This window comes from Schistocerca serialis, chromosome 8, assembly GCF_023864345.2.
Source record: "Schistocerca serialis cubense isolate TAMUIC-IGC-003099 chromosome 8, iqSchSeri2.2, whole genome shotgun sequence".
NCBI lineage: Eukaryota > Metazoa > Arthropoda > Insecta > Orthoptera > Acrididae > Schistocerca > Schistocerca serialis.
Window position 1 is genome coordinate 570,057,332 of NC_064645.1, and position 144,179 is coordinate 570,201,510.

Consider the following 144,179-nt stretch of genomic DNA (forward strand, 5'->3'; position numbering starts at 1 on the left):
TCCTGTACGGGTCTTTCTGGACACAGAAAATGTTTGACTGCTGCCGTGGCCAGCATATTCTCCAGATTTGTCACCAATTGAATACGTCTGGTCAATGGTTGCCGAGCAACTGGCTCGTCACAATACGCCAGTCACTACTCTTGATGAACTGTGGTATCGTGTTGAAGCTGCATGGGCAACTGTACCTGTGCACGCCATCAAAGCTCGGTTTGACTCAATGCCCAGACGTATCAATGCCGTTATTACGGTCAGAGGTGGTTGTCCTGGGTACTGATTTCTCAGGATCAATGCACCCAAATTGCGTGAAAATGTAATCACATGTCAGTTCTAGTTTAACATATTTGTCCAATGTATACCCGTTTATCATCTGCATTTCTTCTTGGTGTAGCAATTTTAATGGCCAGTAGTGTAATAAGACATCTATCCCATGTTTGCCTAATGTGACCCATTATCTCACAAGGCATGATTACATTCAGTCAACTTCACCATGTGCCCCTTTTGGTGGCACACACAACATCCAGTCTGTATTAAAGCTCTATCCACACTTGGTGCAACATATCAGGATCAACTATGGCAATAGCAGCAACGAATCGAACCTTTAAATCATTGACGTGATCGACAGGTGTTTGGTAAACTTTTTCCTTAACATGCTCCCCTAGACGCGAGGGTAGTCGCTTCCTATACCGTGTTTGGAAGGTCACTTGAACCTGCGTGTCCAATTTGCTTTGAACAAACCATTGTACACTCTGATCCGTTTTCTTGAACCGTTGTCATTATGGTTCAATGACAATAACTTGGAACACAAATAATGAAAGCTTTCTGAGTTTTTCGCCACTCGGTAATATAGGGTGTACTAAGAGGAGGCGTAGTAAACTACCACAGTACGCCCGAGTGGGCAGATACAGGGTGTTTCAAAAATGACCGGTATATTTGAAACGGCAATAAAAACTAAACGAGCAGCGATAGAAATACACCGTTTGTTGCAATATGCTTGGGACAACAGTACATTTTCAGGCAGAAAAACAGTAAACCAAATGCTGCCCACAATCATATCGCCGTCATCAATCCTGTGCACTATATCGTTAGCGAATGTCTCTCGTGCAGCAATGGTAGCGGCGCTGAAGGGTTGCCGCATTTGAATTTTGTATGGATAGGGGTTAAACTCTGGCGCATGAGACGATACGTGGACGTTGGCGTCATTTGGACCGCAGCTGCAACACGGCGAACGGAAACCCGAGGCCGCTGTTGGATCACCTGCTGCACTAGCTGCGCGTTGCCCTCTGTGGTTGCCGTACGCGGTCGCCCTACCTTTCCAGCACGTTCATCCATCACGTTCCCAGTCCGTTGAAATTTTTCCAACAGATCCTTTATTGTATCGCTTTTCGGTCCTTTGGTTACATTAAACCACTGTTGAAAACTTCGTCTTGTTGCAACAACACTGTGTTCTAGGCGGTGGAATTCCAACACCAGAAAAATCCTCTGTTCTAAGGAATAAACCATGTTGTCTACAGCACACTTGCACGTTGTGAACAGCGCACGCTTACAGCAGAAAGACGACGTACAGTATGGCGCACCCACAGACTGCGTTGTCTTCTATATCTTTCACATCACTTGCAGCGCCATCTGTTGTTGAAAATTGTAACTACTGTAATTTCGAAAGTTTGTCTGCCTGAAAATGTACTGTTGTCCCAAGCATATTGCAACAAACGGTGTATTTCTATCGCTGCTCGTTTAGTTTTTATTGGCGTTTCAAATATACCGGTCATTTTTGAAACACCCTGTACAAACACTTGAACAATGGCGGAGATAAGGCAGCAGCATCCTTTCAGTATGAGTGTAAGGACAGCAGTTAGCGGTGAGACACTCGTAGGACCATCCACTTTACCCAACAGATGTACAGGTGCTGTGTATCTGTGTTTTCTGCGTGATGAATTACCATCGCAATTGGAGAACATCACCATTCCAGAAAAAGAACGGTCACCACGCAGTTTTCTACAGATCTTGTGGCCGTACTTCACCTTAAAGTTTCATGGGCGAGAGATTGCTAAAGGAGGCGCAGTAGCATGGCATCCTCGTTCACCGAAACTGAACCTGTTGGATTTCTGGCTACAGCGACATTTAAAGGCGGAGGTGTATGCCCAACCTATCGACAATGTGCAGATGTTAAGGGAGATTGTGAACGATGCATTTGACCCTATCCGAAATGAGCCAGGTGTAGTTGAAAGAATGGTGATTCCCTGCTAATAATGGCTGTAACCACATGTAACACAGCCTATAGTGTGTACTTCAACGTAACAATGGCTCTAAGCACTATGGGACTTAACATCTGAGGTCATCAGTTCCTTAGACTTAGAACTACTTAAACCTAACTAACCTAAGGACATCAAACATATCCATGTCCGAGGCAGGATTTGAACCTGCGACTGTAGCAGCAGAATGGTTCAACGTAACAGGCAGCTGGAAATGAGACGACAGACTGGCCCATATCTCAACAGGAATTAGCTTCCGGACATACTGTTGTATAAAGTTATCTTCTAGTTTTTACCAACTCTACAATGTGTTGGACTACGTGACACTTTTTAAGGTTTTGTACCTCAATCGTTAAAAATGGAACCTTTATAGGATCATTTTGTTTTCCGTTTGTCTGTCTGTCTGTCCGTCCAACTCTCAAGACCCGTTTTTGTGAAGAACTCGCCGGCCGCTGTGGCCGAGCGGTTCTAGGCGCTTCAGTCCGGAACCGCACTGTTGATACGGTCGCAGGTTCGAATCCTGCCTCGGGCATGGATGTATGTGATGTCCTTAGGTTAGTTATGTTTAATTAATTCTAAGTCTAGGGGACTGATGACCTCAGATGTTAAGTCCCACGGTGCTTAGAGCCGTTTGAACCATTTTGTGAAGAACTGGTAAACGTATGCGGTTAAAATTTATGTCGCTCCTTTGGCTGTGTAAAATATTTAGGCTTCTAAGTCAATGCAGTCCAAAGATACGACCATTTGTCACCTATTTTGATACTCTCAGACTCACTTATTAAACCTGAAAAACTGGAGAAGTTATTGAAGCAGGTTTCTGCCAGAAGAAATTAATCATTTTCTTTAGATACGTTGTACAAGCACTTGTGATGACGCATGCTCGTGTAGCATTCGATTACAGGCGAATAGGGCAAGAGTGTCCAATATATACTCATTATTTCTAACGTAGGTAAAGAGGGGACAGCTTAATGCCATAGAGAAGTGTCAGCGTATTGCATGAGGCTAGAAATTGGCAGAATAGTTGTAGTGAGATGTATTGTGCCTCCAAGAACCGTACACGAAGGCAGGAAAGATCTCCTGTATGCCAATAACTGCCCAGGTAATCGCACAAGGGCAACGCCCATGACAGCAATAATAATACGTAACGAGGCCAAAATAGTGACAAAAATGACCCAATACTGTTCAGAACATGTAATCCGCGTGAAAATGTTAACCAGAAAGGAGTGTTGCCTCCTGATTTCCATGTATTTTCAATTTAGTGATGGGACCGACGAGTATCTGCTGAGACTAAAGGATATTAGTCACCTAGGACTCCATTGATGAAAATGCGAAGTCAGTATTGTGGCATAGCTGCCTGAGTGATGACTGTGGAAGACAAATAGAAGAAGCTATTATGGATCTCAGCCTACAGGTATTGAATGCATCTCACAATCCGCCAGCCTATGAAGGGAAGGTCGGAGCAGCGTCAAATATTGATGACACTTTAGCAAATACGGCAGCGACGCGCCGTGTGAAAGGCCGGAAGGTTGCGAGGTTGCGAGTGGAAAGACATCGAGTGACCACAATATAATACGCTATACCATCACTGGAGGGGAAATACAAGATGCCACAGAAAACGTGCGCATAAGGCCCAAATATAAGATCAAGGACACTAACTGGAAAGAACTAAGAAGAGTGTTTCAGTGCCCAGGATGTCCATCACTGGGTGATAACGTAGATGTCAAAGAGTAAGAACTGACAGTGGCTATACACAGAGTAACGGTGGCATCGATACCTCTCATCAGCGGTCATTCTAAAGAAGTAGCTTGCATCTGGACCGAGAAACTGCACATATTAACATACGAAGCAAGAAGAGCCAGCAAGCTCTACCAGAGTAGCCTGACCCACGAAGAAAGAGTCCGAAGGTTGCATAAGTATATGTATGTTAAACAACGTTTTAAGGAAAAGCTGTGGAAAATAAAAACAGAACGATGGAATGTATTCGTCGAGGCTTACTTAGAAAGCGATCCATGGGGTGTACCACATAAAATAGTCCACGAAAAGATACGATCAACAATAGTCTCATCCACGCTCAAAAGGAATGATGGGACGGTAACAGAAACTTGGGAATAGTCAGCTGCCCTGCTAATGGAAACACTACTTCCCGACGACGGAGAAGAAAGAGAGACGGATGATCACCGTAGGTTACGGGCAATGTTATGGGAAGAATATACAGTGAAGAGCCAAAGAAACTGATACACCTGCCGAATATCATGTAGGGACCCGCGAGCACGCAGAAGTGCCGCATGGACTCGACTCTAATGTCTGAAGTAGTGCTGGAGGGAATCGACACCATGAATCCTGCAGGGCTGTCCATAAATCCGTAAGAGTGCGAGGAGATACAGATCTCTTCTGAACAGCAAATTACAAGGAATCCCACATATGCTCAGTAATGTTCATGTCTGGGTAGTGTGGTGGCCAGCGGAAGTGTTTAAACTCAGAACGGTGAACCCTGGAATCACTCTGTAGCAATTCTGGACGTTTGGGGTGTCGCATTGTCTTGCTGTAATTTCCCAAGCCCTTCGGAATGCACAATGGACATGAATGGATGCAGGCGATCGGACAGGATGCTTACTTACGTGTCACCTGTCAGAGTCGAATCTAGACGTATCAGGGGTCCCACATCACGTTAACTGCACACGCCCCACACCATTACAGAACCTCCACTAGCTTGAACAGTCTCCTGCTAAGATACAGGGTCCATAGATTCATGAGGTTGTCTCCATACCCGTACACGTCAATCCGTTCGATACAATTTGAAACGGGAGTCGTCCGACTAGGCAACATATTTCCAGTCATCAACAGTCCAATTTCGGTGTTGACGGGCCCAGGCGAGGCGTAAAGTTTTGTGCCGTGCAGTCATCAAGGGTACAGAGTGGGCCTTCGGCTCCGAAAGCCCATATCGATGATGTTTCGTTGAATGGTTCGCACGCTGGCACTTGTTGATGGCCTAGCTTTGAAATCTGCAGCAATTTGCCGATGAATTGCACTTCTGTCACGTTGAACGATTCTCTTTAGTCGTCGTTGGTCCCGTTCTTGCTGGGTCTTTTCCGGCGGCAGCGATGTCGGAGATTTGACGTTTTACCGAATTCCTGATATTCATGGTACACTCGTGAAATGGTCGTACGGGAAAATCCGCACTTCATCGTTATTTCGGAGATGCTGTGTCCCATCGATCTTGCGCCGACTACAACGCAGCGTTCAAACTCACTTAAATCTTGATAACCCGCCATTGTAGCAGCAGTAACCGACCTAACAACTGCGCCAGACACTTGTTGTCTATCATAAGCGTTGCCGATCGCAGCGCCGTATTCTGCCTGTTTACATATACATTTGAACAACCATGCCAATACCAGGTTCTTTGGCGCTTCAGTGTAGAAAGAATAAACTTGTGTATCCCTTCGCACTAGAAGTAATTAGGCAAATAATTTTAAGAGTGAAAAAGAAAAAAACACTCCAGAACCGGTCGGCATCCCTGCGCGAAGTAATAAAGGCCTTGTTTTACCAATTAGACTCTTACTTGTGCGATCTGCACGATGAGTGTCTCTTCCTTGAGTCCCTCCACTGTGGAAGAACGCTGATGTGGTAATAATTAGTAAAGGGTAAGGTAAGGATCCAATGATATCTAAATCCTACATACCAATTTGTCTTTTGAATATTCTCGGAAAAATATTTGAAAAACTATTATGCAAAAGGTTACAAGATCACAGACTGCTACATGCGATGAGCACTCACCAGTACGGATTTAGAACAGTCAAGTCAACTGAAGACGCAACTAATAAAGCTATCTCGCCATCCACAGGTACTCATTCCACGTACGCTCTGGCAATTATGATTGATATTGCTGGCGCTTTCGATGACCTATGATGGCCGTCTTTCTTTGGTCGCCTCAGCGATTTGGAGTGTCCAGAAGCGCTTTATAATTGCCTGAGAGAATATTGTCACGGTCGACATGTTTCTTAACATGCCCAGGAAAGAAAATAACAAAGACAATAACAAAAGGCAGTCCGCATGGGTCAGTTTGTGGTCGGGAGTTTTGGGATGTAGAACTGGAGCCCGTACCACGCAAGGTACATGACAGCGGTAGCATAAGCGGACTGGTGGCATTCCTAGATGACGTACCATTCGTTGTAAGTGGTGACGCCAGAAGAATTATAGAAGATAAATGTAATGCGGCCCTCGACGAATTTGAGAGCTGATGTCGGAGTGTTAACTTGTCACTAGCACCTTACAAAACAACGTACATCCTGCTGAAAGGAAACCTAATAAGAAACCTTAAAATAAAATCGAATGATGTAACGATTAGGAGAAACACAGTAACGAGATATACAGGGGTATTTCTTGATGAACGTCGTAACTTTGTGCATCACGTAGAGGAAGCAGCCAGAAAAGGATAAACAAAGGATGAATAAAATTATAACCATTGTAAAGAGGTAATTTTGGCTTCCCTTGAAGTCTATCAGAATATACCACCAATCTGTATTAGGTTCCATTGTGGGTTATGGTGCGAGCGTCTGGACTCAGAGACCGCAGCTACTGAAGCAAGCCTCCGTAGCGAGAATAGTTCAACGTGGAATGCTACCAAGACTAACGGGCGCCTATGGTACTACTCCGAATGGTGCCGTGTTAGTAATTCTAGGAATACGCCCACTGGACTTCTAAATTAGGAAAAGTGGAAAGTTTTACTGGTTAAAGAAAGGAAATCCAATGGAAGTACGTAGAATGCTTGAAACTGAGACCAATTCGAAAAAGGTAATAAAAGATCGCATACTACAACAGTGGCAAAATGAATGCGACAGTTCAGGCTCAGCCAGGAGAACACACGAAATTCTCCGTAACATCAGGGACAGATACATTACTTGACAGACCATGGCACTTACGTTACCTATCTATACAAAATCAGAAGACAGATGAATGATGCACCAGCGGCAGTGTGGATACACCAGAATACACACTGTGGGACTGCACGCCCTGTGAAGATACAGCGGATAATGTCGTCACTTATTAAGGAGTGAGTCGGCCTGGCGCACCTTGGACGATACTGCAGTCGCAGTATCCAGAAAGGCCAAGAAAGGCTTCACGAGGCATTCAACCTTAAATCGTCGTTCTACCGTCCAGGCTAGACTACATACTCGGCAGATGGAGAGAACATAACCGTGGTCAGCGACTACCCAAGAATCTACATTGCGTTGGTGCAAGTGATAATGGAAGTGTAGATTTTAAGAAGTAACAGTGATGGGTGGAATTACTTGCTGTAGTGGAAACGCTGCTGACGTGCTGCCAGATGCCCAAGGAATCCAGCAGACTATGGCTGTTGACCAGGATAGTATGAGCGCGGATCCACTAGCGGAGACAACCATAATAAATGTACCATAATAAATAAACGAACGGAGAACAAGTTCTGTAGTGCCTGTATTAGATTAGTAGCTGGCTAATTGGTTGAGGATTTAATGTAGTTTTGTAGTAGTAGAAGTAGTTACAATTTATTACTATCCAAAAAAATGTGATTTGTATGTCCTGTTGTAGCTTTTCAGATAACAGGCTGTAATTATGAAGAATAAATAAATAAATTATCAAGGCCTATAAGGTACTTCCTGTTGATCTAGAATTTTGAAATTTGACAAGAAGCAAGGTTTCACAGTACAAGTAAAGGTAAAAACTCGAGAACTGATAAATTATAATTACATAACATCAAAAATACTTTATTGCCATTGGAACTTTCATTGCATTCACTATAGTGAATGCAAATACAAAATGTGAGTTGTTGTCACGTATCAGTAAGAAAAAAATGTTTTATTAAGTCTTGTCCCCTTACCTACATAAACTGAAGTCTTCTTGTAACACCCCCTGGAGTACTAATGGAGGTGGTGGACCCTTAAACGTTTACTGTTTGTCGTTTCGACCGTGCGCCCTGTCCACACCACGTACCTGGTAATCTCGCGGCGGTCGTATTGTTCTGCTCCACACTGCTGCTGGCTTGTCTGAAATTATCTATCGAAATATGCAAGCGGGTTTAGGGGAGCCACTCAACGTTAAAACACAACACTGTCCGACGTCTGGTATGAACAACTATATTCTGAGACAATTAAAGGAAAATCGCAGGTTGCACTGTTTACACTTTGATTCATAAGTGTCTATGCCAATTAATGGATGATTATCTGTCCACTTGGACAAGCGTACGCGTACCGAACACGGCACGGATGATTGTTGATGATGCGAAAGCCGAATGGTCGCACGAAAGTTCTTACGCTCGTCACGCAAACACATATATTTGGTACCAGTCCTCCTTGACATTGGTAATAAATTTTATCACTGTTCACAAGGTTAAATTTACAGTTCACAGTTCTTCAGTTGTACGAGCGTGCGCGTAACCGTCGCGGCGCGGCTGATTGTTGATGATGCGGAACGCGATGATCGAACGCACGATCTCACGCTCGCTACAAGACACTGGCACTTAAATGCTCTCTTTTGAAAGAAAATAGTATTACTGATTCACATTAGTTCATTCTGAGAGACCGAACACGGCGCGGATGATTGATGCTGTGCGACACGCATCGAGAGTATACACAAATACACTCCTGGAAATTGAAATAAGAACACCGTGAATTCATTGTCCCAGGAAGGGGAAACTTTATTGACACATTCCTGGGGTCAGATACATCACATGATCACACTGACAGAACCACAGGCACATAGACACAGGCAACAGAGCATGCACAATGTCGGCACTAGTACAGTGTATATCCACCTTTCGCAGCAATGCAGGCTGCTATTCTCCCATGGAGACGATCGTAGAGATGCTGGATGTAGTCCTGTGGAACAGCTTGCCATGCCATTTCCACCTGGCGCCTCAGTTGGACCAGCGTTCGTGCTGGACGTGCAGACCGCGTGAGACGACGCTTCATCCAGTCCCAAACATGCTCAATGGGGGACAGATCCGGAGATCTTGCTGGCCAGGGTAGTTGACTTACTCCTTCTAGAGCACGTTGGGTGGCACGGGATACATGCGGACGTGCATTGTCCTGTTGGAACAGCAAGTTCCCTTGCCGGTCTAGGAATGGTAGAACGATGGGTTCGATGACGGTTTGGATGTACCGTGCACTATTCAGTGTCCCCTCGACGATCACCAGTGGTGTACGGCCAGTGTAGGAGATCGCTCCCCACACCATGACGCCGGGTGTTGGCCCTGTGTGCCTCGGTCCTATGCAGTCCTGATTGTGGCGCTCACCTGCACGGCGCCAAACACGCATACGACCATCATTGGCACCAAGGCAGAAGCGACTCTCATCGCTGAAGACGACACGTCTCCATTCGTCCCTCCATTCACGCCTGTCGCGACACCACTGGAGGCGGGCTGCACGATGTTGGGGCGTGAGCGGAAGACGGCCTAACGGTGTGCGGGACCGTAGCCCAGCTTCATGGAGACGGTTGCGAATGGTCCTCGCCGATACCCCAGGAGCAACAGTGTCCGTAATTTGCTGGGAAGTGGCGGTGCGGTCCCCTACGGCACTGCGTAGGATCCTACGGTCTTGGCGTGCATCCGTGCGTCGCTGCGGTCCGGTCCCAGGTCGACGGGCACGTGCACCTTCCGCCGACCACTGGCGACAACATCGATGTACTGTGGAGACCTCACGCCCCACGTGTTGAGCAATTCGGCGGTACGTCCACCCGGCCTCCCGCATGCCCACTATACGCCCTCGCTCAAAGTCCGTCAACTGCACATACGGTTCACGTCCACGCTGTCGCGGCATGCTACCAGTGTTAAAGACTGCGATGGAGCTCCGTATGCCACGGCAAACTGGCTGACACTGACGGCGGCGGTGCACAAATGCTGCGCAGTTAGCGCCATTCGACGGCCATCACCGCGGTTCCTGGTGTGTCCGCTGTGCCGTGCGTGTGATCATTGCTTGTACAGCCCTCTCGCAGTGTCCGGAGCAAGTATGGTGGGTCTGACACACCGGTGTCAATGTGTTCTTTTTTCCATTTCCAGGAGTGTATGTTATCGGCGGCACTGCTCGCTTTTAATTACATCATTACGCACTTTCTCTGAATCATTTACTTATTTTATCACTTTACTGTAATAGCACTTGTAGCAACACTTCAACTTCCATACTAACAATGCCTCTCACATGCAGAGCTACACACTACACAACACAACAGTTCCGTGTCCCGCGCTCGACTCTGCAGACGCGGCTGCCCGCAAAGATACTCCGCAACCAAGCCAGCGATATGACAGTACGCTTACAGTCTGTTCCCTTCGTTTTGTATGTCCAGCCTATTCTCAGATTTCTCAGACGGATGAACTAGTGTCTGCCCGTTGCCAGAGTTCATCAAACGTAGTGACTGGTGAGTAGTGGTGTTTGTCTCTCGGCAACTGTGACTGGATGTTTTCATCATCACGAGAGCTGCTGTGTCCATATGACGGTTGCGCGTTGTAGCCGCGCGGTCTGGAGTGCCTTGTCACGGACCGTGCGGCTCTCCCCGTCGTAGGTTCGAGTCCTCCCTCGGCCATGGGTGGGTGTGTTGTCCCTAGCGTAAGTTAGTTTAAGTTAGATTAAGTAGTGTGTAAGCGTAGGGACCGATGACCTCAGCAGTTTGGTCCCGTAAGACCTTACCACAAATTTCCAATTTTCCCGCATACCGTTTTTGAATCCAATTTGGTAAGCTTCGTTCTCATCGCAGCCTCCACATGCATATACGTCCACCCGGATGCAGTGCACAAAATTGGATCTCCTCTGTGAAGAACATGTGATGTCACTCTCGTGTCTGGTGTTGTTGGACGCAGCACTGTCGGCGCGGTTTCCTTTTCTGCAGCGATAAGCGATGTTGCAACAAGAATCGCTGTGCTGACATTCCATGATGTGCCACACGTCATAGCGCTATCTGTGTGAACACTTGTACTGCTGCAAACAAGCGCATTTCCTGATTCAAGGTACTTACACGTCAAAGCAGTACGGTATTGCATGGCTGAGCGAACAAAATGTCTTTCCTCTCAGTTGCTAGCCGCGTGGGGTCATCGAGATCCTACGTAGTGTCCAGCATAGCCATTGTGAACCTATCGATCCCACACTCGCAAACCAGTCGTGTAGCCCCGAGCAACGCAAGCAGTTATATCGTGCAATTATAAACGGCGGTCTCTATAGGACATGATGGTCCAGTTGTCGAATTCGAACACCTATTTCTTCTTCTTACATAAGGAAGAACACGATCCTGTTTCAACCAGGCGACATTCAGATGCGATTTTGTAAAGATAAACCGTCTATGTAATGTTTCCTTACTCATAGAATGTACGTGGCGTTACTCCGCGGTTGCGCTGAAATGCTAATCATTTGCATATCCAAGCAAATAATACACTTTTTGCCAATTTGACGTCTGTTGCAGGCCGAATTCGTGGTTTGATCTAATCCGCTATAAATGGTTGATGAAAGCCTGCGACTGCAAAGCGGTGGTTTGTTTATTTATAAACATTTCTGCTACCAGAAAAGATTTTCTTTTTATTTATATTTCGTACGATGCGTTTCGGGAAATGATTTCCATTCTGAAGTAATGTTCTCGATCTGTGACGTGCTGTATTGTTCTGATGTCTTTACTGTAATATAAAAAAATACACGCAATATTTAATTAATGGTCAATCTTTGTATGGAATCAGAGGCGAAACTTGGAAAAAACTTCGACTTACGATTCCCTTGTGGTCCTTCTACTGCAACTCACACGTATTTAACAACACATACAATTTTCTGTACGCAGAACACAATGAAAATAGCAAATGTACATAAATAGACTTTACAAAGATGTTTACACATGTAGTGAACAGAGATAACGCTGTTATTAGTACAGGCCCTTAGATAAGAAGCCAATTCAAAGTGTGTATTGTTGCGAAAACATACGTGATCCCTTAGGAACGAATAATCCTGAGCAAATAGGGAGCATTACGACGGGTACAGGGATTAGTGACCACAAGGTTGTTGTAGTGAGAGTGAATCTCATAACATACAAACCCAACAAAAACAAATCAAAATATATTTATTTTTAAAAAAAGCAGATAAAAATTCGCTTGACGCCTACCTAAGGGACAATATCCATTGCTTCCAAACTAACTGTATAAGCGTAGACCACATGTGGCTTAAATTCAAAAAATAGTATCGACGTTAATGGAGAGATTTATACAAAATAAATTAATGAGGTACGGAACAGATCCCTCATGTTACACAAAACATGTCAGAACACTGTTCCAGAAGCAACGACAAAAGTATGTCAAATTTAAAAGAACGCAAGATCCCCAAGATCGGCGAAGCTCGAAATTTAGTGCGGACTTCGCGGGGAGTTGTTTTTAATAGTTTCCATAACGAAACTATATCTCGAACGCTGGCAGGAAATTCAAAGAAATACTGGTCCCATGCAAAGTACAGCTGCGACAAGAGGAAATCAATGTCTTCGTTGCGCGATACCAACTGTATTATTACCGATGGAGCTACTAAATACACTCCTCCGAAATTCCTTGGCCGTAGAAGACGAAGTAAATATTCCAGAATTTGAATCAAGAACAGATGCCAACATGAGTGACATAGAAGTACATATCCTTCGTGTAACGAAATAACTTAAATCACATGATAAAAGCAAGTCTTCCGGTCCTGATAGTACACCAATTAGATTCCTTTCAAAGTATACTGAATAACAGCTCCGTACCGTCATACACAACTACAGGTTCTACGACAGGTCCATACCTAAAGACTGGAAAGTTGAAAAGGTCACATCCGTATTCACGAAAGAAAATATGTGTAATCCACTGAGCTACACCTCCAAGTCACTGACTTCGATTTGCAGCAAGATTGTGGGACATATACTGCGTACGAATATTATGTATTACCTTGAAGAAAACCATATATTGACACACAATCAGCACGGATTTAGAAGGTATCGTTCGTGTGCAACACAACTAGCTTTTTATTCTCACGAAGTAATGAGTGCTTTCCACAGGGGATATCAAATTGATCTAATATTTATAGATTTCCAGAAGGATTTCGACACCGTTACTCACAAGCGGCTTCCAATCAAATTGCTTGCCTATGGAGTATCATCTCAGTTGTGCGACTGGATTCGTGATTTACTACCAGAAAGGTCACAGTTCGCAGAAAAAAAAAATGGTTCAAATGGGTCTGAGCACTATGGGACTTAACATCGGAGGTCATCAGTCCCCTAGAACTTAGAACTACTTAAATATAACTAACCTAAGGACATCACACACATCCATGCCCGAAGCACGATTCGAACCTGCGACCGTAGCAGTCGCGCGGTTCCGGACAGAAGCGCCTAGAACCGCTCGACCGCCGCGGCCGTTACAGTTCGCAGAATTGATTGCAAAGTTGTCGAGTAAAATATAAGTAATATCTGGCATTCTCCGAAGAGGTGTTATTGGTCCTCTGTTGTTTCAATCTATATTAATGACTTAGGAAAATTTTTGGAAATTTGTGGTAACTTTCTATGGGACAAAACTAATGAGGTCATCGATCCCTAGGCTTACTACTAAGTAACCTAACTTAAACTAACTAATGCTAAGGAAAACACACACACACCCATGCTCGAGGGAGGACTCGAATCTCCGACGAGGGTAGCGGCGGCAAACTTGGCAAGGCGGCCTAAATCGAGCGGCTACCCCTCGCGGTGATGACTTAGGAGACAATCTGAGCAGCCATATTAGATTATTTGCAGATGATGCTGTCATTTACCGTCTAGTAAAGGCATCAGCAGATCAAAACCAACAGTCAAATTATTTAGAATATATACCTGTATGACGCGAAAACTGACAATTGACCTTAAACAATGAAAAGTTTGAGGTCATACACGTCAGTACTTAAAGGAGCCGGTGAATTACTCGATAAATTACACAAATCTAAATGGTGTCAAATCAACTAAATGCCTACGAATAACAATTACGAATAACTTAAATTTGAGCGATCACTTAGGTCATGTGGTGGGAACGCTAATCAAAGACTGCGTTTTAGTGGTAAAATATCTAGAAAATGAAACATGTTTACTAAAATCACAGCCTACACTACGCTTGTTCCTCCTCTGCTAAAGCATTGCTGTGCGGTACTGGCCCTTTACGAGATAGGGTTGAGGAGGGCATCGAAAAAGTCCGAAGAAAGACAGCTCGTTAGTATTATCGCGTAGCACAGGAGAGAGTGTCACGAATATGATACGTGAGATGGGATGCAATCGTTGAAACAAAGGCACTTTCGTTGCGGCGTGATCTTTTCACGGAATTTCGATCTCCAACAGTCTCCTCCAACTTCGAAAATGAGTGAAATCATAGCTCGAACAGAAAGGTTTAAGTGTCCGTTTTTCTCGCGCGCTGTAAGAGACGGCACTGAAATAATACGAAGGTGGTTCGATTAACCCTTTGTTAGGTAGTTATGTTTGAATAGCAGAGTGGTCACGCAGACGTAGATGTAGCTGCAGGTCGCCCACAGAGGAAGATATCCCTTCCTATGGACCGCATTTATCTTAATAATCCGGATACTCAGTTGCTTATGCACATTTACAATGGTACTTATTTCTGCGTGTCACTATTGTTATCAAAATATACTGCAGAAGCATCTGAAAAAAATTTAATGATTATCTTTTCAGGTTTTCGTTTAATATTTTGTTTCCATAATTCCCGTAATTTGAAAACGTACTTGAAAGCTGGAATCATTTCCCGAAGCATAAATAGAAAGAAAAGAAAATCGTGACCGGTACTAGCCGACTACGATATTATTGCACGTGGCCTCCCGCGGCCGTTATCAGAAACATGCGATGACGTTTCAGTAAACATTTATTGTGGTGACTAAGGAAAACAAGGTGCTCTCTGAATGGATTTAGGCCAGTTGTGCAAACACAATCAAGTGATTCAACATGTCGTCATGAAATATCACGATAAGCAGAGCAAAGAGCCCTCACTGCAAGGTGTAATAACACCGTGGTCGAGTAACAGCGGAAAAAGAGAACTTCCGTGAGGTTTGGAAGGTGGGAGACGAGGTACTGGCGGAAGTAAAGCTGTGACGAGGGACCGTGAGCTGCGCTTGGGTAGCTCGGTTGATAGAGCACTTGTACGTGAGATGGAAATATCCTGAGTTCAGTCATCGGTCCAGCACATAGTTTTAATCAGCTAGGAAGTTTCAAAAGCAGAAAAGTTTATTTATAAAAAAAAACACATGGAATTCCTGGTGTTACAGTTTTAAGGGGGGTAGGACGTCAAACGGGCCGACTTGGAGCAGGAGAGGTACCACAGGACATTTTATTTTCTACTGTCTATACTTTTACAAATAAATTCGTAAAACTTTGTCAGCATGACCAGGAAGGATTCAGGATTCACATTCATAGCAGTGGACGTTCTAACAACCCTACCACAACAAAGGTCAAATTTAATAATGATTGTGGTGTTGCTCACGCTGCTAAATACTGCATTTTCGGGCAACAACAGTCATATTATGTGGCAGGTGTCATTAGAGCACAGTTAATAAAGTCATTTCAAGTAATAATGAATAAACTAGGCACTCATCTTTTCGTGTTTCCAACGCTGGTCTCGTTGTAAAATCATGGCTCAATCGTCGAAAATCTAGGTGGTGATGATTCCAAGCTCGGATGCAAAAAGGCCTAGGTTTTATTCTGCTATATTCAAAAGTTTTGTAGATGCGCTTCACAAACCATTCTTGAAGATTACACTTTTGCAGGACAATGGTGATGTAAAAAATAATCAACACTCCGAATTTAACTTACACTTCTTTTTAATTGCTTTTATTGCAATATCACGTAACACACAAAACATCACTTCACAATACAAAACATACTTGAAAACATCTTCCTCACTGTTAAAGTTCACATTTTATAAACTGGCTACAATATGCGTCTTTCCAACATGACGTCCAACACTTGACTTTTTCAAGGTCCGACTCTAACTAACTAACAATCGCTTACGCACCCAAAAATTAGAGTTACAAGTACGACAAAGACCATAGTGGCAAAAGAAAGAATACACATAAGAATAATATCATTGCCACATAAACATATCGATGTATCAAAGTACCTCTACATTAATGAAATCAAATCTGAATGTTGTCTCAGAAATATGTTAACTACTTTACAGAAACACAGTAGAATATCGCTGGTATCGAGAGGTTGAGTTGAGGTGCCGTAAGGGTTACGTAATTCAAGTACCATTACAAAGTGCAAAAACATAACAATATATTTTTTTTAAAATATGAAATTTCATAATTTTTTCACTTACTGTTGGCTGTATTTGTTGGTATAGGTACATTTTTCTTCTCAAGTAAGAGAGATTCTTTGACGAATTTTGCACAGCGTACAAACCATACTTACAGGTGTATGAAACTCTAGAATACTCCAAATCTATGAAAAACTGTGGTAAAAATTGGGATAATTAACTACAAAATTTAATTTTTTCTAAACATAAAGTCTAAAACGTAACAACAGAACATTCATTTTTTCATAAATTAAATAGATTCTAGAGTTTCAGACACCTGTAAGTATGGTTTGTATGCTGTGCAAAATTCACCGAACAGTCTCTCTTACTTACAAAGAAAAGTGTACCTACAGCAACAAATGCAGCCAATAGTAAGTGATAAAATGATGAAATTTTACATGTAAAAAAAATTATTTTGTTATGTTTTTGAACTTCCGCTGCTACGAGTGTGAATTCTGAATCTTTCCTGGTCATGCTGATAAAGTTTTATGAATTTACTTGTAAAAGTATAGACAGTGGAAATTAAAATATCCTGTAGTGCCTCTCCTGCTCCAAGTCGGCCCGTTTGACGTCCTACCCCCCCCCCCCCCCCCCTCCTAATCGAAACAGTGCGAAACTTCCCTCCGACCATCAAGGAATGAATCACAAGCTTTCGATATTACCCATATTATGAGGACAAGATGAAAAGTTCCTCATCCAGGCAGCGATAAGCTCCACTTTTTGGATGAGAAGTGTACGAATTTTTCTACGTAGACAACTTTTTACGTCATTGCATTTTGTCGAAAATGTCTGAACTCCTCGCGATTCGGAAGGAGTGACGAAATGTATGTTGAGCATGATGCGAGTCCTCGCACTCGGTTTATACCCGCAACAGAATCAGTTGCATGATCGGCGATCTGGAATGCAAATACTCAATTAAAATAATTAGTCGCAAGGTAAGCATACACGTCTAGAATTAGGAGCTGACTAGCCTCCTCGATTTGCATGATATGACTACTATCAAGCATGGTGACCAACAATATGACTCTGCAATAGAGAGCTGGGGACGTTATTCACATAGGTACTTACGTCCATTCCCAGTCAACGGTTCAACTTAGGTGACTAAAGAATATGCAATGGACACGTCAGCTGGAGTATACAAACTAAAAAATGTGTTTTCATTGTTTGATCATAGAAACATCCCTGCGACTAAGAATTGTATAAAATCGATGGTACAGAAAGCGCTCAAACTGTAAAACACTCAAAACACTCATTAACAACCAAACGAAAAGACACAGAGGAATAGACTTGCAAAAGAAATCACTCAAGATGAAATACGTGTAACTTCGAAAAGAGCATAAATGCAACGTAACCTAGCTAAGAAAATGATTAGTGAATTCATCAATAAATCAACGAACAGCTGTAACGCTATAACACAAATTTTCTGTGTATTGTTTTTCATAGTATCCTCTAAATATTATCTGATTATTCTTTCTGTAAATTTTGATACCAAAATGAAATATGTTTTTGTAAATAATACAAAAAATGTTAAGCCTACGTAAGTTAGCTTCGTGCTGTAATGTACACTATAATTACAGGCAGGATAGGAACCGACAGCGAATGTTTGGTAAATTTTGAATCGTTCCTCAAAGAGTAAAATGAAATGCTAGCGCTGTCTCTGCACACAGCTGTTGTGAGACGTCAGAGCGAGTCCGCGGCATTTCCTTGTTAAACATGTGATTGTGTGGGCGCACGTGTTGCGTGCAGTATGAAAAGTTAGGTTCACGTAAGGCCAATTTCCTAATTACCAAGCATCAAGGGCATGATGAGTGTGGAAAGATGTATAAAGCCCGAGTAATATCAAGATCCTGCCCCATAATTGGTAGCTTCTAATTTAAGTGTGCCCATAAATACACTGATGAACCAGAACATTATGACCGTCGACCTACAATCAATATAAGACCGTTCGGGCAATAGCAGCGTCACCTGGCGAGGAATGGGTGCTAGTCAAGCACACGTGCGGTGCATGTATTCTCCGTTCATCGTAAGAATAAACCTGATGTAAACATAAACGCGATGATTGGTCAGCCGCGGTAGCTCTCGAACACTGGTGTTGTTCCGCTCTTGGAAGTAGGTCTTCTTAATCATACTTTAGCTACGCAATTTTTATTTCAAAAGTCGTGTGCAGCCACGGTGTCCGTAAGCACTGCCTGTGGTCTGATTGTCCTGCTGTTCATATGTACCGCGAAAATGGATGACACTGCTTCCTGTTCCGTAGTGAAAATTATAATGTATGTGGTAATTAATTCGTATTTGACCATCATTTTTCCATGAAAAATGGACCGTAATGGCTAAAAACAAGTTAGTCTTAATGTGTTTCACAACATTACACAGAAAAATCACGTATGAAGTTTTTAGAGAAACATGATGTAATAAGTATACAAGTTAGCGGTTGAATTATATTCGCAGCGTAATCGGTAGCGGCATACGTTGAATCCTAGTGGACTGGTTGGCGGCGGTTCGAAATTCGGGATGGTGTACAACTTCATTTTGTTCGGTTTGAATTCCTAAATCACTTAAATATGAAATTTATCAAGTATGTGGTAATTAACTCATATTTGACCACCATTTTTAATGAAAAATTCACGTCTTCTAGTTTCGAATTACATACCACACGCATAATTCTGGTTTTCATTGCAAATACACATTATTAGTTATCGATAAATTTTAAAAGATTTTTAAAGATTTTGAAGATAAGAAAACATTAAATTTTCTGGAGAAAAATGAAAAATCAAATATTCGTTGTCTGGATATGCCCATTGTTTTATACGAGAGATGTAATCACACACGAGTCACAGTGTAAGAGTCGTAGAAACATGGAAAACAAATTTTCACGGTTTTTACAGTTGTCGCCTTAACACTGCAATCTGAACCCAATAGAGTTGATCTGGAGCCAAGTTAAGGGGTATGTCACGACAAATAATAAGACATTTAAGCTGCCAGACTTACTGGAACTAATGCACGAAGCTTCGTGACACGTCACTGCCGAGCGATGGTGAAATGCAGAACAGCATGTCATTAAAGAAGAGGAGGAAATGTGGACTTTTTGGTGGCTTGAGATTCTATTGCTGATCGCCTCGTTATCAACGTAACACTACTGAAATGAACCGCAGCCGGCCGCTGTGACCGAGCGGTTCTAGGCGCATCAGTCCGGAACCTCGCTCCTGCTACGGTCGCAGGTTCGAATCCTACCTCGGGCATGGATGTGTGTGATGTCCTTAGGTTAGTTAGGTTCAACTAGTTCTAAGTCTGGGGACTGATGACCTCAGATGTTAAGTCCCATAGTGCTGAGAGCCTTTTGAACCATTTGAAATATAAGGCACTCCTCCGAGTCAGATATGGAAAAAGTTCGAAGGTTACCAGACGACTGTAATACCTTCAGTGGCTTCAGTGTCTAACTACATGGTGCAAATCCAGCACTGTGCTTTTACACCGCCCATAGCTCATGCTTTACTGTATGATTAAATGATGATGGCGTCCTCTTGGGTAAAATATTCCGGAGGTAAAATAGTCCCCCATTCGGATCTCCGGGAGGGGACTACTCAAGAGGACGTCGTTATCAGGAGAAAGAAAACTGGCGTTCTACGGATCGGAGCGTGGAATGTCAGATCCCTTAATCGGGCAGGTAGGTTAGAAAATTTAAAAAGGGAAATGGATAGGTTAAAGTTAGATGTAGTGGGAATTAGTGAAGTTCGGTGGCAGGAGGAACAAGACTTTTGGTCAGGTGATTACAGGGTTATAAATACAAAATCAAATAGGGGTAATGCAGGAGTAGGTTTAATAATGAATAAAAAATAAGAGTGCGGGTTAGCTACTACAAACAGCATAGTGAACGCATTATTGTGGCCAAGATAGACACATAGCCCATGCCTACTACAGTAGTACAAGTTTATATGCCAACTAGCTCTGCAGATGATGAAGATATATATGAAATGTATGACGAGATAAAAGAAATTATTCAGGTAGTGAAGGGAGACGAAAATTTAATAGTCATGGGTGACTGGAATTCGTCAGTAGGAAAAGGGAGAGAAGGAAACATAGTAGGTGAATATGGATTGGGGGGAAGAAATGAAAGAGGAAGCCGCCTTTTAGAATTTTGCACAGAGCATAACTTAATCATAGCTAACACTTGGTTCAAGAATCATAAAAGAAGGTTGTATACATGGAAGAATCCTGGAGATACTAAAAGGTATCAGATAGATTATATAATGGTAAGACAGAGATTTAGGAACCAGGTTTTAAATTGTAAGACATTTCCAGGGGCAGATGTGGATTCTGACCACAATCTATTGGTTATGAACTGCAGATTGAAACTGAAGAAACTGCAAAAAGGTGGGAATCTAAGGAGATGGGACATGGATAAACTGAAAGAACCAGAGGTTGTAGAGAGTTTCAGGCAGAGCATAAGGGAACAATTGACAGGAATGGGGGAAAGAAATACAGCAGAAGAAGAATGGGTAGCTCTGGGAGATGAAGTAGTGAAGGCAGCAGACGATCAAGTAGGTAAAAAGGCGAGAGCTAATAGAAATCCTTGGGTAACAGAAGAAATATTGAATTTAATTGATGAAAGGAGAAAATATAAAAATGCAGTAAATGAAGCAGGCAAAAAGGCTAGAGGACAAATGTAAGGATGTAGAGGCTTGTCTCACTAGGGGTAAGATAGATACTGCCTACAGGAAAATTAAAGAGACCTTTCGAGAGAAGAGAACCACTTGTATGAATATCAAGAGCTCAGATGGCAACCCAGTTCAAAGCAAAGAAGGGAAGGCAGAAAGGTGGAAGGAGTATATAGAGGGTTTATACAAGGGCGATGTACTTGAGGATAATATTATGGAAATGGAAGAGGATGTAGATGAAGACGAAATGGGAGATAAGATACTGCGTGAAGAGTTTGACAGAGCACTGAAAGACCTGAGTCGAAACAAGGCCCCGGGAGTAGACAACATTCCATTAGAACTACTGATGGCCTTGGGAGAGCCAGTCATGACAAAACTCTACCATCTGGTGAGCACGATGTATGAGACAGGCGAAATACCCTCAGACTTCAAGAAGAATATAATAATTCCAATCCCAAAGAAAGCAGGTGTTGACAGATGTGAAAATTACCGAACTATCAGTTTAATAAGTCACAGCTGCAAAATACTAACGCGAATTCTTTACAGACGAATGGAAAAACTGGTAGAAGCGGACCTCGGGGAAGATCAGTTTGGATTCCGTAGAAATGTTGGAACACGTGAGGCAATACTAACCTTACGACTTATCTTAGAAGAAAGATTAAGAAAAGGCAAACCTACGTTTCTAGCATTTGTAGACTTAGAGAAAGCTTTTGACAATGTTAACTGGAATACTCTCTTTCAAATTCTGAAGGTGGCAGGTATAAAATACAGGGAGCGAAAGGCTATTTACAATTTGTACAGAAATCAGACGGCAGTTATAAGAGTCGAGGGGCAGGAAAGGGAAGCAGTGGTTGGGAAAGGAGTGAGATAGGGTTGTAGCCTCTCCCCGATGTTATTCAATCTGTATATTGAGCAAGCAGTAAAGGAAACAAAAGAAAAATTCGGAGTAGGTATTAAAATTCATGGAGAAGAAGTAAAAACTTTGAGGTTCGCCGATTACATTGTAATTCTGTCAGAGACAGCAAAGGACTTGGAAGAGCAGTTGAACGGAATGGACAGTGTCTTGAAAGGAGGATATAAGATGAACATCAACAAAAGCAAAACGAGGATAATGGAATGTAGTCAAATTAAATCGGGTGATGCTGAGGGAATTAGATTAGGAAATGAGACACTTAAAGTAGTTTTGCTATTTAGGGAGTAAAATAACTGATGATGGTCGAAGTAGAGAGGATATAAAATGTAGACTGGCAATGGCAAGGAAATCGTTTCTGAAGAAGAGAAATTTGTTAACATCGAGTATAGATTTAAGTGTCAGGAAGTCGTTTCTGAAAATATTTGTATGGAGTGTAGCCATGTATGGAAGTGAAACATGGACGATAATTAGTTTGGACAAAGAAGAGAATAGAAGCTTTCGAAATGTGGTGTTACAGAAGAATGCTGAAGATAAGATGGGTAGATCACGTAACTAATGAGGAGGTATTGAATAGGATTGGGGAGAAGAGAAGTTTGTGGCACAACTTGACTAGAAGAAGGGATCGGTTGGTAGGACATGTTTTGAGGCATCAAGGGATCACAAATTTAGCATTGGAGGGCAGCATGGAGGGTAAAAATCGTAGAGGGAGACCAAGAGATGAATACACTAAGCAGATTCAGAAGGATGTAGGTTGCAGTAGGTACTGGGAGATGAAGAAGCTTGCACAGGATAGAGTAGCATGGAGAGCTGCATCAAACCAGTCTCAGGACTGAAGACCACAACAACAACAACAGCTCATGCAGAAAAATTACACTTATTAAAGTCAGGAATATTCTTCACTCTCATTTCTAATTACAATACTATATTAGCTAAGATCGAGAGCATGTTATGTTTTCCAGCAGATCACCTAAGAAGCGTGTCGCATGAGTTTCACCACTATTTTCATCTGTTCAAAAATTGAATGACATTCAAGGCTACTCTGTTCTCTGCTGGTCTCTTTTTGCGTTTTTATTACAACTGTTCACATCACTGCAGGTTAGATGGACCAGATGGCTGGAGAGTGCTTTCCAAGTTAAAGGCGCTGGTAAATCTGTTGTCCCGTATTACCGCTGAGTCGATGTACGCGTAACGCACAGCATAAAACGTATTCTCACTATCGTACTTGACTGTATTCGGGACAGCTTCTGCACCACGTGAAACTAAATTCAATGAGGTTCCTGCAAACGCGGAAGAATACATAGCGTAATGTCTACATGAGGTTTATTCTTGTGATGAACGGAGTATAGTATTAGTGAGCGTGCTGTCCGTGTTTAGAATGGAGAAGGCGCTAGATCTATCTGACTGTATAGATTGTGATGGCCCGGAGGCTAGGCAAGAGCATTTCGGAAACTGCACAAGTTGTTGGGTGCTTGGGCACAGCCCCGAATCCTCCCGCGTTCAGAAAAATGGTACGGAATCCTCCCAAGCCCGCAAGGGTCTGAAAAACGATGGGACCGAATCCTCCTTTCGGAAGCAGGTAGCAGTTCTAAACGTTATGAATACTACAAGCAGGCAAAGGAAAGCATATGAAGTTACAGTAGAAGAAATAAAAAATTTTCGCGTGTATTGTATGTTTAAAAGTTTTATCTTCTATCTTATTGAGATAAAGTCCAGCCGGCACAACGCCAGCGACCAAGTCCCGCTCAAGGTCACGCGCAAAGCGTGCATAAGTGAATAATTTTTTTTTAAACATGGGAGAGGAGATAATTACACTAGAAGCCATTAAAATTGCTACACCAAGAAGAAATGCAGATGATAAGCGGGTATTCATTGGACAAATATATTTTACTAGAACTGACATGTGAATACATTTTCACGCAATTTGGGTGCATAGATCCTGAGAAATCAGTACCCAGAACAACCACCTCTGGCCGTAATAACGGCCTTGATACACCTGGGCATTGAGTCAAACAGAGCTTGGATGGCGTGTATAGGTACAGCTGCCCATGCAGCTTCAACACGATACCACAGTTCATCAAGAGTAGTGACTGGCGTATTGTGACGAGCCAGTTGCTCGGCCACCATTGACCAGACGTTTTCAATTGGTGAGAGATCTGGAGAATGTGCTGGCCAGGACGGCAGTCGAACATTTTCTGTATCCACAAAGGCCCGTACAGGACCTGCAACATGCGGTCGTGCATTATCCTGCTGAAATGTAGGGTTTCGCAGGGATCGAATGAAGGGTAGAGCCACGCGTCGTAACACATCTGAAATGCAACGTCCACTGTTCAAAGTGCCGACAATGCGAACAAGAGGTGACCGAGACATGTAACCAATGTCACCCCATTCCATCACGACGGGTGATACGCCAGTATGGTGGTGACGAATACATGCTTCCAATGTGCGTTCACCGCTATGTCGCCAAACACGGATGCGACCATCATGATGCTGTAAACAGAACCTGGATTCATCCGAAAAATTGACGTTTTGACATTCGTGCACCCAGGTTCGTCGTTGAGTACACCATCGCAGGCGCTCCTGTCTGTGATGCAGCGCCAAGGGTAACCGCAGCCACGGTCTCCGAGCTGATAGTCCATGCTGCTGCAAACGTCGTCCAACTATTCGTGCAGATGGTTGTTGTCTTGCAAACGTTCCCCTGTGTTGACTCAGGGATCGAGACGTGGCTGCACGATCCGTTACAGCCATGCGGATAGGATGCCTGTCATCTCGACTGCTAGTGATACGAGGCCGCTAGGATCCAGCACGGCGTCCCGTATTACCCTCCTGAACCCACCGATTCCATATTCTGCTAACAGTCATTGGATCTCGACCAACGTGAGCAGCAATGTCGCGATACGATAGCCCGCAATCGCGATAGGCTACGATCCGACCTTTATCAAAGTCGGAAACGCGATGGCACGCATTTCTCCTCCTTACACGAGGCATCACAACAACGTTTCACCAGGCAGCGCCGGTCAATTGCTGTTTGTGTATGAGAAATCGGTTGGAAATTTTCCTCATGTCAGCACGTTTTAGGTATCGCCACCGGTGCCAACCATGTGTGAATGCTCTGAAAAGCTAATCATTTGCATATCACAGCATCTTCTTCCTGTCGGTTAAATTTCACGTCTATAGCACGTCATCTTCTAGATGTAGCAAGTGTAATGGCCAGTAGTGTATATTATTGTGTATAATACAACTTACAACGCGACAGTTTGGTAGGATTCGGTCCTGTTACCTGCTTACCTACCTGGTTTCGTGAGGATTCGGGGCTGGGCCCGGCTGCTCAAGGAGTGCTTTAGTGAGTGTCTTCAACACGTGGCGAAACCAGGATGAAACCACGTTCAGACGTCGTGGGTTCAAATGATTCAAATGGCTCTGAGGACTACGGGACTTAACAGCTGAGGTCATCAGTCCCCTAGAACTTAGAACTACTTAAACCTAACTAACCTAAGGACATCACACAGCCATGCCCGAGGCAGGATTCATACCTGCGTCCGTAGCACTCGCTGGTTCTGGACTGAAGCGCCTAGAACCACTCGGCCACCGGGCCGGCAGACGTTGTGAGATTGGGCGGTCACCGCTCATTACAGATGTCGAACATCGTAGGCCTGGCAGACTGGTAAAACAGGACAGGCGGCGTACTGTGGCGGAACTAACCTCGATGCTGGGTACAATACAAGTATGTCTGAACACACAGTGTACCGAACACCCCTGACGACGGAATTCCGCAGCCGACGACCATGCTTGTCCCAATATTAACACCACGACATCAGCAGCTAACACTGAAGTGGGCACGTGACCATAGGAACTGGACGTTGGCGCAGTAGCAGAGCGTTGCATGGCCTGACGAATCTTTACCATCAAGACGATGGGAGAGCGCGAATCCGTCTTCTTCAGCGGACACAGCACCTAGACAACTGTACCGCCGGACAGAGGCAAGCTGGCGGCGGCCCCATTATGCGCTCTCGAACATTCGTATGGGCATTTATGGGTCTAGTGGGGCTCGTGCAAGGCACCATGACGACCAAGGGGTATCATACACTGGTTGCAGACCACGTACACCCCTTCACGACGTTCATACACCCCGGCGGCAGTGGCATTTTTCAACATGTGACGAGTGTACAGGGTGGTCCATTGATAGTGTCCGGGTCAAATATCTCACGAAATAAGCATCAAACGAAATATCTACAAAGAACGAAACTCGTCTAGCTTGAAGGGGGAAACCACATGGCGGTATGGTTGGCTCACTAGATGGCGCTGCCATAGGTCAAACGGATATCAATTGCGTTTTTTTAAATAGGATCACCCGTTTTTACTACATATTCGTGTAGTACGTAAAAATTTGAATGTTTTACTTGAACCACTTTTTTCGCTTTGTGATAGATGGCGCTGTAATCGTCACAAACGTATAAGTACGTGGTATCACATAACATTCCACCAGTGCGGACGGTATTTGCTTCGTGATACATTACCCGTGTTAAAATGGACCGACTACCAATTGCGGAAAAGGTCGATATCGTGTTGATGTATGGCTTTTGTGATCAAAATGCCCAACGGGCGTGTGCTGCTCGGTATCCTGGACGACATCATCCAAGTGTCCGGACCGTTCGCCGGATAGTTACGTTAGTTAAGGAAACAGGAAGTGTTCAGCCATACGTGAAACGTCAACCACGACGTGCAACAAATGATGACGCCCAAGTAGGTGTTTTAGGTGTCGTCGCGGCTAATCCGCACATCAGTAGCAGACAAATTGCGCAAGAATCGGGAACCTCAAAAACGTCGGTGTTGAGAATGCTACATCGACATCGATTGCACCCGTACCATACTTCTATGCACCAGGAATTGCATGGCGACGACTTTGAACGTCGTGTACAGTTCTGTTACTGGCACAAGAGAAATTACGGGACGATGACAGACTTTTTGCTCGCGTTCTGTTTAGCGACGAAGCGTCATTCACCAACAGCGGTAACGTAGACCGGCATAATATGCACTATTGGGCAACGGAAAATCCACGATGACTATGACAAGTGGAACATCAGCGACCTTGGCGGGATAATGTATGGTGCGGCATTATGGGAGGAAGGATAATTAGCCCCCATTTTATCGATGGCAGTCTAAATGGTGCAATGTATGCTGATTTCCTACGTAATGTTCTACCGATGTTACTACAAGATGCTTCACTGCATGACAGAATGGCGATGTACTTGCAACCATGATGTATGTCCGGCACATAGCTCGCGTGAGGTAGAAGCGGTATTGAATAGCATATTTCATGACAGGTGGTTGGTCGTCGAAGCACCATACCATGGCCAGCACGTTCACCGGATCTGACGTCCCCGGATTTCTTTCTGTGGGGAAAGTTGAAGGATATTTGCTATCGTGATCCAACGACAACGGCTGACAACATGCGTCAGCGCATTGTCAATGCATGTGCGAACATTACGGAAGGCGAACTACTCGCTGTTGAGAGGAATGTCTGTACACGTATTGCCAAATGCATTGAGGTTGACGAACATCATTTTGAGCATTTATTGCATTAATGTGGCATTCACAGGTAATCACGCTGTATCAGCATGCGTTCTCAGAAATGATAACTTTGCAAAGGTTTATGTATCACATTGGAACAACCGAAATAAAATTTTCAAACGTACCTACGTTCTGTATTTTTATTTAAAAAACCTACCTGTTACCAGTTGTTCGTCTAAAATTGTGAGCCATACGTATGTGACTATTACGGCGCCATCTATCAAAAAGCGAATAAAGTGGTCCAACTAAAACATTCATATGTCTTTAAGTAATACACGAATATGTAATTAAAAATGGGGGTTCCTATTTAAAAAAAAACGCACATGGTATCCGTTTGACCTAAGGCAGCGCCATCCAGGGGGCCAACCATAGCGCCATCTGGTTTCGCCCTTCAAGCTAGACAAGTTTCATTCTTTGTAGTTTTTTCGTTTGACGCTTATTTCGTGAGATATTTGGCCCTGTCACGATCAGTGGACCACCCTGTATACGGTGTAGTGCGACCCGGTATCTGTGCGGTCAGCGCGGCGGTTTGCTAATTGAAGGGGCCAGATACGGTTCCCGGCCGAGTCGTAGATTTTCTCCGCTTGGGACTCAGTATTGTGTTGTCCTTACGTTCGTATCGTCATAACTGACATTCAGCTGTTGAGATAGTATTATGGACATGTCCCAAAAATCAATAAATTGAAAAAAAAGAAGTAAAAAGAGCGTTGCCGCAGAATTCTACTGTGTGTTGTTGATTTATTTAAAAAAAAAAAAAAAAAAACAGTATTAAGAAAATTAACACAGCCGGTTTCATTTTCTTGTTAAAAATATGACTAAAATTGATTAGTAATGACGCTTGTGTAAGTAGTTGTTCTGTTCCACAATAATCACTGGCAATGTTCACTGTTACAATTTAATGCGCGCTTCCGAGTATTCTGTCGAGTTGTAAACAACAACACAGTGGGGCACCCGAAGCACACTGTTAATCAATCGCTCTAAGAAAACATGAGAGGTACTGCGATTTAGTTGAAGTTACAGTAAAGTAAATTTAAGGAAAGTAATATTGCAACATTAAAAATTCAAGTTACAGCTATATAAATTTTGCCCATTTTTTGCGTTACGCCATTTACCATAGTGTTATTTTGTAATGGTTTAATTGGTTCTTATAATGGCATTCCAATTGTGCTGAGAGTTGATTGTTATTTACGCTTTCAAATGACTTCCAAATTATTTAGGATAGAGAATTTCAGTGAATTTAATTTGGAGATTTTATGAGTCCTGTTCATGCAAATAAACGTTACTATGATGGAATGCTATGATATCAGGTCAATCATTTCAATTACGGTTTTATAACAATTGTTAACGTTTTATCACCGTTTTTTTACCGTGTTGTTGTGTTGATTACCTTGTAGTGCGGGATTTACGTGTCACGTTCAGAAGGTTATTGTACTACATTTTTATATTTCTTTAGAAAAAGTGTAAAAAATGTCCAAACTGCTGAGGTCAGCGGTTCCTAGACTTACACACTACGTAAACTAACTTAAGCTAAGGAGAACACACACACCCATGCCCGAGGGAGGACTCGAACCTCCGGCGGGAGGGGCCGCGCGATTCGTGACATGGCGCCTCTAACCGGTCGGCCACTCCGCGCGGCGGAAAAACTGTATTTGAAAAAAATTACAGGATATTGTTCATAAACTTCTTGACTATTTTCTCACTTAACTGCCATCCCGTTCAATGGATATGGCGAGCGTTGGCAGAAGTTTCTATATGTCCTCCTCGAAGAATTCTCCCACCAACTCCATCCCCTGCTTCAGACCTCTTTTTGCATTTGCGCGTAGGTTGGAAATTTAATTCCACTCATGTGTGCCTTCAGGGAGGTGAAAATATGATAATCTGGAGGCGTCAAGACAGGGGAATACGGGGGATGGTTGATAACATCCCAACCAAATGACTCTAAGAGCGCTTTGGGGGCTAATGCGTTGTCGTGCAACAAGCACACTTCAAAAAAATGGCTCTGAGCACTATGGGACTTAACTTATGAGGTCATCAGTCGACTAGAACTTAGAACTACTTAAACCTAACTAACCTAAGGACATCACACACATCCATGCCCGAAGCAGGATTCGAACCTGCGACCGCAGCGGTCGCGCGGTTCCAGACTGTAGCGCCTAGAACCGCTCGGTCACATCGGCCAGCTAAGCACACTTCTCTCGTCAGCATTCGCCTCCTTTTGTTCTGAGTGCTCCTTTTGAGTTATCTGGCGTTTTCCAATATCGTTGTGCGCTATATTTCATCCTTTGAAACAGAAATTCGACTAAAATGACACATTTTCGATCCCGAAACACAGAAGTCATGATTTTGTGCCAGAAATTATGGTTCTGAATTTTATGTCGGACGGTGAATTAGTGTGACATCACTGTGACGACTGTCTTTTTGTTTATGAACTACCTACGTTTCATATCCAGTCATATTAGAGCTCAAAATCCTCACTATGCAATTTAAGTCTCTCAAGAAACTCGAGGTTGCTACTGACCCGATTTTTCTTGTGCTGCTCTGTCATCTGCTTGAGACACATCTTGCGCACACTTTCTGGAATCCCAGCGTTTTTGTATCTCGTCTAAGAGAGTTCTGGAGTGTTGTGGATGCATCGCAGACATTTCATCCACTGTTAATCGGAGGTCTTCACGAACAGTTTTCTTCATTTCTTGCACCAATTCATCAGTCGAAATGAAAGCTCTTCCACTCCTCTATTCATCAAAACATTCATTCTGCCTCCACTAAACTCCCCACACCACTTAAACACAGTCACTGTATTCATAAAACCCTCGCCGTAAACCGTTTTGTTTCGATAAAAAATTCGGTAGGTGTCATTTCTTCTGCGAGTAGGAAGTGAATCATAGGTATGGGTCGCACTTGGCGGGATTTCTTATCGGCGTCTGTCAAGCAACTTGACACTGCAACGGAAGTTTAATTACTACCGTGTTGCTGCGATGCACGCTGTGGTCAGGGGACCCAGCTCTACGACTGAGTGCTGCCAACTCTCAAACAACAAAAAAAACCACAGTCCGTTATGGTGACAGCACACTTACTTTCTGAACATGGCTCTTATGTTGAGTGGAATTCGGACTGGGGGGTTGTACCGACGGGGAGCTCAGTTTAATAATTGTTGTCTCTAGCATCAAACATTTCAATTAACAGAACAAAAACTACTTACAATAAAACAATGTAATTCTCTGTAGACAAAGAACTTAAGTAGTGCTAGAATAATCAGACACAAAATATCCTTTTAACAAAATCGGTACAAGGTCAAATATAGAACAAATTCAGTCTGGCCCTACAAAGAACCCAGACAACAACATAACAATTTAAAATGTCTGGCACTATGCCACCAAGAGACATGACAAGTGAAAAACTTAAGCTACCAAAGAATACTAAAACTTATTTAGGATCAGTAATGTAACCTCTAACTACACCTTCCTCTACTGTGACTACTGCAACCGACAAGTAAGACACCAGGAACACTATCAAGCTACCCACGGCTATCCTAAATAAATAGTTACACAGTTACGTATACTGTGTACGACAGTTCATTCACACAAGCCATAACAAAACAAATTCTTAATGCACAAAAGTGAACTACTGGTTCAGTCAGAAGAATTCAGTACACAATCAAGTCTTAAAACCACTGATTTCAGTTCTGTTTAATTTTCTTAATCGCGACTACAGCATGTACTGACACAATTGTGCCTCTTCTGTCTCACGACACACACTGTGGCACACCCTGCTTACCATGAACACAGCAATCCGTTACTAAACACCCACAGGCTTCTACCCAGGAAGTTGTTTACAAGTGGTTACCTCCAGTGTATGTTCACACACAACACAGTGCACTGTCTCAAACACAAAACCACCAGGATGCCACCATTTACTGGAAGAGCAGTCAGGTGGTCTTGCGATCTGTCGAAGCTGATCCTGCGACTCCACTGAAATGCTTTGCTGCCGATAAGGAAAGGCAGCAACCACACCACCATGTTGTTGTCCACATGCCTCTTGTGACCGTCATCTCATCCGTTAAAGGTTCCACACACCAGCTCCTTGAGCCTCTGGACTTGGCTGCATCCAGAAGTGTATTCTTCGTGTCAGTCTAAGAACTGACCACGGCACAGTCTCTTGCAGCTCGTATGCTCTACAACCCCAGACTTAACTTCACTGTCCATCTCCAAGTACAGCCGGGCTGCCAAATCACTCCACACCCGCACTGACTGCCAACAGCCGACATCAGTTACCGACCACCAACACAGCACTGGCGTCTGGGAGATGTTGGTAGTTCCAACCTATCTCCAGGTACAGCCCAAACCAACAGGTATGACCGCCATCACAGCCCTTCATGGGAGGATGCTAAGTTCACCCAACCTGGATATGATGTGACGTCATTATGACGTTTATACGCTTTAGTCGATTAACACACCTATCGACTTTTACGAATGTTCGAGATTCTAAACTGTCGTCACCTAGTGGTTTGTTTTGACACGTGCGATTCCGAAAACAGCTCAGTGTGGCAGCGTATATGTATTTCGCCAAAATAAAAGAGCTGGATACTAATAGAAATATTCCTGACCGTGGCCTTGAAAACATCACGTAAAAAAGTGAAGTCTTCTTATGTCCCGATCAGATTAGATAGTGTGATTGTTGTATTGAATGCTTACGCCAAAAATAATATTTATTTATTATCAACATTTTAGTATGGTTTCATACAATTGGTCTTGTCAGTACATATTAGATTGTAGCAGCATACTCTTGCTAACTTTTTTTCTTAATTTATATAGCTGAAAGAGAACTCGTGCAAGTTTATTAGCTAAGTAATTTATATGTCCACCCCAAGATAGTCTTTTATCAACCATAATTCCAAGTAATTTTACACTCGGACCGCAGAGACAGGTACCTTAGTGTCCAGTAATGACTGATGTGTAGAATGATTGAATTTCGAACTTAAAAAGAAAAATACGAGGCATTGTTGAAGAAAAATCGTCAACCGGAGATGAAATACGAGGAGAAGTGGATTTCTCAATGTAATCTTAACCAAAGGTTAGTGTCTAGTACTGATTGACGTATGAAATGATTGAATGCAGTGTCAAAGCATTCCATGGTGGTAAGGTTTCCTCTCATTAGTCTCTCGAATGCTGAACACATAATTAGAGACGAGCAAACGAAAAACAACGCACAGGACACAAACACAGTACAATACACGATTTAAACGCAAGGAACGCAAAACACATTTAAACGAATGGCGCAGAGCACAGCGCTACCCTGTCACAATCTCTCGAAAGTTCACAAAGGTCGAATAGTCGATATACGGTTTCCATCGTTTTCGATGTAGCGTGTATACGTCATAATGACGTCACATCGTATCCAAGTCCGGTGAACTTAGCATCCTCCCCCTTCATGTCCCTGCGATGGCGCTTCGCAGGCACTGACCACAGATACAGCACTGAATTCTGGGAGATGTTGCTAGGTTCGATCGCTATAGCTGACTGCCACCGCTGTCTGCCCAGCTCGGCCAGGGTGGCGACTGCGTCCTTCACATTGTAACCTCCCAACAGATAAATTCCCTAACCTACCAATAATAAAATATGACTTATCTCTCAATAAAATTGAATATGACTCATATATAACCTTTCAGTGATTAACTGACTGTGAATCTAACCTGGTAAATTTGGACGTTAGCAGTGCTGCGTCATGGCCCTGAAAGATTACTCTGAATATATTGAAAATTCTTACCTCAAAGAAGTCGCCGGATAACGTGTATACAGGGTGATTCAAAAAGAACACCGCAACTTTAGGAATTTAAAACTCTGCAACGACAAAAGGCAGAGCTAAGCACTATCTGTCGGCGAATTAAGGGAGCTATAAAGTTTCATTTAGTTGTACATTTGTTCGCTTGAGGCGCTGTTGACTAGGCGTTTTTGGTCCCCTTTTCTTCGAAGGTGCTACTGTAACTGGACTACAGTATCTGGAGATGTTAGAGAATTGGCTGTTCCCTCAGCTCGAACAAGAAGCACAACAATTCATATTTTAGCAGGATGGAGCGCCACCACATTGGCACTTATCTGTCCGTAACTACCTGAACGTCAACTACCCGAGGCGATGGATCGGTCGCCAGGCAGCCCGTGGCAGAGCACTTCATCACTGGTCTCCAAGAAACCCTGATCTTACCCCCTGCGATTTTTTCTTATGGGGGTATGTTAAGGATATGGTGTTTCGGCCACCTCTCCCAGCCACCATTGACGATTTGAAACGAGAAATAACAGCAGCTATCCAAGCTGTTACGCTTGATATGCTACAGAGAGTGTGGAACGAGTTGGAGTATCGGGTTGATATTGCTCGTGTGTCTGGAGGGGGCCATATTGAACATCTCTGAACTTGTTTTTGAGTGAAAAAAAAAACCTTTTTAAATACTCTTTGTAATGATGTATAACAGAAGGTTATATTATGTTGCTTTCATTAAATACACATTTTTAAAGTTGTGGTACTCTTTTTGAATCACCCTGTATATCTGCTCCTATAACAAATTTTTCTGGCACAGCCCAGTGCAATGCTGGCCGCTAGATTTGTCATGTATAAAAAGAAACAACTGATTTTTCTTTACGATAATCGGGATGACCATGGATTGCAGAAATTAGTAAATTCTTTAAATTCAGATGAATGATTGTCAAAAAGCTGATTTTATAAAAAAGATTATTATTAAAAAAGTTTTTTTAAACATTTACATGGTACTTGATATAACAATAGTACAAATTTAGTTATAACTAATTAGATATGTGCGCGGCTGTTTTTACCTTATATTACATCGCTCAGGCACGACCGGCCCAGCCGCCCGACTGCTACCTACTACGACTACTACGGCCGACACTGCACCTACTGAAGCCCACACTGCTCTCTGGTCAGCGATTCTATTATAGCTCACATATCGCAGGTAGTGCGTGAGCGATCCATCGAAGTTACATCTGCTCGAGTGCGCTAGCAATAAATTCCTTGGCTGGCCGTTGTGGCCGAGCGGTTCTAGGCGCTTCACTCTGGAACCGCGCGACCGCTACGGTCGCAGGTTCGAATTCTGCCTCGGGCATGGATGTGTGTGATGTCCTTAGGTTAGTTAGATTTGAGTAGTTCTAAATTCTAGGGGACTGACGACCTCAGAAGTAAAGTCCCATAGGGCTCAGAGCCATTTTTTGAATAAATTCCTTAGTCATGGACCTCTTGCAACATGACTTGCTACTTCCACCCTCTCGTGACATCAACCTGTCACACAACTTGAAAGGAATCTCTGGAGGTGAGGAAATCGGTGGTGCCGTTAGACATGGCACAACGATTGTGTGAATCTTGTTTTGGCACACAGTTACTTAAGCGAATACACAGTTATTACTGTCCTGACTATTGAACATGCAGTGTCCAGCTGGATTGGTGACCATTTAATTTTGTTCATAAATTAATTTTATTTTTGGCTGTGAGTTATTTGAAATTAAGTAGTACTTTTCTTCGTTTCGTCTTTACCCTGGGTCATTGCACTGTTTTACAAACATTATTCAGAATTCAAGAAAGCACAGAGTATAGGACGTTATTTGTAAAATTAACTTGTTGTCCACTTTTCCCCATCAATCAGTTATTTACTTCAGAAACGAATGATTTAAAATGTTCTGATTCAATTAGTCTCAAGCAATCACGGTCGTTACATTCGCATAGCCGATTAGTGAAGAGAAAAGGGGGTTCAAGATACACTCTGAGAAGCCAGTGCATTTGCTGCCCACCAGGAGACTTAATGTTACCTGGTGACATGGTGAGGACGTGACGCATTAGGGAAAGTATGTTGATGGGCAGCAGTAAGATGGGCACCTGCTGAGTGCCAGAATCTAGTGGTCCTAAGTAACTGTGGAGGAACAAGAGCGGAACATAAGCAATTCTTGCTTGTGAGGATGTGCTCGAGTCTTCCTGGGTCGTTGAGGCATCTTTTTTTTTTTCTTTTTCTTTTTTTTTTTTTAGGGCGCGCAACTACTCAGATCATTAGCGCTCAGTCGCAAACGTTAGTGCACTAATAGCGTAGAAAAACGCAAGGGGGCAACATCAGAAAGTACTTACAAAGATACAGAGAAACAAAATAAAAGAGTTAGATCCTTTTCGACATGTCCGTCAGTGTAATAAAACGAAGGACACGAGCAGCTGCTCGAGCGTCATCAGCTAAAAGTTCCTGTAAGGTAGACGGCAGACATCAGACAACACGAGAGTGAATAAAACGGGGACAAAACAATAAAACATGGCAGGCCGTCAATGGTTGACCACAGGGGCACTGTGAGGCGGGGTCACCGGACAACAGGAAGCGGTGGCTAAATCGGCAATGCCCAATCCGCAACCTGGCCAAAACGACCTCCTCGCGCCGGGAAGGGCGTGAGGAGGTAGTCCAAGCCGTCGGGATCGGTTTGATGGCCCTAAGCTTATTTTCATGGAGAGAGGACCAAGCCTGATACCACAATGATGAAACGTGCCTACAAAGAACCCCACTAAATCAGTTGATGTGACGCAACATCAGCAGCTTCGTTCCCAAGCACACAAACGTGGCCAGGAAGCCACAAAAAAAGGCCACGAGCACCGGTATCAGCTAGCGACTGAAGGGACCGTTGAATTCGTTGGTTGGGGGACAGGAGTGACGTTGTGGAAAAGCTGCTGGCAGACAGGTGGTGAACATAAACAGTTCTTTATTAATGTATTCATCTTGAAGAGTCTCTCGGATACGCCCTTGGCTCCGGCGTGGTTTGGCATTCCCTCGAAATATTCCGGTGTGCCAGCGGCAGCCAAGGAAGATACAGTGCGTGGACAATACGTGCTGCTCAGGCAGCGGCGTGCTGAACTGATGTTGTAGGCATGCCAGGGCTGAATTGACAGCGACATCCACAGCATCGCATGTGGTTCTGATGCAGCGCGACACGGGGCAGCTAGGAGCATCTTCTGTCTTTGCGGTACGTCGTGGTATCCTAGCAGCAGGCAACGGCGTTGCCTGGAGTCGACCTCTAGATCGACCGCTGGAGAGCAGCTGGCAAACTCCGGGGTCACAGTGCTGTTAAGCCGTCCATTCATGCCCCAGCCGTGGGATGGTGGCAGTATTCCTCGGCAAAGTCTCGTAGAGGGAGCGGGTTGTAAGGCTGCCAAGATCTGGGACTGCTGGGATGCGGACAGCAGTTTGGGTGTTGCGGCGACGGCGGTGGCTCCATGTCTACATCAGCAGACCTTGCGGCGACAGCCAACACACGGCGAGCGTCACAGCGTTACCCGCTATTCTGCTTGTGACGTATTCAGCTGGGTTGGGGTTTAAAAGGAGCTGCTTGGCAATGATTATGCGTTAGAGATGGCATTTCGATGTCAGTTAGAAAGATCTGGTTTGCTGGTTGATTTGGAAGGAGGGGCCCAAACAGCGAGGTCATAGGTCCCAACGGATTAGGGGAAAACGAAGAAGAAAGTCGGCCGTGACCCTTCAAAGGAACCATCCCGGAATTTGCCTGAAGTAAATTTGGGAAAATCACAGAGAACCTAAATCAGGACGGCCGGACGCGGGTTTGAACCATCGACCTCCCGAATGGTCAGTGACTAGCGTCCATCTGTTTTCATACAAAAGAAGCTTCTTGATCTCCCAGGTCGTTTCCAACCAGCAGTAGGTCTTAAGTGGAAGCAGGTAGCCTCTGCTGACTGTTTGATTGGCGGGGGGTGTCGCTCAGCGGCGTCTGATGTCCTGATTGCCGGCGCTCTATTTCGTGCTCGAAGTTCTGCTACATTTCTTCTTGTTACAGTATATAGGTGGGCCAGAGACGAACAGGGACTGATTCTAGCGCCAATACCAGCGAGAAATGGGCAAATTCAATGATATAAAATGACTTTGCCAAAGGCTAGATTGTTATGACCCAGCACCTGGAAACGAGAACCACGGGTATAGAGAAGCTGGATGGCCTTTTGCGTGCTACTGTTGTGAGCACCTATGAAATGTGTGAAGGACAATGTAACCGCTAGTACGCCACGAGCCGTTGGACGTCTACCCTTTGCCACAGAACATGAATGTCGGAAGACTGAGCTCTCTGTAGGGTAGGATAGGCAGCGGCTGTCGCGTATATACGACACAGTACAATATTGTGTGGGCCACTGTGTTTCAGAGCACATCACTCAGAGCAGACTGGCTAGCAAGGGGCTTCACAGCAGACATGTTCGTACATTAACCTAGTGACGGCGTCAATTACGACTGCGGTGGGGCACGGGATCGTCGAGATTGGACTGTGGTGGAGTGGAAACACGTTTCTTGATACAGTAGGTCGATGGTCGTGCTCGTATAAACCACCATCCAAGCGAACAGTTTCTCGAGACATGCACCATGCTACAGATACAGACCATTGGTCTCAGTGTTATGCTATGGGGGCATTCACCTGGCCTTCCATGGAAACTATGGTACTAGTCGACGTCACAATGATAGCTATGGACTACGTGAACATTACTGCAGACCACCTGCAACCCTTCATACTTGATGCATTTGCGATGGCGATGGAGCCTACCAGGAGGATAACTATCCGCGACACGTGCCGAGAATTGTGATAGTGATTTGAGGAACTTTACGGTTCAGTCAAAATCTTTCAAATGGCTCTGAGCACTATGGGACTTAACATCTAAGGTCATTAGTCCCCTAGAACTTAGAATTACTTAAACCTAACTAACCTAGGGACATCACATACATCCATGACCGAGGCAGGATTCGAACCTGCGACCGTAGCGGTCGCGCGGTTCCATACTGAAGCGCCTAGAACAGCTAGGCGACAGCGACCAGCGTTAAGTCACGTCCACAAAATGAGCCTGATCTGGGCTCGATTTAACACATCTGGGCCGCCATCTACGCACCCACAAACCACCGACCCGTACTTTACGGAAATTTCGGGACCTGTGCTAAGACGTCTGATAGCACATGCTTTCGGAAGCCCGCCCACGACTTGCGGAATCTATGCAACCTAGTGTCGCAGCTGTATCTCCTTCCAAAGGTGTAACAACAAGCTGTTAACTCTGTCAGCGCCAAGCCCGTAGATTCTACGGGCCGTGCTCCCTTCCAAAAGCTCCAAGCCCGTACGTTCTACGTTGATTAAAAAGCATTGGCATTGTTTTCGCACTTATGACTATCGATATACAATGTTTATTCTGTCATTTATTAGTTGCGCGGATAGACGGTGTTGAAGCGCGTCTTTGTTTTCGCGGAATTTCGTTCTTTATTAGTAATTGTTTTCGCCCTCGGATATTGCACATTATTGGTAATCTGTGTAAGAGAAATGGAGCGCCATGGTTTAAAATGTAAATGATGGGGAAATTGCCGATTTGAAAATTTTTGTAGACATTGTCAATGCTCTAGATAGTGAAGATGATTTAGACGGCACAGCTGTCTTTCACGGTGACTGCAGTACTATGTAGAGAACTGTAAAATGGTGGCGGTTTTTTTTCATTCGCCCTTATTAGGAGTATCGAATGTATTTGGGTTACACAGTTCATTTCAGACCAAGAAAATGACAGTAATTGCTTTTATTACCAATCTTCCCTAGAGCTGCAAATAACCGAAACGGCCCTGTAGGCTGACTGACACAGAGACACTTCCTGCAACATTTACCACCCACAAGAAAAAAAAATGCCTCCCTTGCATGTTATCTTTGTTCTTCAAAATCAAAGAAAAAAATGGTTCAAATGGCTCTGAGCACTATGGGACTTAACATCTGAGGTCATCAGTCCCCTAGAACATAGAACTACTTAAACCTAACTAACCTAAGGACATCACACACATCCATGCCCGAGGCAGGATTCGAACCTTCGACCATAGCGGTCGTGCTGTTCCAGACTGAAGCGCCTAGAACCGCTCGGCCACAACGACCGGCATTTATGAATTCATTTATCCTAACTATATAGTCATATGACTTTTCTAATTTTACGAAAGCACTCTCATATATAATAATATAATTTGTTCATGTTATAGCAGACAGGATTTTGCTCATAGTTGCATATTAAAAAAGACAAAAAGGCCTTAAAACAGAGTTAATTTTGTATTTATATGTTCGATACTTTCTAAGATAGAAATTCTAGAACACAGCTAAATTTTCCTGGATTCTGCAGACATGAACAAGTATTGGGCCGCTAGTGAGAGTGTTAAGCAGATGGTGACAATGTTTTCAATTGTCAGAGTATTAAGGCAGTGTTTTAACGTGTCGCTGGGAAGCCTAGTGTGCAGGAGCTTCCAGTGCACTGGTGTGAGATTGTCAGATGTCTTACCTTGTTTGCAGGAAACTGCTATCTGGTAGATGAAATTAACTCACAATAGCATCACTGTTGCTCCTCTGTTAATATGTCGCAGAATACGGGATAGTTTATAGCCCAGAGACATGGAGTGTCCGCAGCTGGGGATTTACTGTCTACGAGATGCGTTCATATCGTTGCTTGTCAGACCGGCGGACCCCAGATTTTCTGATAGTTTGTACAGAAAAAGCCAGGACACACTCTCAGGATAACCTGGAAACATCCACATTTCGCGAGCTCAGATCTGCCTTTTCAGGATCAGATAGCAGCTGAGTTTTTGAAAAGACAGTAAACTGTCCTTATTACTTGCTGCTTTCTCAGATTATACCACTCTGCAACGTAATATTATTGGTACATGAAAGAGACGCCGTGAATTCCGTAGGAAGAGAAACCCACGTTTATCACTTGTAAATTTAGAGAAAAAAGGTTTCACCGATGCTAAGTCTATTTGACGTCCTGAAATTGTGAAGGATGAAGTACAGAAGCGCATATTTTTCCATCTCTTGCACAGAAACCAAATTACAGTTACGAGCGTGGAAGAGCATGAAATGGAGGAAGCAGTTCAGACGGGGGGCTATGGCAAATGTTATACAGACTGTACACTGGGCAATCAGTAAAGGGTCCTGAGCAGCAGTTTTTAAAGGAAGCTAAAGTTCAAATATAATCGTCGGGATTTCCTGAAGACATCGTAAATCTGGCAGAGCCAGGAAAGGTCTTCGAAGAGCAGTTTAATGGAATGGATAACGTCTTGAAAAGAGATTACAAGATGAACATAATAAAAAGTAAAACAAGTGTAATGGAATGTAATCGAATTAAATCAGATGATGCTGAAAGGAATTAGGTACTAACAGTAGTAGATGCGTTTTGCTGTGGACACAGCGAAATATTAATGATGATTGAAGTAGACTCCGTCCGAACAGGCCTCGAAATGCCAACCGCCGTTTTATCCTCAGCTGACAGACATCATTGGATGTGGATATGGAGAGACATGTAGTTAGCACACCGCTCTCCCGACTGTTGTCAGTTTTCGAAACAGGAGCCGCTACTTCTAAGTCAACTGCCAATAGCAGGAATAGCATTTCTGCAGACGAGAAATTTTTAACATCGAGTTTAAATTCAAGTGTGATGACGGCTCTTCTGAAAGTATTTCTCTGGTGCGTGATCCTGCACGGAAGTGGAAAGTGGATGATAAGCAGTTCAGACAAGATGAGAACAGAAACTTCTGAAAGGTGGTGTTACAGATAAATGCTGAATATTAGATGGCTATGTCATGTAACTACTCAGGAGGCACGGAATTAAGTTTGGGGAAAACGTTTTTTACACAACTTGACTAGAAATTGGGAATGGTTCATAGCACTCATTCGAAAGCACCAAGGATTGTTTAATTTGGTTTTGAGGCACGCGTGGTCAATCAAAAATTATATATTGATGGAAACCAGTACGCTGGTTCAAATGGATGTAGTCTACATTATGAAGCTTCTTGGCAGTTTAAAACTGTGTGCCGATCCGGGAGCCCCTGAACCAAGGACCTTTGCCTTTCACGGGATAGTGCTCAACCTACTAAGTTACTTTATTTTATTTTTTTAAATAAGTTTTGCCTTGTCGGCCCATGTTATTCGCCTTTAAACTATATATATATAAGTGTTATCTCTGCATTAAATTTAGGGGAATTTTTTAGGATAGTTGTCGGGATCAGATTAGTGGAGACAAAGTGGGCATGGGACAAGAAACCTGAGGCCTGGCTACGATGTTGCCCTCTCTTCGCCCCAAGAGGCCTACCTGTTTCCTTGCCGCTGCCTTATGTTCCTTTTTCTTGCATATTTCTTTTACTTTCCACTGGAATACACTTTTCAAAAATTTTATTATTTATTTTGTAATAGTTCTGTATGTCCTACGTTGAAAGAGAATGTGTTGTCTTTAGAGTAATTCCTAAAAATAAGGTAAATTCTTCAGTTATAAATAAATTAAATAAAAGAATAAAATTAAACCTATTCCATCTTCTTATAGCGAATATGGAACTTAAAAGCGATCTTTCTCTAGTGCCATATTGTGTGAAGGTTCTTTACCTTATGACACTATCCTCATAGTTTTCCTCTACTGGATGAAACAGAAATATCGTTTATCCCTTCTTTTCTTACTTAGATAAACCTTGTTATAACTGATTAATAAGTATGACTCTTAAATATAGTAATTTCTTCTTAAAATGGAAAATAGTTCTATCGTGAATCGTGAGTGTGTTAGATAGTTTTGCACCACTCTTTGTATTTACGTTGTGATGACAAGCGAAACTGCACCGTCGTTAAGGACTGTATAAAATGTAGCAAAGTAACGTCGCCCTTTGGTGTGGTGTAATAAAGATATTTTCTCAGCAGTCAAGTCACACTGTTATTTTTTGCATTGGGATACCAAGACCAGATAGGTTTCATAACATAATTTGTTTCTATCTACGATTCGGTGGTTCTGGTGATAATTTCCACTTTCTTCCTTACCCTTTTCCAGGTTTCGCTCTGATCTCTGCACACGAACGTGTGTGGGAGGGAACCAACGAACTGGCATTGTGGACATATCGGCCTCTAGCGTTAGATTGATTTTATGTAGTTTTTCCTTAGTGGAAATTCTGTTGTGAACAACATCATAGCAAGCGGCCTTGATGTGAGGCTGCAGTTGGCTATCGATGCACGACCCACCACACGTCCTCGCAGCTTTACTTCGGCCAGAACCTCACCTCCTTCCTTTCGGGCCTCACAGAAGTTCTCCTGAGAATCTTGAAGATATGCACCCCTCGAAGAAAGGATGATGTTGAGACGTTGCTTCTTTTAATAATAATAATAATAATAATAATAATACATTATGAGAAAATTGCCCCCCTCTCCAGCCTGTGGACAGGCCATATCTCTGTAGTGTCGTTTCTTCCAGCAGTGCTAATTCCGCAAGGTTCGCAGAAGAACTTCTGTGAAGTTCATACACTGAAGAGCCTAAAAAACTGATACACCTGCCTAATATCGTGTAGGGCTTCCACGATCACGTAGAAGTGCCGAAACACGACATGGAATGAACTCAACTAATATCTGACGTAATTACGGAGAGAAATGACACCATGAATCCTGCAGGGCTGTCCAGAAATCCGTAAGAGTACGAGGGGATGAAGATTTCTTTCTGAACAGCACGTTGTAAGACATTCCAGATATGCTCAATAATGTTCATGTCTGAGGAGTTTGGTGGCTAGCGGAAGTTTTTAAAACCTGAACAGCCTTCCTGGAGCCACTCTGTAGCAATTTTGGACGTGTAGGGTGTCACATTGTTTTGCTGGAATTGCCCTAGTCCGTCAGAATGCACAATGAACAAGAATGGATGCGTGTGATCAGACAGACAGGATGCTTGAGCCTCCACCAGTTTGAACAGTCCCCTGCTGACATGCAGCGTCCTTGATTCGTGGGGTTGTTTCCATACCTGTAGACATGCATCCGCTCGATACAATTTGAAACGAGACTCGACCGACCAGGCAACATGTTTCCAGTCATCAACAGTCCAATGTCGGTGTTGACGGGCCCAGACGAGGCGTAAAGCTTTGGCTCGTACAGTCATCAAGGGTACACGAGTGGGCGTTCGGCTCTGAAAGCCTCTATCGATGATGTTTCGTCGAATGGTTCGCATGCAGACACTTGTTGATGGCCCAGCATTGAAATCTGCAGCAATTTGCGGATGTGTTGCACTCCTGTCACGTTGAACGATTCTCTTCAGTCGCCGTTGGTCCCGTTCTTCAGAATCTTTTTCCCGCCTCAGCGATGCCGGAGATTTGAAGTTTTACCGGATTCCTGATATTCACAGTACACTCGTGGAATGGTCGTACTGGAAAATCCCCACTCCATCGCTACCTCGGAGATGCTGCGTCCCATCGCTCGTGTGCTGACTATAATACCAGGTTCAAACTCACTTAGATCTTGATAACCCGCCATTGTAGCAGCAGTAACCGGTCTAAGAACTGCGCCAGACTCCTGTTGTCTTATACAGGGTGTTACAAAAAGGTACGGCCAAACTTTCAGGAAACATTCCTCACACACAAAGAAAGAAAATATGTTATGTGGACATGTGTCCGGAAACGCTTACTGTCCATGTTAGAGCTCATTTTATTACTTCTCTTCAAATCACATTAATCATGGAATGGGAATACACAGCAACAGAACGTACCAGCGTGACTTCAAACACTTTGTTACAGAAAATGTTCAAAATGTCCTCCGTTATCGAGGATACATGCATCCACCCTCCGTCGCATGGAATCCCTGATGCGCTGATGCAGCCCTGGAGAATGGCGTATTGTATCATAGCCGTCCACAATACGAGCACGAAGAGTCTCTACATTTGGTACCGGGGTTGCGTAGACAAGAGCTTTCAAATGCCCCCATAAATGAAAGACAAGAGGGTTGAGGTCAGGAGAGCGTGGAGGCCATGGAATTGCTCCGCCTCTACCAATCCATCGGTCAGCGAATCTGTTGTTGAGAAGCGTACGAACACTTCGACTGAAATGTGCAGGAGCTCCAACGTGCATGAACCACATGTTGTGTCGTACTTGTAAAGGCACATGTTCTAGCAGCACAGGTAGAGTATCCCGTATGGAATCATGATAACGTGCTCCATTGAGCGTAGGTGGTTACATGGGGCCCAATCAAGACATCACCAACAATGCCTGCCTAAACGTTCACAGAAAATCTGTGTTGATGACGTGACTGCACAATTGCGTGCGGATTCTCGTTGGCCCACACATGTTGATTGTGAAAATTTACAATTTGATCACATTGGAATGAAGCCTCATCCGTAAAGAGAACATTTGCACTGAAATGAAGATTGACACATTGTTGGATGAACCATTCGCAGAAGTGTACCCGTGGAGGCCAATCAGCTGCCGATAGTGCCTGCACACGCTGTACATGGTACGTAAACAACTGGTTCTCCTGTAGCACTCTCCATACAGTGATGTGGTCAACGTTACCTTGTACAGCAGCAACTTCTCCGACGCTGACATTAGGGTTATCGTCAACTGCGCGAAGAATTGCCTCGTCCATTGCAGGTGTTCTCGTCGTTCTAGGTCTTCCCCAGTCGCGAGTCATAGGCTGTAATGTTCCGTGCTCCCTAAGACGCCGATCAATTGCTTCGAACTTCTTCCTGTCGGGACACCTTCGTTCTGGAAATCGGTCTCGATACAAACGTACCGCGCCACGGCTATTGCCCCGTGCTAATCCATACATCAAATGGCCATCTGCCAACTCCGCATTTGTAAACATTACACTGACTGCAAAACCACGTTCGTGATGAACACTAACCTGTTGATGCTACGTACTGATGTGCTTGATGCTAGTACTGTAGAGCAATGAGTCGCATGTCAACACAAGCACCGAAGTCAACAATACCTTCCTTCAGTTGGGCCAACTGGCGGTGAATCGAGGAAGTACAGTACATACTGACGAAACCAAAATGAGCTCTTACATGGAAATTAAGCGTTACCTGACACTTGTCCACATAACATCTATTCTTTATTTGTGTGTGAGGAATGTTTCCTGGAAGTTTGGCCGTACCTTTTTGTAACACCCTGTATAGGCATTGCCGACCGCGGCACCGTGTTCTGCCTGTTTACGTATATGTGTATTTGAATACTCATGCCAATACCAGTTTCTTTGGCACTTCAGTGTAGTGTAGGAGATTAAATACTGGCGGAAGTAACGCTGTGACGAGGGGGCGTGGGTCGTGCTCGGATAGCTCAGTTGTTAGAGCAATTGCTGCCCCAACAGGCATCGATAATCTGGTTTCGAGTTCCGGTCGTGATCACGATTTTTGTCTACGAGGAACTTTCGTATCAGCTCGCTGAAGAGTGAAAAATTCATTCTGAGTAGGCTGCAGTAGTTATGCGGAGATGAACAGACTTACGCAGAACAGACTAGCATGAAGAATTGCATTAAGCCAGACTTCGCAGTGAAGACTAGAACAGTATCTACATTCTTGTGGTGACCCGTCATGCAGTTGTTGCTAGACATGCTGTTCTAACTGCTCTGTCCCTACAAATACACTCCTGGAAATTGAAATAAGAACACCGTGAATTCATTGTCCCAGGAAGGGGAAACTTTATTGACACATTCCTGGGGTCAGATACATCACATGATCACACTGACAGAACCACAGGCACATAGACACAGGCAACAGAGCATGCACAATGTCGGCACTAGTACAGTGTATATCCACCTTTCGCAGCAATGCAGGCTGCTATTCTCCCATGGAGACGATCGTAGAGATGCTGGATGTAGTCCTGTGGAACGGCTTGCCATGCCATTTCCACCTGGCGCCTCAGTTGGACCAGCGTTCGTGCTGGACGTGCAGACCGCGTGAGACGACGCTTCATCCAGTCCCAAACATGCTCAATGGGGGACAGATCCGGAGATCTTGCTGGCCAGGGTAGTTGACTTACACCTTCTAGAGCACGTTGGGTGGCACGGGATACATGCGGACGTGCATTGTCCTGTTGGAACAGCACGTTCCCTTGCCGGTCTAGGAATGGTAGAACGATGGGTTCGATGACGGTTTGGATGTACCGTGCACTATTCAGTGTCCCCTCGACGATCACCAGTGGTGTACGGCCAGTGTAGGAGATCGCTCCCCACACCATGATGCCGGGTGTTGGCCCTGTGTGCCTCGGTCGTATGCAGTCCTGATTGTGGCGCTCACCTGCACGGCGCCAAACACGCATACGACCACCATTGGCACCAAGGCAGAAGCGACTCTCATCGCTGAAGACGACACGTCTCCATTCGTCCCTCCATTCATGCCTGTCGCGACACCACTGGAGGCGGGCTGCACGATGTTGGGGCGTGAGCGGAAGATGGCCTAACGGTGTGCGGGACCGTAGCCCAGCTTCATGGAGACGGTTGCGAGTGGTCCTCGCCGATACCCCAGGAGCAACAGTGTCCCTAATTTGCTGGGAAGTGGCGGTGCGGTCCCCTACGGCACTGCGTAGGATCCTACGATCTTGGCGTGCATCCGTGCGTCGCTGCGGTCCGGTCCCAGGTCGACGGGCACGTGCACCTTCCGCCGACCACTGGTGACAACATCGATGTACTGTGGAGACCTCACGCCCCACGTGTTGAGCAATTCGGCTGTACGTCCACCCGGCCTCCCGCATGCCCACTATACGCCCTCGCTCAAAGTCCGTCAACTGAACATACGGTTCACGTCCACGCTGTCGCGGCATGCTACCAGTGTTAAAGACTGCGATGGAGCTCCGTATGCCACGGCAAACTGGCTGACACTGACGGCGGCGGTGCACAAATGCTGCGCAGCTAGCGCCATTCGACGGCCAACACCGCGGCTCCTGGTGTGTCCGCTGTGCCGTGCATGTGATCATTGCTTGTACAGCCCTCTCGCAGTGTCCGGAGCAAGTATGGTGGGTCTGACACACCGGTGTCAATGTGTTCTTTTTTCCATTTCCAGGAGTGTAGTTGCCGTCACCGCGTTCAGACAGAATGCTCTGTTGTTTGTTTTGCTGACATCAGGGTGGAACCTAGAGCTGTACGCTCATCCTTTATTAACGGCACCGCGTAGTGACCGCGCAGTCGATGGCTGTTGCGCGTTAGCTCCCTCCGATGATACAAGGGAGGCGTTCGATAGCACTAGGACAGATTAGTTCCCCCGCACAAATAAAACGAAACGAACGCCTCGGCCCTTCGTCGTTCTTCCGTCCAGAATCGTCCGCTCATTATTCAGTGACGTGGCTTATTGATCGTTAAAGCTGCCTCGCTGTTCGCAGAAGGAAAAAAAAAAACAGCTGTGTAATTCAGAGGTAAACTATTTCAGTAGCTCTGACAGGAAGCTCCCTGATAACAGTCTTTACACGTTTCCTGTCACTAAAAACACACAAAATGAAACGTGTGCGTTAAGAAAGATCGGTATTTTCCGTTGTATATTCGATCATCAGATGACCTAACGAGGAGATGTGCTTAAACTATCGTCGAAAGTATTTGGAACATTTCGATAATTGATTTTGTCTTTTTTTAAAATTATTCACTGACGCGTGATAAAGACGCTAGATGCATTTTAGAAACTCATTTCGTGGAATTTATTTGATGTCACAAACCTACACCAGTACGAAAAGAGGCTGTGTGAAAGGCAGATTCAGACGAAGAACTATTGTTGAAAATTTTTTTACACTACTGGCCATTAAAAGTACAACACCAAGAAGAAATGCAGATGATAAACGGGTATTCATTGGACAATTATATTATGCTAGAACTGACACGTGATTAGATTTTCAAGCAATTTGGGTGCATAGAACCTGAGAAATAAGTACCCAGAATAACCACCTCTAGCCGTATAACGGGCTTGATACGCCTGGGCATTAAGTCAAACAGAGCTTGGATGGTGTGTACAGGTACATCTGCCCATGCAGCTTCCACAAAATAACACAGTTCATCAAGAGTAGTAACTGGCGTATTGTGAGGAGCCAGTTGCTCGGCCACCATTGACCAGACGTCTTCAGTTGGTGAGAGATCCGGAGAATGTGCTGGCCAGGACAGCAGTCGAACATTTTCTGTATCCAGAAACGCCCGTACAGGACCTGCAACATGCGGTCGTGCATTATTCTGCTGAAATGTAGTGTATCGCAGGGCTCGAATGTAGAGTAGAGCCACGGGTTGTAACTCATCTGAAATGTAACGTCCACTGTTCAAATTGCCGTCAATGCGAATAAGAGGTGACCGAGACGTGTAACCTGTGGCACCTCATACCATCACGCCGGGTGATACGCCAGTATGGCGATGACGAATACACGCTTCCAATGTGCGTTCACCACGATGTCACCAAACACGGATGCGACCATCATGATGCTGTAAACAGAACCTGGATTCATCCGAAAAAATGACGTTTTGCCATTCTTGCACCCAGGTTCGTCGTTGAGTACACCATCGCAGGCGCTCCTGTCTATGATGCAGCGTCAAGGGTAACCTCAGCCATGGTCTCCGAGCTGATAGTCCATGCTGTTGCAAATGTCGTCGAACTGTTCGTGCAGATGGTTGTTGTCTTGCAAACGTCCCCATCTGTTGACTCAGGGGTCAAGACGTGGCTGCATGATCCGTTACAGCAATGCGGATAAGATGCCTGTCATCTCGACTGCTAGTGATACGAGGCCGTTGGGATCCAGCACGGCGTTCCGTATTACCCTCCTGAACCCACCGATTCCATATTCTGCTAACAGTCATCGGACCTCGACCGACGCCAGCAGCAATGTCGCGATACGATAAACCTCAATCGCGACAGGCTACAATCCGACCTTTATCAAAGTCGGAAACGTGATGGTACGCATTTCTGCTCCTTACACGAGGCATCTCAACAACGTTTCACCAGGCAATGCCGGTCAACTGCTGTTTGTGTATGAGAAATCGGTTGGAAACTTTCCTCATTTCAGCACGTTTCAGGTGTCGCCACCGGCGCCAACCTTGTGTGAATGCTCTGAAAAGTTAATCATTTGCATATGACAGCATCTTCTTCCTGTAGGTTATATTTCACGTCTGTAGCACGTCATCTTCGTGGTGTAGCAGTTTTAATGGCCAGTAGTGTAGAAAGGCTTGAAGATATGTTTAAAGTTTGCTGGAAGTCGCTAAGCGCTCTCATTTTCAAATACTGTATGAATATAATGTGGGCATTTGTGCGCCATGCCTTACGCTACCTCAGGACATATGTGTACGAAGTTCCTAACTGTAACAGTTGTCGTACTGTGCTAAACTTTTAACGTAAGATTATTCACCGTCCAGTGACATTAATGTGACCACCGCCTCTGTTCGACGTAAATGTAAATCACTACTCTCAGATGGCAAGTGGGAGTACTAGCAGTGGAGGGTACATAAAGAGCGACGCGCAAACAGTGCAGCCGTTGTAATGCGGAAACGGAGCGATTTATCAGACTCCCAAAACAGCATGATCAATGACTTTCAGGCCAAGTGGGTAAGTTTGCAAACTGTTCGCATGCCACCGTGGGTAAAGTACACCGTGAATGGCAAAATGGCACTATACAAAACCGGCGCCGAGGCAACTGTGGTGGACCGCGGGGCATAGGTGACAGGGGTGAACGACGGCTGCTGAGGTGTATACGAGCGAATAGACGTGCGACTGTTGCCCAACCGACCATCCATACGAGCCAAGGGGTTAGCAACAGTGTCTGCTCAATGACCGTCCAGCGAATGTTGCATCGTATTGGCCTCCATAGAAGACGTCTGGATCATGCACCCACGCTGACTCCTATTCATCAGCGACGAAGGATGATATTTACACGCCAATATCGCAACTGGATGTCTACTGAGAGGCGACAGGTGGCCTTTTCATCCGGATTTAGGGGTGGAGCGGTCTGGGGCGCTGCAGTCATGGACTGTGTGGCTGGTCCCGGCGGAGGTTCGAGTCCTCCCTCGGGCGTGGGTGTGTGTGTTTGTCCTTAGGATAATTTAGGTCAAGTAGTGTGTAAGCTTAGGGACTGATGACCTTAGCAGTTAAGTCCCATAAGATTTCACACACATTTGAACATTTTTGAACATTTTTTTTAGGGGTGGAAGGGGTGGGGGCTTTGAGGGCCTGTAGACCCGGGCCTCAAGGAGGACGGAGGGCCTCCACTCTGGTCGAGTTCTCAACTGCCTGTCTAATAAGACTCACTCAAGATGCAATCATCATCACAGGATAAAATATGACCAAAATATCTCAGAAATTTGGGCCACAGAGAAGATGCCAGAGGAATGGAAATGTACTTTGATCCGTCCCCTACATAAAAAGGGTGATAAGTCAGAGCCAAATAATTACAGAGATATTTTCTCTAGTACCAGTCACATACAAAATTCTCTCAAAGGTGTTATTAAACAGACTAGAACCACAAGCAGTTCCGCAAATAGAGGAATATCAGGCAGGCTTCAGAAGAGGGAGATCAGGCATAGAACAGATCTGGAACTTGAGAGCAATTTTTTAAGTCAGACAGACAAGAAACACTGTAGATACCTTTGTTCACTTTAAAAAAGCATACGACTCCATAGACCGACAAACGTTCTTTGACATACTGGAAGAATATGGCACCGACAGAAAAACCAGGGAAATTATACAAAAGACGCTCACAGACACTACCTCGAAGATTAAGTTCATGGCAGGTGTTGTGTACATAGTTCCGCGTAGTCAGCGCGTACACAACTTTCCCATTAGAGCGCGTCCCGCTAAGCACGACAGCGCAGGCGCAGCGCTCGTCCGTCTCCGCACTACGAGATGGCGCTGTCTAAGAGACGGACCAAATTCTGCTTCCGCCGATCCGCTTATTAATATATAACGCAGCCAATGAGATTGCTGCTAACGTAGAACCTTTTCTCATCGCGGATCACAATCGCGCAGTGATACCTGAACGCGCGAGGTATTATAACGAGTGTACAGACCTCCGATTAGTCAGTCTGCATTTGTCTGTACCAGTCTGTACTCAAGTTTCAGTCTGCGCCTAATAAGATTATCATATTCCTGTACATAGCCATGAAGAGAAATGTATAGACACTTTGTCAAGTATCAGAGATATGTGAGAATAAGATTAACGTACCAAGACCAAAGGAACTTCAGATTGTCAGTTGTAAACAACATCCAGAATCAAGTTACGTAATGTCTATATTTTTTATTATTTTAATAAATGTGTGTGAAAATTAATCAAGTTCAGTTTAAAGTTGGTCACCGTCAATCTGCTACTCTAAGCGTGCAAGTGGCATTTCTATCGTCTGACCTAACGGCAGAAGATAAACACGCCACGATAAGACCACGAGACATATTGCTGACACTCGCCTACTTCGTTAGAGCGATAAGTCAAATAATCTGATGGTGTGTGTACCGAAGGTCTTACAGTACGCACACCACGGGAGGTATTTCGGAACCCTTCCAGATACATACAGGTGTCCGGCAAGGGGATGGGCTTTCACAACTCCTGTTTAACATAGTCTTAGACAAAATTGTCAAACAATGGGAAGAACAAGTTAAAGGAATACAACTAGGAAGAACACGTGAAACAAGAACATTCATAAAATGTCTGGAATTTGAAGATCACATAGCCATACTTAGTAATAACACACAGGAGCCAGAGGAAGCACTGGAACGCGTATATGAAATACCTGCCAAAACAGGTCTACAGGTGTCATACGAGAAGACTCAATACATGGAACGACAAACCAACAATGTACACATCATGCAAACGATGTATGGATCTGTAAAAAGAGTCGAAAAATATAAATATTTAGAGGAATATGTACAAGTAGGTGGATCAAACAAGGCATCCAACATAGAACGAACAGAAAGACTCCAGAAAGCATACAAACTCACATGGTCACATTATAATAAGAAAAGCATATCAAGACAGGCCAAAATTAGACACTACAAAACAGTTGTATTACCGGAAGCACTATATGCGTCACAAAGGACCATAATTGGAGCATCAGGCATTATAGAGACAGAAAAAATAGATCGCAAAGTTCTCAGGCAAATATTCGGACCAATACACAAAGATGGCATATGGATGAAAAGACCTACCAATGAATTATACCAACACACTGACAGACTCACAGACATGATCAGAAAACGCAGACTAAATTTCTACGGACACATACAGAAAATGGACAACACCAGACTTACAAAGAGAATCTTAGGTGTAGTAAAACATTCAAGCCTTAAAACAAATTGGTATCATGAAATAGAGGAAGACATACGGCAGCTTGGAATTAACAAACAAATGATAAAAGACAGAAGCGAATTCAGGAACAAAATTAGGAACGCAAAATTTATGGTAAATGCGAAGAGGAAGACGGGAGCATTACGGACGGATCAAAGGAAACAAGAGCATAGTCAAAGGATGAAGAGATTTTCGGAAGAGAAAAAGAAGAAAGGAAAGAAGGGAAAAATGTGTCATCATGAGATATTTGAGTTCAAACACTATCCACAAGGGCAAAAATGATATGAATGAATGAATGAATGAATGACCAAAAATATGAAACAAAATTTCTTCGTCTGTTACATCCACAATCTCAATAACTTAGCATGGATCAGTTTCAGAAAAAGAGATCGAATATAGTGCGTGATAATAATGGTCGTATTTTCTCGCTGAGCAGGAGTGTCCGGCAGTCTCGTGTAGTTATGGAATACCGAGTCCTAATCCAGAGGAAAATTAAGTCACTGCGAAGTTGCACAATAGTATATTTTCCTTTCATGTCAACAAGTTCCGTCTGTTTGTAAACCCAGAATGCGTGGAGTTGGGTAGAATTTTTTGACCACAATAATAGCTGGGTTACTTCAGACACTTTTTGTTCTCTGTGAGATAACTTCATCCCTCGCCGCTTCCTTTTTTTATATGCTGGTTTTATCACTTTTCTATTTTTGTAGCGCTGAACTGTTACTCCGTGTGGTAGTACTGTTTAGAGCATTGTAATGTACTACACATTTGAAGATTGGCTGTTGTAAGTACGTGGGGCGACATTGCTTATGCTGTTCAGTTAGTTTGTAACACTTTTTTGAGTTTCATTTCTGTTTTTCCCCACTCGGAACGGAATCTCTTTGCTTGAGAAAGTTTTCCATTGGCTCCAGCAAAAGAAGAGCACAGAAAGAAGCAGCTAAATTTGAAAAAAACTGCTAAAAGTGACTGCGTATTTTACGAAGAAATATTACTCCACTCCCCCCCATGAACCATGGACCTTGCCGTTGGTGGGGAGGCTTGCGTGCCTCAGCGATACAGATAGCCGTACCGTAGGTGCAACCACAACGGAGGGGTATCTGTTGAGAGGCCAGACAAACGTGTGGTTCCTGAAGAGGGGCAGCAGCCTTTTCAGTAGTTGCAAGGGCAACAGTCTGGATGATTGACTGATCTGGCCTTGTAACAATAACCAAAACGGCCTTGCTGTGCTGGTACTGCGAACGGCTGAAAGCAAGGGGAAACTACAGCCGTAATTTTTCCCGAGGGCATGCAGCTTTACTGTATGATTACATGATGATGGCGTCCTCTTGGGTAAAATATTCCGGAGGTAAAATAGTCCCCCATTCGGATCTCCGGGCGGGGACTACTCAAGAGGATGTCGTTATCAGGAGAAAGAAAACTGGCGTTCTACGGATCGGAGCGTGGAATGTCAGATCCCTTAATCAGGCAGGTAGGTTAGAAAATTTAAAAAGGGAAATGGATAGGTTGAAGTTAGATATAGTGGGAATTAGTGAAGTTCGGTGGCAGGAGGAACAAGACTTCTGGTCAGGTGACTACAGGGTTATAAACACAAAATCAAATAGGGGTAATGCAGGAGTAGGTTTAATAATGAATAGGAAAATAGGAATGCGGGTAAGCTACTACAAACAGCATAGTGAACGCATTATTGTGGCCAAGATAGATACGAAGCCCACGCCTACTACAGTAGTACAAGTTTATATGCCAACTAGCTCTGCAGATGACGAAGAAATTGAAGAAATGTATGATGAAATAAAAGAAATTATTCAGATTGTGAAGGGAGACGAAAATTTAATAGTCATGGGTGACTGGAATTCGAGTGTAGGAAAAGGGAGAGAAGGAAACATAGTAGGTGAATATGGATTGGGGGACAGAAATGAAAGAGGAAGCCGCCTGGTCGAATTTTGCACAGAGCACAACATAATCATAACTAACACTTGGTTTAAGAATCATGAAAGAAGGTTGTATACATGGAAGAACCCTGGCGATACTAAAAGGTATCAGATAGATTATATAATGGTAAGACAGAGATTTAGGAACCAGGTTTTAAATTGTAAGACATTTCCAGGGGCAGATGTGGACTCTGACCACAATCTATTGGTTATGACCTGTAGATTAAAACTGAAGAAACTGCAAAAAGGTGGGAATTTAAGGAGATGGGACCTGGATAAACTAAAAGAACCAGAGGTTGTACAGAGATTCAGGGAGAGCATAAGGGAGCAATTGACAGGAATGGGGGAAATAAATACAGTAGAAGAAGAATGGGTAGCTTTGAGGGATGAAGTAGTGAAGGCAGCAGAGGATCAAGTAGGTAAAAAGACGAGGGCTAGTAGAAATCCTTGGGTAACAGAAGAAATATTGAATTTAATTGATGAAAGGAGAAAATATAAAAATGCAGTAAGTGAAACAGGCAAAAAGGAATACAAACGTCTCAAAAATGAGATCGACAGGAAGTGCAAAATGGCTAAGCAGGGATGGCTAGAGGACAAATGTAAGGATGTAGAGGCCTATCTCACTAGGGGTAAGATAGATACCGCCTACAGGAAAATTAAAGAGACATTTGGAGATAAGAGAACGACTTGTATGAATATCAAGACCTCAGATGGAAACCCAGTTCTAAGCAAAGAAGGGAAAGCAGAAAGGTGGAAGGAGTATATAGAGGGTCTATACAAGGGCGATGTACTTGAGGACAATATTATGGAAATGGAAGAGGATGTAGATGAAGATGAAATGGGAGATATGATACTGCGTGAAGAGTTTGACAGAGCACTGAAAGACCTGAGTCGAAACAAGGCTCCCGGAGTAGACAATATTCCATTGGAACTACTGACGGCCGTGGGAGAGCCAGTCCTGACAAAACTCTACCATCTGGTGAGCAAGATGTATGAAACAGGCGAAATACCCTCAGACTTCAAGAAGAATATAATAATTCCAATCCCAAAGAAAGCAGGTGTTGACAGATGTGAAAATTACCGTACTATCAGCTTAATAAGTCACAGCTGCAAAATACTAACACGAATTCTTTACAGACGAATGGAAAAACTAGTAGAAGCGGACCTCGGGGAAGATCAGTTTGGATTCCGTAGAAACACTGGAACACGTGAGGCAATACTGACCTTACGACTTATCTTAGAAGAAAGATTAAGGAAAGGCAAACCTACCTTTCTAGCATTTGTAGACTTAGAGAAAGCTTTTGACAATGTTGACTGGAATACTCTCTTTCAAATTCTAAAGGTGGCAGGGGTAAAATACAGGGAGCGAAAGGCTATTTACAATTTGTACAGAAACCAGATGGCAGTTATAAGAGTTGAGGGACATGAAAGGGAAGCAGTGGTTGGGAAGGGAGTAAGACAGGGTTGTAGCCTCTCCCCGATGTTGTTCAATCTGTATATTGAGCAAGCAGTAAAGGAAACAAAAGAAAAATTCGGAGTAGGTATTAAAATTCATGGAGAAGAAATAAAAACTTTGAGGTTCGCCGATGACATTGTAATTCTGTCAGAGACAGCAAAGGACTTGGATGAGCAGTTGAATGGAATGGACAGTGTCTTGAAAGGAGGATATAAGATGAACATCAACAAAAGCAAAACAAGGATAATGGAATGTAGTCTAATTAAGTCGGGTGATGCTGAGGGAATTAGATTAGGAAATGAGGCACTTAAAGTAGTAAAGGAGTTTTGCTATTTGGGGAGCAAAATAACTGATGATGGTCGAAGTAGAGAGGATATAAAATGTAGGCTGGCAATGGCAAGGAAAGCGTTTCTGAAGAAGAGAAATTTGTTAACATCCAGTATAGATTTAAGTGTCCGGAAGTCATTTCTGAAAGTATTCGTATGGAGTGTAGCCATGTATGGAAGTGAAACATGGACGATAAATAGTTTGGACAAGAAGAGAATAGAAGCTTTCGAAATGTGGTGCTACAGAAGAATGCTGAAGATTAGATGGGTAGATCACATAACTAATGAGGAAGTATTGAATAGGATTGGGGAGAAGAGAAGTTTGTGGCACAACTTGACCAGAAGAAGGGATCGGTTGGTAGGACATGTTCTGAGGCATCAAGGGATCACCAAGTTAGTATTGGAGGGCAGCGTGGAGGGTAAAAATCGTAGAGGGAGACCAAGAGATGAATACACTAAGCAGATTCAGAAGGATGTAGGTTGCAGTAGGTACTGGGAGATGAAAAAGCTTGCACAGGATAGAGTAGCATGGAGAGCTGCATCAAACCAGTCTCAGGACTGAAGACCACAACAACAACATTACTCCACTGGCTACGCTAGTGAAGTTTTTACAGAACCAGAACCTCCTGCACATGTGCCTACTTCTTGTAAGGAGCGTTTGACAAGTTCCGGTGAATCTGAAATTGTTGTGGAGCAGTATTTTGCAAGCGTGATGGTGATGAATGCGGATGTTGAACTAGGCGATCGTAAAATCGAAACCGTTGACAGTGCTGAGCCCTAGACGTGAAGAGCTCGAGTCAATTACGAGAAAAGAAGATAGGTAAAAAGTTTATTGTAAATCTTACTCCTCTCGAAGCTTATTAAAAGATTTTATTTTGAAGTGAGTGACAATCAACAAATGATGTGAGGGAGGGGTAGATTACATCTTGAATGTGTGAAAATACGCAATTAGTCCAAGGAAACCTAAATAGTTACCATTATTTGGGACTCTAAAAATTTCGTTACCACCATGAAAGCAAGTCCTCTTCTTGCCAAAAGTTTAATTACTTCTACCACGAACCGAAGCACTTCTTACCAATGATTACCACTCTTTTAATCACCTAATCTTTTTCATTGTATTCACTCAGAGCATGGATTTAGACAATGTGCGTACTCCATTTTCAACCTGTGGATTTTCTGACTGGAAGAAGTCTCATGAAGACAGCGTTAATCATCACGAACATTCAGTGACGTGGCTTCAGTGATCGAAGAACGAACGACGTATCGGCAATGAAATTTTTGACTTGGGTTCTCATGGTTCCAATTTACATGATAATCCTGAAGAAAACCTGTTCCGTAATTACTGTTTCTGTAATTTTTATTCCATCAAATTTTTCTATATCACATTGTCTTCACAATTTCCGTTTAAAAATCGAAAATAACTTTGTTATTTCCAGAAATAAAAACACGTCAGATCACATCAGAGCCATGCGCACTACTAATCCATTCTGCGGTACTAACTATATTCCAAAGAGTTTACAGACTTTCTTAACAAATGAATTTTTATTAATCTATACCACTATTTTATAACTGAGTCCAAAAATAAATTTAATAGTTAGCGTCAGATTGCATAATTAATAACAGGAATTTGCATACAGAGTTAGTACACATCGATTCTAACAACGAAAATAAAATAATTTCTTTTTATACATTTTAACCTGAAATATAATACATCGTGTACACAATCATATGAAATTCCTTTAGAAAAACAGCTGAGATAATGTTAACCTGTTTAAAAGGCAGAAAGTATTTTTGGTATCGGTAACTTCTGTTGAAGAAGGTAATGTTAGAGGATGGTGTCCCTTTACAAAGAGCATGGCTCTAAAGAGCGTGGCCTTCAGTCATACACTCCTGGAAATGGAAAAAAGAACACATTGACACCGGTGTGTCAGACCCACCATACTTGCTCCGGACACTGCGAGAGGGCTGTACAAGCAATGATCACACGCACGGCACAGCGGACACACCAGGAACCGCGGTGTTGGCCGTCGAATGGCGCTAGCTGCGCAGCGTTTGTGCACCGCCGCCGTCTGTGTCAGCCAGTTTGCCGTGGCATACGGAGCTCCATCGCAGTCTTTAACACTGGTAGCATGCCGCGACAGTGTGGACGTGAACCGTATGTGCAGTTGACGGACTTTGAGCGAGGGCGTATAGTGGGCATGCGGGAGGCCGGGTGGACGTACCGCCGAATTGCTCAACACGTGGGGCGTGAGGTCTCCACAGTACATCGATGTTGTCGCCAGTGGTCGGCGGAAGGTGCACGTGCCCGTCGACCTGGGACCGGACCGCAGCGACGCACGGATGCACGCCAAGACCGTAGGATCCTACGCAGTGCCGTAGGGGACCGCACCGCCACTTCCCAGCAAATTAGGGACACTGTTGCTCCTGGGGTATCGGCGAGGACCATTCGCAACCGTCTCCATGAAGCTGGGCTACGGTCCCGCACACCGTTAGGCCGTCTTCCGCTCACGCCCCAACATCGTGCAGCCCCCCTCCAGTGGTGTCGCGACGGGCGTGAATGGAGGGACGAATGGAGACGTGTCGTCTTCAGCGATGAGAGTCGCTTCTGCCTTGGTGCCAATGATGGTCGTATGCGTGTTTGGCGCCGTGCAGGTGAGCGCCACAATGAGGACTGCATACGACCGAGGCACACAGGGCCAACACCCGGCATCATGGTGTGGGGAGCGATCTCCTACACTGGCCGTACACCACTGGTGATCGTCGAGGGGACACTGAATAGTGCACGGTACATCCAAACCGTCATCGAATCCATCGCTCTACCATTCCTAGACCGGCAAGGGAACTTGCTGTTCCAACAGGACAATGCACGTCCACATGTATCCCGTGCCACCCAACGTGCTCTAGAAGGTGTAAGTCAACTACCCTGGCCAGCAAGATCTCCGGATCTGTCCCCCATTGAGCATGTTTGGGACTGGATGAAGCGTCGTCTCACGCGGTCTGCACGTCCAGCACGAACGCTGGTCCAACTGAGGCGCCAGGTGGAAATGGCATGGCAAGCCGTTCCACAGGACTACATCCAGCATCTCTACGATCGTCTCCATGGGAGAATAGCAGCCTGCATTGCTGCGAAAGGTGGATATACACTGTACTAGTGCCGACATTGCGCATGCTCTGTTGCCTGTGTCTATGTGCCTGTGGTTCTGTCAGTGTGATCATGTGATGTATCTGACCCCAGGAATGTGTCAATAAAGTTTCCCCTTCCTGGGACAATGAATTCACGGTGATCTTATTTCAATTTCCAGGAGTGTATTTGTCCAAGACTTTTTCTGAAGAATTCATTGGCCTTATGGGTAACAAGATATTGAGTGAAATATTTGGCCAAATTCAGACGGCAATATGCTTCAGTCTAGTTGTAGACTCAACGGCAGACACGGCACATGAAGATCAACTAGCTGTTGTAGTGCGGTATTGTTTTGGGGGAAGAGTTTGCGAAAGATACTTGTGTTTTGCTCTCTAGATCTCATTGGAAAATAAAATATGAGGATAGAAGATTGTCGTCCACGATCCTATGACAATGCCAGCAACATGAGTGGTATTCAGGATTAATTGCAAAGATAAAGGAATTGAATTCATTAACTTTCTAAGTGCCCTGTGTTGCGACAGTTTAAACCTTGTGGTCCAAAACAGTGCAGAAGAGTCGTTAGAATCAGTTTTTTTTTCAAGTTTTGCAACGGTTATGTAACTTTTTTGTAGCTTCTGCTCATTGTTGATACATTCTTGTGCCGAATAATGGCCCACTTAAGACATTGCCCGATACTAGATGATCGTGCCGTGAGGGAGCAATACCAGCTGTTCAATAGAATTTCGATGCCGTTTACGTTCTACTTTAAAAAATTGTCGAGAATAAAGGGAAAAGACAGCGACAAGAAAAGAGGCAGAATCGCTTCGGTAAAACTATGAAAACTGGAGACAGTAATACTGGTTGTTTTCTGAGATGACGTGTTGCCTCAAATGGGTAAAACTGGCAAATATTTGCAATAGCCTGGACTGGATGCCAAGCTTTGCGACCATTGATTCCGTCTTTCCGCCGTGTTAGGGAAGATTTTTATGAATATGAAAACCAAGATAGGAGCCTAAGTGAGCACGTGTATCAAGAATATACCGACAAAAGGAAATACGAAATAAGAAGATTCCCTGATGGAGAAAAATCAGAAGAACTGAGTGAACGTGATAATTTTCGTGTCTGAAAGAAGACACACCATATCCGTATAAGTATATAGTTCTGGCAACACCGGCCATGACCTTCTTCTTCTGTGCGGATGCACACATATTCCCCGAACTCTTACGGGACTTGTAAGAATATCTCCCACGAGTAATGAGTGTGTTGGGGTGGGACGCTACGAATGAAGTGTGTGGACATACAAGGTGAGAATGTGGGTCCCGCGGGAGGCGTGCCAGAGATAAGTCCCTGCAGTCGCGCTATCCTCTGTGTCCTCGGTGGATCAGATGGATAGAGCGTCTGCCATGTAACCAGGAGATCCCGGGTTCACATTTTCACCTCTCCGCGATGATATATATCAACGCCCGGTAGCAGCTGAAGGTATTAATATATGATTCTACTTTCGAAATTTATGATGGTCCCATGGACACCACAAAAGCCGTAACATGGTTAGGAATAGGGTGTCTGATGACTGAGAACGGCAGTTTATGCTTGCAGCTGCTTCCATGCTGCCCAAAAGGTTGGCAAGGAGATCTTTTGGTGGCGACTTCAGATCCACCACTGTGGTTGGCAACTGCTGGACGGTTGTCCGGTGCATGTGGACGTGCTGCAGTGCGTCTCCCCAACGCATCCCACACGTGCTCGATGGGATTTAAATCGGGGAAAGAGCAGGCCAGTTCATTCCCCAAAAATCCTCTCGTTCCCCGATCTCCTTCACCTGCGCAGTTCGAGGCAGCCGCGCATAGTGTAACACCTCGGTTCAGTTTACTGTGATAAAAACTACAGAAAGAATAATTTAAAATTAAGAATAGAATTTTTAGAGGGGAAAATACTGTAGAATCAGAGTTCGGTAATTGTAGATCAAAATTATAGTATATCCGCAAGTAGTTTAACGTCTAAGTACAGCAAAGCCACGGGAGCTCCGTGATGGAGAAGGCAGTGACGTTAAACTCTCGTGATGAAAAACCTATAAAAAGGCCTGATCGTCATTATTGCCGCCTTTTTTCCTTGATTGTTTCGTTAAAGGGCGGGGAACCCGTGTCAGTCAGCGAGACAATAATTAGATTGGACTTTATCGTGTTAATATTCACGATAAACTGTTAGAATATAACGGAGATTAAAAGTGATGTAGTCTACGATCTCTGACTGTTGGTAGCAACGGAGTATTAAGGGGATTTTAGGACTTAAGCGCTATATTGGAACTTGACGGACATATAGACGACAGAAACTCAAATTATCTGCTGATACGAGCGAATTCAGAGGTACCGGTATTCAGATATTAACGTGTGGACTTTTGAAAGTGTTATGTGCCGTTATTTGCGAATCTGGGCGTAGAGCACGTGCATATCGGCATTTGCGCACTATTTAAATTCCTCCAGGCTAGGAACCTTTTAAATAGACCATCATCCATCACCATCTTAATCCTTGTACTTATTTCATTTACCTAGTACTAATCAGTGAAGGTTTTACGGAACCAAAGCTATTCAGCAGTAAGTCAGCACCATCTAGCGGAAAGCGTAGGCATTAACTAACACGCTAACTGAAGTGAACGTTTACGTGTTTTACGGACTGCTTAATATGAACTTTTGTGACTCTTTGACGTCCCCACTCCCTCCGAAAGGTGGTGCAGGCTGTGTTAACGATAAAAGGGGAGAGTTTTAGCCAGGCAAATTACTAAATAAAAGCGATATTTACGAGACTCGCAGTAGTAGCAAAACACAAGGCCCGCACCTCATCGGAGAGTCGTCGCTGTCACTTCGGGAAGTAAAGCAGGAAAACCTACCGACGATACGTATCTACGAGCAGACGTCGACGTGGAGCACCTAAAAAGGGAACCAGAAGAGTGTTGGGGATGCTTCAATAGTCATCCACAACAGCAAAGTCAGGTCCTTCCAAAACAAGGACTACAAGTGGACTATAGTTTTATATATTTTGCTTACTATAATTATTTTGTCTAAGTACGTTCTCTTTGCCTTGATAGTTCGTGTTCCGGCGTTGCAGCTGTGACCTTTGGTCGTTTTATTTAATGCTGTGACGACACAGGCCACGGCAGGATCCCCAGAGCAAAGCCGCAATCGGTGTCCTGCCAGCTCCATCTCCCCTTGCCTTGCGCCCGCTTCCGCGCCGATGTCCTTCCGCGGTTCGTTCTACTGCCACGTTTCACCATCCACTACCAGGACACCGGCCGCCGTTCGGTGAGCTTCCGCGTGGTACGGTTCCCGCGTGGTCAGCTCCAGACAGCTGTACTGAAGCCGCCGAAACCAGTCAGCCACCAAAAAGTGAAGCTCAGCCTATGCTAGATCATTTCTGTGCAAAAACAGCAAGAGTGGAGTTAATATCTATTCCAGTGGTACAGCTGTATTAGTCGACTACAGTATTATTGAACCTGGGAGCGTGGCGCTTCGATCGCGTTATCGTGGGTCAGAGAGTGGTTGGGATAGGTATTATATACACAACTGATCTGAAAGCATTACAGTGTGGAGTGTGGTGCGTTTTCCTTAGTCACTACTGTACGTGATTCCAGAATGAGATTTTCACTCTGCAGTGGAGTGTGCGCTGATATGAAACTTCCTGGCAGATTAAAACTGTGTGCAGGACTGAGACTCGAACTCGGGACCTTTTTGCCTTTCGAGGGCAAGTGCTCTACCACTTTCACTTGCCCGCGAGAGGCAAAGTTCCCCAGTTCGAGTCTCGGTACGGCACACAGTTTTAATCTGCCAGGAAGTTCCATATCAGCAAACTCAGCGCACACTCCACTGCAGAGTGAAAATCTCATTCTGGAAACATCCCCCAGGCTAAGGCTGAGCCATGTCTCCGCAGTATCCTTTCTTTCAGGAGTGCTAGTTCTGCAAGGTTCGCAGGAGAGCTTCTGTAGAGTTTGGAAGGTAGGAGACGAGGTACTGGCAGAAGTAAAGCTATGAGGACGGGGCGTGAGTGATGCTTGGGTAGCCCAAATGGTATAGCACTTGCCCACGAAAGGCAAAGTTCCCGAGTTCGAGTCTCGGTCTGGCACACATATTTAATCTGCCAGGAAGTTGCACTACTGTACATGTTTAATGTAACGTCACCGCGGGTTTGTGACAACGGTTGAGGGAATAATATCGTGGTTAATATAATAATGATTGTTTCCGGACCATAGACGCCAACGGCCATCTGTCGGATGGAGCATAAAACGTCATTCATATGCCCCGTCGTTCACCGCAGTTGCCTCCGCGCGGGTTTTGAATAGTGCCATGCACGGTACATTTTTATCACGACGGCAGGCAAATAGTTTACAAAGTCAGCCGTTCCGGAATTGCTTTTACCCTTGGCCCAAAAGCCAATGATCATGCCGTTTTGGACGTAAGATAAATCTCTCCGTTTCCGCATTAGGAAAACGACTGCACCGTTATTCGTATCCTCCTGAAACGTTTTACATACCCTCCACTGCTGGTGCTTCAAGTTTATGTCGAATGTAGGCGGCAGTCATATTAATGTGACTGGACCATGTACAGTCTTTTGTTAAAGGTTTGACACAGTAAGACAAGCCTTAAAGTTTCTAACTGTAAATGACAATATAGTCCCAACTAGAACTTTTCGCGGTTCACAGTATTGTAGTTAAGGAGCTCAAATGTTGTGGCATCAGAGACCTCTCTGCTAATTATTTCTCATCCCGCTTAACTAAAAGAATGCAAAGTGTCGCATTAAGAAATCGTGTGAGTGGACACAACGATGCAGCATTTTAGAAGGGAGAAAATTCATTTATTTTCTGACTGCAGTACCAGTCAAAACAAAAATATACAGTTGATGCACACCTTAATGGCCTTCATGGAAGAAAGCAGAAAATTTTTGTAAGCTGGTACATTATTTTCCTATTAGTGGTCATAGCTATAATCCTGACAGAGTGTATGGTAGAATGAGTAGATAAAGACTGCCGGCAAAAGAAAGACACTCTTTCGCAAACAGAATACAATAAAGTACTGGAACAACATGGTATCGTCAGGACGTTAAATAAGATTGAGAAGCAAAAGATGTCAAGTACAGTGCACAAAAAAGGCCTAGTATCTCAAATGCCTTTCAAAGTAACTGTTCACCAAGTAATGGCTTATGAAAAGTCTAAGAAATAGCTATTGTCAATATTGGAACTTATAATGGAAGTCCTGAACAGGTACGGGAATCCAGAAACTGTAGCCAGAAAGTGAGTAAAGCAGCTATCTTGAAAAAGAAGAACATAGTCAGCAACGAAAGGAAAAATATGTTTTAAAACGTATAAGGCATTTAATGCATCAGAAGGAGCAAAAGAGTTTTTTATGACATAGCTGAAAATGATCAATACATCTCCAGTTTAGTATTGTTGTAGCTTGTAGTCTGGTTGTATTTTAATAGCGTTTTTACTATTTTGTACTTCTGCTTATCAAAGAGTTATGTAAAGATACGATAATAAAATGTTATATTGTATTACATTATTACATTTCTGTGCAAAATGAACAATACAGATTTCTTTTTAGTTAACGTTAAACAATAAAAATAAGTGGAAACGATCCATTTTAGTGTGTATATTAGCAAAACTATCAATTACCACCTTTTCATTTATCGATTTTTGAAAACAGTTGGAAATTTTGACCCTCTGTTCTTCAATAAACAATGAGAAGTTTAGAAAAGACAAACACACAATCTGAATAATACCTGAAAAAGCTGTTAAATTATCTCATTTATGTAATTAGTATTTGGGTATGATATTTAAAAAATGTGTTTCCTCAGAAATTTACTTTTTTGCGTTTATCAAGTTTTGAATAAACGTTCCTCAGTTACACTCAACAGCCAAAGAAAGTGGCTCGCCTGCCTAATATAGTATAGGGGCCCCGCAGCACGCAAAAGTGCCGCAACACGACGTGGCATGGACTCTACTAATATCTGAAGTAGTGCCTGAGAGAACTGACATCACGAATCCTGCAGGGCTGCCCATAAATCCGTAAGGCTACGAAGGGATGAAGATCTCTTCTGAACAGCACGTTGCAAAGCATCCCAGATATACTCAATAATGTTCATGTCTATGGAGTTTGGTGGCCAGCGGAAGCGTTTGAACTAAGAAGAGTGTTCCTGGGGCCACTCTGTAGCAATTCTGGATGTGTTGGGTGTCGCTATGTCCTGCTGGAATTTCCCAAGTCAGTCGAAATGCACAATGGATATGAATGGATGAAGGTGATCAGACAGTACGCTTTCGTACGTGGCACCTGTCAGAGTCGTAGCTAGACGTATCAGGGGTCCCATATCACTCCAACTGCCACGCCCCACACCATTACTAAGTCTCCACCAGCTTGAGCACTCCATTGCTGACATGCAGGGCCCATTGATTCGTGAGGTTGTCTCTATGCTCGTAAATATGCATCCGCTCGATACAATTTGCAACGAGACTTGTCCGACCAGACAACATGTTTCCAGTCATCAACAGTCAAATGTCGGTGTTGACGGGCCCAGGCGAGGCGTAAAGCTTAGTGTCGTGCAGTCATCAAGGATACACGAGCGGACCTTGGGCACCGAAAGCCCATATCGATGATGTTTCGTTGAATGGTTCGCACGCTGACACTTATTGATGTCCCAGCATTGAAATCTGCAGCAATTGGCGGTAGGGTTGCACTTCTGTCACGTTGAACTATTCTCTTCAGTCGTCTTTGGTCCCGTTCTTAGAGGATCTTTTTCCGGCCGCAGCGATGTCGGAGATTTGAAGTTTTACCCGATTCCTGATATCCACGATACACTCACGAAATTGTCGTACGGGAAAATCCCCATTTCATCGCTATCTAGAGATGCTGTGTCTCATCGCTCGTCGCCGACTATATAACGTCACGTTCAAACTCATTTAAATCTCGATAACCTGTCACTGTAGCAGCACTAACCGATCTAACAATTGCGCCAGACACTTGCTGTCTTATGTAGGCATTGCCGACCGCAGCGCCGTATTCTGCCTGTTTGCATATCTCTGTATTTGAATACACAGTGCTATACCAGTTTCTTTGGCACTTTAGTGTATTTGCGGGCCGGCCGGAGTGGCCGTGCAGTTCTAGGCGCTACAGTCTGGAGCCGAGCGACCGCTACGGTCGCAGGTTCGAATCCTGCCTCGGGCATGGATGTGTATGATGTCCTTGGGTTAGTTAGGTTGAATTAGTTCTAAGTTCTAGGCGACTGATGACCTCAGAAGTTAAGTCGCATAGTGCTCAGAGCCATTTGAGCCATTTGTATTTGCGCATAGTCACGAAGCTAGATAGAATTCATTTTACAAAACAGTTTTCAATTAAGAAAAACATATTTTCGTTTCAGTTACGGATGAAAATTCACAATTACAAAACAAATCAACTATTTTAGTACTACAAAAACGGAACTCCGCTATCAGGCCCAGAAGATGACGCAATTATCGACCGACCGCCGCGTCATATTAATTGAGAAAATCATTGGAAAAAATAGTATCACATCTGTACTGTGGTGCCAGAAGGTACACTCAGTAATATATCAGTCTTTCTGTACAGAAGTGCATATCGGTAGATAGCCTCATTGACACGCCCAGCAAATAGACCTCAACACACTCCAACAGGATCTATAAGTAAAAATAAATATGCATGTAACGGTAGGGCACCTGATGATTGCAGCGTGCTACCGAAACGCTAATCACTATTGGCAAAAACTGACTGAAGCTGAACAAGTATTTTATAAATGCAAAAATTTTTTAGAAATACTTTCGTAACAATGACTACCGTAAATTCCACCAGCCGCTGAATTTGCGGTAGGTGTTCTGTACACACAGATAGAAAATGGACCAGCTCGAACTCTGCGGAAGTCGTGACAAGGAAATTTCCTGAACCAACTAGGCACGGACCACCAACTTGGAGCTGCGTGCCTGTTGTGGTGAATCCTGTCTATGGTGGCCGAAGCACGGTGATGATTTGTGGCCCACAGCCAGTGACATAACCACTCTATTTTGAAGGCATATTTTCTCATAACTGCTAGGAAAAATAATTGCCACCAACGCAATGAATACTTGGTAGGCCTATATAGATTTATATGAAAGATCCTGAGATTGCTGGGGCTTTCAAAGCGAGCTTTAGGCTACGATTGATTCAGGCAGGGGAACAGAACACAGTATACGACGAATGGGACAGCTTTGAGATAAGAAATAGTCAAGGCAGCAGGGGATTAGATAGGTAAAAACACAAGGTATAGCATTAATAATTGTCTATCACGGGAGATATTGAATTTAATTGATGAAAGGATAATATATAAAAATGCGGCAAATGAAGCAATTGAAAGAGGATACAAACGTCTAAAAACTGAGATTAGCAGAAAGTGCAAAATGACCAAGGAAGAACGGCTAGGAGGCAAAAGTAGCTCTATAGAAGCATGTAATTAGGGGAAGGGTGCATAGTACCTGCAAAGAAATTAAAGAGGCCTTTCGAGAAAAGAGAACCAGTTGTGTGAATATCAAGAGCTCAGATGGAAAATCAGTCTTAAGCAAAGAAGGGAAATCTGAAAAATGGAAGAAGTGTATTGAGGTTCTATACATGGAAAACGAACTTGACGACAGTATTATTGAAATACAAGACGAACTAGATGAAGATAGGATGGAAGGTATGATACTGCGAGAAGAATTTGAGACAAGACTGAGAGACCTAAGTCGAAACAAGGCCACTGCAGGGCACGAAATTCCCTCAGAATTGTTTATATCCTTCAGACACTCCACCATGACAAAGAATATACCACATGACGTACAAGACATATCAAACAGGGGAAATACCGTCGCACTTCAAGAAGAATGTAATAATTCCAATTCGAAAGAAAGCGATTGCTGAAAGCTGTCAATATTACCTATGAGTTTAATTAGTCGTGGTTGTAAAATAATGACGAGAATTATTTACAGAAGGCTCGAAAACTTGTAGAAGCCAACGTCGGGAAAAATCACTTTGGGTTCCAGAGAAATGCCGGAACAAGCGAGTCGACACTTACCCTACGACTTATCTTAGAAGAGAGGTTAAATAAAGGCAAACATACGATTACAGTTCTTGTAGACTTAGAGAAAGCTTCTGACGATATTGAATGAAATACACTCTTTGGAATTCTGAATGTGACATCGGTAAAACAAAGGGGGCGAAAGGTAATTTACAACTTTTACAGAAACCAGACGGCAGTTAAAGAAATTTAAGGACACGAAAGAAAAGCAGTGGTTACGATGCTTATGAGATACCCCCCGATGTTATTCAGTCTGTGCATGGAGAAAACAATGAAGAAAACCAAAGAAAAATTTGGAGAAGCAATTAAAGTTCAGGAAGAGGAAATAAAAGCTTTGAGGTTTGATAATGACATTGTAATCCTATCAGACACAGCAAAGGACTTGGAAGCGCAGCTGAACGGAATGGACTGTGTCTTGAAGGGAGGATATAAAATAAACATTAAGGAAATCAAAACAAAGATAATGGAATGTTGTCGAATTAAATCGGGTGCTGCTGAGGGAACTAGATTAGGAAATGAGACACTGAAAGTAGCAGATGAATTTTTCTATTTGAGTATTAAAATAACTTATGACAGCCGAAATAGAGAGGATATAAAATGTAGACTGGCAATGGCAAGGAAAGCGTTCCTAAAGAAGAGAAATGTGTTAATATTTTATATAAATTTAAGTGTTAGGATGTCGTTTTTGAAGGCATTTGTATGGAGTGAAGTTTTATATGCAAGTCAAACGTGGGCGGTAAGCAGTTCAGACAAGAAGAGAATAGAAGCTTTCGAAATGTGGCGCTACAGAAGAATGCTGAAGATTACATGGGTAAATCGCATGACTGACGAAGAGATACTGAACAAAATTGATGGAAAAAGAAACTTGTGGTAAAAAGTGAATAAAAGTCTGTACATTCTGAGACACCAAGGGATCACAAATTTAGTATTGGAGGTAAATGTGAGAGGGGGGGGGGGTGATCCTACAGTGAGACCAAAAGATGAAGACAGTAAACAAGTTCAGAAGGATGTTGGTTGGAGCAGTTATTCGGAGATGAAGAAGTTGCGCAGGATAGAGTAGCGCAGAGAGCTGCACCATACCAGTATTCTGTCTGGAGGCCATAACAGTAGTATCTCTAGATGTGCAGAATGAAATATGATTTTCAGAAGGTCATGTGACAATAGCACAAGTTGGGTTTCTCATTATCGATAAGAAACCCTTGTTGTTTGGCGTGAAGGAGATCATTGTCTTCGAGATACCTCGTTATGTTTGAGGACGAAGTACGTCCCATAGTTCAGCAACCGATGGAAATAGTTCTGTGAAACATTTCTACTACCTATGATGTAAACGGGTGTGAGCCGTGCTTTCTTCCAACTACTATACCGAGTTTTTTCTTCTATGAATGTACTGTATGTTATGGTTAAAATGGAGCAAACTCAGCTGCAAATTGTGTGTAAGGAGTTCTTCGGGCCCTGGAGCTTTGCTTAATTTTAGTGATTTCAGCTGTATCCCAATAACATTGACAGTCACATATATATCACTCATCTTATAAGAATTAAACTAACGGAATAGTTCAGTAACTTCCTTATCAAAGAATGATTTGGAAACAGAGTTCGGAATTTCTGATTTTTCTTTTCTACCTTGTACTGCAGTTTCAGCGCCATCTATATGTCTGGAGACTAACCATTATTTCACTCAACAGCCTTTACAAAAGACAGATTAGGATTCTTTTTCTTTAGATCCTTCGATAAGATTTTGTTGTGGTAGTCATTCAAGATTTCTCATATCGTCCTCTTTGACAGTTAAACGCGTATCGTTCACTATCTCTGTGTCTGTAAGGCTATGCTTTGTTTTCCACTTGTTCACAGTAGTTGCAGCTTTTTGAGGTACTTTACTGTGAATATATACCAGGGAGGTTCTCTCTGTCAAAGGACATTTTCTCATGAAGCTATGAGGACTTCCGAATTAATGATGAGCTTGGAAAATTCCGTTCTGGAGAAGTGGATGGAAGAATCGCGACGCTAAGGGGAGTTATTCGTAAAACCTACTTTCCGCTCAGAATTAGATCCCCCAACAAGCAAAAGAGGATATTTTCACTCTACGTTGCTGTCAAATAAAAATAATGTTTCAGTTAATCATTTTCTCCCAAAAAATGTTGTGTTGTACCTAGAAACACACGATACTTTTCTTTCTTCGGTACTTCAGTCTAGCGACTGATTTTAGAATCACGTGGTCACCAGAGACAGCCATTAGCAGTTTCTGACATTTTCAACAATTTTTGTTGTTGTTGAACATAAGGTTCGGTTTTGTACAAAATGCGTTAATATTTTGCATTCTTCACATTTATGTGGTGTATCATATGTTATGCTGTTTGGAATATGTTGTTAATACTTCAGGCACAGAATTTAATGGCGAATGAAATGCTAGATATTTTTAGAACAATTTATATAAAATGTGGACAGTTAAGCCATACTTTGTCAGTTGCGCACCATCTTGTACATTGAAACGGAGACTATCTTTCGCCATGAAGCAAGTGATATTTGTAAATCAACTAAATTTCCCTGTCTTGAAAATGGAAGTTTGTAGTTATTTCCAATAGCTTCCATTTTAAAATATATTTATCTTGTACCTTGCTTTTGATGATACTTCCGCTTGACTTGATTTCACTTAGCGAGTATTGGTGTGTAGCAGAGTAATAATGTAACAGGTTCACTATTAAATGCAATATTCACAAGATTTTCTCGACGGCAACGTTTTAAATTTCAATCGAATATATGTTCCTAGGTCATGACTATGTCTTACCTTGTACATGTTTTCACGTAAGGACAGACCTTAATTGTCCGGAGTCAGTTTTGTAATTTCATTAAAAGACTGCAGCACGTAAAAAGTGAATGCCGTTATTTAAAGCCCGCCGCTGTAGCCGAGCGGTTCTAGGCGCTTCAGTCCGGAACGGCGCTGCTGCTATGGTCGCAGGTTCGAATCCTGCCTCGGGCATGGATGTGTGTGATGTCCTTAGGTTAGTTAGGTTTAAGTAGTTCTAAGTCTATGGGACTGATGACCTCAGATGTTAAGTCCCATAGAGCTTAGAACCATTTGAACCATTTGAACCGTTATTTAAAGGTGAAATAAGAAAATATACTGAACTTCTGTGACGAGACTGTTTATAGGCGAATGTTTGAAAAGTGTACACTTCCCCCCCCCCACCCCCCACCCCAAAAAAAAGGTTCAAATGGCTCTGAACACTATGGGACTTAACATCCCCTAGAAATTAGAACCACCTAAACCTAACTAATCTAAGGACAGCACACACATCCATGCCCGAGGCAGGATTCGAACCTGCGACCGTAGCTGATGCGCGCTTCCAGACTGAAGTGCCTAGAACCTTTCGGTCACCCCGGCCGGCCTACACTTCCCCTATCACGCCACATTTCCGATGTAAATACAGTGTTCTGCAAAACGTGAAGACGAGATAGACGAAATAACATAAAATATTAACTACTACGTGGAAATGAATGAAACTGTGGGAGCATGTTGCCAGAGGTGTTTCCCAGTTGCACTTAGAAAGGCAGGCGTTATATTGAGTTAGGTCAGCGTCGCTATAGTGCCGAATGGGACTGGCCCTGCAGCACGGCGCAATTGAAGGAACACGAAAAAACGGTGTGTGTCAATTAGTGAGCAGTTACAGTGCACTGCAGTGGTGTTCTTCATTACAACGTGCCCCAGAGTCAGTGTCTGGATGATTTTACGTGAGTAGGAACATCGGGAAACTGGAAGGAGGATGAAGTGTAGCCTAGGAGTTTGGTATTGCTCACAGCACTGTTTCACACATTGCTGCTCGTTCACATGCACCAACGACCAACCAGCAGTGGCAACCACACCGAGCGAGGTGGCGCGGTGGCTGACACACTGGCCTCGCATTCGGGAGGACGGCGGCTCAAACCCGCGTCCAGACATCCAGATTTAGGTTTTCCGTGACTTCCCTAAATCGCTCCAGGCAAATGCCGAGATGGTTCCTTCTGCAGCATCCTCGACAGGACTGACTGCGGACCTTTGGTACAGAGCCGAGTGGAGGGTCTGAATCAGAGACTGAGACGGTTCTGCGACGGTGTGGGCTGCAGATTCCTCGACTTGCGCCATAGGGTGGTGGGGTTTCGGGTTCCGTTGGATAGGTCAGGAGTCCACTACACGCAGCAAACGGCTACACGGGTAGCAGGGGTTGTGTGGCGTGGACTGGGCGGTTTTTTTAGGTTAGATGGCCTCGGGCAAGTACAGAAAGGGCAACAGCCTCAAAGGGTGCGGGGCAAAGTCAGGACATGCGGGTACCAAGCTACAATCGGTATTGTAATTGTAAACTGTCGAAGCTGCGTTGGTAAAGTACCGGAACTTCAATCGCTGATAGAAAGCACCGAAGCTGAAATCGTTATAGGTACGGAAAGCTGGCTGAAGCCAGAGATAAGTTCTGCCGAAATTTTTACAAAGGCACAGACGGTGTTTAGAAAGGATAGATTGCATGCTACCTGTGGTGGCGTGTTTGTCGCTGTTAGTAGTAGTTTATCCTGTAGTGAAGTAGAAGTGGATAGTTCCTGTGAATTATTATGGGTGGAGGTTATACTCAACAACCGAGCTAGGTTAATAATTGGCTCCTTTTACCGACCTCCCGACTCAGCAGCATTAGTGGCAGAAGAACTGAGAGAAAATCTGGAATACATTTCACATAAATTTCCTCAGCATGTTATAGTCTTAGGTGGAGATTTAAATTTACCAGATATAGACTGGGACACTCAGATGTTTAGGACGGGTGGTAGGGACAAAGCATCGAGTGACATTATACTGAGTGCACTAGCCGAAAATTACCTCGAGCAATTAAACAGAGAACCGACTGGTGGAGATAACGTCTTGGACCTACTGATAACATACAGACCCGAACTTTTCGACTCTGTAATCGCAGAACAGGGAATCAGTGATCATAAGGCCGTTGTAGCATCCCTGAAAATGGAAGTAAATAGGAATATAAAGAAAGGGAGGAAGGTTTATCTCTTTAGCAAGAGCAATAGGAGGCAGATTTCAGACTACCTAACAGATCAAAACGAAAATTTCTGTTCCAACACAGACAATGTTAAGTGTTTATGGAAAAAGTTCAAGGCAATCGTAAAATGCGTTTTAAACAGGTACGTGGCGAGTAAAACTGTGAGGGACGGGAAAAACCCACCGTGGTTCAACAACAAATTTAGGAAACTACTGCAAAAGCAAAGAGAGCTTCACTGCAAGTTTAAACGCAGCCAAAACCTCTCAGACAGACAGAACCTAAACGATGTCAAAGTTAGCGTAAGGAGGGCTATGCGTGAAGCGTTCAGTGAATTCGAAAGTAAAATTCTATGTACCGACTTGACAGAAAATCCTAGGAAGTTCTTGTCTTACGTTAAATCAGTAAGTGGATCGAAACAGCATATCCAGACACTCTGGGATGATGATGATGGCATTGAAACGGAGGATGACACGTGTAAAGCTGAAATACTAAACACCTTTTCCCAAAGCTGTTTCACAGAGGGAGACCGCACTGCAGTTCCTTTTCTAAATTCTCGCACGAACGAAAAAATGGCTGACATCGAAATAAGTGTCCAAGGAATAGAAAAGCAACTGAAATCGCTCAACAGAGGAAAGTCCACTGGACCTGACGGGATACCAATTCGATTCTACACAGAGTACGCAAAAGAACTTGCCCCCCTTCTAACAGCCGTGTACCACAAGTCTTTAGAGGAACGGAAGGTTCCAAATGATTGGAAAAGAGCACAGGTAGTCCCAGTTTTCGAGAAGAGTCGTCGAGCAGATGCGCAAAACTATAGGCCTATATCTCTGACATCGATCTGTCGTAGAATTGTAGAACATGTTTTTTGCTCACGTATCATGTCATTTCTGGAAACCCAGAATCTACTCTGTAGGAATCAACATTGATTCCGGAAACAGCGATCGTGTGTGACCCAACTCGCTTTATTTGTTCATGAGACCCAGAAAATATTAGATACAGGCTCCCAAGTAGATGCCATTTTCCTTGACTTCCGGAAGGCGTTCGATACAGTTCCACACTGTCGCCTGGTAAACAAAATAAGAGCCTACGGAATACCAGACCAGCTGTGTGGCTGGATTGAAGAGTTTTTAGCAAACAGAACACAGCATGTTGTTCTCAATGGAGAGACGTCTACAGACGTTAAAGTAACCTCTGGCGTACCACAGGGGAGTGTTACGGGACCACTGCTTTTCACAATATATATAAATGACCTAGTAGATAGTGTCGGAAGTTCCATGCGGCTTTTCGCGGATGATGCTGTAGTATACAGAGAAGTTACAGCATTAGAAAATTGCAGCGAAATGCAGGAAGATCTGCAGCGGATAGGCACTTGGTGCAGGGAGTGGCCATTGACCCTTAATATAGACAAATGTAATATATTGTGAATACATAGAAAGAAGGATCCTTTATTGTATGATTATACGATAGCGGAACAAACACTGGTAGCAGTTACTTCTGTAAAATATCTGGGAGTATGCGTACGGAAAGATTTGAAGTGGAATGATCGTATAAAATTAATTGTTGGTAAGGCGGGTGCCAGGTTGAGATTCATTGGGAGAGTCCTTAGAAAATGTAGTCCATCAACAAAGGAGGTGGCTTACAAAACACTCGTTCGGCCTATACTTGAGTATTGCTCATCAGTGTGGGATCCGTACCAGGTCGGGTTGACAGAGGAGATAGAGAAGATCCAAAGAAGAGCGACGCATTTCGTCACAGGGTTATTTGGTAAGCATGATAGCGTTACAGAGATGTTTAACAAGTGGCAGACTCTTCAAGGGAGGCGATCTGCATCGCGGTGTAGCTTGCTCGCCAGGTTTCGAGAGGGTGCGTTTCTGGATGAGGTATCGAATATATTGCTTCCCCCTACTTAAACCTCCCGAGGAGATCACAAATGTAAAATTAGAGAGATTCGAGCGCGCACGGAGGCTTTCCGGCAGTCGTTCTTCCCGCAAACCATACGCGAGTGGAACAGGAAAGGGAGGTAATGACAGTGGCACGTAAAGTGCCCTCCGCCACACACCGTTAGGTGGCTTGCGGAGTATAAATGTAGATGTAGATGTAGATGTAGATGTAAAATGGCACGGCCGATTTCCTTCTGCATTCCTACCCCAATACCAGGTTATGCTCCGTCTCTAATGACCTCGATGTCGACAAGACGTTAAACCCAATATTTCTTTCTTTTCTTTTGATAAATGCACCGTCGGAGGAATGGGAGACTCTACCACAAGAGCTACTTACCGATCTTGCGACCACCATAGGACCATGTTAAACAACATACATTGCAGTCCGTGTTGATCATGCACCCTGCTAAGACCCATGTGCCGTTTTATGCAGTGTCCAGAGGACTATCGTTAATCGCGGTGACTCCAGTCTAATTATTGCCTCTTAATAAAAGCGTCATTTCAGATCAGCTCATAGTATATTTGTTTCAGTTGTCTTGTGTACTACACTGTAGCAGTCCTCCCTATTTATGGTCCAAGTTCTATCGAGATATGTTTGCTGACAGTGGCACGTCATGCGAAATATTCTTTCGTCGTTATGTTTTACACACCAGAGTGTAAACAAGTGGTCAGAGAGTTAGTTAGGCACAGTTAGTTACATGTTCCATAGACCATTTGAACGATATTTTTTACGAAATGATGTGGAACAGTCAGTTTACAGGATATGTATAGATGATTGTTTTTAACATTAATGAACATATTTTAACTGTAATAAACATATTTTTTCAGTGCTACTGATGTTCTACACTCACAAACTAGGTTTTTTCAGGCCATCAGTTCATTGTCCATAACAAATGATTTTAGGTTAGACTTAAATCTTCCTTTGCCACCTGCCAGACATTTTACGCCATTGAGGAAATGATCAAAACTTTTTGTCGTTGCACACTGAACTTCTTTCTAAGCCATTGACAGCTTCATTAATGGGTAGTAAAGCTAATTTTTTCTTCTAGTATTTTAGGTATGGATATCACTGTTCTTATTACGATGAATTTCAATAGAGAATATATGTATTGTCACGGCCCAGTTAAAGTATCCAGCTGTCTGAAGAGGTTCCTACGTGACGTGGGTGAGCAGCACGTACCATCGGTACTTCTCTCTCTGTGTTATCACTAATTTCTATCAAAGTATCGAGTTACACCAGAAAAGTATTCCATAAGACATCATAGAGTGGAAGTATACAAGATGTGTTAGGAGATTGATTCGTTTACTTCCAAAATAAGCAATTGTACGAAGAGCTGATCTAGCTGATCTTAATTGTTTGAGCATCTCAGTAAAGCGCTTCTTCCAGATCAAATCTGAAGCATTCTATCGTGTTTACTGACTCCTTTTCGTATGCTACATCAGCTGTTGGTATAACCCTTTAAATGTTATAACAGTATGTTTTCTCAAAATTTAGGGGTAGTACATTTTCAGGCAGCATTTGATAATTCTGCGAAAAACATAAGTAACAAGCTCTCCTGTTGACATCGCTCTAATGTGATTTATTGTAGCACTAGTATTGTATGAACAGAGTACTAGTTCTACTTGAATCAGATTTCATACCCTGTCAGCATGTAATGGATCATTTCATTTCGTAATTCCCTTCTGGCCGCTTCACTTTTCTTGACAGGCAGAGTGTATCTGTTGTCAACAGCCCTCGTGCATTTCGTATTCGTATCAAGCACGAATTGTTCCAAATGCAAGCATTCGCTCGGTGCCTGTAACACTTTAGGAAACGTCCTTGAAGATCGCCGTGACCACACTTATCTGCCGTTAACCACTGTTCACCGGCTCCGCATAACAGTTTGGTCCACCCGGCAGTGTCCACATTGTAATTGGATCGCCAAACGCGCTAAACCTACAAGCCGCCACTCACGTACTCCCACCACGTCCACACGTCAACCTCTAACTTCCCGCTATCGATATGCCATCTCGAACCCGTAAAGTCTCTTAATAAGTGACCTTATTTACACAGTGAAGTCTACGACTTAATAGGAACCCCTGAGTGCGAGGTCGCAAAAGGCCAATGATGTTTACGGCATTCGACGCCCCACATATTGCCTATCATACAGCTAGAATATTGGCTGTTAGTGGTAGAACGGGGTGGGACTGGAGGTATCCAATGGTGAGCACAGCGTGAGGCTACGGCGCGCACTGGAACTGCTTAGTCGACGAGTAACTCACAGTAGCGCTTCAGTCATAGTGGTGTTGATACAAAGCAGAGCAATGGCAACGACAAACAAAGAAAATATTGTAGGATGTGAGGTCCGCCAGTTATGCAAAACACCGTTTTTTTCCAAGTACCCAAACATGTTTCAGCACCACTGTGCCATCATCAGTGGGTTTCCGTTCTATTTAATCTGTAATGTGAACATTTTTACTAAATGATTATAAAATTAAGTGGATATTTAGTTCAAACGGTAGTTCGTTTCTTTTTGTAAATACCTTTACACTTGGTGTGCATGATTTTTCAGGACCACATGTGTATTATTTATTGCGGGTATTGAATTATATCTGCAACAACATTTACCGAAGTTAACATTTCGTCAGAAAGGAACCCAAGCGATTTCGCAGAGTGACAAAGAAGTGGCAGACGAAATATTAGCGTTTTTGCGGTATGAGTAAGACTGTGCGGACACTATACATGAAGACAACAATGATGACGATACGTGCTTAACAAGTGAAAATGCTATAGAAACAGGCGTCGAGCCACATAGTTCATCAGCCTTGTCGGACAGGAAGCCACCATCCCGTCTCCAGTGAATCGTAATAAAGGATGACCGTTGCCCAAGGAGAAGGTACTAAACATAATTACGTATATAGAAGATCAACGGCTGCATAGTTAAAAAGCAAATATGAACAGATTTCGAATAGGTCCTCAGCGATATGGCCGTGTAGTCCATAAGAAAAACTACTGATAGTCAAGGCAGGACAAGGTGCACTTCTTACAAAAAAACTGGTGTTTGCGCGCTTTGAGGATGCTAGATACAATTTACAGGATGTGTATGATAGTACCTACTACGTTATGCACATAAAACTGCGCGCGACATAATTTACAGTAATTTCAAGTGAGGCAGTTGGTGGTCGCATAATTTCAGACAGTGTTACAGTATTAGAAAACATACGATAGCGAAATTTCAAACAAAGCGTCAACTTGACGATGCATAACAAAACTGCGGAATCGGCCCGAAAATTTGCAGATGAGATAAGAAACTTATCCCATTGTTCATTAAGGAATTTGTTTTCAACTCCGACCAACCGGGATTTTAAGAGGAAAGCAAATGAAAAGAACCCTGGAAATCAGAGATACGAAGAGAATTGTATCAAGATCAGCTAACAACAATGCCTTAACGCATTCGTATAAAATTATGCCGACTGTTAATCAGGATGGTGAATTGGCTGGAAAGTTATTTATTGTGCTGTGAAAAGTTGGAGATGCTCTGCCCCATACGATTCTTTCTCGTGTGCGTGAACTTGCATGGGCTGGGGAATATTTACGTCATAGCAAGCAAGAGTGGGAAAATCGGTGTGAGAGAACTACAATATTATGGTAGGAGCAGTGCTTTTGACCAACAGCTGAATAGCTGGTCAAAATAACTTCCTTTTGCTTGATTCCTGGTTTGCGTATAAAAATCATACTCCTTTAGAGCAAGCTATGTCCGCCCCCGGTAGCTGAATGGTCAGTGTTACGGATTGTCAAACCTCTGGGTCCGGGTTCGTTCCCGACTGGGTCGGGCAATTTTCTCCGCCCAGGGACTGGGTATTGTGCTGTCATTATCATCATCCTATCATCCTCGTCGACTGTAGGTCGCCGAAGTAGTATCAAACTGAAAGATCGGCCCCCCCTTCAAACGGCCTGCCCGACGGGGGGCGCTAGCCATACGATTAAATAAATAAAATAAGAGCAAGCTCCCTCCTGAAAAGTGTGTCGCATTGCAAACCATACCATCTGGAACCACTGGACAAATTCGGCCATTCGATGTTTGTTTTCTCCGTGCTTCTGAAACATATTATCGCACTATCTGCAGCTACGCATTAATGATAGTCAGCTTCACGATTAAATCCATGGCAGACTGTTTCGCATTCGGTTGCGTGCTATTGCATTCCATCAGTTACTTCATCTCTTTACACCAGTATGACTCTATTGCAATCTTTAAGAGTGAATACCTAGTTGAACATCATGCGCGACTAGTAACTCCCAAGAATTTCGCCTTTGATCTTGATGGTGCGAATCTTTGTGATCACTGTAGCGCGCCATTTTTCATTCGGTGGTCATGGTAAAAGTTAATGGTTTGCTTTGAACCTTACTTGAAAGTCGACGATGCCCATCTTGTGAAGTGTAATACATACGTCCCATGTAAGGTTGATTTGTGCACCTCCCGGACACTCGTTTTCTGTTGCCCCCATGATGCACATGGTGAGTCATTAGCAACTAATATTTTTCCTGTCGTAACTGTTAACACTTTAGTTTCTAATGAACTTACGACCTCGCATTCAAGGGGTTCCTCGTTAGACTTACATCTGCAATTACGAGAACACTTCAACGGGAACAGAAAAACATTTAAAATAAAGGGAAAAAGAGGGAAAAGAAAATACGCCATCGAATCAGATGTAAACGGACACGCTTATTTAATGCGGAAGTGTCCACTAGATGCCACGAGAGACGACACGCCCGTACAAGAGGAGGCCGGAGAGTATCGTGCTGGAAGTAGAGAATTGCCATTGCCATTCTGTATTCACGAAGATGCAAAGCTGGTACTTTCTGCCGATGATCCAAGTATAGCTATCACACCCACCCAACAGACAAGAGTTAAATGGTGAAATTGTAAACGATGTTTTTCAGAAAATCATTAAGTGGTTCTCTGCAAATGGGCTCTCATTAAACTTTGACAAATCACAGTATATACAGTTCCAAACAGTAAATGAAATGACACCGTTAATAAATATATACTTCGATCAGAAATCGGTAGTTACGGTAGAATACTCAAAATTTCTAGGTGTATGCATTGATGAGGTTGAACTGGAAAAAACACACTGAGGATCTGCTGAAACCTTTGAGTTCAGCTACGTATGCTGTTAGGTTATTGCAAATTTTGGCGACATACATCTCAGTAAATTAGCTTACCACTCCTATTTTCATTCTCTGCTTTCGAATGGCATCATATTCTGGGGTAACTCATCATTGAGTAAAAGAGTGTTCATTGCACAAAAGCGTGTAATCAGAATAATTGCTGGAGCTCATCCAAGATCATCCTGCAGACACTTATTTAAAGAGCTAAAGATCTTCACTGTAGCCTCACAATATCTCGTATATTCACTTTTGAAATTTGTTATTAACAGTCCATACGAATTCAGAAGTAATAGCAGTGTACATGGCTACAACATTAGGAAAACGGATGATCTTCACTAATCAAGGTTAAATCTAACTTTGGCTCAGAAGAGGGTAAGTTATGCTGCCACAAAAGTCTTTGGACACTTACCTAATAGCATCAAAAGTCTGACAGATAGCCATATAGCATTTAAAAGGAAATTAAAAGAATTTCTTAATGGTAACTCCTTCTACTCATTAGATGAATTTTTCGATATAATAAGTGGGTAATTTCCCCAACCCCCACAAAAAAATTAAGTGTCATGTAATATTCTGTGTAATGTAATATCTTGTATAGACACCTTTTATTAACATAACACGTTCCACATCATTACGAAGTGTCGTATTCATGATGTATGGAACAAGTACTAATCTAATTTAGAAGACGTAACAGCAGAATAGGTCGGTCAAGATAGCTCGGTGACCTCGAAGTGGACTAAAGCATGGATATCACCTGAGTAGCAGATCCACCAGGGACACTCCAATCTTCCGAAAGCTGCCCAAGCTGACTATTGGTGATATGACTGTGAAGTAGAAACTTGAATGACCAACTACAGCTGAAACACGGCCAGGGAGACCTCATGTACTGACGCATAGGGACAGTCCAGAATTACGGGACGTGGTTGTACAAAATCGTATGAAAAGAATCAACTCGCACCCAATCCTAAGAAAACGCAGTTGTGTTCATTCTATCTGAAACATAAACAAGATGACAGGAAAAATTGAAATTACCTGGAATGGAGTTGCACTAGAATATTGTTCCCACCCCAGGTATTTGGGTGGCACTCTCGACCGTACACTAACCTACAAGGAACATTGTCCGAAGCTGAAGCAGAAAGTATCCTCCAGAAACTGCCTTCTTCGGAAACTGGCGGGATCGAACTGGGGTACACAGTCACAAACATTAAGAACAACAGCTCTTTCCTTATGCCATTCTACAGGAGAGTATGCTAGCCCAGTGTGGTACAATTCAGTACATGCAAAGCAGGTTGATGTAGCCTTAAATGACAGCTGTAGTATTGTTACAGGCCGCCTAAGGCCAACCCCCATGGACAAAGTTCAATGTCTCGCTGGGATTGCTCCACTGACATCAGAAGAGAGGTCGCCGCTAACATCGAGAGGCATAAATCAAATACAGTGACCTCACATCCACTCTTTGGACATCCAACTGCCAAGCCAAGACTGAAGTCCAGGAAGAGTTTCCTAACAACTTCACAGCCTTTAGAAGGATCAGCTGCGGCTACCCGACTCACCAAGTGGAAAGAAAGATGCCAACACCTGTCAAACTGGATGACACCACAAGAAACTCTGCCGCCTGGACACATGGAGAAGTGGGTCATCTGGAAGTCCTTGACAGACTACGGGCCGAAGTCTCAAGATCGAGGGACAATCTCCTTAATTGGAACTTCCAACTGCCAAATGCTAACACAACACTGTGCAAATGCGGTGAATTACAGCCAACCCGGCATCTCTTCAATTGTAACTTATGCCCAACCAGCTGTAGCATGAAGGACTTAACGTCTGCAGCACCCAATGCTATCAAAGTTGCCCAATTCTGGCTGAATACTGTATAGTTTTCGTAGTATGTATTGTATATGTGTTCATTTTAATGTACCTCTGACACGAATAAAGAAGAAGGGGAAGGAATCACTTGTGAGTTCCTACCAGCAGTCCAGCTAGAAGAAAGACTGTGCGTAGGGAGTTGTAAGAATGGGGTACAATGGTCGGGCATCTCCTCAAAAGACATATATTTCTGTAGCCAGTGCTAAGCAACACTTGAGGCAGTGTAAAGAGCGAAGCCTGTATGGACAGCGGATGACTGGAAATGAATGATTTGGAGTGATGAATTGTTTTATACCTTTCGGCAATGCAATGTAGAAGACAAAATGTGTAGCTGCTTGGATGAATCGAAGCTTACTCTCAACGTAGAAACATGTAAATGAATGCGGATGAGTAGGAAAAACAATCCCGTAATGATCGAATACAGGCTTAGTAGTGTGATGCTTGGCACAACCTGTTGTTGTTGTGGTCTTCAGTCCAGAGACTGGTTTGATGCAAATCTCCTGTGCAAGCTTCTTCATCTCCAAGTACCTACTGCAGCCTACCTCCTTCATCTCTTGGACTCCCTCCACGCTGACCCCAAATACTAAATTGGTGATCCCTTGATGACTCAGAACATGTCCTACCAACTGATCCCTTCTTCCAGTAAAGTTGTGCCACACATTCCTCTTCTCCCCAATTCTATTCAGTACCTCCTGTCCGCCCCCACAGCTGAATGGTCAATGTGACGGACTGCCGTCCTAAGGGGCCCAGGTTCGATTCCCGACTGGTTTGGGAATTTTTCTCCGCTTAGGGACTGGATGTTGTGTCATCTTCATCATCATTTCATCCCCATCCGGCTCGCAGGTCGCCCACGGTGGCATCGAATGTAATAAGACCTACACGATAGGCGGCCGAACCTGCCCCGTAAGGGGCTTCCCGGCCAATGGCGCCAAACGCTCATTTTCATATTCAGTGCTTCCTCATTAGTTACGTGATCTACCCATTTAATCTTCAGCACTGCCGCGCGGAGTGGCCGCGCGGTTTGAGGCGCCATTAACGCACTGAGCGACCCCTCCCGCCGAAGGTTCGCCTCCTCCCTCGGTCATGGATGCATGTGTTGCTCTTAGCATAAGTTAGTTTAAGCAGTGTGTAAGTCTAGGGACCCATGACCTCAGCAGTTTCGTGCCTTAGGAATTCACACACATCTGATCATTTTTTCTTCAGCACTCTTCTGTAGGACCACATTTCGGAAGCTTCCATTCTCTTCTTGTCTAAACTATTTATCGTCCATGTTTCACTTGCATACATGGCTACACTCCACACAAATACTTTCGGAAAAGACTTCCTGTGTCTTAAATTTACACTCTATGTTAATAAAATTCTCTTCTTCCGAAAAGCTTTTCTTGCCATTGACAGGCTACATTTTATATCTTCTCTACTTCGACCATCATCAGTTATTTTGCTTCCCAAATAGCAAAACTCATCTACTGCTTTAAGTGTCTCATTCCTTAATCTGATTCCCTTAGCATCACATGATTTAATTCGACTGCATTCCATTATCCTCGTTTTGCTTTTGTTGATGTTCATCTCATATCCTCTTTTCAAGACACTGCCCATTCCGTTCAACTGCTCTTCCAGGGACTGATGACCTCAGAAGTTAAGTCCCATAGTGCTCAGAGCCATTTTGCTCTTCCAGGTCCTTCGCTGTCCCTGACAGAATTACAATGTCATAGGAAAACCACAAAGTTCTTCTCCATGGATTTTAACTCCTACGCCAAATTTTTCTTATGTTTCCTTTACTGCTCGTCCAATATATAGATTGAATAACATCTGCGATAGGCTACAACCTTATCTCACTCCCTTCCCAAACACTGCTTCCCTTCCATGACCCTCGACTCTTATAACTGCCATCTGATTTTTGAACAAGTTGTAAATAACTTTTCGCTCCCTGTATTTGACCCCTACCACCTTCAGAATTTGAAAGAGACTATTCCAGTCCACTTTATGAAAAACTATCTCTAAGTCTATATTTGCTAGAAACGTAGGTTTGACTTTCCCTAATCTATCTTCTAAGGTAAGCTGTAGGGTCAGTATTGCCTCACGTGTTCCAACATTTCTACGGAATCCAAACTGTTCTTCCGCGAGATCCGCTTCTACCAGTTTTTCCATTTGTCTGTAAGTAACTCTTGTTAGTCGACTAAATAACCAAGCGTAAAGTTGGAAAACGAAATGAAATGGAACGAACACGCAAGAACGGTAGTGAGGAAGGCTAAGGGTAACTTCGGTTTATTGGAAAAATTTTAGGGAAGTGTAGTTCGTTTATAAAAGAGACCACATACAGGACATTTCTAGATTCTGTCTCCAAGCGATTCTAACTGCAGTGCTTCGTGAAATCAAATCGAATTCCCAGGAGGGAATGGAACGTTCTTTCCGTGGAACACTATTGCGAAAATTTACAGACCCGACTACATAACGATTCTGCTACCGCCAACGTACATCTCAGGTAAGGAAAAACGAAGACAAGATAAGAGAAGTTACGGCTCATACAGAGTCACGTAGACAGTTGCGTTTCCCTCGCCCTATTTGCTAGTGGAACAGCAAAGAAAAAGTCTAGTAGTGGTACAAGGTACCCTCAGCCATGCACCGTACTGTGGCTTCTGGAGTAGGATGGGTTTGAGTTTGCTGAATTCTTGGAAATCGTTACCTACCATCATTTGTAGCGCCATCAGTGAAGTACGGAGGAGCTGTAGTTAACGTGTGGGAGTGTTTTTCGTGGTTAGATTGTGGTCCCCTTATGGCACTTACGAAGACGCTAAATGGGGAGCAGTTCGGATGCGATTAATTTTTGTAAAATTACCAAATGTGCAGCAACCAGTAGCAAAATCATGTATTTATTTATTCACTTTTGCAAATCGATTTCAACTGATTAACAGCCATCATCGGTGCTTTCAACCATTGGGTGCCCTGACTAGTAATACTGAGTATTACTACTCAGAGCGCCGGCCGGAGTGACCGAGCGGTTCTGGGCGCTACAGATTGGAACCGCACGACCGCTACGGTCGCAGGTTCGAATCCTGCCTCGGGCATGGATGTGTGTGATGTCCTTAGGTTAGTTAGGTTTAAGTAGTTCTAAGTTCTAGGGGACTGATGACCTGAGAAGTTAAGTCCCATAGTGCTCAGAGCCATTTGAACCATTTTTACTACTCAGGGCACATATTGGTTGAAAGCACCGATGATGGCTGTTAATCAGTTGGAAACGATTTGCAAAAGTGAATAAATAAATACATGATTTTGCGACTGGTTGCTGCATATTTGGTAATTTTATGGTTTACGGTCGCTGCACAACTTGTGAACGACATGGAGCCTACCATTCATTAATTTATGTGTCAGGACGACATGGCACAGAGCAGCATCTCTGAGGCAGCGGTTTGTGCACTACGACTTTCTTGAAATAGACTGGCCTACCCACAGTCAACCCAATTCAACACCTTTGGTATGAGTTACATCAGCTTCGCTCCAGACCCTGTTGTGTTGGCAGAAGAGCCAACACAGTGTTGCTAGAGGAGGCCGAAATGCACGCGTTTAATTACACGCAGACTGGCGTGGGGTCTGGAACATTACAAGGGAAATTATAGTAGCAAATAAAGTACGTAGTTGATGTAATACTTAACTTTAATCCATAATTGGTGAACATTGGTCTGACGGTACAGGCATCACAATATATATAGCAAAGGGTAATGGCGCCTTGCTAGGTCGTAGCAAATGACGTAGCTGAAGGCTATGCTAACTATCGTCTCGGCAAATGAGAGCGTAGTTGAAGGCTATGCTAACTATCGTCTCGGCTAATGAGAGCGTATTTGTCATTGAACCTTTCCTAGCAAAGTCAGCTGTACAACTGGGACGAGTGCCAGGACGTCTCTCTAGACCTGCCGTGTGGCGGCGCTCGGTCTGCTATCACTGACAGTGGCGACACGCGGGTCCGACGTATACTAATGGACCGCGCCCGATTTAAAGGCTACCACCTAGCAAGTGTGGTGTCTGGCGGTGACACCACAGACCCCAGTGTCCAACTACACAATCATCTCTGGTCACACTTCTTGAGTAAGACATTCAGATACCTCAGTAAAAGTGACCCCAGAAGAGTTCAAGCTCTCATAAAGACGAAGAATGGAAACACACCATATTAATGTTCCCTGATAGGTGTCCGGATACTTCAGATCAGATAGTGTATCATTAATATTTCCAGTTGCACGGCGGGCAATTGGTGGATTGTGAATAACAGCTGTGACCCTGACTGGTGTACTATCAGTAGACGCAAAACACTGTCCTGGAACGCCACTCAGAGTAGTGAGTAGACTCCACCAAGAGACTACGAGATGAAGGGGCTGGGACGAGGGGAGGCCGTTTTTAACCCGGGCGGCGGATCTGCCTCAACGGGCGGTCGCGTGCGGCCGGTTTATTAGGCGGCGGCGACCGCGCCCCAGGGTCATCCCGCCCTCAAGGCCCTCATTATCGGCAATCGATGGCCGCCGGGCAAGTGCAGAGCTACCTGCCCTGCCCCAGGTCTGGCTGCGTCCCGTGGCGAGAGTTCTCAAGAGCGCCAGCGGTCGATGGGTCGTTCCTTTTAAAGACGCCCCGGAGGAACACTGTATAATCGTCCGCTCTTCCAGCGCTCAGACTCGTCCGGGACGTGGGGTGATATCATGGATGGAGCTGCTCTGAGACTCTCCTCCACTGCTGGCGGGATCTGAGTTCCACCCTCCCCCATGCCTGATGGTTGCTCTCTTCTCCGACAGCCGGCCGTGGTGGCCGTGCGGTTCTAGGCGCTACAGTCCGGAACCGCGGGACTGCTACGGTCGCAGGTTCGAATCCTGCCTCGGGCATGGATATGTGTGATGTCCTTAGGTTAGTTAGGTTTAAGTAGTTCTAAGTTCTAGGGGACTGATGACCTAAGATGTTAAGTCCCATAGTGCTCAGAGCCATTTGAACCATTTCCTCTCCGACACAGCTGCACAAGTGTACTTCCACCCAGCCGGCGGTCCTCAATGATTCTACATCTATATCGATACTTGTGGTGTGCGTACTGTAAGACCTTCGGTACACACACCATCAGGCCGGCCGCGGTGGTCTAGTGGTTCTAGGCGCGCAGTCCGGAACCGCGGGACTGCTACGGTCGCAGGTTCGAATCCTGCCTCGGGCATGGATGTGTGTGATGTCCTTAGGTTAGTTAGGTTTAAGTAGTTCTAAGTTCTAGGGGACTGATGACCACAGAAGTTAAGTCCCATAGTGCTCAGAGCCATTTGAACCATTTTTTTAACACACCATCAGATTATTTGACCTGTCGCTCTAGCGAAGTAGGCGAGTATCAGCAACATGTATTGTGGTCTTATCGTGGCGTGTTTATCTTCTGCCGTTAGGTCAGACGATAGAAATGCCACTTGCACGCTTAGAGTAGCAGATTGACGGTGACCAACTTTAAACAGAAACTGATTAATTTTCACACACATTTATTAAAATAATAACAAGCATAAAAATAACTTAACTTGGTTCTGGATGCTATTTACAATTGACAATCTGAAGTTCCTTTGGTCTCGGTATGTTAATCTTATTCTCACATATCTCTGATACTTGACAAAGTGTCTATTCATTTATCTTCATGGCTATGTACAGGATTATGATAATATTATTAGGCACAGACTGAAACTTGACTACAGACTAATGCAGACTAATGCAGACTGACTAATCGGAGGTCTGTACATTCGTTATAATACCTCAAGTGTTCAGGTATCACTGCGCGAGTGTGATCTGCGAGGAGAAAAGGTTCCACATTAGCAGCAATCGCATTGGCTGCGTTAGATATTAATACGTGGATCGGCGGAAGCAGAATTTGGTCCGTCTCTAAGACAGCGCCATCTCGTAATGCGGAGACGGATGAGCGCTGTGCCTGCGCTGTTGTGCTCAGTGGGGCCCGCTCTAGTGGGAAAGTTGTGTACGCGCTGACTACGCAGAACTATGTACACAACAATACTCCACAAGTCGCTATATAGTGCTTGGTGGAGGGTACCTTGTACCACTAACAGTCACTTTCTTTCCCGTTCCAGTCACAAACAGAGTGAGGTAGAAACGACTGTCTATATGCCTCTGTTTGAGCCCTAACTTCATTTATCTTATTTTCGTGGTACTTACGTGAAATGTACACAGGTGAGCCAAAACATTATCACCACCTGCTTAATAGCTTGTCTGTCCATGTTTTACGTATCAGGGATTCTACAGTTTGTTGGTAGCTTTGTGGAGATATGTGGAATTACAGTATATGTCCACACACAGGTTATATAATTCGCATAAATAACAAGCCGTTGCCAGAATGAGATTTTCGCTCTGCAGAGGAGTGTGCGCTGATATGAAACTTCCTGGCAGATTAAAACTGTGTGCCGGACCGAGACTCGAACTCGGGACCTTTGCCTTTCACAGGCAAGTGCTCCACCAACTGAGCTACCCCAGCACGACTCACGCCCCGTCCTCACAGCTGATACTGGCAGAAGTAAAGCTGTGAGGACGGGGCGTGAGTCGTGCTTGGGTAGCTCAGTTGGTAGAACACTTAACCGCGAAAGGCAAAGTTCCCGAGTTCGAGTCTCGGCCCAGCACACAGTTTTAATCTGCCAGGAAGTTCCAACAAGCCGTTGATTTGTGTACGCGGTGAGGGCGCCCGATAGCGGCCCAGATGGGTTCCATAGCATTTACATCAGGCGAATTTGGTCACAGAGGCATCAACGTGAGTTCACTAAAATGCTCCTCAAACCACTGTAGCACTGTTCTGGCTCCGAGACACGGACAATTACACTGCTGAAAGATGATATCGTCACTGGGGAAGACATCAAGCGTGAAGGGATGAAGATGGTTAGCAGCTGCCAGCGTGTCTTGAATTACTACCACGTAAGACTGCTCCTACCAGCTTGCGCCTGTGGCTCGCTGCACGGTTCGAGCCACAGTACACCTCGCCGACGCCGTTTGTTGAAACGACCATCGACCTAGTGTAGCAAAAATTGCTATTCACTTGGACAGCCGACACGTTTCCATTGATCAACGGCCAAATACCGATGGTATCGTGCCCACTGCAATCGTAACTGACGATGTCGTTTGGTCAATACGTGAAGCAGTTGGTGTGATCTGCTGCGGAGCTCAATGTTCAACAATGTATGATGAACGATGTTTACCGAAACTCTTGTGCGTGGACCAGCATTGCGCTCTTTCGTCAGTGATGCCAATATCACCATCTATCCTACTTTACAGAGGAGACAAGCCTCTGAACCCCACGTTCTGTGAAGAGTCGTTGACGTCCAACCATTTAGCGCCTAGTGAAGGTTTCACTGTCCTTTAAAGTCTTCCAGTAGATGCTCACGTCAGTAGCACGTGAACATTCGACCAGCTTCGCCGTTTTAGAGATGCTCGTTCACAAGCTCTGTGTAATAATAATCAACCCTTTCTCAAAGTCGCTTATCTCACTGGATTTCCCCATTTGCAGCCCATATCTTCGCTAGGGTGTGGCCCCGTCCGTGTCTGCTCTGCTTATACACTTTTGTTACGGCGACTCCTGCTAACAACGCCAACAGGCAGCATCCAACGCTGCATTGGGCAGCGGTCATAATGTTTTGGCTTATCAGTGTATGTATATGGAGAAGAGTAGCGGTTCTATCTCACTTTCCTGGAGCCCTACTGACGATAGTCTTGTCTCTAACGAACACTCACAGTCGAGGACAACATACTGGATTCTGTAACTTAAAAAAACTTTAGAGCTACTCACGTGTCTGTGAACCTATTCCATACGCTCTACCTTAATTAACAGCATGCGACGGGCACCGTGTCAAATGCTCCCCGGAAATCTAGAAATATGGAATCTGCCTGTTGCCCTCAGATCCCCCTTGCCCTTTCCCTGCATTGAAATCGTACCTGATACTTCCTGCCTCCTTGCAGCCCCACCTCTCCCCATAACTACCCTATTCCCCCTATCAGATATCGCATTTTCCTGCTGTTATTTACGACCACACAAAATAACCGTACCGTCGACAATATGTCGCACGATCCGATATGAAATGTGTGAGACAAATAATGAAATTGACTTTTCATCTACCGAAGTTATTCGATTTTCTTTTTCTGTGTTCTAACAACAATATGGTCCCGTGCAAAGTAGTTCCCTCCGGCAGCTATACATCGGTGGTGTCTTTGTTTGCGGCCCGTAATGAATTTATCCCCTGTGCCAGCCTTTTCACCTCAGAGTAGCACTTGTAACCTACTTCCTCAATTATTTGCTGATGTATCCCAATCTCTGTTTTCCTCTGCAGTTTTTATGCTCTACTGCTCCCTCTAGTATCATGGAAGTTACTCCCTGATGTCTTAACAGATGTCCTACCAACCTGTCCCTTCTTTTTGTCAGTGTGTTCCATATGTTCCTTTCCTCGCCGATTTTCCAGAGAACCTCCATGTTCCTTACCTTATCAGTCCCCCTAAATTTCAACACTCTTCTTTAGCAGCGCATCTCAAATGCTTGGATTCTCTTTTTTTTCCGGTTTCCCCGCAGTTCATGTTTCACTACCATACTATGCTGTGCTCCAAACGTACATTCTCAGAAATTTCTTCCTCAAATTAAGGCCGATGTTTGATACTAGTTTGCTTCTCTTGGCCAGTAATGCTTTTTTTGCCATTGCTAGTCTGCTTTTTATGTCCTCTTTGCTCCATCTGTCATGTGTTATTTTGCTGCCTAAAACTAAACTCCTCCCTAACAGGCAATGAAGGCCCAACGGTACCGACCGGCCGCCGTGTCATTCTCAGCACACAGGCTTCACTGGATGCGGATATGGAGGGGCATGTGGTCAGCACACCGTTCGCCCGCCGTATGTCACTTTAGGAGACCGGAGCCGCTACTTCTCAATCAAGTAGCTCCTAAATGAGATTTTCACTCTGCAGCGGAGTGTGCGCTGATATGAAAGTTCCTGGCAGATTAAAAACAGTTTTAATCTGCCACGAAGTTTCATATCAACGCACACTCCGCTGCAGAGTGAAAATCTCATTCTGGAAACATCCCCCAGGCTGTGGCTAAGCCATGCCTCCGCAATATCCTTTCTTTCAGGAGTGCTAGTTCTGCAAGGTTCGCAGGAGAGCTTCTGTAAAGTTTGGAAGGTAGGAGGCAAGGTACTGGCAGATGTAAAGCTGTGAGTACCGGGCGTGAGTCGTGCTTCGGTGGCTCAGATGGTAGAGCACTTGCCCGCGAAAGGCAAAGGTCCCGAGTTCGAGTCTCGGTCGGGCACACAGTTTTAATCTGCCAGGAAGTTTCAAGTAGCTTTTAAGTTTGCCTCACAAAAGGCTGAGTGGACCCCGCTTGCCAACAGCACTGCGGCAAGGCCGTTGACTATTTTGCTATTTCTTAACCTCATCTACCTCGTGATCACGAATCCTGATGTTAAGTGTCTCGCTGTGCTCGTTTCTGCTGCTTCTCATTACTTTCGTCTTTCTTCGATTTACTCTCAATCCATATTCTATACTAATAGACTGTTCATTCCATACAGCATATCCTCTAATTCTTCTTCATTTTCACTGAGGATAGCAATGTCACCAGCAAATGTTATCATTGATATCCTTTCACCTTGAATTTTAATACTCCTCTTGAACCTATATTTTATTTTCCTCACTGCTTCTTCGATGTATAGACTGACCATTATAGCGATACTTTGACACAAACGAGCCTTTCACTTCGATCCAAATTTGACGTACGTTAAAAGTGTTTAAGTTTAACAGGTCACCAATCATCCTTATTGTTAAACGTTGGCCTGATCTCACAAGAGAACGCCAAAGTCCGACTTTTCGTCGGTTTTTGAAGTTGAAGGTCTCCCTGAGCAAGTTTCATCTTCAACGTGTTCTGGGCCTTCCAAAAATGATTTTTACTAGCGAAAAACTTGTGCTCTTGGCAAGGAATGTTTCTCGTACGCCTGTTTCAACTTTTCAAAGATCACCCTCAGGGATTCCCCAAGTTTAACCCTAAACTTGACGGTATAACGCTGCCCTAAACCCGCTGTTCCATTTTCGTAAAACACAACAAAATCACAGCTTCACTGATGGCGCTCTCAAAAGTCACGTGATGGCTGTATGATGCTGAAACTCGGACTGAGCATCTGGAAGGGATGAACACACCGGTCTACACAAGTAGAACAACACATCGTTGCCAGGCCGCTCGCAGTGTTGTCAGGCTCATAAAATTTTCTCACACATCTCGTAATTATTTTGGCCCTGTGCAATTTTAATATACCGGGTGACTCCGTGGTGACCTTAAAACGTTTCAGACATGATGGAGAAGGTGTGGTGTCACCGCCAGACATCACACTTGCTAGGTGGTAGCTTTTAAATCGGCCGCGGTCCCCTAGTATACGTCGGACCCGCGTGTCGCCACTATCAGTGATTGCAAACCGAGCGCCGCCAAACGGCAGGTCTAGAGAGACTTACTAGCACTCGCCCCAGTTGTACGGACGACTTAGCTAGCGATGCAACACTGACGAAGCCTCGCTTATTTGCAGAGGAGATAGTTAGAATAACCTTCAGCTAAGTCAATGGCTACGACCTAGCAAGGCGCCATTAGCATTATATTGCATGTATCTAAAGAGTCTAATTTGTATCGTCAAGAGCGATATACAAATGATGGATTAAAGTTAAGTATTCCAGAAGCTACGTACTTTTCTTTATAGCATTCATTACCTATCCTGTTTCAGACCTCACGCCATCCTGCGTGAGTTTAAGTGCGTGCCTTTCGGTTACCCGTCACTGTGGACTGGCTGTCTTGTCAGTCCACAACAGAAGGAGAAATATATCAGTATGAGGTAACGGCCCTGGTTCGGAAACGACCGAATCGAAAGCTATGATCGAAAATCGTTTGATACCTCCGACACGGACCTCTTCTACTGCCATCTCTTTGGGTTTCACATTTTTGGAGGAGGTAGAACGGACTAAAACAAGAAAAAATGTCCAGTAAACATCAGTTCTAAGGCGCATGCCTAAAGAGCTATGACCGCTTGTTTATCTTCACTACTGTGAAACACATCTCTTCCGCTCAGTGGCGGATACATATGGGAGGCGCACGGGGTGCCACCCCACCTTCTTGGACCGCCCGCATTTCCACCCGCTCCACCCCCGCCAGTCAGCCTGCACGCTATTCGTTCGTTTCCTTCATCAGTCGACTCGACTGAATCGAGTTATCGGGTAGTTGTTCTTTCCTATGCAGCATTACTATTTAAAATTCAACTTACTTTTGCCATCATAACTACAGAAACATGACAGTAATGATCCGGCACTTAAATTGAATGAGTGCTTAACTGAATTACCGTTCTTTGAAGAAGAATCACTCTTTGTGGGTAAAAAGTGACTAATGGGAGAGATTCTTCAATGCAAGCAAACGAGCATAAATGCCCTTAATGATCGTGATTCAGTTAGGCAAGCGTTGTCTGTTTGTCCTAGATCTGACTATCCTAATTCGCGCACGCTGTACAAAATATATGCTTGTCTGCCTGCATCTTTGCTACAGTAGAAAGTAGTTTTTCAACATTGCGGCGTACAAAGACACAGCTGAGATCGACAGTGAAGATGGATTGACTTATGGCTTAGCTCTGTTGAACACACACCATGACATTGATTGCCCTATTGACGAGGTAATGAACCAATTTGCCAGGAAGAATAGGCGCATAGAATTCATCATTTAAGGAAGAGAACCATAATTGTAACTTTTTTATATTAAAAGATGGCACATTGTTTTGTCTTTGTGTACAGCCAGTTTAAATAAAACTTTCTTAAACTTTGCATTTGACTTGATTCTCTTTTATTACCGTAATAGTAAAGGTAGCTCAAGATATCTTTAACGCCCCCTCCTTGAAGTTTTTCTGTATACGCCACTGCTTCTACTGAACAACTTTCCATGCATTTTAGAGCTCATTCATATTTACTGGACAGTTTTTCTTGCTTTAGTCCATACTGCCTCCTCCAAAAATATGGAGCCCAAAGAGCTTGCATTAGAACAGGCGTGTTTCGCAGTATGGAAGACGACAAATTTTCATAGCTCTTAAGGTATGCGTTTTGGAACCCATGTTTAGTAGAAAATATTTTCTTTAGCCCATACTATGACCCTGAAAGTTGCCTAAGCTACAATATTAGCAACAATGGTACCGGTCAAGTATATTACTATCAGGGGGAATCGGAAAGATTTTCGGTTGTAACTTTCTACCTGGCGTTTACGAACCAGGATCCATTACTTTAAATTTACACTTCTCCATCATTCCTCGAAGTGTAATGTCATCAAGGAATCGTCCTGTATTCGTATCTGATACGCCCTGTAGAACAACGGTGTGTGTGTCGGGTAATTGTAATTACTTTTGTTACGAGATAGGCTTGCTGCAATGCGTTCTCTTGAAAACTTTGGGTTCAGTATGATTTCTATTGCGAGACACGCTTACTGTAATGTTTCTGTATTTATTAAAAACACTTAAAAACACAAGACCTTAGTGCGCGACGTAAATGTCCACTTGATACGTCTACCTGTGCCTGAGAAAAAGGAGTCTTAACAGATGGACGAATAGAAAGAGATTCGCATAAGATATGACAAATTTTTTTTTTTCGTGTGATATAATTACATATTAACAGATTTCGGATTTTTTCCTTTGGTTGTACAGTAAACCCTTCCTTTTGCTAAATTTCTTGATTATAAGCCAATGGAAAATACCGTATGGTTTTTTATGAGTGAGTTTGCGAGAGTCAAAATACGTGACAAATGGACGTGTCCTTCGATTGCATTCACTTACAAGCATCAATGTTCCACACCGCCACGGGACTGTAGACCTTAGTATGCGACATAAACTTGTACTTGATACAGGTACTCTTTCCTGAGAAGAAAGGTTTTTAACAGTTGAACTGACAGATAGACGGACCACAAGCTGATACTATACGGGTTCCGTTTTTACCGATTGAGGCACAGCACCCTAAAAATATGAGCCTAACACAGTGCTTCGGTGCACCCCATGCGTGTGTGTGGTAACGTTGGAAATAGTTCTCTGTTTGTCGCTTGTTTGTAGCCTATTTTGGCTGTTTGCGATTGTAACAAACAGCGGAAACTTGGAGAGACGTCTGTCCCCATCAATCTATTCCCCCCATTCCACGTCACGATGACGTTGACCTCACCCACACGGCAGTTACGGCTGCTGGGACTCTGGGGCCACGCCCAGTCTTTTCATGTCGCCGTCACGGAATGTGAGACGCCTACGACTGCTCTCCCAGTCGTCACCTGCATAAACAACTAGCTCATTTGCGCCACGGAACCACTATAACCAACTCCAACATCGGCCACTCTTATCACTTAGAAAAGCAAACTGTATCACAATTAGTAGCGCAAACGTCGCGGGGGACAATGTACAACAATAGCAGCAAGAGCGTTCCAGGAAACATCAGTTCGCAGACGTGCCTTGTACGAGATAATTGCGAATGTGAATATCTTATCCGCCACTGTGGTCATTTTCACATGTTGTCCTAGTTAGTATAGATGTAGGCTGATGAACCAGAACATTATGACCAATTACATAAATTGAAGATGGAGCAAGGAGAGAAGGAAGGAACTAATGATTTCAATTGCATTGGGAGTTCGTGCACAATCAGCGACGACGAATGAAAATGTGTGCCAGACCGGGACTCGAACCTGGGATCTTCTGCTCGCTAGGCACGTGCGTTATCCAGAGCGCACACTCCCACATAACGCCATATATCTGCTGTCTCCGTCCATGCCCTCCAGCCTTGCTAGTTTTAGACTCCCACTGGAGGTCTAAGGTAAATGTGCATCCACACTGAAGGCTTTGGGTTCGTTGCCCAGACACCATGCAGGACCCACAACTACAATACATAGTACGTAAATTGAAGGGAGAGGGGGAGAAAGGAAAGGAACAGTACTAATGTTATCAATTGCATCGGAACTTTATGCAGAATCAACAGCGACTAGTGAAAATGTGTGCGGGACCAGGACTCAAACTCAGGATCTCTCACTTAGTCGGCAGTTGCGTTAACCAATGCGCCACCTGGACACAACATTTATCGCAAATGCGCGGACTATATCGGCACCTTCCCTGGCCGATTCTCGCTCCCACCTAGCCTGTCCTTATCCTCCACGCTTGCTAATTTCAAATTTTCACTGGAGCTCGAACGTAAACGTGCATCCACACTGAAGGTTGTGGCTTTAATGCCCATCGAGGCGAATCAGTTACGTGAATGCATTCATATAACTACGACCAATGCTCATGGCCAGATTGAATGCCGCTTGCTGCCGTTTCTGATAGGAAAATATGCAAGTGAAGCACAGACGAATGGGGAATCATGCGGACAATACGCGCCGCAAATGGGGAAATCCACTGACATAAGCGTCTTTGAAAAAGAGGTGATTGTTATGGTCCGGTGTCTGGGAGTGAACATCTCGTAAGCTGCGAATCTGGTCGGCTGATAGCGTGTTGCTATTGCCAGCATCTGCGGAAAGTGGACGAAGGACGATGAAGCCTCGAGTATCCGATAAGGTGTTGGACGTGCACTAATCATGACAGACCATGGAGGCGGGAGGCTTCCCCGCTCTGTAAAACAGGAGATGCGGCGATTTGTGGCAGATCTGCTGACAGAGTACAATGCTAGTGCAGGCGCGAGTGTCTCAGAGCTCATTGTTGAACATGGGACTCTGGAGGAGACGACTGCTACGTGTTCCCATGCTGAATCAACGACATCGTCATTTACGATTGTGATGGGTCTATGATTATCAAGATTGAACACTCACTCAGTAGGAAAGTGTCGTCTAGTCAGAAGAATCATGTTTCTTATTACACCAGGTCTATGGCACCGTCCAGGTGAACCACTGAAACGCACATTGTGCTATGGACGTTGCGGCGGGACGGGGCGGGTGGAAAAAAATCGTTCATCGTACGGTTCAAAATAAACGTCCACCTACCTCAGTACGGCTTCTGCTCGACGACCCTTCACTCTGCAAGCGTAGATACTTACTAGACGGCGAAAAAGCAGCGTTGAAGAAAACGCCGCCTAATATCTGTCCTGCAAAGTCCGCATAAACACTTGTAGTAGTTCAGTTCCTGCAATCTCACATATATCCAGATTTCCGGTAGTGATATGGTGCATTTTTTCTCACAGTAGCCGGCCGATGTGGCCGAGCGGTTCTAGGTTCTTCAGTCTGGAACCGCGCGACCGCTACGGTTGCAGGTTCGAATCCTGCCTCGGGCATGGATGTGTGTGATGTCGTAAGATTAGTTAGGTTTAAGTAGTTCTAAGTTCTAGGGGACTGATGACCTCAGATGTTGAGTCCCATAGTGCTCAAAGCCATCTGAACCATTCTCACAGTATATGTTCAAAAAAATTGTAGATAAGCCTTTTTATTGCGTCTAGCACACATGAAAATTGGCTGTCAAGTCTGCATTTACCTAACTAACGTGTCTATAGTTCTCTGTTCACAGTTCATACAACCAATTTCACGCGCAAAGCAGTCAGAAATTTACACAAGTCTGACGTGATTGATGGCACGATCTCACAGTCACAGATCCGCTACTATAAATGAGTTTCACATTCGGTACTTTTCAGTGGGTTTCTTTAAAAGGAACTGCTCGCCAAATACTCCATAACTCAATACAGAATACGCCACACAGAATTTTCATAAAGGCTGAAAGTTCACACATGACTAACTTTCCAACAAAACAGTCCCGATACTCCAAACTTTCATCAAACTGTTCATAATTACATCAGCGTTAGTCACGACACATATTAAAAGCGAGGAACTCAATATTCCTTCATTTTACGCATAATGAGATTTATCACATTTAACATGCCCTTCCGCGTCCAAAGCTGTCGAGCGACTCTCCCGGTACTGCCCCACTCACAGCATATCTAACTAGCTGTGTGCGGGAACTACACTCCTGGAAATGGAAAAAAGAACACATTGACACCGGTGTGTCAGACCCACCATACTTGCTCCGGACACTGCGAGAGGGCTGTACAAGCAATGATCACACGCACGGCACAGCGGACACACCAGGAACCGCGGTGTTGGCCGTCGAATGGCGCTAGCTGCGCAGCATTTGTGCACCGCCGCCGTCAGTGTCAGCCAGTTTGCCGTGGCATACGGAGCTCCATCGCAGTCTTTAACACTGGTAGCATGCCGCGACAGCGTGGACGTGAACCGTATGTGCAGTTGACGGACTTTGAGCGAGGGCGTATAGTGGGCATGCGGGAGGCCGGGTGGACGTACCGCCGAATTGCTCAACACGTGGGGCGTGAGGTCTCCACAGTACATCGATGTTGTCGCCAGTGGTCGGCGGAAGGTGCACGTGCCCGTCGACCTGGGACCGGACCGCAGCCACGCACGGATGCACGCCAAGACCGTAGGATCCTACGCAGTGCCGTAGGGGACCGCACCGCCACTTCCCAGCAAATTAGGGACACTGTTGCTCCTGGGGTATCGGCGAGGACAATTCGCAACCGTCTCCATGAAGCTGGGCTACGGTCCCGCACACCGTTAGGCCGTCTTCCGCTCACGCCCCAACATCGTGCAGCCCGCCTCCAGTGGTGTCGCGACAGGCGTGAATGGAGGGACGAATGGAGACGTGTCGTCTTCAGCGATGAGAGTCGCTTCTGCCTTGGTGCCAATGATGGTCGTATGCGTGTTTGGCGCCGTGCAGGTGAGCGCCAGAATCAGGACTGCATATGACCGAGGCACACAGGCCAACACCCGGCATCATGGTGTGGGGAGCGATCTCCTACACTGGCCGTACACCACTGGTGATCGTCGAGGGGACACTGAATAGTGCACGGTACATCCAAACCGTCATCGAACCCATCGTTCTACCATTCCTAGACCGGCAAGGGAACTTGCTGTTCCAACGGGACAATGCACGTCCGCATGTATCCCGTGCCACCCAACGTGCTCTAGAAGGTGTAAGTCAACTACCCTGGCCAGCAAGATCTCCGGATCTGTCCCCCATTGAGCATGTTTGGGACTGGATGAAGCGTCGTCTCACGCGGTCTGCACGTCCAGCACGAACGCTGGTCTAACTGAGGCGCCAGGTGGAAATGGCATGGCAAGCCGTTCCACAGGACTACATCCAGCATCTCCACGATCGTCTCCATGGGAGAATAGCAGCCTGCATTGCTGTGAAAAGTGGATATACACTGTACTAGTGCCGACATTGTGCATGCTCTGTTGCCTGTGTCTATGTGCCTGTGGTTCTGTCAGTATGATCATGTGATGTATCTTACCCCAGGAATGTGTCAATAAAGTTTCCCCTTCCTGGGACAATGAATTCACGGTGTTCTTATTTCAATTTCCAGGAGTGTACTTAATTCCGATTGGCTGATCAGTCTGACGGACCAATCAGAATGATCCTTCAAGATCATTCTTACTTTAAAACTCGCCTAAGCCAATCACTGTTCAGAAAGTAATTTACGTCATCCCAAAATGCAAATACTAACACAATGTTTAATAAAAGAAAACGAAATAAAATTAATCTTGAAATTAATTTAGAAAACTATTGTACTATAACTAATATTCTAGCTGCCTTCTTGAAAAAGTAATCACCCCTAGACATATGTCATCAGCAATGTGGGTAAATTACATCTTTCCCACGTTCCAATTACGTAATGTTGTACATAATATAATACTGAATTTTTTCGTAAATCCCACATCCACACTCTCACTCATTCTCATTTATTCACACAACAACATAATAAACAGATACTAATTTTTTATGAGTTTTTATACTAGGAAATGAAAAATAATTAAAGTTTTGAAAATAAAAATCCAAACTAATGAATAAGATATATTGAGAACTCTGTGCATGATTTCAAATGGCAACAAAAGACAAACTGTCATCGTTCCTAACTGAATTTTTCACCCTCATTGTCGGTTTGGTGGGTTTTAGGTAATTTTCTGAATCTCCGAAACTATTATATGTACAGGTTCGAAATTTGGAGGAGATCTTGATCTGAATAACACAAAATAGTATACCAAGTCTGAAAATACTCGGTTAATATCTAATATGTTTTATGTAGATTTGTAGGGGGTATGAATATACGGTCGTTCTAAATGACACAGAAGCCCGTTCTCACGCTGGCTAGTAGCGACAGATATGCTATGAGTCATGGCTAAGACACAAGTTTGCAGCCTCATGTACGTTCACCGGACTCCACGTCTAGGTATCTTACTGCAATAAATATTGTCCTGTAATAACTTGCAACGTCATAATGAGTCCTGGTAGGGGCAGTATTATCCTGTTGGGCAATTTTCCTAAGCTTCCTTGGGTCATGTGGAAGTAATTGAAAGCACCAAGAAAGCTGAGGGTTAAGTGAACATAATTGCAGACCAGCAGTATCCCTTCACGTTTGATGTCTTCCCTGAAGCTGATGAAATCTTCCAGCAATATAACTGCCCATTCACAAAGCTGTAACCTTCCTACAGTGGTTTTAGGGGCATGGTAGTGAACCCACAATGATGTAATAAGTTGGAAATTTGTGGTAAGTTCTATGGGACCAACTGCTGAGGTCATCGGTCTCTAGGCTTACACACTACTTAATCTAACTTAAAATAACTTACACTAAGGACAACACACACACCCATGTCCATGGGAGGACTCAATCCTCCGACGGGGGAAGCCACGCGAACCGTGGCAAGGTGCCCTTGGCCGCACGGCTACCCCGCGCGGCCACAATTATGTCTTTTCCACGGAACTCGCCTGAAATGAACCAGCTGGAACACATCTAGACGATATTGGGCCCCGTCTCCGTTCCCACAAACCATTGGCCAATAATTTATGGAAATTGCGTGACCTGTGCGTGTAAATCTGGGGCCATAAATCTTCTGACACCTGCCAAGGGGCTGTCGAATACATGCTATGCAGAACTGCTGCTGTATTTCGTTCTAAAGGTGGACCACTTGGCTGCTAAACAGATGAAAAAAAATATACAAAGAAGCACTCCGTCTTCAGGCCAGGAGTGGCCTACCGGGACCATCCGACCGCCGTGTCATCCTCAGTGAAGGATGCGGATGGGAGGGGCGTGGGGTCAGCACGCCGCTCTCCCGGTCTTTATGATGGTATTCTTGACCGAAGCTTCTACTATTTGGTCGAGTAGCTCCTCAATTGGCATCACGAGGCTGAGTGCACCGCGAAAAATGGCAACAGTGCATGGCAGCCCGGATGGTCACCCATCCAAGTGCCGACCACGTCCGACAGCGGGAACTGGTGTATCCACTGCGACAAGGCCGTTGCCCCTACTAAGCAGATGAACATAATATTTTCAATCATCAGTGTATTTTCCATTAAGCCTGCATCTAACTGGAACGAACTGTTGACAGTTGATTGTTACGTCCAGTGTACGGTAGAAGTAGTCACTGGTAGGCTAGTGCAGTATGCCGGGTGCTGATGGAAAGCGTCCTTCGCTTGTACTGTTCCAGGTGACCCGGCGCCGCCATGCCCCGGTACGTGTGGTCCGGCGTCAAGCTGCCTCCCATAGGCAGGCCGGCCGAGCCCCCAGTCACCCAGCTGCAGGTAAGGCGATCACCACCGCCAAGTATACCGTCTCTTACTGACACGCTATTGTAGTTACAGAACTATCAGTCTGTGGATTGTTTCCAGACGGAGGTGAAGAATCTGTCTGACCCTAGGTTCAAACCGCCACTTGTTCACTTTCAAGGAGAGGAGGCTCCTCTTAACACAGTGAAGATGTATGTTATTCCACACTGTAACCTCCCCACTATATTTGTTACTGTATGAAATTTAGCGCAACTTTACCTATAAAACTTTACTCTATAAAACTCCACATATACCAAAACTATGTATCCACGAATTGTTATCCAGCTTAAATTCGTATGCTGACCTTTGACTAAACAGAACCTAATTTGAACTGAACTGTAACTGATCTGAATACAACTTGTCTCTATATAAAAAGCGCAACTGAAGTAAAACGGTTATCTGGCACGAATCAAAATTACCACTTTCCTCGCGTCTTGACAACATTGTTGCACATTTCTCTAAAGCACATCAGCAGACAGCAAGCAGGCAGGCAGGTTTCTATTTTTAAATAAAATTTCCAAACTATACTCAAACTGTTTCATACCACATGCTACAATGTGGTAATGCGTAATGATAAACATTGGGCTGGGGAAAGTAACTTGCTATGCTTAATAAAGTGAACAATGATTTTAAAAGGGTACAATGTTAACAGCGAATTTCTATAAAAAAAAAAAACAGTTTAATCAATCAAGTTAATGCATGATTCAGGGAACTGGGGTGGTCTTTCTCTCAGCTCTGAGCACATTAACAATGTTAACTAGCTGACAATAATCATTCTGACAAACTACACTACAGGCCATTAAAACTGCTACACCAAGAAGAAATGCAGATGATAATCGGGTATTCATTGGACAAATATATTATACTAGAACTGACATGTGATAACATTTTCACATAATTTGGGTGCATAGATCCTTAGAAATCATTACCCAGAACAACCACCTCTGGCCGTAATAACGGCCTTGATTCGCCTGGGCATTAAGTCAAACAGAGCTTGGATGGCGTATACAGGTACAGCTGCCCATGCAGCTTCAACACGATAACACAGTTCATCAAGAGTAGTCCGTAAATGGTTCAAATGGCTCTGAGCACTATGGGACTTAACTTCTGAGGTCATCAGTCCCCTACAACTTAGAACTACTTAAACCTAACTAACCTAAGAACATCACACAGGTCCATGCCCAAGGCAGGATTCGAACCTGTGACCATAGTGGTCGCGCGGTTCCAGACTGTAGCGCCTAGAACCGCTCGGCCACTTCGGCCGGCATCAAGAGTAGTGACTGGCGTATTGCGACGAGCCAGTTTTCAGAATATCTGGAGAATGTGCTGGCCAGGGCAGCAGTCGAACATTTTCTGTATCCAGAAAGGCCCGTACAGGACCTCCAACATGCGGTCGTCCATTTGCCTGCTGAAATGTAGGGTTTCGCAGGGATCGAATGAAGGGTAGAGCCACGGGTCGTAACACATCTGAAATGTAACGTCCACTGTTCAAAGTGCCGTCAATGCGAACAAGAGGTGACAGAGACGTGTACCTAATGGCAACCCGAACCATCACGCCGGGTGATACGCCAGTATGGCGAAGACGAAAACACGCTTCCAATGTGCGTTCGCCGCGATGTCGCTAAACACGGATGCGACCATCATGATGCTGTAAACAGAACCTGGATTCATCCGAAATAATGACGTTTTGCCATTCGTGCACCCAGGTTCGTCGTTGAGTGCACTATCGCAGGCGGTCCTGTCTGTGATGCAGCGTCTAGGGTAATCGCAGCCACGGTCCCTGAGCTGATAGTCCATGCTGCTGCAAACGTCATCGAACTGTTCGTGCAGATGGTTGTTGTCTTGCAAACTTCCCCATCTGTTGACTCAGAAATCGAGACGTGGCTGCACGATCCGTGACAGCCATGCGGATAAAGTGTCTGTCATCTCGACTGCTAGTGATACGAGGCCGTTGGGATCCAGCACGGCGTTCCGTATTACCCTCCTGAACCCACCGATACCATATTCTGCTAACAGTCATTGGATCTCGACCAACGCGAGCAGCAGTGTCGCGATACCATAAACCGCAATCGCGATAGGCTACAATCCGACCTTTATCAAAGTCGGAAACGTGATGGTACGCATTTCTCCTCCTTACAGAGGCATCACAACAACGCTTCACCAGGAAACGCCGGTCAACTGCTGTTTGTGTATGAGAAATCGGTTGGAAGCTTTCCTCAAGTCAGCACGTTGTAGGTGTGGCCACCGGCTCCAACCTTGTGTGAATGCTCTGAAAAGCTAATCATTTGCATATCACAGCATCTTCCTCCTGTCGGTTAAATTTCGCGTCTGTAGCGCATCATCTTCGTGGTGTAGCAATTTTAATGGCCAGTAGTGTAGCTGTGCAGTGCTGCAGTCTTACCTCAAGCTTCTTCTCTTCCAAAAATTAATAACATTATTCAAGATTTATATTCTTTTCGCTTTCTAATGCATACATCTTATTCATCATTCCTGTCCTTTATAATCAGTCATTCTTCATCTAACAGATACAATCACAAGTCCACACAGCGCTAATAAATATATCCATCACCTTTCATGCTTCAACTAAGAGTATATCAGACTTTGCAGAGGTTAAGACTGTGCTTCCGACATGAGCAAAGTTTATTTAACAGTAACGTAACTTGCTCTCTCTCTCTCTGACGTGCACATCGATAACGTACATGAATCAAAATAACATGACTACCTTACAACATATATTGCTTTCGATTGCCTACCAACATTACAGAAATATTTTTAGTTCTTATTTGAAGGGGAAACTTTATGACGAATTCAATGTTTTTTCCTTAATTTCAGTCGTCGTCAGTGTCCAGGAGTTGCCATATATGCATAACCTTGATATAAGAGATACGGGTCCAACATATTTAAACATGGATGACTGAAGTGTTGGTGGTTACGTTATATATATCCACTTTTATTGTCAGTTATTCAAATTCAGTTGTAGCCACCCAAATCACAAACATTTTGCACTGAAAATACTGTTACAGACTATATAGTAACCTTCATGAGAAAAAATTTCTTTCTACACAGTCATGATAGCAAAGAGTAACGGACAGCTTGTGAGCAAATTTGGAATACTAGTGACTCCTTTGACGCGGAAACTACATTGTATATGTACTGTGCTTTGATCTGGAAGTATCTAGAACATTCTATAAGTCAAAATAAACGTTTATGAACTTCCGTTTTTTATAAATTACATATTTCCGAAATGATCAATGAATTAACTTGAGGTTTTTATATTTTACTTATTTCCAAAATGTTCAATGATTACTATAGCAGAAAATCTTTCCGGTTATTATCAAAGTAAAAGGTATTTTTGAAAGAAACAGGATAAATTTCATAACTTTCAAAATTAGGGATGTTATGTCACTTCATCAATTTGACACGATATCCATAATACTAATTGCTAAATTAATAAAAAAAATACTTGACATTTCTCAAAAATAATGTTGAAATCATTTTACGAAACAGAAATGTGTTTTACATGTTGTTATTGACATTTAATGGAAATCCAGTTTTCATGGTATAACCTTGTAACATATGAAACTATCGATACGAAATCAGTGGAACATGTATAAAACCAAATTTCGCCAGACTGTAAATAAACTTCATAAATGTGCAAAAACATGAGTAAGGTACTTTACAATCGAAACTAGACGTAAATATGGATAAAAAACATATGGTATCGCAGACTTCCGTAATTAAGAGAAATTCCAAAAGATCTTGGTTTATTACAATGTACTTCACAAGAAATTGAGATTTACAAGAAATGAACGCACTTAGTAGTGATTAAATAAGATGTACAACCTATGATTTTTCGTGAAAATGCGGGATAAAACCGTAACAGGTGTTTTGTATTAATATGTAATTTAATTATCAACCTGTTTAATACAGTGGTTACATAGAGCAGTATAATGGTTATAGATAAATCACAAGTTTGGAGTGTCGCTGGTCGTATGTCGATTTGTATGCCATTTTTTTCATTTCCGTTTTGACGCTGTCGTAGCTCTCCCATTCACTCGATTGTTGGCTTTTCAGACTTTTTGGATTCCTCTCGACGCCGGCTTTTCTCCGACTTGCGTTTTCTATAATTCTGAGCGTAATTACGAGTCATTATTTTGTAATTTTCAATTTAATACCGACTTCCACTTACATTGTGGCGAATATTTTTATTCACTTACTTTGGGTGCTGGTAATGCTCCGAAAGCTGTTCACAATGATTAATGAGTTGAAGAGTTGTACAAACTGAGTTTCAACATGTAAATAAAGCGTTTCAGGACACATGTCCACGTAACATACTTTCTTCCTCAGTGCGTGAAAAATGTTGCCTAAAAATTTGCCCATATCTTTTGTTACACCCTGTATAGCGGAGCCGTTTACCCAATGCCTCAAACTACAAAATACGGGAAGAACTATGCACGAACTGACATATTTAATGCACGCATCACATATAGTTTGTCAGGAAGTATCGAGGACGTACTTGTCGAAGGTAATTTTCGTAATGCATCCTTTTCAGCTGTGTGTGGCACGGAGTGGGACGTCGTTACGCCAGGAAAATATGGTAATAAAAGGAAAAGTGAAACGAACTTGCAGATGGAGTAACGCTGATGTAGGTTTCCGTGACATTTTCTACAAGTTTGCTGACATTCACGATTACTTATAACAGAGTAGTGATTGCGCAGGCACCTGCCTAATGCGCCAATGACGTCAATGCAGGTTACACGTGAGGTCAGTGAGCTCTTAACGTAGCCATTGCTTCCGGTAACGGATCGATCAGACTGGTACGGAAATCTTCTCTGTTGACTTCTCTGCATGTAACATAATTTGTAAGGAGAACTAACGTCGATAGTGGTATGACGCATCGCTGCTTCGCTGGAACCTTCGCAGCTGATCGCGATGTCATTGTCTCACTGTTTAGTTCAACAGTGCTCAAGTATTACTGTTCAGGCGCCTTTATGAGAGACGAGGGAAGTCAGTGTTCGGGTTTCATGTGGAACTGTGATGTTTTGATGTTGTTGTTGTTGTGGTCTTCAGTCCTGAGACTGGTTTGATGCAGCTCTCCATGCTACTCTATCCTGTGCAAGCTTCTTCATCTCCCAGTACCTACTGCAACCTACATCCTTCTGAATCTGTTTAGTGTATTCATCTCTCGGTCTCCCTCTACGATTTTTACCCTCCACGCTGCCCTCCGATACTAAATTGGTGATCCCTTGATGCCTCAAAATATGTCCTACCAACCGATCCCTTCTTCTAGTCAGGTTGTGCCACAAACTTCTCTTCACCCCAATCCTATTCAATACCTCCTCATTAGTTACGTGATCTACCCACCTTATCTTCAGCATTCTTCTGTAGCACCACATTTCGAAAGCTTCTATTCTCTTCTTGTCCAAACTAGTTATCGTCCATGTTTCACTTCCATACAAGGCTACACTCCACACAAATACTTTCAGAAACGACTTCCTGACGCTTAAATCTATACTCGATGTTAACAAATTTCTCTTCTTCAGAAACGATTTCCTTGCCATTGCCAGTCTGCATTTTATATCCTCTCTAGTTCGACCATCATCAGTTATTTTACTCCCTAAACAGCAAAACTCCTTTACTACTTTAAGTGTCTCATTTCCTAATCTAATTCCTTCAGCATCACCCGATTTAATTTGACTACATTCCAGCTGTGACATTTTGCAGCTGTGACTTATTAAACTGATAATTCGGTAATTTTCACATCTTTCAACACCTGCTTTCTTTGGGATTGGAATTATTATATTATTCTTGAAGTCTGAGGGTATTTCGCCTGTCTCATACATCTTGCTCACCAGATGGTAGAGTTCTGTCATGACTGGCTCTCCCAAGGCCATCAGTAGTTCTAATGGAATGTTGTCTACTCCCGGGGCCTTGTTTCGACTCAGGTCTTTCAGTGCTTTGTCAAACTCTTCACGCAGTATCTTATCTCCCATTTCGTCTTCATCTACATCCTCTTCCATTTCCATAATATTGTCCTCAAGCACATCGCCCTTGTTTTGATATGTTGATAAATACCAGTTCGGAAGTTTCCTCGTAATGGTAGGGTAAAAGTGAAAGATTAATCGGTTTTGCTCTTATCTGTTTTCTGGTCATTAGACGGTGGTCCAAGGCATCACTCTGTCGAAAAATTTGAAGAAGCAGCCCTTCAGACGTTGAAGAAGTAACACTCATTTTGGTTTCGGTGTGTGGATGACATATTCGTTGAATGGCCTCATGGAGAAAAATAAGTCTCTGATCTTCTAGATCTTGTGAATAATATTAATTCTAATATAATGTTCACTATGGAAACAGTGAAAAAAGAGCAAATTTAATTTTTGGATTTACGAGTAATTATCCCTAGACACTAACTCCCCTTACATATATTAAACACTAACGATACGTTAAATGTACCTGTAGATCTTTAAATGGATTAGTTTTAGGACGCATTATAATTAAAAGCCTATTATTCCTTTGAACTAATTAATACAAGAATGCTGATTGTACAAAAGCGGTTTCCAAACAATTCACGACTGTACTACATATGTTCACATTGTTATATGAAAAGGAGTAATTCGACGTGTGCAAATTGTCATTTAGATAAAAAATAAGTTAGTAATGGAATCATTGTTTGTGTGCACAAAGACGAAATTAGAAGTGGCAGCATTATGGGAAATCAACACACACCTTCTTCTGATGTTCGTTGCATATTGGCTTGTTTCAAGATGCACAGTAAACTGTCGTCATGCACTTCTTGGTGTAGTGGCAGTAAGAAAAGCACTTCCTCGGGCCATGTTGCGGAGGAAGTCCTTGCTGTTCTTGCACATTCGTTTGTAATACTCTTTCTATAACAGCCTTTAGTTTCTTTCTCGGATCTGACATAGAGACTCGATGGATGAGCAAGGAACATGTAAGTTGTTGATGCAGTTCTAGTGTCTCAAACAACCATCCAATCCATATAATCTCTAACATCCATTGAACTAATGATACATATTCCTAGCGTAGACAGATTATCTACAAACATCTACATCTACATCTGTCGGAGGTTACCCTGTTACCACTGCTGGTCGTTTCCTGTTCCGCTTGCAAACAAAGCGAGGGAAAAACGACTATCTTTATGCGTCCGTATGAGCCCGACTTTACGTATCTTACATTCGTGGTCCTTAGACGAAATGTATTTTCGTGGCAATAACCTGGTTCTGCAGTCACCTGTTCTCTACATTTTCTCAATAGTATTTCTCGAAAAGAACATCACCTTCCCTCCAGGGATTCCGAAGCATCTGAGTAACACTTGTGTGTTGTTCGAACCTGCTGGTAAAAAATTTAGCAGCCCACCCCCATGAACCATGGACCTTGCCGTTGGTGGGGAGGCTCGCGTGCCTCAGCGATACAGATAGCCGTACCGTAGGTGCAACCACAACGGAGGGGTATCTGTTGAGAGGCCAGACAAACGTGTGGTTCCTGAAGAGGGGCAGCAGCCTTTTCAGTAGTTGCAAGGGCAACAGTCTAGATGATTGACTGATATGGCCTTGTAACACTAACCAAAACGGCCTTGCTGTGCTGGTACTGCGAACGGCTGAAAGCAAGGGGAAACTACGGCCGTAATTTTTCCCGAGGGCATGCAACTTTACTGTATGGTTAAATGATGTTGGCGTCCTCTTGGGTAAAATATTCCGGAGGTAAAATAGTCCCCCATTCGGATCTCCGGGCGGGGACTACTCAAGAGGACGTCGTTATCAGGAGAAAGAAAACCGGCTTTCTACGGATCGGAGCGTGGAATGTCAGATTCCTTAATCGGGCAGGTAGGTTAGAAAATTTAAAAAGGGAAATGGATAGGTTAAAGTTAGATATAGTGGGAATTAGTGAAGTTCGGTGGCAGGAGGAACAAGACTTCTGGTCAGGTGACTACAGGGTTAAAAACACAAAATCAAATAGGGGTAATGCAGGAGTAGGTTTAATAATGAGTAAAAAAATAGGAGTGCGGGTAAGCTACTACAAACAGCGTAGTGAACGCATTATTGTGGCAAAGATAGATACGAAGCCCACGCCTATTACAGTAGTACAAGTTTATATGCCAACCAGCTCTGCAGATGACGAAGAAATTGAAGAAATGTATGATGAAATAAAAGAAATTATTCAGATAGTGAAGGGTGACGAAAATTTAATAGTCATGGGTGACTAGAATTCGGTAGAAGGAAAAGGGAGAGAAGGAAATGTAGTAGGTGAATATGGACTGGGACTAAGAAATGAAAGAGGAAGCCGCCTGGCAGAATTTTGCACAGAGCATACAGTTATGAAACTTTAACTTGTAACATACCACTATACGTACATATTGCGCATCGTTAGTGTTCTGTAGTTGAAATAGCTGACGGAACTTTAGGGCATACAGTCTAAAGAAAGCCGACCCATACGGATAGAGAGCTTCACAGAAATTCCAATCGCCCTCCCAAGCAGAAAAGAAGAGTGATCCAAACATTGGTGGAACGGGCTACAATAACCTGTGAACCACAGTACTTGCAAGTCGATGGGAATCATTTAAGAGTGATCTTCAGAAGAAACGGTTACTCTGTCTAAGAGATAAGTAGGGTGCTGTGTCCTAAAAAGTCTAGAGCTTCTAACGAAAAAGAACGAACTAAAGGGAAAATTTTCCTTCCATTTACAAAAACTATCACGGATCGCAACATCAAAGTGGTCAAAAACCACGGTTTTGATACAAGGTTCAAACCAGGGGCGGCCGAGAATTCGGCTTGCGGGCCATGCTCTAGCACGAGTGCCCTAGCTTTCTTCATTTTAAGAGAAGTATCTATGTAGATATATCCACAGAAAGAAACTTGAGTAATTTCTACTCAACAATAATAGTAAAACAAGCTCAACCAACCTTTCCAAAAGCTTTCACAAAGTACATAAATCATTCTCATAATTTCAGTTTCAGTGCACAACAATTACTGTAACCACTCCCACTCATGTTTGAAGTTCAATCTACTATATATATATATGATTTGATGTAATCTTTTTATATATAAGAATAAAATTGAATTGTGGACATACCCATATTCTAGTGCACCGTAGTCACATTTTTTTAAATAAAAGGAAAAAATATTTACGTATATATAATTAACTAACATAATAAGTGCGTTGTCCATGTGTCCATATTCTAGTACAGCCTATACACATTCCTTTAAAAAAAACATATTTATGTAGAAACCGTTTCATCTTTTATCTTTGCATCCAATGTAAGCGAGCGTATCTGTAACATGTACAACATCTTTGATGTGACAGTGTAAACATACTGTACAGTGAAGACGACATACAAAAGGCAGCAGTATGCGGACGTTTTACGACTCTACTGCCTCTGTAATTACAATTCACTGTCAGAAATTCATGCTTTTAACCTGTGCAATGCCTTTTCTAAATAAACGATTTGTATCATTAGCAAAAGACGCAACATAACCTACACTGCCTTTGGCCTGCTACTGTGAAATGATGTCTGTAGGTTTCGCAAACACCAGCTATGTAAATTAACAATTCTCACCTGAAGATGATGTTAAATCCAGAAAACTGAACCGCGCGACTGCTACGGTCGCAGGTTCAAATCCTGCCTCGGGCATGGATGTGTGTGATGTCCTTAGGTTAGTTAGGTTTAAGTAGTTCTAAGTTCTAGGGGACTGATGACCTCAGATGTTAAGTCCCATAGTGCTCAGAGCCATTTGAACCATTTAAACCAGAAAACTGTTTTATTTGTATTACTCACCTGAGTCATGTGGTAACCTATGAACTTCTTCCATCTCTGAATCGGAAACTAAATAAGGCATTTCATCAGTGGAGCTGCCATCTTCAACATTGATGATAAGCTGATCAACAACACAATCTATGGAACTATCCAAATGCCTCATTTTGTCTTCTTCCCTTGTTACAGGTAGTTCTACATCCCACCAGCGTTAGGTAGTGACATGCCACAAACCTTCGTGTATTACTTTGCGCACGTCTGGTAGCGTAAATGTCGTGTTATTTCTTGCAACATAGTCTTTAACTTAGCTCCAAATAAGTCCAATGGAGTTAAAATTGCAGTGGTACGGCGGTAAACCGACGACAGTGTGACCCACAGACTATGCCATTTTATCAATAATGTACTAATCTACAACGTAAACGTCAGCCTGTTTCAGTAATTCAAGCTTAATCGCAGTGGGATCGACATGTGCTCCATTTCCCATCAGCCAGTTTACAACTTTTTCGTTCCTCTAAGATTTTTGTGGCTTGCGCTCAACCTTAGCACTATCATATGAAGCATTTTCCGTAATTATCACGCTATTGGACTCTAATTTGGGTAGAATATCTTTGAACCGTTTTAGAGACATTTCATCACTGAATGGCTTCATGATAATCCTCAGTTTTTTTTGTTATTAGAAAACCAATTCTATACCTTCCTACACACGCTATTATTAGCCTTTTTTCCTTTTCCCGTCGGATTTTTTAAACCATGTGATAGCCGTGCAACAAAAGCCTGTCTCTTATGATCACTGTTTTGTCAGTACACATTTTTTTTATGTCAAATGGCCTGCGTTAACTCTTGATCCTTCAGGGTAATAAATCTTCCGTTTCTTGCGTCTGAGCTGTTGACTCTAAGGAGATAACGCCTGCTCCACAAAGCAATAGCCTATATACCTGTAATTACACTATTTCGTTTCCTACTTTCGAGCTGAAAGCCAATATCTTTTATCAGTTTATAAAATGTCGTTGTTTTCAACGTAGGCAAGTCATCGTCATTATTTACCGCTTGAAGTAACTTGTTTATTGAACGCGCTTTGTTCCTGAAGCAAAATGTGTCCACCTTTGACCACAAAGCATTTTTAACAAAAACTTCACATTTTCCTAAGACACACGACTGATGTTTTCTTGTGCTTCCTAGAGTTGACAGCTCACCTGTACTGCATGGGAAGGGGAGGCTGGCTAAGCTTATAGATGACAGTGTAATGGGTGGTGGTGGGGTCACTCATGGAAAAATTCCTGTAGTAGTTGGTGTTAGAGCTGCACCTTTTTTTAGACTGAAGTCAGCTGATACGTATACCTGCTTAAAGGAAGTCCCTCTAACTAAGGGCTCACCTTACGAGGATGTAATGTTTCCAAGTAGAGAAGGAATTAGCATATTTCATGAAAATATAAGAGGTATTAGAGATAAAGTTAGTGAACTGCTTGTCGATGTTGACTCTGGTATATCAGAGCACCATTGTGTGTGCAACATTGGCTCGGTTTCAAATAGTGCAGTACATGACCTACGTTCATGGCTTGTAGAGAATAAACTAGCACTAAATCACAGGAACACTTAGTTTTTATGGTTTCTAACACACAATTCAACAAAACCTGACGTTTTAATTTCATGGAATGGGCATATGATTAGTGAAACTGAACATTTCAAATTCCTAGGTGTTCAGATATATAGTAAACTGTCGTGGAAAGCCCTCATTCAGGATTTTTTTCAAAGACTTAATACTGCTATTTTTACTATTCGAACGGTATCAGAAGTGAGTGGTCGTTCGACACAAAAATTAGTCAACTTTGCTTATTTTCATTCACTTATGTCGTATGGTATAATATTTTGGGGTAACTCTTCCCATTCTAAAAGGATATTTTTGGCTCAGAAACGGGCGGTTCGGGCAATAAGTGGTGTAAGTTTATGAACCTCTTGTCGACCCCTGTTCACGAGTCGGAGTATTTCGACATTAGCCTCTCAATATATATATTCCTTAATATCGTTTCTTGTTACCAATAGTAGCTTATTCCCAAGAATAAGCAGCTTTCACTCAGTTAATACTCAGCAGAAATCAAGTCTTCGTTAGGATCGGACATTCTTAACTCTTGTGCAAAAAGGTGTGCAGTATACTGCTGCGTCCATTTTCAATAAGCTACCACTCGAATTCAAAAATCTTAGCATTAATCCACGTGGTTTGAAATCGAAAGTAAAGAGTTTCCTCATGGGACACTCCTTCTATTCTGTCGAGATGTTCCTCGAAAACTTAAACTGATTCTATTGTATTGTTGATTGCGTTTACTTAAACTTATGGACTGACTTTTTTCGGGTTCATGAACAATTATTTTTATCTGTTATTACTTTTATGTAGTAATTTCATGTGCTGACACATTCCATGACCTTGGAAATTTGCTCCTCAATTTGGTCTTACGGAACTTGAAGTGTAAATAAATAAATAGATACAGGTGATCATTACTCTTGTCACAGAAACAGCGCGAAAACATATGTCATTGCTGCAAGTTCCTTTACCGTTAGCGACACATATTTTTCAGATAACACTGAGAACTATTAGTTTTTCACGTTTTTTAACAGTGTTGCTTTTCTATGTTTCACAAAAGAAGACGACGCAGTTTCAGCCATTTTCACCATACACATGGCGAGCACGAATGAGTGAGAAGCACTACAATGACATACATAACTGAACGTTCCTCTACATGAAGATCACCACTTAAAATCTGAATAATGGGGAACAGCGCATTTTCACATACAAAGGCTGATTTTAATCCTCACACTCCACTTACTATCAAGTGCAGAACACAGATGTCAACGCGATAAACATTACAAAAAAATAACTTAATGCGGAATCAAACCCATGGTCTTGCGTGTACTAGTCAACTGTTATATCCACTATGGTACAACTGTGCAGATTTGGCAATGTTTCTAAAATGTATTAAGAAGAATGTGAGAACTTATACGTTTCGGCATTTAATGTTCAAAGGATAAACTGAGAGAGTATTTACAAACGAAGCCGACATGTTGCGATGAGAACCAGCCATAGCGTCGTGCACAAAACTGTTCATCAGAGAAAGCAGCTGCACATCGAGATTTGAAATAAGAAACACATGGCGTAAACATTTAGCATACTGATCGGCAAAACCACTGCTGTCGATTAATGCTTTAAAAAGTCTTAAAGTTTCACTAGCGGTTGCCATCATCATCATCATCATCATCATCATCATCATCATCATTTAAGACTGATTATGCCTTTCAGCGTTCAGTCTGGAGCATAGTCCCCTTTATAAAATTCCTCCATGATCCCCTATTCCGTGCTAACATTGGTGCCTCTTCTGATGTTAAGCCTATTACTTCAAAATCATTCTTAACCGAATCCAGGTACCTTCTCCTTGGTCTGTCCCGACTCCTCCTACCCTCTACTGCTGAACCCATGAGCCTCTTGGGTAACCTTGCTTCTCCCATGCGTGTAACCTGACCCCACCATCTAAGCCTGTTCGCCCTGACTGCTACATCTATAGAGTTCTTTCCCAGTTTTTCTTTGATTTCCTCATTGTGGACACCCTCCTGCCATTGTTCCCATCTACTAGTACCTGCAATCATCCTAGCTACTTTCATATCCGTAACCTCAACCTTGTTGATAAGGTAACCTGAATCCACCCAGCTTTCGCTCCCATACAATAAAGTTGGTCGAAAGATTGAACGGTGCACAGATAACTTAGTCTTGGTACTGACTTCCTTCTTGCAGAAGAGAGTAGATCGTAGCTGAGCGCTCACTGCACTAGCTTTGCTACACCTCGCTTCTAGTTCTTTCACTACGTTGCCATCCTGTGAGAATATGCATCCTAAGTACTTGAAACTGTGAAAGGTGGCTACACTGAGCCACAGCGCCAGAGATTGCGCCAAAGAGTTTTATTGGCGCAATTTCTGGCGCCGTGACTCAGTGTAGCCACCTTTCAACTGTCCACCTGTTATAACTTTGTTCCTCCTATTTGGCACTCAATCAGTTTGTATCTCTTTCCCACTGACATTACTTTCGTTTTGGAGATGCTAATCTTCATACCATAGTCCTTACATTTCTGATCTAGCTCTGAAATATTACTTTGCAAACTTTCAATCGAATCTGCCATCACAACTAAGTCATCCGCCAATGTAAGACTGCATGTTTTGTGTTCAAATATCTTAATCTCACCCAGCCAGTCTATTGTTTTCAACATATGATCCATAAATAATATGAACAACAGTGGAGACAGGTTGCAGCCTTGTCTTACCCCTGAAATTACTCTGAACCATGAACTCAATTTACCGTCAACTCTAACTGCTGCCTGACTATCCATGTAAAGACCTTTAATTGCTTGCAAAACTTTGCCTCCTATTCCATAATCTCGTAGAACAGACAACTTCCTCCTAGGAACCCGGTCATATGCCTTTTCTAGATCTATAAAGCATAGATACAATTCCCTGTTCCATTCATAACACTTCTCCATTTTTGCCGTAAGCTAAAGATCTGGCCCTGACAACCTCTAAGAGGCCTAAACCCGCACTGATTTTCCTCCAATTGGTCCTCAACTAATACTCGCACTTTCCTTTCAACAATACCTGAGAAGATTTTACCCACAACGCTGATTAAAGAGATACCTCTGTAGTTGTTACAGTCTTTTCTGTTTCCATGTTTAAAGACTGGTGTGATTACTGCATTTGTCCAGTCTGATGGAACCTGTCCCGACTCCCAGGCCATTTCAGTTATCCTGTGTAGCCATTTAAGACCTGACATTCCACTGTATTTGATGAGTTCCGACTTAATTTCATCCACCCCAGCTGCTTTATTGCACTGCAATCTATTGACCATTTTCACCACTTCCTCAAATGTGATGCTATTTCCATCCTCATTCCTATCCCATTGTACATCGAAATCTGAAACATTACTGATCGTATTTTCACCTACATTGAGCAACTCTTCAAAATATTCCCTCCATCTGCCCAAGGAATCCACAGGATTCACAAGCAGTTTTCCTGACCTGTCCAAAGTACTTGTCATTTCCTTCTTACCTCCCTTTCGAAGACTGCTAATTACTCTCCAGAATGGTTTTCCAGCAGCTTGACCCAAAGTCTCCAACCTGTTTCCAAAGTCTTCCCAAGATTTCTTCTTGGATGCTGCAATTATCTGTTTGGCTTTGTTTCTTTCTTCAACATAACTTTCTCTCTCTACCTGAGTTCTAGTATGTAGCCATTTTTGATACGCCTTCTTTTTCCTTTTACAGGCTGCCTTGACTATGGCGTTTCTAAAATGTATTAAAAAGAAGGTGAGAACTTATACGTTTCGGCATTTAATGTTCAAAGGAGAAACTGAGAGAGTATTTCCTAACGAAGCCGACATGTTGCGATCAGAACCAGCCATAGCGTCGTGCACAAAACTGTTCATCAGAGAAAGCGGCTGCACATCGAGATTTGAAATAAGAAACACATGGCGTAAACATTTAGCATACTGATCGGCAAAACCACTGCTGTCAATTAATGCTTTAAAACGTCTTAAGGTTTCACTAGCGGTTGTATAACACAAAATATCTGATACAAAATTAGGGTCTACTTCCAATGGCGCAACAACACCCGTGGCTAATCCAGCGGCAATAGAGAGTTTTTTAAACTTTGTTAAGGAACAAGAGGGTAGGATGTTTACGGTGCTGATAACATAGGCGACAAATATAATGCCCTCCCTAACACGTTTCCCATGCTCTTTGAAAGTTTCTTTCCATTAGAACCTTGAAAATATCGTACTAGCAGTAAAAGGCAACCTGGTTGGCTGACAAGAGGGATAATAATGTCATGTAGAACGCAGTGGGAATTACATCAAAATGTTAGAAGCAGTTGCAGTCGAGCCACAGTAGCCCATTACAGACAATACTGTAAGTTGCTTAAAATGTTATTAGGAAGGCAAAGAGTATGTGATATGCAAACAGAACAGTTACTTCACAGAATAAAATTGAAACCATATGATTAGTTGTGAAGGAAGTGTCTGGTCAGCAGCACAAGGTCGAGGACATAAAGTCAGTACGTAGTACTGACTTTATATATGTAAAGTCAGATATATGTACAGTATTTAACAATCACATTCTAAATACAGCTGGTGAATTAAATAAAAACTTAGTTTCTACAGGGAATTATATAACTGTCTTGGAAAATTGCTTTCAGAGAATGATATCTGAACTATTCCTCCATGATACTGACAAGGGGAAGATTGAGTCAATAATTCTGTCACTGAAGACTAAGGATGCTCAAGGATATGCTGGAGTATTTAGCAGAATACTAAAGTATTGTGCTGCGCATGTTAGCTCTGTACTGAGCCATATTTGTAATTTTTGCTTTAGAAAAAGTCAATTTCCTGAACGATTAAAGTACTCAATAGTTAAGCCGCTTTATAAAAAGGGAGAAAGGGATAACGTAGACAATTTTATGCCTGTTTCCACGCCATTAGTGTTTGCGAAAGAAATTAAAAAGACTGTGCATGTAACAATAATTGATCATTTCATTTCACATAATTTGCTGTTCAAATGTACAGTTTGGTTTTAGAAATGGTTTAACAACTGAAAATGCTATATTCCATTTCCTCTGTGAGGTACTAGATGGATTAAACAAAAGGTTTCGAACGCTTGGCATCTTTTTTTTTCGTTTAATTAAGGTGTTGATAATAAAAAATTGCTCCAGAAGTTGTGTCATTATGAAATATGGGGAGTAGCTCACAACTGGTTCTGGTTCTCTTACTTGAAGAACAGAGAGAAAAAGGTTATGCTCCACAGTTCTGAGAATGGCTATGATGTGAGGTGCGAGTGAGGCACGATTAAATGGGGGTGCCCCAGGGATCAATGCTTGGGTCACATCCATTCCTTATTCATATAAATGATATGACCTCTGATACTAAAATGTAGACTTTCACGGCCGGAAATATCATGTCCATTATAATTATCCTGGCTCTTATGCTGTGGTCGGTTGATGAATTTTGTCTCAATTCCCAACGTTTCGTCTCCGACTGCGGGAGACATCTTCTAGGGGGTCCGTAGGTCGATGGAAGGTCCAACACACCCACTGGCTCAGTCAGTAGCGAGCCAGTGGGTGTGTTGCACCTTCCATCGACCTACGGACCCCCTAGAAGATGTCTCCCGCAGTCGGAGACGAAACGTTGGGAATTGAGACAAAATTCATCAACCGACCGCGGCATAAGAGCCAGGATAATTATAATGGACATGATATGTCCTCTACACTACTGGCCATTAAAATTGCTACACCAAGAAGAAATGCAGATGATAAACGGGTATTCATTGGACAAATATATTATACTAGAACTGACATGAGATTACATTTTCACGCAATTTGGGTGCATAGATCCTGAGAAATCAGTACCCAGAACAACCACCTATGGCCGTAATAACGGCCTTGCTACGCGTGGGCATTGAGTCAAACAGAGCTTGGATGGCGTGTACAGGTACAGCTGCCCATGCAGCTTCAACACGATACCACAGATCATCAAGAGTAGTGACTGGCGTCTTGTGACGAGCCAGTTGCTCGGCCACCATTGACCAAACGTCTTCAATTGGTGAGAAATCTGGAGAATGTGCTGGCCAGGGGAGCAGACGAACATTTTCTGTATCCAGAAAGGCCCGTACAGGACCTGCAACATGCGGTCGTGCATTATCCTGCTGAAATGTTGGGTTTCGCAGGGATCGAATGAAGGGTAGTGCCAGGGGTCGTAACACATCCGAAATGTAACGTCCACGGTTCAAAGTGCCGTGAATGCGAACAAGAGGTGACCGAGACGTGTAACCAATGGCACCCCATACCATAACGCCGGGTGATAAGCCAGTATGGTGATGACGAATACACGCTTCCAATGTGCGTTCACCGCGATGTCGCCAAACACGGATGCGACCATCATCATGCTGTAAACAGAACCTGGATTCATCCGAAAAAATGACGTTTTTCCATTCGTGCACTCAGGTTTAGCACGGCGTTCCGTATTACCCTCCTGTACCCACCGATTCCATATTCTGCTAACAGTCATTGGATCTCGACCAACGCAAGCAGCAATGTCGCGATACGATAAACCGCAATCGCGATAGGCTACAATCCGACCTTTATCAAAGTCGGAAACGTGATGGTACGCATTTCTACTCCTCACAACAACGTTTCACCAGGTAACGCCGGTCAACTGCTGTTTGTGTATGAGAAATCGGTTGGAAACTTTCCTCATGTCAGCACGTTGTAGGTTTCGCCACCGGCGCCAACCTTGTGTGAATGCTCTGAAAAGCTCATCATTTGCACATCACAGCATCTTCTTCCTGTCAGTTAAAATTCGCGTCTGTAGCACGTCATCTTTGTGGTGTAGCAATTTTAATGGCCAGTAGTGTAGTATTACAGGTGACTAAAATATTTCTGTTTGCTGATGACACTAGGTTTGTAGTAAAGGAAGCTGGTGCAACGTTGGCAGTGTTTCAAATAGTGCAATTCAAGATATAAGTTTATGACTTGTAGAAAATAAACTAACTCTAAATCACAGTACGACTCGATTTTTACAGTTTCTAACACACAATTCAACGAAACCTGTCCCTTTAAATTACACAGAAGTGGCATATTAGTGAGTCCGAACAGTTCAAATTTCTAGGTGTTCAGATAGATGTAAACTGTTGCGGAAAGCACATGTTCAGAATTCTTGTTGAAAAACTTAATGCTGTCATTTTTACTATTAGAACAGTATCTGAAGTAAGGTATAGTTCGACAAAAAAAGTAGTCTGCTTTGCTTACTTTCATTTACTTATGACATATGTTATCATATTTTGGGGTAGTCCTTCCCATTCTCAAAGAGCATTTTTGGCTTTGAAACAGACAGTTCAGGCAATAAGTGGTGTATGTTCACTAACCTCTCGTCAACCCCTGTTCATTAGTATGGGTGTCTGACATTGGCCTCTCAATATATATATTCTTTAATGTCGCTTCTTGTTAACAATATCAGCTTATTCCTAAGAATTTGCAGCTTTCACACAGTTAATACTGGGCAGAAATCCAGTTTGCATTTAAACTGCATCTACTTAACTTTTGTGTAGAAATGTGTGTGGTACTCTGTTGCATCCACTTTCAAGAAGTTACCACAAGAATTCAAATTTTTAAGCAGTAATCCACGCCCTTTAAAATTTAAAGTGAAGAGTTTACTCATGATCACTCCTATTTTCTCGAGGAGTTCTGTGAAAAATTAAGCTGATTCCTGTGTTATATTGTTGATTGGATTTACATAAACTTATAGCTTTTCGTCTTTTTAAGATTCATAAACATTTTATTTTAGCTGTTATTATTTTCTTGTTTTAATGTCAAGTATTGTCACTCTCGGTGACCATGGAGATTTGCTCTACAGTTTGGTCCTACGGAACCCAACGGGGGAAAAGAAAGGTGTGCGACATACGTTGACCAGTCGCTGGGTGTGTGTTTCGTTACATCAGGATCGTTCTTAAAATGAATATTGTATGGCAAGAACTATACTTGCACTGCTCTCACGTTGCACAGCCGGAGTATAAGTAACGTTTTGAAGTCAGAGCCAGTTCATCATTTTGACAACAATATATTAACTAAACTATAAACACAAAATATCATTATGAAGTTATTATACCGCAACGAAACGTACTTAATAAGCCATAACAAAAATTTTATAGTCAAAATTACGTGATATACATCATTTCATTTCCAATTTTAAAGCGCACTTTTTTTTAACAATCAGAACTCATCAGATTTTAAATAATTATAAAGTTACTTTCCCTATCACTTTACTAACATTGGTTTCTGAAATTGACATTGTATTGATTCAAGCTGCATGTTTAATTCTATTGGAATTACACAAAAATATTACGAATATGACAGCGTTTATTAGGTGGCAAACAAACATGTAATTTACATAAATAATTTATAGTGCCTTTGATTATGCTTGAAAATACCCTAATGAATACCAACCGACATTAGTAAAAAATAAAAGCTGTAACAGTAAATATTTTCACACCGAGTAACAGCTGGATCAGGTAGCACACTAAAGATGTGTATCGCATACTTCACTTAGCTCATCACAGCCTGTTACATTGCAGCATCCACAGTATGTTAAGCCTCGTAAAGTTTTTTCACGCATTATGCTCTCACCCATTCACCCGACGACGTGTTTCACCCGCCTTCATTTCATTTTCACTGCAGTCGGAATTAAATCTTCCTTCCCAGTCCATTACCTGGTTCGTTTGCATTCCCATATCTCCTTGCCAGTCCTCCCTCTAACATTCCCAACATTTATGTATTTCACGTGAGTTCAGTCAAAAGCGTCAAATCAACTCATTGTACATATACTTCACCTTATTTTTTTTATCGAACCACACATTTTACCGCTTCTGTTTCAGTAGTATCACGCTAAGGTAAACTCTACAAAATTGCAGATTAATACAATTTTCTTTGTCATAAATAATAATTCTTATATGACCATTGATAAGTAAATTTATATCCAAACACTTGGAATTGTGATGTTTATCTACTAAAATCGGTTAAATTTTCTGTAATATCTTGGTAATAAAATTTATTGCTGAAAAAAAATTCAAATAGTTTGCAGCTCAGTTCTTTAGACGCCATTTATAAAGCATGAAACTAGATAATTTCTAATTTTTCTTTAACTGACATATTAAATCCTTACAATTTAAACTGACATCTCAGCCTGAAATCTTACATTGGAAACTGAAATCTTAAACTGAAACTGAAAACTCATGTCTGAAGTCAGTAGTTAAAAGAATTAAAAAGTGAGTGAAACTTTGTAGCTGAACCTATAAATTGTTTGAATCTTTAAAATAATTTCCCTTCTAATTATCATCTTTGTATAAATGGACCAATTGCCGTCAAAGACGAACACATTTAAATTTGGCAAAGAATCGGAGCTTCAGATGAACAACAACTGTAAGGCTTCTGATGTTGAGATTGTTGGAATAATTCATGATTTGAAAATTAATTGTATTTTAGATGCCAGGTATAAAATCAGGTTACTGATGGATATGCAAGGAAAAGTGATAAAATTACCTCATAAGTGCTATATGATGTGTTTCCATAACATGCAAAGATAAGAAGAATATGAAGAATACGACGTTTATGAATGAAACTGAAATTCCTTACAATGGTAATTTTTGAAATTTGTTATTTCGTTTGTTAGTATGTTTTGCCTGTTTTTTAATATTTCTATATAACGTATTCATAGATTTTACCTTAAATTTAATTTATTGTGAGAATACTGAAATTTAGCATCAGATTACTGAAAAGAAACAAATAGTAAAAGGCATAATTTGGTAAAAAATCGAGGGGAGGTGGGAGTTTAACAGCTGCAATATGAGGGAATTTGGCACGTTGGAGTGAAGTTACATCAAATACAAAAGTGTTCCATCTCTCTCTTTTCATGTCTACTTTCAGACAAAGATTATGGGTCCTACTAAGAAAGGAGAGAGGCTCAGAACTGGAATTGAAAGAAAATGGGGAGCAAAATAGAGAGAAGCACAACAGCTGTGAAGAAAAACGACTAACGATATATGGCAGAGAGAGGTGGATTGACAACCATTCCAATCCCATGCGCTCAATCAGCTTTAGGTTGTCTGTGTCTTCCCTAAATTACTAACACGAATGCATGGATGGTTCCTTTGAAAGGGCAACAACCATTGCATTTCTCAATCCAAGTTTCAGTTAATGCTCTGTCTCTAATCACCTCGCCATCGACAGGATGTAAAACCCCAGTCATTCTTTCTTTGTTAATAATCAAAGGTCGCTCACTCGGGTACCTCAAAAATCTTCGACACTGCTTCTCCTGTTACAGCGCAGGTTAGTAAGGGGTATAAATCAGAAAAATTGATTAAAATTCATTCACACTGCCACCGGCAAACTCATGTCATACCTTTGAAAGGGCAACATCGATTGCATTTCTCTTTATAGCGGTAAGAAGTGCAATAGTATCGAAGGAAATTGACGGAGATCCGAAATGTAAAATAATTTGGGTGTAGGTCACGGTTAAAGCAGGCTCAGACATGGTAATTGGATGTCTCTATAGGCACCCTGGCTCAGCAGCTGTTGTGGCTGAGCACCTGAAGGATGATTTGGAAAATATTTCGAGTAGATTTCCGCACCATGTTATAGTTCTGGGTGGAGATTTTAATTTGCCGGATATACAGGGTGATTCAAAATGAATACCACAACTTTAAAAATATGTATTTAATGAAAGAAACATAATATAACCTTCTGTTATACATCATTACAAAGAGTATTTAAAAAGTTTTTTTTTCGCTCAAAAACAAGTTCAGAGATGTTCAGTATGGCCCCCTCCAGACACTCGAGCAATATCAACCCGATACTCCAACTCGTTCCACACTCTCTGTAGCATATCAGGCGTAACAGTTTGGATAGCTGCTGTTATTTCTCGTTTCAAATCATCAATGGTGGCTGGGAGAGGTGGCCGAAACACCATATCCTTAACATACCCCCATAAGAAAAAATCGCAGGGGGTAAGATCAGGACTTCTTGGAGGCCAGTGATGAAGTGCTCTGTCACGGGCTGCCTGGCGGCCGATCCATCGCCTCGGGTAGTTGACGTTCAGGTAGTTACGGACAGATAAGTGCCAATATGGTGGCGCTCCATCCTGCTGAAATATGAATTGTTGTGCTTCTTGTTCGAGCTGAGGGAACAGCCAATTCTCTAACATCTTCAGAGAGTGTGGAACGAGTTGGAGTATCGGGTTGATATTGCTCGAGTGTCTGGAGGGGGCCATATTGAACATCTCTGAACTTGTTTTTGAGTGAAAAAAACCTTTTTAAATACCCTTTGTAATGATGTATAACAGACGGTTATATTATGTTTCTTTCATTAAATACACATTTTTAAAGTTGTGGTATTCTTTTTGAATCACCCTGTAGACTGGGAGACTCAAACGTTCATAACGGGTGTTGGGGTTAAAGAATCCAGTGAAATTTTTTTAAGTGCTTTATCTGAAAACTACCTTGAGCAGTTAAACAGAGAACCGACTTGTGGCGATAACATATTAGACCTTCTGGTGACAAACAGACCCGAACTATTTGAAACAGTTAACGCAGAACAGGGAATCAGCGATCATAAAGCGGTTACTGCATCGATGATTTCAGCCGTAAATAGAAATATTAAAAAAGTTAGGAAGATTTTTCTGTTTAGCAAAAGTGTCAAAAAGCACATTACAGAGTACCTGACGGCTCAACACAAAAGTTTTGTCTCAAGTACAGATAGTGTTGAGGATCAGTGGACAAAGTTCAAAACCATCGTACAATATGCGTTAGATGAGTATGTGCCAAGCAAGATCGTAAGAGATGGAAAAGAGCCACCGTGGCACAACAACCGAGTTAGAAAACTGCTGCGGAAGCAAAGGGAACTTCACAGCAAACATAAACATAGCCAAAGCCTTGCAGACAAACAAAAGTTACGCGAAGCGAAATGTAGTGTGAGGAGGGCTATGCGAGAGGCGTTCAATGAATTCGAAAGTAAGGTTCTATGTACTGACTTGGCAGAAAATACTAAGAAATTTTGGTCTTATGTCAAAGTGGTAGGTGGATCAAAACAAAATGTCCAGACACTCTGTGACCAAAATGGTACTGAAACAGAGGATGACAGACTAAAGGCCGAAATACTAAATGTCTTTTTCGAAAGTTGTTTCACAGAGGAAGACTGCACTGTAGTTCCTTCTCTAGATTGTCGCACAGATGACAAAATGGTAGATACCGAAATAGACGACAGAGGGATAGAGAAACAATTAAAATCGCTCAAAAGAGGAAAGGCCGCTGGACCTGATGGGATACCAGTTCGATTTTACACAGAGTACGCGAAGGAACTTTCCCCCCTTCTTGCAGCGGTGTACCGTAGGTCTCTAGAAGAGCGTAGCGTTCCAAGGGATTGGAAAAGGGCACAGGTCATCCCCGTTTTCAAGAAGGGACGTCGAACAGATGTGCAGAACTATAGACCTATATCTCTAACGTCGATCAGTTGTAGAATTTTGGAACACGTATTATGTTCGCGTATAATGACTTTTCTGGAGACTAGAAATCTACTCTGTAGGAATCAGCATGAGTTTCGAAAAAGACGGTGGAGTGAAACCGAGCTTGCGCTATTCGACCACGAGACTCAGAGGGCCATAGACACGGGTTCCCAGGTAGATGCCGTGTTTCTTGACTTCCGCAAGGCGTTCGATACAGTTCCCCACAGTCGTTTAATGAACAAAGTAAGAGCATATGGACTATCAGACCAATTGTGTGATTGGATTGAAGAGTTCCTAGATAACAGAATGCAGCATGTCATTCTCAATGGAGAGAAGTCTTCCGAAGTACGAGTGATTTCAGGTGTGCCGCAGGGGAGTGTCACAGGACCGTTGCTATTCACAATATACATAAATGACCTTGTGGATGACATCGGAAGTTCACTGAGGCTTTTTGCAGATGATGCTATGGTGTGTCGAGAGGTTGTAACAATAGAAAATTGTACTGAAATGCAGGAGGATCTGCAGCGAATTGACGCATGGTGCAGGGAATGGCAATTGAATCTTAATGTAGACAAGTGTAATGTGCTGCGAATACATAGAAAGATTATCATTTAGCTACAAAATAGCAGGACGGCAACTGGAAGCGGTTAATTCCGTAAATTATCTGGGAGTACGCATTAGGAGTGATTTAAAATGGAATGATCATATAAAGTTGACCGTCGGTAAATCAGATGCCAGACTGAGATTCATTGGAAGAATCCTAAGGAAATGCAATCCGAAAACAAAGGAAGTAGGTTACAGTACGCTTGTTCGCCCACGGCTTGAATACTGCTCAGCAGTGTGGGATCCGTACCAGATAGGGTTGATAGAAGATATAGAGAAGATCCAACGGAGAGCAGCGCGCTTCGTTACAGGATCATTTAGTTATCGCGAAAGCGTTACGGAGATGATAGATAAACTCCAGTGGAAGACTCTGCAGGAGAGACGCTCAGTAGCTCGGTACGGGCTTTTGTTACAGTTTCGAGAACATACCGAAGAGTCAAGCAGTATATTGCTCCCTCCTACGTATATCTCGCGAAGAGACCATGAGGATAAAATCAGAGAGATTAGAGCCCACACAGAAGCATACCGACAATTTTTTCCACGAACAATACGAGACTGGAATAGAAGGGAGAACCGATAGAGGTATTCAAGGTACCATCCGCCACACACCGTCAGGTGGCTTGTGGAGTATAGATGTAGATGTAGATGTAGACAAAAATGGAAGCAGAAAGCGAGTCAATATGTCTCATTGCAAGTGCGTCAGGTCATCGACACATTATTATACCATCTTTCGAGTGAGGGTACAAATTCAGTGGAATGCAAGCTGAGACAGAAAATCAAAGAATGTGAGGCAAGCATATTCATGAGCTCATAAGACATGTTACAAGAGAACATAGCAAGGAACTAACACAGCGGTTACCAGCCTCTTGAGTGAATGTAGCAGAATAAGCAGGAAGCGTGGAGTCATTATGAACCGAGCCTTGCGTCATACCTCACACCAGCTTCCTTCAAATACCCCACCTCTCCAGCTCTCGTCGTGAGTTGGTCATTGGGATCGATGGCATTCGCAGTAGTACCCCTCGGCTCTGTTGTTGTTGTTGTTGTGGTCTTCAGTCCTGAGACTGGTTTGATGCAGCTCTCCATGCTACTCTATCCTGTGCAAGCTTCTTCATCTCCCAGTACCTACTGCAACCTACATCCTTCTGAATCTGCTTAGTGTATTCATCTCTTGGTCTCCCTCTACGATTTTTACCCTCCACGCTGCCCTCCAATACTAAATTGGTGATCCCTTGATGCCTCAGAACATGTCCTACCAACCGATCCCTTCTTCTGGTCAAGTTGTGCCACAAACTTCTCTTCTCCCCAATCCTATTCAATACTTCCTCATTAGTTATGTGATCTACCCATCTAATCTTCAGCATTCTTCTGTAGCACCACATTTCGAAAGCTTCTATTCTCTTCTTGTCCAAACTATTTATCGTCCATGTTTCACTTCCATACATGGCTACACTCCATACGAATACTTTCAGAAATGACTTCCTGACACTTAAATCAATACTGGATGTTAACAAATTTCTCTTCTTCAGAAACGCTTTCCTTGCCATTGCCAGCCTACATTTTATATCCTCTCTACTTCGACCATCATCAGTTTTTTTGCTCACCAAATAGCAAAACTCCTTTACTACTTTAAGTGCCTCATTTCCTAATCTAATTCCCTCAGCATCACCCGACTTAATTAGACTACATTCCATTATCCTTGTTTTGCTTTTGTTGATGTTCACCTTATATCCTCCTTTCAAGACACTGTCCATTCCATTCAACTGCTCTTCCAAGTCCTTTGCTGTCTCTGACAGAATTACAATGTTATCGGCGAACCTCAAAGTTTTTATTTCTTCCCCATGAATTTTAATACCTACTCCTAATTTTTCTTTTGTTTCCTTTACTGCTTGCTCAATATACAGATTGAACAACATCGGGGAGAGGCTACAATCCTGTCTTACTCCCATCCCAACCACTGCTTCCCTTTCATGTCCCTCGACTCTTATAACTGCCATCTGGTTTCTGTACAAATTGTAAATAGCCTTTCGCTCCCTGTATTTTACCCCTGCCACCTTTAGAATTAGAAAGAGAGTATTCCAGTCAACATTGTCAAAAGCTTTCTCTAAGTCTACAAATGCTAGAAACGTTGGTTTGCCTTTCCTTAATCTTTCTTCTAAGATAAGTCGTACGGTCAGTATTGCCTCACGTGTTCCAGTGTTTCTACGGAATCCAAACTGATCTTCCCCGAGGTCAGCTTCTACTAGTTTTTCCATTCGTCTGTAAAGAATTCGTGTTAGTATTTTGCAGCTGTGACTTATTAAGCTGATAGTTCGGTAATTTTCACATCTGTCAACACCTGCTTTCTTTGGGATTGGAATTATTATATTCTTCTTGAAGTCTGAGGGTATTTCGCCTGTTTCATACATCTTGCTCACCAGATGGTAGAGTTTTGTCAGGACTGGCTCTCCCACGGCCGTCAGTAGTTCCAATGGAATATTGTCTACTCCGGGGGCCTTGTTTCGACTCAGGTCTTTCAGTGCTCTGTCAAACTCTTCACGCAGTATCGTATCTCCCATTTCATCTTCATCTACATCCTCTTCCATTTCCATAATATTGTCCTCAAGTACATCGCCCTTGTATAAACCCTCTATATACTCCTTCCACCTTTCTGCTTTCCCTTCTTTGCTTAGAACAATGATTATGATACTGTAGTGAGTCTAGATGCTCCAGCATAGTCTATGAACTAAGGATGTACTCAAGACGATGGCCTTCACCTGATGATCTTTATGCTGCTTGCTGTTTACCATCTAGTGGTGGAGGAAGTGACTATCTTGTGACCACACGACATCGCATGGTGCTGCCAGCACTGAACTGCTGCGCAGAAGTCATCAATAGAGCCTCTTGGAGTCCGCATTCCTGCTCAACAGTCTGGTGCCTGTGAGTGCTGACACCTAGCAGGGGGAGGGAGGAGGTCAACGGACCGCATGATTAATGACACCGGGTACATCACGGGTGGGACATCAACGGTCATCATAGAGTTTGGAGAGGGACCGAGAACCCTCAAGCAGCCATCCCGAGACTACTTCGCACCGGCCAACGGCAGCCCGTGGCTCTGGAGCCGCTAAACCTCGCCTGGGCGTGCAACTATGGAACTGACTGGACATGTCAGGCGTAAACCATCATGGAGCTGAATAAGCAACACCGTGGTTGATGGGGAAGAACGACGACCTATAAACAGTGAGAATAAATTATTCAACTCTAATAATGTTTCACTAGCGTCGTTGACGCTTCATACATTCCCGTGAGCTATCCTGACTTCACGTAGAGGTGTCTCCACTCGACTTCCTGTGGTAAAGATACCGAAACACCAAGCGTTAATGAAATTGGTTTGGAAGGACCTGCCACTCTCATGCATCAGTCTTAGAGAGATCTGTAACTGATTCTAGTGCGAAACACTGGCCAGAACATGCGACCCTTTCAAGACACTAACAAGGAAGAGCTGATGTACATAGAACCAGTATAGAGAAGTTTTGGGCCAAGAACAATGCTCGTTGAAGTTTAGAACTGTGGACTGTTAGCATTCTGTAGCAAAGCATCTGACAGCTCACGCGGGCTGTAGCAATTCAAGAAGAGCATCGGTACTTCTTCTCTCTTCGTTTCGGCCACCTAGGGACCACATCATTTCAACTGTCACGTTTTCCGAGGCTTAACTGCCGCCCCGTGTTCCTGCATTTGTTCCTGGTGTTGTTCTTTTCTCTCTTGGGTCCACGGCTTTCCTGTCTTCAGCTTTGGCTTTTCCTGTAAACCTCTGTGCGTTTGTACTTTTTCCTTAAGTGGATCCCACTTTTGGATCTCTTTAACAGAAATATCCCATTCTCGTAGATGTTTCTCAACTTCTGTGAACCATGAACCTTTGGTTTTCATATCTCGAAAGTAGGTTAAAATCCCTTTAGATATCCTTCCTGGGCCCATTTGTGTCACGTGACCATAAAAGGCAGTCATTCTTTTTCGAATCGAGTTCACTTATCTTCTCACCATGCTTATATAGTTTGATTGTGACGCCTTCTGTCCTTCGAAGTTTTCTTTCACGGGACCTAGGATTTTACTCAAAATATTTCTTGCTCTGGCTTTAAGTTTCTGCACTAAACCTTTCCTGCTCATTGTAAGAATCTCAGTACTGCTTACGTTTTAGAAACTATTTGATTTGTATCGAATGGAAACGTTAGACGCCAGCCGCTGTCGCTGAGCGGTTCTAGGCGCTTCAGTCCGGAACCGCGCTGCTGCTACGGTCGCAGGTTCGAATACTCCCTCGGGCATGGGTGTGTGTGGTGTCCTTAGGTTAGTTAGGTTTATGTCGTTCTAAGTCTATGGGACTGATGACCTCAGACGTTATGTCCCATAGTGCTTAGAGCTATTTGAACCATTTTTTGAAACGTTAGACGAAGTCTCATTACAGTCCTTCTTGGAGTACTGTCGCATCATACACTGTCTAGTCACATTAACGTGACGATCTGCCAAAAGCCTGAATATGGTCACCAAACACAGATGCATACTTGTGTTGGTCCATTGTGCCTCCCAGAATGACGAGATCACCCGGTGAAAGCTCCCTCCTCCGGCATGAACCTTTTCCACCATTGTTGTTTTCAGACATTCACGCCGTAAGCGCCTACGGCAGTGCAGCATAAAACGTGGAGTATAAGAAGTGATTCATCTGAAAAAGCCATCTGTCGCCACTCGATGAAGGTCCAGTAACGATACTCGCGAGCAAAATCCAGCCTTCTTCGCGGAAGAACAGCAGTCAGCATAGGTGCGTGAATCAGGATCCTGCCGTGGAGCGCCTTCGCAGCAACGTCCACTGATCGTTCGCTGAGGAGACCCCTTGGCTCACCTGGTCGGTCAGTTGCTCAATACTGTAGCTGCACGTCCATTTGCCCGTACACATTTCCGCAGCCGTCGTTCACACATATCATCTACTGCCCGTGGTGCATCATCGGTGACACGGCGCTGCTTTTGGATACGGGCCATTTTCTCGTCCACGTTATACTCTAACCGCGGCGGCACGCGAATAGTTTGCAGAGTTACCCGTTTCTTCCACCCTTAGCCCGAAAGCCAATGAGCATGCCGTCTTGAGACTTTATTATACCCTCTAGTTCTAGTGCTGCGACCTGCCGTCTGTGAGTAGTTATTGCACGTTGACGTCGAACACATGGGGTAGTCACATTAATGTGTCTGGACCATGTATTACAAAATACTTAAAATAATTAAATACTGAAGTAACCGATGTATCGATCATGTTGCTACAGCTTTTTTCAGGCAAAAACTGTGGAGTGTCTGGGTCAGTAAGCTGCTTGTTGATGGTGTTGTAAGGTCACATATGTCAATTTTCTTAGATTTTTTATTTGTGTTAAACTACCAGTTGTCGGTGCTAGGAAAGAGGGAGGGGATGTTTGGTAGCCTATCCTGAAGTGAGTGGAGGGGGTGGGGGGTTAGCTGACTTGCCGGTGACTGGCAGGCAGCTACGAATCGGCTACAAGCTAGTGGGACCCGTGTTTTCCTGCTCTTGGTTACGGATAAAGGATGCCAGTTGGGATTTCGCTGTTTCTTTAGCTCAGGCGGTCAAGACAATGTGACGTCACGTGAGGCCGCTGCCCTGCTATCACACATGACCAGTTAGTAAGTACGAGTCGGGTTTGCTGGCAACCAGGACGCTAGCAGCCCGTAGCCGTCTTCCCTACTGATGTTGTTTCAGGATTTCAGTCGCCTCTATTATTCTGTGTGTACGCATCCTTGGCTAGTTTGCGAGTATTCTATATGATCAAAAGCACCCAGTCACTTGTTAGTGGACATAAATGGGGCTGTGTCCACCTTACACCTTTGTGACGGTTTCACCTCTGCTGGGGACACTTTCAGTGAGGTATCTAAATGTCTCTGTGGGAATGGCAGACCATTTTTCGTCAAGAGGTGAGACCAGAGAAGGTAGCGATGTTGGACGCTAGGGCCTGGAGTGAATTCGATGTTCTAACTCATAAGAATGTTATTGTCTACAAACCATTGCCTCACATACACTGCTTTACAACAGGATGTATTGTGATGCTGATACAGTCATCGCCTCGGAACTATTCCTCTAACGTACGCCGTACACAATGCTGTAATATGTCTTCACGTCCGTCCGCATTTAACGTTTCTTTAAGTACAAAAGGGGACCACACCATACCGTAACACCACCACCTCCGTACTTCACTCTTGGTACTACGTCATGATGGCAGTTGTCGTTCTCCAGGCATATGCAAAACCCAAACCCTTCCATGGGATTGCTACAATTCGTCACTCCAAATCACTCGTTTCCGGACATCTACTGTGCAATGGTGTTGCTCTTTACGCCACCTCAAGCGTCGCACAGCATTGACTACAGGAAGAGGTCGCTCATGTAAAGCTGCTCGACCACTTTCAATGTCGTTTTTTAATGTACGTAAAGGAAAACCACCCGATTTTTCCTCAAGAACGAAACCAGAGAGAGTATTAACGTTGGAGGCTTAGGTTTGGAGCGAAATCGTTGTTCTAACTCGACTCAAAGTTGTTTCATTGGGTTGAGATCGGGGCTCTGAGCAGCCCAGCCCATTTCAGGAACGCATTGCATCACGGAGCTGCTTTATGACAGCATGCAGTGTTATCCTCACACAAACAATCATTGTCTCCGCACTGTTCCTCTTCTTGTACACAGTACACAGTGCTATAAAAAATGTTCGTATCCTTCCACATTCAGCGTTCTGTTAAGCGCAATAAAGGGAGTACAACCAACCACAAAAAACACTCCTATACCCCTGCCACACCTTACATCGTACTTCGCTGTCGACACTACATATAATGGCAGGTAACGTTCTCGAGGCATTGTGCGGGGCGGTGGGTGGAAAATTTTCTATTGTTGCCGTTCTCAACACAGGATCTCTAACTATAATGTTGGCAACCAGAAAGTGATTAGCAAAAACGTGATACCTGTAATTAAAGTTCACTGTGCCCCCTCTGATGGAGAAATAAAGTTATTGATCATTGAAGTTCATTACGCTGAGGATTAAGGATGATGTCTGGGATTCATAGGAAATGCAGTTTACTATAACAATTTTCAATATATTCTGAAAACGATAAAGCGTAAAGTTTCAGACAAATGTTTACCCAAGCAATGCTACTATCAGCTATTGTACTATCAAAGCTGTTCAGAGCCTATTGCGCGGATGCAAGAAACTGCTCAATAATCGTTACCGATGTAAATGTTCAAAGTTAATGCTCGCCAAAATTTGATGTTAATACTCATCAAATGCCACGCTAGTAATGGTAGACGCTCTGTCCTGCAGCACACGAGAAAATACGACATACGAAAACTTAGAATAAATCACTGAAGTCGTTCCGCAATTAACACTTTACCACAATGCGAACTCATTGTTACGTGCATACCGATTTACATAATACGGCATCCAAGCCTGTTCCTTGCAACTGCACAAATGCGACGCGGCTTCCGACACGGAGTGCGCGCTGATACGAATCTAGAAGAGAACTGGGGCCTGACTCTAGCTCGCAGGGCTCTTATTTATATAGCCGTAGTGCGGACCGCCGGCCAGTGTGGCCGAGTGGTTCTAGGCGCTTCAGTTTGGAACCAAGCGACCGCTACGGTCGCAGGTTTGAATCCTGCCTCGGGCTTGGTTGTCTGTGATGTCCTTACGTTAGTTAGGTTTAGGTAGTTCTAAGTTCTAGGGGACTGATGACCTAAGATGTTAAGTCCCATAGTGCTCAGAGCCATTTGAACCATTTGGTGCGGACCGCCGAAGGTGCAGCCAACAACATTTGCCAACCTGACTAGCCAGTGGGGCTAGCAGAACACCACTTCAAGTTACTAAATAATTAATTGCTTCATTCGCTGAACGCCAATGAAGCTCTCAATTTAATTGTACTATCAGCACACAGGTAAGTATCTGTAATAAAATTCTGACGTGCCTATGTTAAATACTTTTGGCGAACGAATTATTTTAGTTGCACTGCACGCAATAGGTGAGCTCTGAACTTGCCCTTTGGAGAGACGCTACAGCTATAGTTTTATAGCTAACTTTTGGAAACTTCTCACATCTTTGTTATTATAGCGTATCTCAATCCTACCTAAATCTAAACATCCTAGCTTTATCTAAAGACTTACTTAATCTATCTTGCTTCTGTACTTTTAGGACACAAAAACGAAAAATCATGAATTTCAACCAAAATATTACTTTGTGAGGTCCAGCATGCTGTTTCCATTAAATTACAATGAAAAAGGAATCCAAATATAAATTTTGAAGTTTCTAACTCCTTCCTACTGCGACAATGATTTTTATGTAAAATGTCCAAATTTCGAAAACTGTTAAAGTTACTAAACTGAAACTTAACATATTATTATTTCAGCATTACCCCCAGCATGCCATTAACTTTTCAAATCATTTACTTTACTTTTAAGGTATTGTGCAAGATTTGTGACATCATAGCTAATCAGAGCGGACTAGGCTGGCACACAATGGAAAGTATATGAATTCTATATGGCGTGAGTAGGTTGCTTCCCTACAGTTGGCCAAACCCAAACGGTTCCGTCGGATTGCCAAAGGTTACAGTGTTATTCAACACTCCAAATCACTTGTTTCCAAACATCCACTGTCAAGTGGTGTTGCTCGTTACACCACCTCAATCGTCGCTTAGCATCGATTACAAAAATGTGTGGTTTATGACAAGTTGCTGGACCATTGTACCCCGTTCTTTTGGACTTACTATGCACAGTCATTGTGTTAACTGGCCTACCGGTACCACTCTGGAAATCACAATTAATTCCTTCTGCTGGTTTCATGCGATTTTTTACAACCAACCTCCTCAATGCTCGACGCTCTCTGTCAGCCAATATATGAGGTCTGCCTCGTCTCAAACTGTGATTGTTCCTTCACATTTACACTTCACAATCACGTCACCAACAGTTTTCCTGGACAGCTTTAGAAAGCTTGAAATTTCCATGATTTGTTACTCAGGTGACATCTTGTAACTAGTCGACATTCGAAGTCGCTGAGCTCTCCATATGGACCCATTCTGCTGTCACTGCTTCGATACTCACTACACGTCTCTTCTTTTCATTATTGTGTTTCAATTCCCCATCCGGGACAGGCTGGCAGCAGCATACCTCTAGGTGCTGCTCTTCAGCCGAGAGACAAGTATACAGGAAGGCATTTAAAACAATATAAAGGAGAAAACATGGCGGAACATAGATATAAAAAGGGGGAACATAATGGAAGAGAGCATACCAAAGGGGTGACTGTAAAATGGAGATAAAAATCTAAAAAAACTATTTCATACAGAAAACCACACACTGTAACAATTAAAAGACACAAGATGAAGTACAGCCGGAGCATGAAAAGGAGCAGAACAATTAAAACACCCATGCGATGGGTGGCATAGCACAGAACAATCACGGACACCAAAACTATATACACATGAAGCACACGATTAAAACCACATCACTTGACGACAATGTAGAATGGCCCGGACACAACACCGACACAGTACACTGATGATGAAGAACAGACTGGGAGTATCTGCCAGGGGTAGGGGTATGAGGGAGAAAGGAAAAGGGGGGAAGGGGCGATGCTAGAGGGATGGAAATTTGTGGTAAGGACTATAGGACCAAACTGCTGAGGCCATCGGTCCCTAGGCTTCTGCACTACTCAATATAACTTTAACTTACGCTAAGGACAACACACACACCCATGCCTGAGAGAGGACTCAAACCTCCGACTGGGGCAGCTGCATGAACTGTGGCAAAATGACCCAGACCACATGGCTACCCCGTGCGGCTGGAGGGATGGGAGAGAAGTGGGGACAGGTGGGGGGGGGGGGTGTACCAAAGAGGGCCAGGGAGGGAAGGGAGAAGAAAACAGTCGAGGAGAGAGTGCAGAGACTCAGGAGGGGGAAGGAGGAAAAACTGCTATGCGGAGAAGGAGGGGAGGGGAAAGGAGTGGCCCTGGGGAGGGGGTGGAACAAGGACGGGCTACAGTTGCTAGTAAGGGTAGACGTCATGGTGAAGTTCAAAATCTCAGAGGGGGAGGTGCTGGAAATTGCCCTGATGAAGGATATGGAAGGGTTGGGGGTGGAGAGAGGGGGGGGGGGATACAGCGATAGAGGCGCGGCAATAGGCGGCAGTGGAGAGGAAGGAGGGTACCAGGGAGTGGAGGGGATCAAGCCTGTGGACAGTGTAAAGCAAGCAGATATGTTGGAGGAAAAGGAGGAGGGGGGGGGAAGGGGATGAGGTCATAGGGGAACCATGTGGGGGACAGAAGATGGATATGGAAGGCATGGCGAAGCACATGGTGTTCAAGGATTTGGATGGCATTATAAAGTGGGGAGGGGAGGGGGAGGACCAGGCAGTGCTGGCATAACACAGAATAGGACGGATGAGGGATCTGCACTACACGTGCTCACCCTCGTGCTTTTATACTGGTGGGTCCGCCACTGATGACATTTGATGGTCATTTCTGCTTTACATGGTGGTGTCTGGACATTTTTGATCACATAATGTACTTTATACTGTTCTGAAGGATCTTTCAAAAAGAGTCATCCCATTTCACAAGAGTATATATTGTATGTGCATAAATACAGACACTTGTAGTAAATTTTAACTTCTATATAGCAGTACAAAATTCAATTGGCACCAATTGGAAGGTTCGGGTGCATGTTGTGTTCAGCAGGAGTCTCCACAGTATGGTTAGCTTGCTATGTCGTTCCTTCATTACCAAATGTGCATCGAGATGGTGATAACACAACAACAAAAGGTCTTTTACGGTCATCGTTTCGAGAGGTGCCATTAACTTACAACTGTATGGCATGATGGCTCTGAGCACTATGGGACTTAACAGCTGTGGTCATCAGTCCCCTATAACTTAGAACTACTTAAACCTAACTAACCTAAGGACAGCATACACATCCATGCCCGAAGCAGGATTCGAACCTGCGACCGTAGCAGTCGCGCGGTTCCTATGGCATGATTTTAGTAGAGAATACCACACTTACCTCATACAGCTCAAAACATTGACTGATGGCACCAGCAGTTACAATACACTGGTAGGTGTTCTCGCAGAGCAAGAGTTTTTCACGTAGTCCACAAAAGCCCAGTTGTCACCCTGTACATCATCCACTGAATCGATCCCCCCCCCCCCCCACCCCATGGTGTCTTCACTCATCTCCACTCCAAGCCCATTGCAACGCCTTTACCACTGTGTCTCGCCCTCTCTCCGTCTCCACAGCCTCCACCTCCTTTCCCAACGCACCTTCCAGCACCTACCCCTCCCAAATGATGAGCTTCACCCTGATCTCTACCCCTCCTACCAACTCAAAACCCACCTCCCCCCTCCTACTCCTCAGGGTTCCCTCTCCCCTCCCCTTCCCATCCCGTGAGTGGTTTTCCTCCCTCCTAAACCCCTTCCCTTTCCCGTGCCCCCCATCTGTGTCTCTGTGCTCCCTCCTGACTTGCCTTCCCTCTTTATCTCCCGCCCAGTCCGTCTCCTTTCTCTTGGTGCGCCCCTGCCTCCATTTTTTCTTTTCCTTCCATCTCCTCCAGCCTCCCCCCTGCACCTTCATCGCCTCTTTTTCTTTCCTCTCAGGCCTCCCATCCCTCAGCAGGCCCCTACCAGTGGTTTTTATTCTTTGTGTGTGCTCTGTCGCTTCCAGTGGTTCTTTAAGTGTCTCTTGCCCTGTGTGTTTTTATACTGTGGCCAACTTTTAACTTGTGTGTGACTCCAGAGTATTTTAAGTGCCCCACAAATCGTCAGCTGCTTTATTTTAACTTTATTTCGACTTTTATAACTGCCCCCAATGAACGTCCCCATGTTAGTGCATATTTTAACTTCCATTCTGTCCATTTAATTTGTTTTTAATCCCCCTTTTTACGCCCTTCTTTATGTATAAGTTCTCATTTTTATTTCTTGTAATGCCACTCGGCTGAAGAGTGGGGGATTGTGCCGCTGCCAGCCCTCCCCTGTCCATAAGGGGCAGGGGAATGAAATTACAAGAGAAGAAAAAACAGTTGTCACGTCGACCGAGAGTTAACCATTCCTTATGTGTGTGCTTGGCGTGTTTTGCAGCGAGGTCTGTGTTTCAGAAAAAGGATTCAGTCACAACAAGTCGGTCATGAGATAATAAACAACAGCGCATACAGTTTTCTGAATTCGCCTTGCACGTGGAGATGGAAGATAGTAATTTCCTTTCACGTTTAGTGTTGAGACTACGTTCCATCTGACAAGGAAACGCCTCCAACGTGACTCCATATTTTAAGGAGAAAAAAAGCACACATGCAAGATAGCAGCCCCAGAAATCGATACCGCGCGAAAATATGGGCCATAATTCTGAGCGTGCGCCCTTATGACCGTCTGAAAGTATAGCTTTTAAATTTTCACGTACACCGGTTGTTTCTCACTCGCTCCGCCCCATGTCGGCCACGTAATGCCCGAGCGCTAAGTATATACAGCGGAACGACAAGCACAGACAAGGGAAGTGGAGAGTGAAGCGGACACATCTGCTGAAAATGTTTTGAAATCTTATTACAGAACACGTGTTATTCTATTCGAATAGTAACAAGTACTATGTGTAGTGTTGGCAGGAGAACCAACATCGTGTTACTAGAGGAGGCCGAAATGCACGCGTTTAGCTCACGCAGGCTGGCGTGAAAAGGGAAGAACTATACTGATGTGAGATCTGGAACATGACAAGGAATGAGAATTCAGAAAGCTTACGTAATTAGTTTCATACTTAACTTTCATCCATTAACGATGACGGTACATGATTCACAATATTGTCTGTTCAGAATTCATTCTAATTACTGAATATGGCGCCTTGCTAGGTCGTAGCAAATAACGTAGCTGAAGGCTATGCTAAACTGTCGTCTCGGCAAATGAGAGCGTATGTAGTCAGTGAACCATCGCTAGCAAAGTCGGCTGTACAACTGGGGCGAGTGCTGGGGAGTCTCTCTAGACTAGACCTGCCGTGTGGCGGCGCTCGGTCTGCAATCACTGATAGTGGCGACACGCGGGTCCGACGCATACTAACGGACCGCGGCCGATTTAAAGGCTACCACCTAGTAAGTGAGGTGTCTGGCGGTGACACCACACTATGAGTACATAATATGTTAACCTCACGCACATCTACCGCGACTATTAATTTAACGATACTCTTGTATTGACATTCTGCAACTATAAGACGGATTACACGAACAAAATTTGGAATATCAAGCGAAACACTAGACCTCTAGCAGTCGTCGGACAAATTTTCTCTAGTGTTTCGGTACTTATTCGCAACTTTGTTTGGGTAATGTGTATCTGGAGTCTGCCATAACACATTCTGCTTATCGCGTCTTCCACGCAACGCGCTGTGTCGACGGAAGCCGTCGGGTTACAGAAGAAATTTTACATGTCCATTAGATAGAGCGGTTCCAAATTAGTCTAGTACGATATTCGTTTTGTCGATGTGCATTTTTTTCATCAAAATTGGTTTTTGGTGGATGCTCATACAACCATCTCAACAGTGGAAGATATGAAAGTGTGTTTCGACAATTCAGAACATTCACTAGGGCCAAGCAGTACCCTGGTACGGAGGTACATAGGCGTAGACTTGTCATGTGATGCCATGCAGGCGATTTTCGTGTCACTTATGACGGTAGGAAAATAAGAAAAACACAACGCTTAGTCCCCGAGCGGAGAAAATCTACGACCCGGCTGGGAGTCGAGCCCGGACCCCTTCGGTTAGCAATTCGATATGTTTTAACAAGTACAGTAAAGCACAAAGAATAATAAGTACTCCATGCCGCATGGCCGTAGCAGTCAGTGCAGGCGAAGCCTGTAAGCCAGATTGGTTAAGTCAGGTAACGCAAGCGTGGCGAACAAAGGTACGAATACATATTTCTATACCGAATTTGGGACCACTTTATCAAATGGGCTCAGATAATTTCACTTTAAAAATAATTTTGTTTGTAAAGAGGAATGACCTGACACTTTCCGTCGACACTGCGTGTCGCATGAAAGAGTGATGAGCAGTATTTATTTAGGTCGACTCAAGCTACAAACTGTAGAAAAAAAGAAAATTAGAAATATTTGCCACAATCCTAAAGGGAACGAGCCTGATGACTCTTAGGAGGGACACTCCATATATATCTTTCTTAAAATCGAAGTGAATAAACCTAAGCAACTAAAGAATTATTACGAAATGAAGTTAACGATTTTCCAATTACAATTTAGCGTGCCTTTCGTGTTAGAGTCTAGGACATCTTTTGCAAATGTACTACTCTTTCACAATGCCAGCTTTGGAAGCCAAAAAAAGTAACACACAACAGCGCTGTTAATAACCAAACAGCCCTGCGCAAATTCCTTAATGCCAACTTATTCGTTTCATTCATTTACACTACATTTGTGAATCGCAGCATAAAAATGTTGGAACTAAAGAAATCTACGGCTCCAGCTACGATTTATAAACCACGTACTTTGCCATAATGAAAGAAGTCTCTTCCATTGTCAAAACAGTGTTTCACAGACCTGTTAGGCCGCGCGGACTAGCCGTGCGGTTCGAGGCACCATGTCACGGATTGCGTGGTCCCTCCCGCAGGAGGTTCGAGTCCTCCCACGGGCATGGGTGTGTGTGTGTGTGTGTGTGTGTGTGTGTGTGTGTGTGTGTGTGTGTGTGTGTGTGTTTGTGTGTTGTTCTTAGTATAAGATAGTTTAAGTTAGTTTAAGTAGTGTGCAAGTCTAGGGACCGATGGCCCCAGCAGTTTGGTCCCTTAGGAATTCACACACACACACACACACACACACACACACAAACCTGTTATTCGCTCCACTGTAGAGTACTTCGTGCTCGGGAATTAACCAATTGATTTACAAACATTTTTCCCCATTGTCGACCCTACCTTTGCTGTTTCAATTTCCGAAAATCGGACCATTTCTTCTTACGCATTTTTCTCAGAATTATAAGATTTTGTGATAGGAATCCGTTATAAATCTATCCTCACTATTTATTGAATTGATGAGGAGTGAAGATACTACTGTTTTAGAAGTTTTTGTTGGTGTGATATACCCAAAAAAATACAAGCATAAGTAACGCCACTAGATATTTCTCATGCTCATACGATTTATCACTTTTCTTCTTCCTTGATTTGCACGCTACACAATTTCTGGACAGTGATTTCTTGGTTGGACTGGGAGGGATAAACCTAACAAAACCTAAAAACTATTGCTTATAGCTCGCAAAATATAGAAATATGTCGAGTGTGTTATACACCAGTAAGTAGACAGATTTCTCAGCTATCATGCGACCTATTGACAGTGAAGAAGAAAGACTAAGAAAAAGCTATAGCTGTGCGGCCCGTCTCACAGTCGGCAGTGTAATAAGGGACTTGAAACCTGCGGCCGGCTTTTAGTCGCCTGGATAAGCCACCGGACTAAGCGGCTACAGTTGGGCGGACCGAGTGACAAACAAACGGTGCATGCGAAAAGTGTGAAAGCTGTACTTTTTAGGAGGCCATAACTGCGTACTGTCAGAATTATGGCCCAAATTACCGCGCGGGATCTATTGCTAGTGCTGATACCTTGCACGTCTGCCTTTTACTCCTTAAAATATAAAGTCCAGTTGGTGTTGTTTCCTTGTAGATACACCAGTGAAATGGGACAACGTAAGAACATGGGGAATACAGCAGCCTTATACCACAGTCGCAAATGAGAGGGACTTCCAAGCCTTCATATTTTTCCCGAGAAATCATTTACGGCTTGTACTTGCCTTCGGAAAAAACTGTTTCAGGACTCACGTACCTGGGTAAGATGAGGATCTGCTTTTACTCCACAACTGCCAGGATACACCGAAAATATTGCTTTTCAAAGGACGGAACCCTACTGTACAGTAACGAGAATCCCATGACATGAAAGGGAAGCAGTAGTTGAGGAAGTAAGCAAAGACGATTAGTGTTTAACGTCCCGTCGACGATGAGTTCATTAAAGAGGAACACAGACTCTGAATGTTCTGAGGACGGTGAAAGAAATTGGCCGTGTCCTTTCAAAGGAAACATGGCAGTATTTGTCTGGAGTGACTCAGGGAAGTCAAAGGAAACCTAAATCTGGTTGGTCGGACGCGGATTTGAGTCCAGAGTACTAACTACTGCGCCACATCACTCGGTTGCAGTTGAGGAGGGAGCAAAGCAGGGTTGTAGGCTATTCCCGACATTTCTCAATCTGTGTATTGAGCAATCAGTAAAGGAGACCAACGACGAATTTGGAAAGGAAATGAAAGCCCAGGAACAACAAATAAAAATGTTTGCTGATTACATTGTAATTCTGTCAGAAACAGCAAAGAATCCGTTGAAGTAACGCTTTGTGTCTTGAAAAGAGGCTATAAGATGAACAGCACCGAAAGTAAAACAAGGGTAATGGAGTGAAGTCGAATTACATAAGGTGATGCTGAGATAATTAAAGGAGGAAGTGAGAAACGTGACGTTGTAGGTGAGTTCTGTTATTTGACCAGCAAAATAATTGACGACGGCAGAAAAAGAGCGGATATACAATGCAGACTGTTAGTAGCAAGAGAAGCATTTACAAAAAATATAAATATTAAGGTGTTAGGATCTCTTTTGTGTACGTATTACCGTGGAGTGTAGTTTGGTATGGAAATTAGATATGGACTTAAACGTTGTAGACAAGAAGAGAAGAGAACCTTTTCAAATTAAAGCTGAATATTAGATGAGTACTGAATGTTATGGGGGATACATAAATTTATAGAGAGTTAGATTACATGTTTTCGAAGTGTTAATGAATCAATAGGTAAATAAAAGGTTTAATGAATCTAATGAATGTGACACAGGAACGGGGTGATTATAACTAAACTTTCAGACCACCGTAGAAATAACACCACTGACCAGAATGACATCAAATTGCAATGGAATATTATCGGAGAAGGGGGAAAACGTATGGCAGAAGAAAAATAAATAGGTACAGATGGCGCTGTAAGCATCATAATTTAGTAGTGGTCGACTACAAATGACAAATGCCTAAGGTTTACGTTTGACGTTAAACAAACTGTACTACTCAGTGTGCGCTAGTGTAGAGGAGTGATAATGTTAGTTGCGTAAGCTCGTCCACCACGGCAACGTCGTATCACATCGGATGGAAAAAATCGGTTTTTAATTGTCCAGAGGCCAAAAACTGCATAAAAAGCATCACTCGCATCGGTGTGACCGAGCGGTTCTAGGCGCTTCAGTCTGGAACTGTGCGACCACTAGGTTAGTTAGGTTTAAGTAGTTCTAAATCTAGGGGACTGATGACCTCAGATGTTAAGTCCCATAGTGCTCAGAGCCATTTTGTTTATACCGACTTCAATGGTTCGTGCGAATGACAGGTGTTTCATTTACGTATTCTGACACATACAGCGCCACATATTGATCAATTTTCACACTATTTTTTTCTTCTTCCATATGTTTTCGCCCTTCTCCGATAATATTCCGTTGCAATTTGACCAGTGGTGTCATTTCTACAGCGTTTTGAAAGTTTAACTTCAATTATAATCACCCCGTATATTTTAGTCATTT